Source organism: Trichosurus vulpecula, chromosome 7, assembly GCF_011100635.1.
Source record: "Trichosurus vulpecula isolate mTriVul1 chromosome 7, mTriVul1.pri, whole genome shotgun sequence".
NCBI classification, from domain to species: Eukaryota; Metazoa; Chordata; class Mammalia; order Diprotodontia; family Phalangeridae; genus Trichosurus; species Trichosurus vulpecula.
The window spans coordinates 36,327,734-36,450,107 of NC_050579.1; the positions used below are offsets into that span (position 1 = coordinate 36,327,734).

At 47.4% G+C, this 122,374-nt stretch overlaps 9 protein-coding genes across 10 annotated transcripts; 5 read left to right on the forward strand and 4 right to left on the reverse strand.

The window, feature by feature from the left end:
- The first annotated feature begins 23,238 nt into the window (after window positions 1-23,238).
- SLC46A1 (solute carrier family 46 member 1) lies at window positions 23,239-30,910 on the forward strand. The gene is made up of 5 exons (XM_036769435.1): window positions 23,239-23,624; window positions 25,365-26,217; window positions 26,737-26,820; window positions 28,414-28,570; window positions 29,651-30,910. The coding sequence occupies exons 1-5, from the start codon at window positions 23,382-23,384 to the stop codon at window positions 29,700-29,702; spliced, it is 1,389 nt and encodes a 462-aa protein (XP_036625330.1). The 5' UTR covers window positions 23,239-23,381; the 3' UTR covers window positions 29,703-30,910.
- A 6,862-nt stretch (window positions 30,911-37,772) lies between these two features.
- On the reverse strand, window positions 37,773-53,457 carry SARM1 (sterile alpha and TIR motif containing 1). The gene is made up of 9 exons (XM_036768056.1): window positions 53,006-53,457; window positions 48,409-49,027; window positions 46,886-47,098; window positions 46,094-46,185; window positions 45,617-45,852; window positions 44,048-44,150; window positions 43,725-43,914; window positions 38,259-38,380; window positions 37,773-37,992 (listed from the first exon to the last, which is right to left on the reverse strand). Exons 1-9 carry the CDS (start codon window positions 53,455-53,457, stop codon window positions 37,863-37,865), a joined length of 2,157 nt encoding a protein of 718 aa, XP_036623951.1. The 3' UTR covers window positions 37,773-37,862.
- Window positions 53,458-58,172: 4,715 nt separating this feature from the next.
- On the forward strand, window positions 58,173-64,099 carry VTN (vitronectin). The gene is made up of 8 exons (XM_036766952.1): window positions 58,173-58,300; window positions 58,517-58,636; window positions 59,247-59,567; window positions 59,720-59,859; window positions 60,319-60,475; window positions 61,822-61,974; window positions 62,984-63,316; window positions 63,800-64,099. The coding sequence occupies exons 1-8, from the start codon at window positions 58,243-58,245 to the stop codon at window positions 63,916-63,918; spliced, it is 1,401 nt and encodes a 466-aa protein (XP_036622847.1). The 5' UTR covers window positions 58,173-58,242; the 3' UTR covers window positions 63,919-64,099.
- A 5,837-nt stretch (window positions 64,100-69,936) lies between these two features.
- Window positions 69,937-72,560, forward strand: SEBOX (SEBOX homeobox). Its single transcript, XM_036768150.1, has 3 exons — window positions 69,937-70,057; window positions 70,707-70,867; window positions 71,058-72,560. Exons 1-3 carry the CDS (start codon window positions 69,937-69,939, stop codon window positions 71,445-71,447), a joined length of 672 nt encoding a protein of 223 aa, XP_036624045.1. The 3' UTR covers window positions 71,448-72,560.
- Window positions 72,561-73,378: 818 nt separating this feature from the next.
- TMEM199 (transmembrane protein 199) lies at window positions 73,379-78,599 on the reverse strand. Its single transcript, XM_036769127.1, has 6 exons — window positions 78,275-78,599; window positions 77,410-77,483; window positions 77,056-77,142; window positions 75,762-75,804; window positions 75,410-75,522; window positions 73,379-75,113 (listed from the first exon to the last, which is right to left on the reverse strand). The coding sequence occupies exons 1-6, from the start codon at window positions 78,489-78,491 to the stop codon at window positions 75,018-75,020; spliced, it is 630 nt and encodes a 209-aa protein (XP_036625022.1). The 5' UTR covers window positions 78,492-78,599; the 3' UTR covers window positions 73,379-75,017.
- Window positions 78,600-78,626: 27 nt separating this feature from the next.
- Window positions 78,627-87,859, forward strand: POLDIP2 (DNA polymerase delta interacting protein 2). The gene is made up of 11 exons (XM_036766578.1): window positions 78,627-78,905; window positions 81,815-81,896; window positions 82,718-82,815; window positions 83,250-83,346; window positions 83,562-83,637; window positions 84,000-84,107; window positions 84,351-84,487; window positions 85,057-85,083; window positions 85,403-85,528; window positions 86,034-86,113; window positions 86,822-87,859. The coding sequence occupies exons 1-11, from the start codon at window positions 78,748-78,750 to the stop codon at window positions 86,934-86,936; spliced, it is 1,104 nt and encodes a 367-aa protein (XP_036622473.1). The 5' UTR covers window positions 78,627-78,747; the 3' UTR covers window positions 86,937-87,859.
- A 234-nt stretch (window positions 87,860-88,093) lies between these two features.
- On the reverse strand, window positions 88,094-98,555 carry TNFAIP1 (TNF alpha induced protein 1). Of its 2 annotated transcripts, none has more exons than XM_036766580.1 (7): window positions 98,374-98,555; window positions 93,838-94,165; window positions 93,372-93,541; window positions 92,448-92,537; window positions 92,304-92,356; window positions 91,862-92,057; window positions 88,094-90,823 (listed from the first exon to the last, which is right to left on the reverse strand). In XM_036766580.1, the coding sequence occupies exons 2-7, from the start codon at window positions 94,049-94,051 to the stop codon at window positions 90,587-90,589; spliced, it is 960 nt and encodes a 319-aa protein (XP_036622475.1). In that variant the 5' UTR covers window positions 94,052-94,165; window positions 98,374-98,555; the 3' UTR covers window positions 88,094-90,586. The 2 variants fall into 2 exon arrangements, with proteins under 2 accessions (XP_036622475.1, XP_036622476.1); XM_036766581.1 differs by lacking the exon at window positions 98,374-98,555 and adding an exon at window positions 97,390-97,543.
- A 263-nt stretch (window positions 98,556-98,818) lies between these two features.
- On the forward strand, window positions 98,819-108,948 carry IFT20 (intraflagellar transport 20). Its single transcript, XM_036767061.1, has 5 exons — window positions 98,819-98,956; window positions 106,021-106,149; window positions 107,268-107,353; window positions 107,672-107,775; window positions 108,529-108,948. The coding sequence occupies exons 2-5, from the start codon at window positions 106,023-106,025 to the stop codon at window positions 108,608-108,610; spliced, it is 399 nt and encodes a 132-aa protein (XP_036622956.1). The 5' UTR covers window positions 98,819-98,956; window positions 106,021-106,022; the 3' UTR covers window positions 108,611-108,948.
- A 185-nt stretch (window positions 108,949-109,133) lies between these two features.
- Window positions 109,134-120,419, reverse strand: TMEM97 (transmembrane protein 97). The gene is made up of 3 exons (XM_036767060.1): window positions 120,197-120,419; window positions 111,829-111,973; window positions 109,134-110,826 (listed from the first exon to the last, which is right to left on the reverse strand). Exons 1-3 carry the CDS (start codon window positions 120,320-120,322, stop codon window positions 110,582-110,584), a joined length of 516 nt encoding a protein of 171 aa, XP_036622955.1. The 5' UTR covers window positions 120,323-120,419; the 3' UTR covers window positions 109,134-110,581.
- Between the last annotated feature and the right edge of the window lie 1,955 nt (window positions 120,420-122,374).

A 122,374-nucleotide genomic window follows, 5' to 3' on the forward strand; every position in this document is an offset into this window, starting at 1 on the left:
ATTGAGTCTTACTAGGTGCTAAGCCCTATTAGGTGCTAAGCCTATGTAGGTGTGAAGCTCCCAGGATACTAAGGGGAGTTGCTAACTCAAAAGCCAATCATAGGAGCCTAAGTTCTGGTCATTCAGATGACATTTGATGACATCTGAAATGGTATAAGAAGAGAAGACAGAGCTATTTGCACAGGGCTCTCACTCGTGGTAGTGGTGGTGGTGCTGGTGGTGGAGGTGGTGGTGGTGGAGGAGGTGGTGTTGCGCTGATGCGGAGACTGTAGCTAAGAACCCTCCAGCTCGTAAACCCGGATGCTGGGACTTTGTTAAACTCTGGTAACTATGTATTGGGATTTGAATGAGACATGGTCTGTCTGTCGATGTTTGTACTTTGTATTTTGCTCTGAAGTTCAGGGTGCTGGCTAAATGAGTGATATTTGTATGCTGAATTAAAGTAAGCTTGTCAACCTCTTAATGTTGCTTTCCTTACTAAAGCAGATCAAGAGAACCTGGGCTTTGGCAGCACTTTGGCAGCATTCTTGTTGTTGGGCTTGTGTTGGTCTTTCACCCCCATAGCAGCTGGTAGCCGGATTGTTGAAACAGTGCTAAGCATTTTACAAATATCATCTCATCTCATCTCACAATGACCCTGGGAGGTAAGTGCTATTGTAATCACCATTTTACAGACAAGGAAACTGAGGCAAACAAAGGTCAAGTGACTTGCCCAGGGTCACACAGCTAGTAAGTATCTGAGGCTGGATTCAAATTCAGGTCTTCCTAACTCCAGGCCAAGTGCTCTATCCACTGCATTGATTAGTCATCTTAGATACCACATGATGCTTAGATCCTATATGACCCTCATACTTAACAAAGGCTCTACACAATTGCCATTTGTCAACCAACAGCCTCAGACTAACCTTCTCTAGTAAATCAAATACTCCAATTAGCCTCTCTTCTGGTGTTTTTCCAAAAACGATGAGGCCATCTAGGTCCACCAATGCTTCAAAATAAAAGCTGTGTTCACCTTATTTTCCTTTGCCATTGGAATCTAATATTGACCCTTACATAAATTTAACCCTAAAAACCATAGCTGCCTAACAGGCAATCTAGAGTATCTTGAATCCTTAGCACTGTTTTCTGGTCCCCTTTAGTTTTTTTTTTGCTTAGAGTTCAATAATTCACACACTATTTGTATCTCCCCATTTTTCTTTTGTACCATCACCATGGGTGATGCATATGAACTATTGGAGTTTGTGAGACAGTATTGAGAATCTTCCTGGGTTGTACTCTAAATTATAATAATTATTAAAGTGAAAGTTGCTTCTCAGGCATATCTCATGTCCCATTCATGCATACCTAGTCTCTTTCTGAGATTCCATCTTAACCGATACTTCCATTCTTCCAGCAATGCAGAGTCCCCAGAGTTAAAAATCTTGAGAACAACTTAAAATTTTTTGTTTTGAGTTCCAAATTCTTTCTCGCCCTTCCCTACCCATTGAGAAGGCAAGAAAAACTGTACCCATTATATATTTGAAGGCATGCCACATCAGCCATGTTGCAAAAGAAAAAAATATGCCTCAATCTCCACTTAGAATCTTTCAGTTCTCTCTCTGGAGATAGAAAGCATCTTTAATCACGAGTCCTCTGGAATTGTCATGGATTGTTATATTGATCAGAGTGGCTAAGTAATTCACATTTGATTATTTTTACAATGTTTACAATGTTCTCTTGATTCTGCTCACTTCATATATGTCTTCTCAGGTTTTTCTGAAACTATCCCCCTCCTCATTTCTTCTAGCACAATAGCATTCTATCACCATCATATACCGCAATTTGTTCAGCCAGTTCCCACTTGATGAGCATCCCCTCAATTTCCAGTTCTTTGTCATCACTAAAAGAGTGGCTATAGATATTCATGTACAAATACATCCTTTCCCTTTTTCTTTGTTCTCTCTAGGATACAGACCTAGTAGTAGTATTGCTGGGTTAAAGAGCGTGAACAATTTTACAGCTCTTTGTGCACAGTTCCAAATTATCCTCCAGGATAGTTGTACCGATTCATAGCTCAACCAACAGTCCTCATGTTTCCACATTCCCTCTATCATTTTGTCATTTCCCTTTTCTGTAGTCTTAGCCAATCTGATAGGTATGAGGTGGTATCTCAGAGTTGTTTAGTTCTCTAACTATTGTGATTTAGAGCATTTTTTCATAAGACTATTAATATTTCATATGACTATTGACAATTTGATTTCTTCATCTGAAAACTGCTTGTTCATATCCATTTATTCAAGATCAACTTCTTTTTTGTTTGTTTGTTTGGTTTTTGGCAGGGCAATTGGGGTTAAGTGACTTGCCCCAGGTCGCATAGCTAGTACATGTGTCAAGTGTCTGAGGCCGGATTTGAACTCAGGTGCTCTACTCACTGTGCCACCTAGCTGCCCTCCCCACCCCTGCCCCTGATCAATTTCTAGGTACAAAATACTACTGCTCTCATGACGTTAACTGCTACCAGTCATTTCTATTTTTCTGTAATCTTCTGTTCAAGCTTTATGGATGGTCAAAGTATACAGATATCAGGTCCAAGCTTTTGGCTTACAGTATATTACCATTACTTTAAATGAACTGGAATTAGTTCCAGCAATTCCAGCAATAGTTAGTTGGTGGCTCTGTACATACCCATGTTATGTTCCCCCTTCTTGGTGACACCAAAAACTTTTGTAGGAAACTTCAAGGTTACTTTGTTGTATCCTGTATATGTGTACTCTGTCACTGAATTATCCAAGTCCTAGTACTTTTATAATGATGTCAATTAGCATTTATTAAGTGCTTAGTATGTGCCAGGCACTGTACTAAGCTCCATAAAAGTATTTGTCTCTGGATGGTTCTTTGGGAGAAAGAGGAGGAAATTTCATTTGTAAATAGAAGATATCAATAAAAATTTATTTTTAAAGTATTTGTCTCAAATGTATCTTAAGATAATAAAAATATTATAATCACTTGGAATCTGTTATCCAGTCCAACAGTTAATGCCACATTCTCATTTTCACCATTACTACTGAATGGAGTCCAGATAAGTTAAACTAATAAGTAACTGAAGATGAGGTCATGTTCACTGTTTTCTGGGTATGAGATGGCCTCTATCCCCATCCCCATCCCGATTTCCCCATTTAGCTCATGGCACAGTGAATAGAATATTGGGCCTAGAGTCATGAAGTCCTGAGTTCAAATCTGGCTTCAGAGACACACTGTCTAGATAAGTTGCTTAACATCTATTTGCCTCAGTTTCCTCAACTGTAAAGCAGAGATCATAGTAGCATTTACCTTTCAGGGTTGTTGCAAGGATCAAATGAGATAATATTTGTAAAAAGTGCTTAGCACAGCCCTGACATGTAGTACGTACTCTCTAAGTGTGTATTCCCTCCTTTCTTAAGCTATTTCTTTAGAAGTCAATTTCTTCACAAGCCAACTCTGCATTTCTCTTTGTGGACATTCATTGTTCATGTGTTCCTCCAGTAATAGTTGCAACAGAAAATAATTCTGTTTTTTACATGTGCTGCGCTGGTGGTAATTTTGCACCAAACTGATGGGACCTCTGCTTTCCTGATCTTTCATCCCAAACGAGATGATTTTTGTTTGTGGCTCCATCTTTCAACAGGCGCTCAATAAACTTTTGTCTTCAAATCTGCATTTCTGGGTCTCTATTGCTATGATTCTTTAGCCCATACACAAGAAAATGTTTTGGAATAACTTGAAATTTAATTTTTACTGAATTTAGCTAGTTGGTCTATTGCCCAAATATTTGTTTTTACTTTTTCTAGTAATATTTCTGTGGTATAAGAAATCTTAATCTATGTGTGAAACATCTTTCTCTGATTTAAGAATGACAGGCTCCTGACAATGCAACTACCATTTGCAGGAAAGCACCATGCCACCATCATCAGCGTATATGCTTCAATCATGATGAACACTGATGAAGTCAAAGAAAAATTTTATGAAGACCTGGAGACCCTCATCATGAATGTACCGAAAGAGGACAAGCTTATAATTCTGGGTGACTTTAATGCAAGAGCATGCACAGACTACCAGACATGGCGGGAAGTCTTTGAAAGAATGGAGCTGGAAACAGCAACAGGAAGGGCCACTTGCTACTGAAGACTTGTGCATCTGTATTAGCAAGGCAATAATCACAATATACACGATAATAGTCAATATGCCTACATGTTCCCATATAGCAAAATATAAGAGACTTTTCATACAGAAGGTAGAAGAAGTAAACCATTTACTCAGACACCAGAGAACCAGATCCCATAACCAATAAGCCCAATCCATCACAGCAGTAAATAATTCAATATACAATATCACAGCAGGGAACCACTCTACCTCAAAGCCATCCACCCCCGTGCCGGGGCCTTGCCACCAACAATCACTCACAGCACAGCTACCACATCTGCTCTCTCCCTCAGTTCTAACTGCTCTCTCTCTCTCTCTCAGCATTTCCTGCGACACACTTTCCTTTTCCTCTCAGCAAGCTCCTCCCACCACATGAGACTTAGGCTTCCTGTGCCATAAGCAGGTCACATGGCCTATTAATGGGCGGGAAAGATTTTCAAATCTAAATTGTCATTACAGCATCTCAGGCTCTTCTCATCACCAACACTGTCTTCTGTTTACCTAAATGCAATAAAATTTCATGGATGCACCTTTGCAACAAGCATTGACATTTATTTAACAGATTATGTCATTGTAAGGAGAAGAGATAGACAAGATATGAGAGTGATGAAGGCAATGTGTGATGCAGAGTGCTGCACTGATCATAGACATCCTCTCCAAGCTAAATATTTGCATTCAACACAAGCAGCCCCAAGGCAAGCTGACTATCAGAAGACTTAATGGTAAGAGATTGAAGAGCTTCTCCAAACCAGAATAGTTCCTTGCTAACCTGGAGGGAAAACTGAATCAACACATGGTTGGCAACAGTAAAGCAGAAAAAGAGTGGTCAGCTTTCAGAGGTTTGGTATACAGTACTACATTTACTCATTTGGGCTGGAACACTTGAAAATGTCAAGACTGGTTTGATGAAAATGATGGGGAAATTCAGAAGCTGCTAAACAAAAAATAAAAACTCCTCAGGGTTTACTAGCAGGATAGTTTATCCTTCTCTAAGAAGGCAGCATTTAACTCCATCAAAAGTAAAGTGCAGCAATCTTGATTTTAGACAAAGTAAAAGCAAAAACAGACCTAATTAAAGGAGATAAGGAAAGAAACTACATCTTGCTAAAAGGTACCATGGACAATGAAGCAATCAAATTAGAAGAACAAGGAATAATCTACCTGTCAGATCTATGGGGAGAGGAAGAATTCATGACCAAACAAAAGATAGAGAGCATTATGAAATATAGAACAGATAATTTTGATCATATTAAATTGAAAAGTTTTTGAAACCAAAATTAAAAGGAAAGCAGAAAGCTGGGAAATAGTTTTTATAACAAATGTCCTGGTAAAGGCTTCATTTCTCAAATATTTAGAGAACCGAGTCAAAATTATGAGAATACAAGCCATTCCCCAATTGATAAATGGTCAGAGGATATGAACAGGCAGTTTTCAGATGAAGAAATCAAAGCTATCTATGGGCATATGAAGAAATCCTCTAAATCACTTTTGATTAGAGAAATGCAAATTAAAACAATTTGGAAATACCACCTTATACCAGATTGACTAATATGACAAAAAAAGAAAATGATAAGTGTTGGAAAATTGGGACAGTAGTGCCCTGTTGGTGGAGTTGAGAACTGATCAAACCATTCTGGAAAGCAATTTGAAACTTTGCCCAAAGGACAACCAAACTGTGTGTTTGATCCAGCAATACCACTATTAGATCTGTATCCCAAAGAGATCATAAAAGGGAAAATGACCTATGTGTGCAAAAATATTTATAGCAGCCCTATCCATGTTGACAAAATGTTAGAAACTGAGAGGATTCCCATCAATTGAGGAATGGCTGAACAAGCTATGGTATATGAATGTAGTGGAATACTATTGTGCAATAAGAAATGATGAACAGGTAGATTTCAGAAAAAAAAAACCTGGAAAGACTTATACAAATTGATGCAAAGTGAAATGAGCAGAACTAGGAAAACATTGTACATGGTATCAGCAACATTGTGTGATGATCAGCTACGAATGACTCAGCTTTTCTCAGCAACACAATGACTTAAGACAAGTACAAACAATTTATGGAAGGCAAATGCTAGCCATATCCAGACAAAGAACTTATGGACTCTGAATGCAGATTGAAGCATATTTTTCACTTACTTTATTCTTTCTCGTGGTTTTTTCCCCTTTTGATCTGTTTCTTCTTCAGTAACTCTGATGAATATAGAAATATGTTTCACATGATGGCATATGTATACGCTATATCAAACCGCCTACCAGAAGGCAGAAAGGAAAGGAGGGAGGGAGAAAATTTTGGAACTCAAAATCTTGTCAAAATGAATGCTAAAATTTTTCTTGATATGTAACTGTGGGAAAAAAATACTATTTAAAGCGAATATAAAAAGAAATAAAAATTGTTTATCTTGCAAAAAAAAGTAAAGTGCAAGCAAAGCTTAGAGTAATGCAAGACTCTTGGTTCAGTAACAAGGCAGATGAAATTCAGTTTTGTGCTGATAACAATCCAAAGTGCTTTTTTGATGCTCTAAAGGCAACAACTTATGGGGCATCTCAACTACTCAGTGCTGATGGAACCACATTGATTAGCGATAAGAACATGACCCTGGAGAGATGGGCTGAACACTTCCACAGAGTTCTCAACAGATTGTCATCAATCAATGCTGAAGTCATTGGCCTCAAGTGAAAGTCGATCTGTCTCTAGCTGACCTTCCAATTGAAGAAAAGGTTTTGAATGCCATTAGGCTCCTGTTGTGTGGCAAAGGGCTTGGTGCTAATTCTATTCCAGCTGAGATTTACAAGGGGTGTACTGCTTATACAAAAGCTGACTGAAATTTTTCTTGGTTATATGGCAAGAGGAGATTATCACCAGGAGTTCAAGGATTCCTCCATCGTCCACCTCTATAAAGGTAAACAAAATAGATTGTCCTGTGACAATCACAGATGGGTCTCTCTTTTAGTCATTCCTGGCAAGATTCTTGCTAAAGTCCTCCTAAATAGGCCTGTCTTTTCTGGGAGATGGTCGCCTACCTGAGAGACAGTGTGGCTTCAGAAAGGGCTGAGGAATGGTTGATATGATGTTTGCTACCCAACAACTCCAAAAGAAATGCCAGGAACAGAACAGAGGTCTGTATACAATGTTTATTGATCTGACCAAAGCCTTTGATACTGTCAGGCATGAGGACTTATGGAAAATTATATCAAAATTTGGTCAATTTCACAATGGCATGCTTGCCTGGGTTCTGGATAATGGACAATGTTCTCTGTGTTTTCCCAGTCATCGATGGAGTGAAGCAAGCCTGGATGCTTACTCCCACACTTTTTAGCATGATGTTTTTCTGTGACGTTGTCAGATACCTTCAATGAGGATAAACAGGGCATCAAGGTCAGCTTCCACACTGATGGTAAATTATTTAACTTGAAATGGCTAAAGTGGAGAGAGAGTTGATGCATGATTTTTTGTTCACAGATGATTGCACACTCAATGCAGCTTCTGAGTCTCAGATGCAACAACAAAGTATGGATCAATTCTCTGCTGCTTTTCTAATTTTGGCCTAACAATTAACATCAAGAAAACACAGGCACTCCACCAGCCAGCACTGCACCATCTATATGTGGAACCATCGGTTACAGAAAATGGAGAAATATTGAATGTGATGGGTAAGTTCACTTATCTTGGCAGTATACTTTCCAACAATGTACACATAGATAAGGAGATTGACGCATGCATTGACAGAGCTAGCTCAGCATTTGGGAGGCTCTGAAGGAAGGTGTTAGAGAGAAGAGGAATAGATTGCTTACTAAATTAAAGATCTATAGAGCCATTGTGCTGACCTCATTGTTTATATGCCTATGAAATCTGGACAGTCTACAAGCACCATGCCAGGAAACTGAATCGCTTCTATTTGAATTGTCTGAGGAAGATTCTGAAGATCACTTGGCAAGATAAGGTACTGGACACTGAGGTTCTTTCTCAAGTTAAACTCCTAGACATTCAAATTGCAGTATTGCAGGGAGCACAATTCAGATGGGCTCATCACACTGTTTAAATGCCAAACGTATGTTTGTCTGAAAGACTATTTTGTGGACAACTTGTGCAAGGCAAATGCTCACATGGAGGTCAGAAGGAGCGATAAAAGGATACTTTTCAGGTCTCTCTGAAGAGCTTTGGAATTGATTGTGTGACATGGGAGGCATTGGCAAATGACTGCCCAGGATGGAATACGTGCATCAAAGACGGTACTGTGCTCTATGAGCAAAGCAGAATTGCAGTAGCTCAAAAAGAAAGTGAGATGTGCAAATTTAGAGACATCTCCGTTTCAAATGTTCACATGTACTATTTGTGCCTGACATGTGGTAGAGCTTTCTGAGCTTGTATTGGTCTGATCAACCAGTCAGACATATTGTACCTTGACTCCAACATAGTGATGTCATTTTGGTCATCTTCAAGAATGAAGGACAACAACTGACCAACCAACCAACCATCTGATCATGAAATCTTCTAATTTTTAAATTAATTGCTCCTCCTCCTCATATGGTCATTTAGAGATTGATAGCAGGTACTATTACCAACTATTACTTTATCAAGAATTTTTGAATGATTAGCTGGGTTTTGTAATTGACTGTGTAATTTTTCCCAGTTTTATCCTGCTAAATATTAACTTACATTTTTTCAACTCTTAGTTCCTTTTATGGAAGGTCTAGATGTGTCCTTGATTACATTAGTTAAGCCAAGAATTTTAAAACAATATTTTTATAGTGTTATTACAATTTTCTCCAACTGTATAAATGTAATTTGAGTATAAGCAAATATTTTAATTTTTACTTGGAAATAAATATTTTCATTCTACCATCTCTAGTATATGCAAACACATTATGTCAATTGATACATGTTGGTCCTTTGAGTTATTCTTAAATTCCAATCTTCCTTAACACAGTCTTGCAATGCTTTATACCCAGAATTTACTCCTAAGATCAAAAGACCTGTTTTTATATTCATTAACTCACAATACTTATTAAACATGTCAGATTCCATTTTTTCAAGTAGTCATAGCATAAAATTATTTTTATCAAACCATTAATATCAAAGAAATAAAATGCACAACATATTCAGTAATAAGCAATGAAACACTAGTTATATGCAATTAACATGTATCAACTAAAACATGCAAATATCATTAATCACTTGGATCACTATCAGGCATTTTGTATCTATGAATTACATTATGTTTAAAGTGAGAGAGAAAATAGCTTTGGGAAAGTAAAAAAAATTAAAAGACCCCAGATATAAAATCCCACATGTAACAGGTGTTGGAACAATAATCCCAAGGACCTAATAATCCCAAAGCTTGGCTCATCACTACTCTCCAACTGTTGTTACTGGCTCATTTCCATATTAAATCTCTGTTCAGTTCCTAAGGCAATCAGGAGTATGTTCTGCAGAATATTTCCTCATACATTAATAGAAATACACAGTATTTCTCATTAATCAAACACCTCTGATCTCTCACCCCAGTTTATTAAATAAAATAGTGAAACCTCTTTTCCCCCCATAAATTTTCATTCATATCCCTCTCAATATCAAATTCCCTAGTCTCATGGTCTTACCTAAATGTCAATGTCACTGGCTATGCAACTCAATAACAACAAAGCAAGGGCCCACTTCAATATTTTGACAATGTATAACTGTGAGAAAGATTATAAAAATTGCAACTTGGACTTCTCAGGAAGGCAGATGAAGTGCTGCGATCATTCTTTGAAAGGCATCTCTCCATAACACACATTCTTCAAAGTATAAGAGTTGAATTCAGTTCTCTCAGGAAATATTTTTTCATTCCCTTTCTTCTATAATATTATAAACTTAGTGTCTCAGACAGGGGTGGTGAACCTGTGGCCTCAGGGCCACATGTGGCCCTCTAGGTCCTCAAGTGCAGCTCTTTGCATTCAAAATTGGCCAAGTTTGGATTCAGTCAAAAGGCCACACTTGAGGACCTAGAGGGCCACATGTGGCCTTGAGACTACAGGTTCCCTACACCTGACCAGGAAGAAGTTTGCTTAGTTCTTCCTCTCAACACCTCACACAGTCTCTCTCCAAGACTCCATTTCTTCTTAATAATAGACTTGACATTATCCATAGTGTCTGTAGGAGGATCTACATTTTCATGGGAATCTGATTCTCTCCAGAATGTCCAGAAGTGCCACTGGTCACTTTTTCCAGTACTGATCATTCCTTCTCTCATGTATCCTGACCCCACTGACCATATCTAGATTCTTTCTCTTTCACGGTCACTCAGCATCATTTTCTTTAGCATCAACTGGTCCAGATCCTTGTTATAGTCATCTATTGGCCTCCAGAACACTGGAGAACACCTCCTTTCTCCAAGAGTTCTGTACCTGGCTCACAAGCTTCCTTTTCAATCTTATCCCAGCCCCTTAAACTAGGAAATTTCAGTCTATGATTGTGACTGGGAGAATACAGGTAGGGATGAAGGTTGTGGTGAGGATGAAGAAGGGTTAGGAGGAATGAAGGAAAATGGAAGGACAGGAAATTGTGATCTGAGAAGAAAATGTCAAAATCATGGAAGTGATAGAGGTGATAGTGAGAGTGAGTTCTAGTGATCTGCACTGTACTCACGTGTCACTGACTGTCTGCTAGATGGATATCTCTGCCCAGATGTCTTGCAGGCATCTGAAATTAAACATGTCAAAAACAGAGCTCCTCATCTTCCGCCCTAAATCTGCCCGTCCTTCAGTCAATCAGTTAGTCAGTCAACTAGCACCTACTATGTATCAGGCACTTTGCTAAGCACCGAGGATGCAACCTGTTCCCCACCCCTCCCCCCACCCCAAACCTCCCTATTTCTGTAGATGGCAATACCCTTTATCTAGGTGTCCAGTCATCCTTGGAGTCATCCTCGACTCCTCATTCTCTCTCACCCCACACAGACCCCATATGCAATTGGTTGCCAGGTCTTATTCATTCTACCCACACAGCATCTCTTCCATTTCTCTCCTCTCCAAGTATACAGGCATGACTCTAGAAGCCCATCACCTCTTTGCTGTACTACTGTACTAGACTCCTAATTAAGCTCCTTGCTTTCAGTTTCTCCCTTCTCAGAGCGATCCTCTACAAAGCTGCCTAAATAATCTTGCTAAGACACAGGCCATTTCCCCGCTCTGAAACCCTAGGTGGCTCATTACTATCTCTAGAAGATAGGCCCATCTTGGTGATGTGGATGCAAACAGTGCCCTAAGGACTAAGTTGCCTTTTCCGTGGTTTGTCCTCTAACTTGGAGATGCCTTAAAGTCTCTTGATACAAAGGTGTCCTAAGGGATGAGTTTCTCTCTCCCTGGTGCCCTAGAGTCTCTTCCCCTTATCTTGAGTTACCACATAACTTCTCCCTTATGCTAGACCGTGGAATTCCTGGTGTCTCCCCGCACCCCGCCCCCCAATTTCCAGTCTCCTTTATCTTGTGTCATTTGTTGTCCTTATCTTGTAAGACTATCTCTAAATCTCCAACCCCCATGAAAAACCCTAAAATCATCCTACAGGCTGTATAGCTTTTTGTCTATATAAGTCCGATTCCTTCCCTACATCAGTGCCTTTGTTTAGCTCCTTGCTAAATCTCAGGCTTGCTGCTTTTCTGTCAAGAAGCTCCCAATGGCTACAGAGAAGGTCTAAGTGAATTCTTTCACATTTGATGAACCAGCTCTCCCAATTCTAACCTCATCATTTTTGGTGCTGAAACCCGGGAGTCCAGATATTAATTGGACTCCAATGATCTTCTCCTAGCCACTGGGATAACAGGTAAGTGCCCTTTTCTTTGTTCTCTTCCCCAGGCCTTTTTCTGCTACTACTGTCTTCCCAGCTGAGAGACCCCTGGAGTGCCCAGATACTGCCAGCAGCGTCTGAAGCTCCACTGACTTCTGGGCAGTCGGACTGTTGACCCTCCCTATAAGGGGATACCCTTGCACAGGTGTGGTCACTTTTCTTTCCTCTTTTCTGTTTTGGGATGCTGAGACAAGCAAGAGGTTGCTGGGAGACTGCTAGGAGGCAAATTCAAGAAGGAGATCTTTAAAGAAAAGTGCATAGTGTTCCATTGTAACATAGCCTGACCTCAGTATAATCTAGAAAAGTGATTTGTGAAGGGGATTTCTAAACAAAACAAGCTTAGTAAGAAATTTGGTCTCCAAAACTTAAAGAAATGGCACCTTGCTCTGCCTGAGCAGACTTTTTCACCCTGTTTTGTTCCCCCTGCACCCAGGTTTACTCTTTGGGGGTCTCTGCACCCTGGTTTCAGGGTCTCTGTGCCCTGTGGGCCTCTGTACTTGGTTTTCTTTGGGGATCCCTGCACCCCAGTTTCAGGGTGTCTGTTATAGGGAAATCCAGCCTAAGGCAACACATGTCTTAAAAAAAAAACGTGAATTTATAGACAATAATCTTTGCTTTTAAAGTGCTAAGAGTTTGGGGCCTCAGAAATTCAAATGTTACCACTAGTGATTATGCATTCAGATTTTATTTGCTCATTCAACTAAGTTACAGTCACCTGATTGATAATTAATTGGTTCTGTTTCAAGTTTTAAATACATGATGATTGCTTGAGGTGTGGTTATATTTCTAAATTTTCCTATATTGTGCAACTTGGTTAACATTGTATTTTACCTATGTTGTTAGAAAATTCCTCTAGTAATCTAGATGTTGTTAGATAAGAATTGTACTTAATTAAGAATTGAGGCTGTTAAGGAAAAGATTTTTGGAACCATCTAGTCATAAATTCTTATCAACCCTGTGTAAAGTCTGTGTAGTGGAATTCCTTCTGAGTAAGTTTTTAAAGGCCTGGTAAACTTTGTTATTGTGATAAGGCTAGTTTAATTGGGTATGTTCTTGATTTAGGAAAAAAACTGAACTTCCTTCCCAAAGTAAACTCCTTTTGGTACTTAGGGATTTGTGTTTTTTTGGTTTGTGAATTTGGTTTTATGGTACTTTGGGGATTTTTGATACTTAAAAGACACTTTATACCAACTTGGTTTTGATAAATCCCATTCTTTAAGTTTTCCAGCTAATTTATTTCATGAAAGCTTTAGTGATTATTCCTTTTAACATCAGGATAAATTGTAAGTTTTTTTTTTGAAAAGGAAATACTTTTTACAAAGAAATGTTTTGCAAAATCTTTTTGTGTGATTTTAAAGGTCTACTATACTGATAACAATTATATTCAAGCCTACTGTGAATTCTCTAAGTTTCACTCCTAGGTTTGTTGTGTCCTTGGATCAGCCTTAAATTGGTGCTTTCAGAGAAAAAGAGTCATTGGTTCATGCTTCAGGTATCCTAAGAAAGGGCACTAGTCTTGTGAACACTGGTCTGAAAGGTTCAATGTTCCACTCTAAATTTTAAGGGGTGGGCATAGAAGTGAAAAGTTAGAATGGCTAAAAAAAAAAATCTTAGCAGATTGTGAATGATCTTTAAACTTTGAAACCCCTCCTGATAACCCTGGTCACTCCCTTCCCTTGAGTCAAGAGGGTATCTCAGTACAACTGCAAACAGCACTGGAGTTTTTCTATTAACTCCTCTCATTCCAGATCAGATTAGGAAAATAGTTTCACCCTTCCCCCACCCCCACCTGCAATTCACCTTCTCCCATCTGGTGAGAGGAGAGAGGGAAAAGGGGTACCAGCTACTATGAGGGCCCCACTGGTAATGGCCCTGGGCTCCTGGGGCCCAAAGCCTGGAAGTACCTCCCAGGAGGTAAGAAGCCAGCCAGCTGTCATCTGCACTTGTTAAGATAGCCTACCCTCCTATCAATAACTTTTATATAATCTGGGAATGCAATTGATGTCATCCGAAGTTTATTGTTTGTGATGTAGCTAAAACAATTTGAAGATTATAAGATTGCTGGTTATGTTTTAATGCTAAAACCTAAAGCTGGTAATTGATTACTGTGTGTGTTGTATAGAAAGGAGGGTTCTGCCCGTTCAGAGTAGTGCTCAGGGCTAATCAAAAGTACAGCCCCTAGCAACTCTAAAGATAGATGGGGTAGATAAGGCAACCCCTTTTCAGGGGTCCCTCTCCATCCTCCTCAATTTTATAACCTTGCCAAACAGCTTGTTTCAGTTACGGAGTTCTTAAACGAGGACCTTGGCATGTTGAGAATTGGCAAGTATAGAGACATGATCTCTAGTGATAGGCTTTTGCACAAAGACAAATTTAAATTGGAGATGTAAGTCCTACTAAAATTTTTGGAGTAGTGAAACTTGCCATCTGAGGTAAAAGCTCTTGGCACCATAATGAACTGTGTTTTGAGTTGTCTGGTGGATCATAAAAATCCATCAATAATCAATAGTCCGTAACCTACCATCTGAGAGAAATGCCACAAGCTACTCAGAGAGAATATGACTTACAGGTGGAGGTCTGTGTCTGAAAAAGCTGAAAGGACAATCTTAGCCTCAGTTCCCCATTGTGTTCCTTTGAAAAGGAGTGTTTTCCACCTGACTATTCCTGAGTCTGGCAATGAGATGGAATTGATACTACATGGTTGTAAAACTGTGATATTTTATCTGGTCATGTCCTTGTCGTTCCCTTTCATGGCAAATTTCTGTAATCAAAGCAAGCAGTCAGTATAAGATGGAAGATAATCAAAGTCAGGATAAGATACGAGCACAATCTAAGTATGTGAAATCTTGCTCTCTTCAATCTGAATGTGTAGTCATTCCACAATTGGATAAATTACTGCTCCTGCATAGTCATGTGAAAGGTTAAATCCCTGGAATAAAACATTCTTTCTGAATATGGGAATAAAACATTCTTTCTGAATATGGGAATAATTAGACAAAGGGAAAAGAAGTTTGTGAAACAAAGGTACACACACAATGTTGAATCATTATCACATTGACTAAGGCCGGGATACATCTGAGCCACTATAAGAAAGTGTGTGTTTAAGATCTGAGCTATTCAACCCAAAATGATATTCCTTTTTATATCTTAAACAACTTAGTAAATGGGTATTTGACCTAGTTATCTGCTTGTTACTAGACATATGTCTGTATGAAATTGTAATACAAGGAAAATTAGGAACCCCTGAGAAACCCCTAGCTACTGACAAGCACCCCCAGAAAGAATGGACTCAGATATCTTTGGCATTTAGCAAACCCCCTGGGACTCCATGACTCCACCAAGGAATGTCAATAGGTAGGACCATCCCACTAAAGGATAACCTGGCAGACCCTTTCTAGCAGATATGTAAATGAGATTATCCCACTAGTATGATAACCTGACTGAATCTTTTGATCAGCCAGGACCTTTGTTCCTGTCCACCCCACCCTGTACCTATATAAGCCAAGCTGTTACCCCAACACATTGCCATTGATTTGTGGTGCAGTACCCCAATGGCCGCCGGCTAATAAATTCTCCACTTAAAACTTATACTCTGTGGTGTGTCTCGCTCGCTTCTGGTACAACAAAATAAGGTCCTTAAATGTTTCAAAATAATGTTAGAATAATTGAGTATTGGTACAACTGATTGAGGGACCTAACTGTTATTTTATTAATTACTGAAACTAGATCAGAAATATTTTCAGTTTGGAGAAAAGAATTTCAGTGCAAATTTCTTAGAGGAAACTTATGGAATACTTTTGCATTAATAGAAAAGTCAATTTCATTCAAAGTTTGTTACTATTGTGGAAATAATTTCTATTTATACTGTATGTTCTGTGGTACAAACATGTTTTATTATAAGCAACTTATTGATATGCATTGTTTTGGAATTAGTTACTTATGGATCCTCCCAAGTCTTTTATGATAACTTGACTAAGTCAGTCTCTTATAAGTAAATTCATCTCTATAACTATTGAACTCAAGGGTAGAAAGCTTCTACCTGCAAAGTGTTGTTACTTATATTTACATGTAGAGAGTTGGATCTTCAATGACCTCTGATCCTCCTAAAGGAATTGGAATCAGAGTGGAAACGTTTGAGAAAATAACAAGATCATGTAAAAAGTAAATAATAGCATCACAGGGCTCTTGGTTTTTTTCCTTGTCACTTGTAATGTTCCTTCTATTTGGGCCCTTCATATTGAACTTGTCTGTCAGATTTGTGTCTTCTAGACTATTTGTGTCTTCTAGACCTACAGATGATCATGCAACTAGAATGCCTGTTCCACACTTTCCTCATCCCCTGCACTCTGCTTCAGCCTCATTTAACTCCCCTCCACACCCACACTCAGGCAGAGACAGCTCCCTTCTCCCTCTCTCAAAAGCATTTGGGTGGATAGAGGATGACAGAAATGCTGAGGCAGATGAAGCAAGCAGGAGGCAGGATGGGAGATGTGAGATAAGATGCTAGGCATGACTAGCCAGAAAAGTAATCAAAGAAGACTATGCATTGAAATCCATCACCTTGGGGACTTGCCTGTGTGCTTTCTGGCTATGCTGGGTTCTGGGCCCCACCTTGAACCACTTCTGTTTCTAGCCCACTGATTCCTGATTCCCACCCTATGCCTAGGGTTAGGCCGGCTTCCTCAGGACTGGAAACCTAAAGCCTTAATTCAAATAGGGAACTCTGTGGGGCAGGGCAGAGTGCAGGATTGCTGGGTGTGTCACCATCATTCCCAGGATACTAGCTTACTCCACATAGCTCTCCCCCCTATTCCCTGGAAACTCTGCATGGAATTTATCCTTTGAGCACTTGAAGGATGTTACAGGCAGCCTCTAGGATACCAGACATCCACTCCAGCCTGGTATCTCCCCCTACCTCTTCCTGGGGGTCATGGTTTCTCCCCCTTGTTTCACTCATTCTGACCTTGTTATTAATCATTTTATTTGCCCTTATATTTGGTCTGTACTTGTTTAACCTCCTGGTTCGTTCGCTTTGTGTCTTCTGGCCTGCAGAAATTCCACTTTGAGCTTTTAGGCTACCAGCCCCTACCCTTGATGTCCCCAAGTGGTTTGTCTCTTTTCATCCTGGACTCAGCTGGCACTGCATTCCATACCCCTATGCTTGATCACTTCTCCTCAACCTATTCTTGGTCCCTGAAATGGACTCTTCACCCCTGTTCAACAGGAAGAAGCTACTGAAGACGATGACCTTCGCCCCTTTTTTGAAAGATTTCTCCTTATCTAATGGTTGAGTGGAGAAATGATGTGGATGCAAACAGTGCCCTAAGGACTAAGTTGCCTTTTCCTTGGTTTGTCCTCTAACTTGGAGACGCCTTAAAGTTTCTAGACACAAAGGTGCCCTAAGGGATGAGTTTCTCTCTCCCTGGCGCCCTAGAGTCTCTTCCCTTATCATAAAATTTCTCCCTTATCTTGTGTCCTTTGTCGTCCTTATCTTGTAAGACTATCCTACCCCTAAATCTCCAACCCCCATGAGAAACCCTGAAATCATCCTACAGTCTGTACAGCTTTTTGTCTATATAAGTCTGGTTCCTTTCCTACATCAGTACCTTTGTTTAGCTCTCAGGTCCACTGCTTTTGCATCAATAAAGCTCCCAATGGCTACAGAGAAGGTCTAAGTGAATTCTTTCACATTTGATGAACCAGCTCTCCCAACTCTGATCTCATCATTGGCTTGGCTTTTAAAGTCCTCCATTATCTAGCTTTACCACAACCTACCTTTCCTGTCTTTCATATAAACTCTTTATGAACTTTGCATTGTGGCTGAATGAGAATAGCTGTTCCCCATTGTGACTGGACTGGACTCCAACTACCTACTAGAAATTTCCTTCTCATTATTCCATAAGCATCTTAAACTGGAACCATCCCAAAATGAACTCATCATCTGCCCTCCTAAACCCACCCTTTCTTCTAACTTCTTTATTCTGTCAGAGTTATCACCCTTAACCCAGTCATCTACATTTGCAGCCTAGGAGTCAATCAGCTGTGAAGTTTTGGGGACTCCATTTCCACAATGTTTCTCTTTTCTTTCCCCTCTCACCACTCAAACAATGACCTTAACTCAGGCCTTTGTCACTTTATCTGGACTGATTTGCTTTCCTGCAATCTAGTGTCTCCCCCTTCCAAGCCATTCTCCACTCAGTTACCAAACCCATATTCCCAAAGCACATCGCTGTCCTGCTTAAGATTTGGTGGCTTCCAATCTCCTCTAGGATGAGTGAAATCAACATACTAAAAAGCATTTATTAAGCACCTACTATGAGCTGAAGATACCAAGAAAGGCAAAAACAGTGGCTGCCCTCAGGGAGCTAACTTTCTAAGGAGGGAGGCTACCCGAAAACAGCTGTGTACTTATCAGATATATACAGAACGAATGAGAAAGGACCACAGAGGGAAGGCACTAGCACAGAGGGGATTTAGGGAAGGCCACTTGCAGAAGACAGGATTTCAGCTGAAACTTTGATGAAGGTCAGGAGATGGAAATGAGGAGAGAGAAAATTCCAGGCATGGAGGAAGGGCTGCCAGTGGAAAGGCAAACAGAGTCAGGAGATAGAAAGTCATGAGGGAAGAAGAGCCAGATCAGTACTGCTGGATTGTAGAATCTGTGGTAGGAAGGAAAATGTAAGAAGCCTGGGAAGGTAGTGTGTGAGGTAAATAAAATGTGAAGACTTCACAGGGAAGATACGTATAAATATGTATCTATATCTATACTAAGAAATGTTTAAAAATCAAGAAGTAGGGAAGTGGAAAAATTCTGAGGCCATGAGAGTCTGATGGCTCAGCCTCCAGGAAAGTTTACCCTGAAACTTTTTGTTCTTTCTTATGGTTCTGGTTTAAAGATTTGCTCAGTAAGGACAGGGTCACTGTGACCTGCTTTCCTTTACTGTAAAAGTACTGTAAGAGAATGGAGAAGGTCTCCCCTTCCCCTTATCCTATTCTCCTTCTTTAGATTTATAGATGTCACTTCAGTTGTAATTATTAAGTAAGGGAATGGGAATTGGAGTTTCTCTGCCTCGGTTTCCCGGTTCTTTGTCTAGCTTTCCTGCTCAGATTGTAAGCCCGCCTCCCAGCCAATGGTGAGAAGGGTCAGAGGTGGGTAGGAATTCTCTTGTGTTAGGTATAATTATGGGTACTTTGCCCCTTGTAAAGCCCCTCATTTGTTGGTTCTGCTCTGTGCTAGCAGAGGATGCCTAGTTCTTGAGAACTGAATAAAATGTATTTCTGTTCCCACTCTGAGATGGCTCCTTATTAACTTTTAATTGGTGAGGGTCTTTCATCCCATTCAATAGGAAAGGAGCATATTGTGAAGAGCTTTAAAAGGTGAACAGAGGATCTTCTGTATAACATAGTGAAGGTGATTGGGAGACCCTGGAATTGATGGGCCATCTAGGTGGTGGAGTGGATAGAGCCCTGGGCCTGGAGTTAGGAAGACTCATCTTCCTGAGTTCAAATCTGGCCTTGGACACTTCGCTGTGTGACCCTGAGCAACTCACTTTGCCCTGTTTGCCTCAGTTTCCTCATCTGTCAGATGAGCGGGAGAAAGAAATGGCGAACCGCTCCAGGGTCTTTGCCAAGAAAACCCCAAATGGGATCACAAAGAGTTGAACATGATCAAAATGACTCAGCATCAACAACCACTACAACAACAGGAATGGATTGAGCTGGGGATGGGTGACGTGGTCAGAGGATCAGTCAGGAGGATCACTTTGGCAACCAAATGGAGGATGGACTGGAGTAGGGAGAGCCCAACCAGCAGGCTATTGTAACAGTCCAGCTATGAGGAGGTGAAGGCCTGCACCAGGATGGAGGCTGTGTCAAAGGAGAGAAAGGGACATAGTGCTTAAAATGGTACAGAGTGGGTACTTAATAGATGTTTATTGTTGATATACTGGAGAGATGTGAAAAAGACAGGAATTGACAAAAGACAGTGAAGAATTAAGCATGACCCCTAGGTTTGGAGCCTACTTGACTGGGAGAAGGGGAATATCTTGACAATAACAGAAAGAAAAGAGGGTTTAGGGAGAAAGACAACGGATTCAGTTTTGGACGTGTTTCATTGAGTATGTCTACAAGACGGCCAGCTCGAGATGCCTCTGCAAAGAGGCTGCCTTCTCATCTCTCTTCTCTGGTGCCAAGCTGGGTTATTACAATTTCACTCGATTCAGTTAAATTTTTTTTTCTCATTGTTATTTTTTCCATTTCCATTTTGTTGTTGTTGTTGTTGTTGCAGGGGGGAAGGCAGGGCAATTGGGGTCAAGTGACTTGCCCAAGGTCACACAGCTAGTATGTCAAGCGTTTGAGGCCGGATTTAACTGAGGTCCTCCTGACTCCAGGGCCGGTGCTCTACTTGCTGCGCCACCTAGCTGCCCCTCCATTTACAGTATTGCTGTCATGGAGTCTATTGTTTTCTTGGTTCTGCTGATATCACTTTGCATCAGTTGATGCAAATTTTTCCATGTTTCTCTGTATCCTTCATCATTTCTTATGGTACAATAATGCTCTTTTACTGCATTGAAGGGATGAATCCAGGGTTGTCTAGGTATTCACTAGCAAAGCCAGGTCTAGAACCCCATCTTTTCCCTACTAATCCAGGGTTCCTCGCATGATCGATGTCAGGTTGCCTTGGTGAACTACCTACCTCATAGTGCTGTTGGGTGGAGAGTGATTAAGCCTTGAGTAGGTTATATAAATATAATTATCATGATAAGACCAGATGATGATGGAAGCTCAAATTCTCCTATGGTCGTGTTATCATTCTATCTTGTTTATTGACATCCTGTAAGATCATGAGACTGATGGGTTGCTTGGGTGCTTGTGCTTGGACCCTAATTCTAACATCACATTTCTCCTCAACCTCTGCTTGGGTGCTTGTGCCTGAACCCCAATTCTAAAATCACATCTCTCCCTAGCTTCAAAATACTCTCTAGCTCAAGGGGAGCATGCCTTAGCAGAACACTTATCTCTCCTCCTGATACAGCGGTCAGCTACAATATAGAATTTATTGGTCCAACTCCTTGTGCATGTGCTATTTGGCTGTGCACTGGGACATAACAATATTTACTACTTACTGACCTTCCTGATATGTATCCTAGACATAGTCAAATGTATACTCCCTTACATTCATCTTGTCTAACAAGACATTTAATGGAAGCCACCTGGATATTCCCAGACCAATGGTTGACTTAGTGACATTTCATGGTCAAAACCACACTCCCAGGTAGCCCCACCTTGGGCTATTTCCCAGTGAACTCTGGGTAAGATACCTGCTCAATAAATACAAAAAGTGCATGTTCCTTTAAGAACTGACCACTCCCGAATCCCACCCCAAACACCTAATTGACAGGTTTCACCCCCAAATCTCATATTTAAACTTTCCCTGTAGTCCTGTAAGGTTGTAGGTTCCCTAAAAACTCTTGCCTGCTGTAAAGCGTAATAAATCTTGACTTGAAGAATGTTTGAGATGGTGAATTCACCCCAGATGGCCCGACCCTCTCCAAGTACTCTGGTCTTTGAGGGGCACTCCCTCTCAATGACCCCACCTGGGAACTCCAGTCTTGGGGTTCCTGGACCTTGTCTCCCTCAACCCTCAATAGGACCATAGAAGGCTAATCAATTTAAGGCACTTAGGTCATCCAATCTGGCCTCCTCATTTCAGGGTAGAGGGAATGATAGCAAGTTGTTCAGGGTCACACAGTCCATGGTGGAGCCAGGAAGACCTGGGTCTCCTGACTGTCACTTACGCACCCCTTCTAGTACCTCAATGCTGTTTCTTTGGAAAGCTCTTCATATACATATGTATGTGTATGTGTGTGCATGTGTGTATGTGTGTGTGTGTGTACGTATATATATGTGTGTGTGTATATGTATATATATATTTTATGTATGTGCCTAACACACACATATATACACACACATATGTAATATATATATATATATATATATTACATATATATGTAATCTCCCTTTGGTCCTTACACAACCCTGCTATAATTATCCCCATTTTAGAGAGGAGGAAACTAAGGTAGAGGGAGGCTGACATTCAGAGTAACAGTTGTCTGAAGGGAGTCTTGAACCATGGGTAGCTAGGGGGTGCAATGTATGGAAGCTCATCTTCCTGAGTTCAAATGTGGCCTCAGAAACTTACTAGCTGTGTGGCCCTGGGCAAGTCACTTCACCCTGTTTGCCTCAGTTTCCTCAACTGTCAAATGAGCTGGAGAAGGAAATGGCAAACTGCTCCAGTATCTTTGCCAAGAAAACCCTAAACAGGGTCATGGAGAGTCAGATATGACTGAACGATAACAATAACCTCCTTACTTAGGGTCTACTAGTGAGCTGATATAGCTTACCCAGAATCCCCTGGTTCCTGTAGCTTTAACATTTCTATGTCCCCAGCTGCCTCAGTGGTTACAAGATCATAGTTTTAGAGCTGGAAGGGATCTCAGAAGTTATCTAACTCCTTCCTTTTAAGGATGAGGAAACTGAGGCCCAGAGAGGTTAAGGGACTTGCCCCAGGTCTCACACAGGTAATAAGTATCAGGAGCAATATTTGAACCCCAAACCTTAGATTCCAATCAGTTTGTTTTTTTTCACTGCAGAGGCCTTCTTCCTCATCCCTAACTAACATATCTTTAAGTTCAAAATCCTATGGGGGAAGCTGGAAGTGGTGGGTTAGGGAAAGCCCCCCCAGCCCCGCAATGAGAAGAGAATATAAAATGGGCTAGAAGGAATCACTGGCAGCTTTGAAAGTTTCTCTTTGAATTTATGATATACTTTTAAAATAGCAATCTTCAATTTCATGGATATCTGTCACTTTCGGTTGTAGAAATGCTGATTTTATTTGGGATTTTTAAGTTCAGAATTTTTTGAAAAATGAAAAAATGACCTGGGGGAATCATAGATTCAGAGCTGGGTGGTGTTACTTCCTTTTGCAGATAAGGAAACTGAGACCCCGAGGCGGGCAGTGACCATAAGGTTACAACAGGCACTAAGGGGCAGAATCAGAATTCCCAGCTGGTCCTTTCCATTATTTTGCACTATGTGCATGCAGACCACTTAAATTGCCTGGGCCTCGGCTTTTCATCTGCGAGATGCAGATAGTAATGCAGCTTTTTCTTTTTTTTAAGCGCCTTCCTCGAAATAGCCCGCGGCGCAATGGAGGCAGGGGTCTGGAGGGCCCCGCCCCTGGAGACATGCGCACAGCCGCGCGGGCCCGGGGCTTTAAGCGTAGGCGACGGGACTGAGCGCAGCCGGACTCGCGGCTCATTCTGGTCCCCGCCAGCCGAGAACGCGCAACGAAGTCTCCGCGATCGGGGAGCAGGAACGCGGGCGCGCGAGCACCATGGACGCGCCGAGACCCAAGGAGCTCGCGGCCGGGCCCCCCAAGCATCCCGCGTGGGGCTGGGCCCGAGCCTGGCGGGGCTGGGGCCCCGTCGAGTTGGTCCTCTTCTTAGCCAACTTCGCGGTGGCCCTGCAGCGGCCGCTCACCACCCAGTACCTGTGGCACCGCCTGGGCGAGGAGGTGGGCTACAACGGCACCAGCCGGGAGGGCGGCTGCAACGACACCGTGGACCCCAAGCAGCAGGTACCGACCTGATGCCGCTGGCTGGGAAGTGGGGAGCTGGGAGGCTAGGGGGCGGGGCCTAGGCAGAGAGGGGGTGGGGCCCAGGCTGGGAAAGTTACCGAGGGGGCGGAGACCTGAACAGGGAAAGTGACAGAGGGGCGGGGCCTGAACAGAGCAAGTAAGTGATCGGTGCAGAGCGGAGAGCTGTCCAGGGGACGAGGACTGAGCCCCAAGATCGACCAAGGGAAGGGGCCTGATCTAGGAGTCAGTCAATTAATATCTATCAAGGGCCTGCAACGTGTCAGGCTCTATGCTAAGCGCTGGGATGAAAATAAGGCAAAAGACAGTCCCTACACTCAAGGAGCGCACAGTCTAATGGGGAAGACAAATTACTGTGAACAAACAAGCCATGGGAGGGAGAAATAGAAATAACAGGAGGACAGGCAGTAGAGTTAAGAAGGGCTGAGAAGGCTTACTTTAGAAGACAGGACTTTGGTTGGGAGTTGAGGGAAGCCAGGAGGACGAGATGAGTAGGGAGAGTTCTCCAGGCATGGGAGACAGCCAGAGAAGATGCCCAAAGCCAAGAGATGGAGTCTCTTGTGCTAGCAACAGCATGGAGGTCACTGAATGGAACCAACACCACCTCCACCTTCCTAGTCTTCTTACGCCAAGGTAGGAGGGTGTTTGATCTGAGGAGGGGGCATAGAGGTGAACTGTGGAAGAGTGGTCTAAAGGGGGCGGGGCCTGGAGAAAGCACTGAAGAGGTGGAGCTCAGGAGGGTGGCGGGCCTGGTCTTAGGAGGGGCAGAGCTTGGGCTGGGAGACTGAGCCTGCCTGAGGAGTCTTGACTCAGACTGAGTCTGAGGGGAGAGAATGATTTAGTGGGTATGGTTAGGGGAAAGGGTCAGGGATCTGGAGAACCACTGAATGTCCTGTTGCTGGATGGGCCTGGAAAAGGAAAGACTCCTAGGATCAGATTCAGAACTGGAAGGTCAACTAGTCTAACCGGCTCGTTTTACAGTTAGAGAAACTGAGGCCAGAGAGAGAGGTAAGGTGACTTACCTTCAGTCAGGTAGTAAATAAATGGCTCAGCCAGTCTTTGGGCATTTTCTCTGACTTTGGGCGTCTCTACTTCTGTGGGGTGTGGTCAGGAGTGGAGCCTGGCCTGAGGAGACTGATAGAAGGAAATGGCCATTAGAATAACTCTTGAGGGTCCTGGCCTTGGGGGATGGGTGGGTGGAAGGTGTCCACTGAAGGTCAAGTTTGGGACTTGTACTAATACAGAATTATTGAGGCATATGGCCAGGGTGGGGGCCTAGGAAGAAAGAGGGCTAAGAGGCAGAACTATGGTAGGAGAAACCTTGGGCCTGAAATTTGAAGGAGTGGGGGGGGGGGGTTTGTCATATAAATTAGGGAGATGGGGAATAACTAACAGGAACGTAGGGAAGGATTTGGAAGGGGAACAAAAAGCCTCTGCCCATCCTCCATTTTTGGGATCTTCTTCTCTTTCCTACCTGTGTGATCTCAGGTTTTTTTCATTTTCCAAGTGGGCCTCACTCTTTCTCTGTGAAATAGGGGGAGTGGGCTTAGTGACGTCTGAAGCCTTTTGCCACCCTTCTCTCTCTACCTGTGCCCTGGTGAGGGACTCCTTGTCTGGGAGGCTTCCACCTGCTGAGCTCGGCCGCCTTGGACTCTGGTGTCTGTGTGTTTTGGGGGTAGGAGGGATGTGGTCACTGGACTGAGGAGGCCTGTGTCTGTGCAGGAAGTGGAGACCCTGACCTCCCACTGGAGTCTCTACATTGATCTGAGTGGCTTCTTCGTGGGGCTTTTCTCGGCCACCCTCCTGGGCCCATGGAGCGACCGGGTCGGGCGGCGGCCGCTGTTGGTGCTGGCCTCCTTCGGCCTCGTCCTTCAGGTCATCGTGTCCATCCTTGTCGTGTCCCTGGACCTCCATGTCGGCTTCCTCGTGCTGGGCCGCCTGCTCTGTGCCTTCCTAGGAGACTACAGCTCCCTGCTGGGCACCGGCTTTGCCTCCGTGGCTGATGTCAGCACCCCTCGCTCCCGCACCTTGCGCATGGCTCTGTTGGAGGCCTGCCTGGGGATATCCGGCATGCTGGCCAGCATTGCAGGGGGCCAATGGATCAAGGCTCAGGGCTACATCAACCCCTTCTGGCTATCACTGGCCATGCTGATCACCACCACACTCTATTGTGCGTTTGTGTTCCGCGAGTCAGTGCCTGATCCGCAGAAGGCTTCCCTCTTCACTCTCCGGCATTACCGGCTGGTGTTCCAGCTCTTTGCAACCCCTTCCCCAGGGAAATCCAGGAAACATTTGGCTCTCTACCTGCTGGCCCTCTTCCTGGTGCTCACCATTCATTATGGAACCTGGGACATTGCCGTCCTGTATGAGCTAAGCTGGCCCCTGTGTTGGGGCTCTGATCTGATTGGCTATGGCTCAGCTGCCCAGCATCTCTCTTACATTGTCGGCCTAGTACAGCTGTGGGTCCTCCAGCTGTGCCTGAAGGACAGCTGGGTGGCAGAGGTCAGCCTCACCTTCAACATTGCAGGATTGGTGGTGTTTTCTCTGGCCAAAACCACGGCACTAATGTTTACAGGTGAGCCCGTGTGGACACTACAGTGGTCCAGGGCAGGCTGGGAGGCTCATTACTGAGTCCCTGGAGGAACCTGGCAGGGCCTCTGTTTCCTTAGAATCCTGCCCCCCACCAAGAGGACTTGCACAGTTTTACTGAACAGCATGTGGGTCCTGTAGTGGAGACCTTGGACTGATAAGAAAGCTCCCAGGAACGAGGAGGAGGAGGATATTTAGGTTAGGGACTAGCCCCAAAATTTCATTGCTCTAGGTAATTTCTGAGTGAGAAAACTCGTTCTGCCAACATAGGGAGAAACACCTTATTGGCAGCTTAGAGTCTCCAGGAGCTGTCCAGACTACAGAGAGGTGCCCAGAGCGATCAGGGTCACACAGTCAGAACAGGTCAGAGGCAGGACCTGAACCCAGGTCTTCCTGGCTTCCAGGCTGGTTCACTTCCCTCAATCCTCATGTTGGATGTCTGGGAGACAGGCTGCCATTCCCTGCTCACCCATGGCTGATGTGTTTGACGTTCATCTCACCACAGGATATGGGATCCTCTCGTTCTCCTTGGTGGTCACACCGGTGATCCGAGCCAAGCTCTCCAGGCTGGTGAACAAGACGGAACAGGGTAAGGAATCTGGGGTCATCCTAGCCCTTGTAGGTCCCATGTTGTCCTGTGAGCTGGGCAGGGGGCCTAGGTAACCCTTCTCACAGCAACAGAAGATAATAACCTAGAGTTGTTGTTATTCAGTCATTTTGGTCCACCCCACTTGGGGTTTTCTTGGCAGAGATGCTGGAGCGCTTTGCCATTTCCTTCTCTAGCTCATTTGACACATGAGGAAACTGAGGCAAAGAGGGTTAAGTGACTTGCTCAGGGTCACACAGCTAGTCGGTGTCTGAGGCCAGATTTGAACTCAGATCTTCCAGACTCCAGGCCCAGTGCATGATCCACTGCCCCACCTAGCTGCCTAAGTCTTCCTTCTTCCTTTTTTTATTAAAAAAAAGCCTTATTATAAGCTTAATCACCATTCACAAAAGCAAATAACCAAATAAACATAAAAATAAGGAATAAGTTCTTCTATAAAGCTTTAGAATATAAGGAGAAAGCAAACAAATCGATAGACATCAAACAAACAAAAATACACGTGCGTTTCGTGTCTCCTTCCAAGTCTTTCTTTGTATAGTTGTGGTGTACGTGTAGGTGTGCATGTGTGCATGTGTGTGTGTATCTGTGCCTGTCTATGCATGCACGTGGTTTAAGTTTGCTCATCTCTCTTTCTGTCACTTAGTCCTAGGTGTCCCTGAAGTCTTCGCTTAAACTTTAATAGCTTCACACTGAACTAAGACTTTTGGGACACCTTGGATAGGACTTTCCATATTTCCTTGTCTTCATAGTTATCATTTAAATGTGTGTGTGTGTGTGTGTGTGTGTGTGTGTGTGTACGTATCTCCAAATTGCTTACTGTCTCAAGGAGAGGAGGGAGATAATTTGGAACTCAAAATTTTTAAAAACAAATGTTAAAAATTATTTTTACGTGTCATTGGGTAAAAAAAATATTATTCAAATATATATATCATTTACATTAATGCTTCAGGATTGCATCCTGCCAAGGGCATCCATTCCCTTGTCATTCAACAGACAGATTATTTCTGGCTTGTTGTTATTATAACTAAATGGAGCTGCTGGTGTGTTTTCTCATGGGAGGGTGGTGCAGAGATGTTTTGTCCTGGCATGTGGCCCACGTGTGACTGACCCAAAGCCATCTCTAAGAGACGATCCTGGTCTGAAGAAGTGGCTTTGAGCGACACTTCCTAGACTGCCTGTTCAATGCTGTGGAGGAGAGAGGATCAGTCTCCTTCCAGGAACCAACCTTTCCATTGGTTCCAGCAGTGGGGAGTGACATTCACCATTGGCAGTCATTGTCCTCAGAGACTGGAAGGGCTGTCACTTGAAGAGAGAGAGTAGATTCATTTGGGGCTGCTTTAAAGAGCAGACTTGGGCCTGTGGATGGACATTTGAAAGGGGCAGGCTTTAGCTGAGCTAAGAAAGGAGTTGGGAGCAGAGCCAACCAGTGACAGAATGGGCTGCCCCCGATGGGAATGACTCCTTGTTGCTGGAAGTGTTCAGGATGGAAGCAAGAGGACCATCCCCACCTTCAGCATCCGCCTCCAGTGTTCTTGGACGTTGTAGTTCTCTGTTTCTTCTTCTTCCTCATCCCAGGTGCTCTCTTCTCGGCCATCGCCTGTGTGAGTGGGGTCTCCATGCTGGCAGCAACAGGAATCTTCAATTCCCTCTATCCAGCCACCCTGAACTTCATGAAGGGCTTCCCCTTTCTCTTGGGAGCTTTTGTTCTTCTCATCCCGGCCATTCTGATTGGGTAAAGCAGTTTTCCCAGTAGTATATCCATTCTATGGATTTGACTGGTGTGAAGAGAGGTATCCTTCGGGTCTTTTCTTACTGTCCTAACTCCATCACCCTCAGCTGGAACAGGAAATCTGCTCAGCCCTGACTCACCAAACCAGTGTCTCTCTGACCCCCCTGAGGCCCCAGAGTACTGGACTTTGAGTCAGGAAGAACTGAGTTCAAATCCCACATTATACTTGCTATGTGGGCAAGTCACTCTTCCTCTCTGGGTCTTAGCTTCCTTATCTGTAAAAGGGGCTGCCTTGATGGCCTCTCAGGCCCCTTCCCACTCTGAATGTTTGAACCTGTGATGTAGGCTTCCCTACTGCCTCTAGAAAAGGTCACCCTGTGCCTCCTCCCTGGCCAGCTAAGGTTGGGCATCTCTGGTGGTAACTTGTTTACCTTGGAGGGCAGTGCCCACTGACAGGCCCAGAGTGGAGGCTGATGATTCTTTCTCCTTGTGTGAGTTTCTAAACCTGTTCTGATATCTCCTGGTGGTGTGGAGATGGCCGTGGGTTCTTGAAAGCCTTGCCAGGAGAGCCCAAGGTCACACATCTTCCTGAGCTGGAAAGGCTTTGCAGTATAGACTCAGCCATGAACTATGTATCTGTTGCCTGAGTTGCCAGATGAGCGAAGCTTGTCCATCTCACAAAGGGTTGTGATCAGCTTCAGTGAAGGGACTGCCCACACCAGAGAAATAATAGGTCTTTAAAGTAGGGAAGAAATTGATTCTTTATGTTTTGGTTGCTTCCCCTTGTCCCTCCCTCCTCCTGCTTCACCAGCTGTTTCCCCTTTGACAAGGAAAGAGATGGAGATAACGGATAGGTGGGATGCCAGAGGTTCAGAACTGTGAAACTCTTTATTTTTGCTAACCTTGATTTTGAGCAGAGTGGCTTCATTAACTTCATTCACTCCCTTCTCTGCCTGGGCACTGTTCCCCTTTGTCCACATGGATGGGCCTTAGACAGGGCGGCCCCAGAGTTGTGTAACTTCTCCCAGAGGGTGGTTTGGGTTGCCCAGATCAGGTCTGAACCACTTCCTTCTCTTCTCACAGGGCACTGGAAATCTTTGACCCTCGACCTGAATACCAGCAAACATTTCACTGAAGCCCCCTAACCCACCCTCTGAGACCCAGAAGAAGAGGTGGAACTCCTGATCGCTGCTTCAGCAAATGAGAGCAGAGGGCAAGACAGCACTTGGCATCAGGACAAGTGTGGACTTCTACCCCGGAGGGCTTTACCCAAGGCCTTTCTGTCCTTAGAAAAAATGTAGTCAGACTAGTTGGTTAGGTATAGCCAGACTGGCCTTGGGCAAAATTGTGGGGGGGAAAAACTTCCTTTTTTTTTTTAAAGCAAAATTGGAAGTATTAAGAAATAACATTTCTCTGACCTAAAAATCCTGCAAACATCTCTTTAGGGAAGTGGGTAGAACAAAAGCCTTTCTGAGAGAAATGGATCAAGATTCAGACTGTTGTGTTGTGTCTGACTCTTTATGACCCCATTTGGGATTTTCTTGACAAAGATACTGGAATGGTTTGCCATTTCTTTCTCTAGCTTATTTTACAGATGAGGAAACTGAGGCAAACAGGGCTTAAGTGACCAGGGTCTTACAGATAGTAAGTATCTGAGGCTGGATTTGAACTCATCTCCTCGGGTACTGTATCCACTACTGATGCCTACTTGCTCCAAGACCATAACTGAACAACTCTTATCTACGGATCATTGCCTTCTCTATCCTTGAAGAGATAAGACCCAACCTAGGGAAGTGCCTTCAATTCCTCTGAAAGAAGTGGGACTTTTCTTCTCACATTCTGATAAGACTCTCCCTGAGGATCTCTGAGAAGAGACCTTTGGATTCCTTGAAGGGGCTGGGATTTTGACTCACTTATCTAACTATTCTGGAATTTTTACTCAAACTGTATTTTTACATATTGTGATTTTTCTATTTCAAGATTCCTTTCAACATTACCTGAAATTATTTTGGGATAGAGTTATGTCCGAGTGCATAGGACAGTTTGGACAGCTCTCTCTCCAAGCTAGAAATGCTTGGAAATGAGATTTGTGTTGGATTAAATAACATTTTTCTAGCAGAGTTGATCCTGAAACACAAGAGCATGAACGTAACATTATGTTTTTTTACTTTGACAATGAACACTTCCTCCCCAACGTCTCCTATCAGGCAATCAGAGATTGAGATTGAAAGGAGGTCCATTAGGAGCCAACTGGTGTGGCCCCCTCCATTTTGTAGTGTTCTCTGACCTCTTTTAATAATAAATAATAGTAACTAACATTTACATATACTTTAAGGTTGGAAAAGTACTTTATACATCTCATTTTTTTCCTCACACCCCTGTGTGTTGTCTCTCATGCTGCCACATGTCTCCAATTCACTTCTTTTTCAGTTATGTCCAACTCTCTGGGACCCCATTTGGGGTTTTCTTGGCAAAAATACTGTAGTGGTTTGCCATTTTCTTCTCCAGCTCATTTTCCAGATGAGGAAACTGAGGCAAACAGGGTTAGGTGACTTGCCCAGGGTAACATAGCTAGCAAGTGTCTGAGCTCTAGATTTGAACTCTGGAAGATGAGTCTTCCTGACTCCAGTCCTGGCATTCTACCCACTGCGCCACCTAGCGCCCATGTCTCCAATAGCAGTTTCCTATCAGCCTTCCCAGCTCTCAGAGAAACTATATCTTAATCCTTATTATTTGTTCATGCTTCCTCTCCTCTCTTCATATTTGCATTTTAAGAGTAGATGAGAGAGAACACTGTGCAGTGATTTTCTGAATATTAATTGAGGCCCAAAACAGGGAGACAGGCTGCACAAAGTTAGTTTTTTGCCTGTCACAAAAACCTGAATTTTGTTTTGTAAACATTTGTGCAATGTCAGTAAACTGGCCATGAATCATGGAATTCTCCAGTGTCAGAATAACCAGGCTTGCAGGTGAACCAAAAGGCAATGGAGACACAAGTGTGTGTATGTGGGGGGTGGGGATAGAATGAGTAGGCCATAGTAGTTCACCAATTAATCAATCAACACATATTTATTAGTAATGGCTTATAGGCAGGGATTTGCATAACAGATACCATCCATGAAGTGTGTGGTTGGGAAAGAAGGTGTGGCAAGAGTGAGAGATGACAGGAGAGGTCCAGGGTTGTATGAGTGCCCATAGACTGTGGATAACCTGGTGGAAGGCCTCTAACTCATTGGTAGGTCCTCTGGAGGATTGATGAGAGGACATGGACAAGAGTCATGGAAGATGAATGTGAATGGGCTGCCCTATGTACCACCAGAGGGTGCACTCACATAGTTGAGATCAGAGGTCTATGGAAGGCTAAGAGGTTGGGGGTTCAGTGTGGTGTAGTGAACCCCCACTGGATTGGGGGTCAGGAGCCTCAGGTTCCAATCCCCAGCCCTCCCCCTTGGTCCTGTACTCCCAAGCACATTCATGCTCATTAGATGTTTTAGGTTCATTTGCCATGGTAGGCCATTAGGGGAGATATTTAGGGTTAACCAGGGAGGGGGTGCTTCCAATGCCCTCTGAATTACACCCTTTAGAATAGCCGGAAGTGTCCTTTGATACTTTGATGGCTCTTTGTTGTTTTACTGATCCTTTCTGGGATCTCTTGACCCTAGAGCCAGTGAAAGAAAGGAACCTTAACAGGGAGAATCTTCAAGAACTCCAGGGCTGGCTGCCTCCTTGGAATTCAGAAATCTCTCTTTATGCTTCTAGTTCTGTTGACCTCTCAACAGGCAGAGACCATGTCTAACCAGAATCCTGTCTAGCCCACAGTGTGCCCAGTCCAGGACTGTGTGCTGTGGGTATTCAGTCAATGTTTAATACTGAGGATGGTGACCATTTGAACAGGGACCTCAAGTTGGGAGGGCAGTGACTTTGGGTGGAGAACAAAGCTGTCTGAATGGATGCCTGATTCTTGGATGTGCCCTGTGGGTACCCAGGGCTTTGCATGGTCCCAGCCAATTTATTAATCACTGATTTATTATCATTTGCTTAGATAGAGATTTCTCCAGTGCCCAGGCCTGAGTGCACCATTGCCCACCTAGAGTGGGACCCTCAAGGATGGGTGCCCAGTCACTAATGTAAAGGGTGTTTCAGAGATCAGAGGGTAGTAGCTGATAGGGAAAATGTGAGCCCATGTCCTCAAGTGAGCGACAGTGGCTCAGTAGGGGAAGTGTGAGCCCGCAGTCCTCACGTGAGGTTCCATGGAGCTGATCCTGTCTTTCCTACCAGCCACCTTCCCTATTTGTCTCTTGGGCATCTTGGAGCTACAGTGGAGGCTCTGCTTCATCTGATCCCTACGTAAACAGCAGTTTCCTCTACAACATCCGAGACCACGGGTCATCCAGGCCCCACTCCAAGGCCTCTTCAACAAGGGGAGTCACTTCACTCTTGGATACAAGAGTGTGCTGTCACTCTTTGGGGTCATTGTATGGATCCAGGCCCTCAAAGGACTATGGGCTGTGGATGGCATCTATCAACCAGGCCAGAGTTAACTTCAGAAGAGACACCCAGTCTTCCATCTCTCCTTTCTCCATGGCTGCTGGGGATCCCAGCTTAGTGATGGGCTAAGTATGCCTGGGAGGCATATAGAATTTAAATTTATTTAAATCTGAATCTAAATTTAAATTTATTCAACAATTCATATTATTTAAATCTATTTAAATCTAAATTTATTAATTTAGAGCTAAAAGGGACCTCAGAGGGTGTCAAACTCCATTTTACAGATGAGGAAATTGAGGCCTGGAGAGTTAAAGTGACTTGTTCAGGACCACACAGCTGCTAAGTGTCAAAGTCAGGATCTGAACCCAAGTTTTCCCTGCCTTCTACATCATGTCTCCCCTCCACTGCTCAAGGGAGAGGCAAGAGTCTGAGTTTCCTTGCTTTCTCTGAAATCTGACTTGCCCTTCTTAGAAAGGGCCCTCTGCTTCATAGCCTGGGGAAGACCTATCAAAGAATGAACTTCAAAGACCCTGCTGATTTACAGTGAAAGATACCGGCTCTACAATCTCGCCCTCCAGATGCAAGTTGCTCCCATCTTCAGCCAGCATATCTACGGGAACATGGAGGGAGATAAGAGGACTTCACAGCCTCCTGCTGGATGGGAAGCATCCTCATACCAGAAGAGGTTTCTGCTGCTGTGTTTTTATACTGTCTCTGTCTATGCACTGCCCCTCCTCACCCCCTGGCATTCTTTAGTCTCTGCTTAATCTAAGAATCATATTGAAGCCTAGTATTGATAAGATTCAAGATGGATGATCTCTTTTCCCTCTGCTATATGCTTCTTCTGCTCTGGCCTTTTATTCCTGGAATTCTGGAGGCCATGGCACCGAGCTCTAAGAGTTCCAGAGATAATTCAGGGGTGGGGAACCCTTGGCCTTGAGGCCTTTTATAAGGAGATTTGTTCTGTGAAGTTTGGATTCAGCCAAAGGGCTGTACTTGAGGACCTAGAGGGCCACATGTGGCCTTGAAGCCGCAGGTTCCCCACCCCTGGATTAGGTCATCCTAGGCTAGGTGACAGCAAGCACCAAGGACTTTCCTTGGCTCTAATCCTGCTTTGGGGATGACTAGAGAAAGGGCAGATAGCTTGAAATGGATCCTTTTGGGTGGATTTGGGCTCTCCCCTATCTTTCTTCAGTTCATTCTTAATCTCCAAGGGATGCTGACTCATAGTTCTGAGCTGGGGTTGCCACGATGACCCAGGATTGCCACCAATGTCATTTCAGCAGGGACCCAATGCCCAACTCCAAGCACTTGAGGCTTGTGAAGAGAGTAAAGGCCAGTTCCTGAGCCCTGCCTCTCAGGTACAGATGCCTCCCATGCTGGTCCCTGGTCCAAAGGTGAGCAGATCAAAGTTCTCTCCCTGCCAGCAGCAGCAGCAGCACTGGTGGCTCAGATCAACAGTTTACCCCCAGCAGGGGGTAGGGTCAGATGAGAAGGACCAGTTCACTGGCTGTACCCATTGCCAATGGATCCAGATAGGTCTGGCTTATGGACTTGAGCCCCGTCTCTCATTCTCTCCAGCCTCACTGACCCTGGATATGACAATTGTCTCTCCAGCCACAGAAGTTCACCTGGCCCTCAGTGGACTAGTTAACTTTACCTTGACCTTGATTTTCCAGGGAAAGAGCTCAGGGGGTGGGAAGTGAGGGCCAGGGAATCTGGACAGTGACCAAAGTGACTTGACTAGGAGAAGAAAACACTGCAGGGGCTGTGGATGAGGATGACGGTGTTGTCTGGAGGAGATGAGAAAATGGTTTTTGAATAGTTTTTCATTAGTGGTAAGGACTGGAGGTCTGTAAAAGCTACAAGGTGTGGTCATGCTTGTAATTCTGTAGCCTTGGGAGGAGAGGCTGCTTTCATTGGTATCTCTGAGGCCAGAGGGAATCTTTCCCCAAGATCCTTTTTGAGTCCCCAAATTATTGGTGTGGCCTGGGCAAGCATGCCTGATATCCCAGAAAACAAGGATTCCAGGGTCCTTGGGGTTAGCTAGGTGTGTAGTGGATAGAGTGTTGTATCTGCAGTCAGGAAGACTCCTCTTTCTGAGTTCAAATCCAGCCTCAGACACTTACTAGCTGGGTGACCCTGGGCAAGTCACTTCACCCTATTTGCCTCAGTTTGTCATCTGTAAAATGAGCTGGAGAAGGACATGGCAAAGCACTTCAGTATCTTTGCTAAGAAAGTCCCAAATGGGGTCATGAAGAGTTGGGACATAATTGAAATGACAACTGGGTCACTCTAGTCTACAGTTGACCTTGACATAGCCAAAACCCAGAGTTATGATTCTAATGCTCCTGGGCCAGGCCAGAGACTGAGAATGCTTTTGACCAGATGAAGAATTCAAGACAATCTCAGAACTTTTATGGGGACCCATAAAGCAGTCACTCTTGAACTCAAATGCCATCCAGATCTTATTTCCTGCTTGATCAAACCAGTTTTCCCCACTTTCTTTGCTTGTTAAAAAGAAAAGAAGGTTGAGGATGGAAGAGAGGAGATTGAGGGTCTTAATGCCTAGTTGGCAAGTAGCAATTTGTAATTGGCAAGGCCAGGGTCATGCCCAACTGAGCAATATCTCTCAGGAGTCAGAACTGTTAAAATGGAGTATTAACATATGATAATCACTTGTCTCTTGTTGGCCCTGAGAAATTACAGCCCACTCCACCAGAGGCCCATCTCATACACACTCAGTCCCAGCTTCAGGGCCCTGCTCTTGACCAAGAATGAGTCATTGGCTCTTCCCAGCATCAGCAGGATGTTCAAGGCTAGCTGCTGCTGGGAAGACTTCCCTCCCCTTCCTGGTACCAATGGCCAGACCTGGGTATGGAGAGATGAGGCCTGAAGGGATGTAGTAGGAAGGAGGCAGGGCAAGGAAAGGAGCTCAAAGTAGCCTGTATTACTGGATTAAATAAATACGGAGAACCAAAGCTAACTGGGGTGATGGCTATCAAGAGTCCAGATGTCCAAAGCTAGCAGAGGCAGATCGGTTCAGTGGAAAGAGCCCAGGATTTGGGGTCAGCCAGTCAACAGGCATTTATTAAGTGCTTATTATGTTCTAGGCACTGTGCCAAGCACCGAGGATACATAAAGGGCAAAAACAAGGCCAACCTTCCAGCTTTAGCCACTTGCTAAGTGTGCAATCTTACACTCTTCTTAGGGTCCAGTTTCATTATCTACAAAATGAAGGAATTTTGGGGACTTATTTCACTTGACTATGTGTATTTGTTACGAGGATTTAGTGTTGTTTTCTTTTTTGTTTTTTTCCAGTGGGGGGGGGTGGTGAGAGTAGGAGGAAAAAAACAAATGCTTCTTAATGAAAACAGAATTAATTAAAAAATAAATTTAAGGAGCTGGACTAGGTCTTTCAGGATTCTTCTATCCCAACCATGTTATGACCCATGATAGGGAGGAGGCAGCCAGAGGCCTCTAAACTTCTTGAAGTCAGGAAATGTTTCATTTTTTTTTTTTGTCTTTGCTTCCATGATGTCTAGCATAGTACTGGGCACTTGATAAATGCTTGCTGATTGGTTGGCTTAGAGATGGCCCTTCCAGGCAAATATAGCAGGCCCTGTCTTTGGGCTCCTCTGAATTCCTGGAGGGTACTATCCTTTGCTGTCCCTTGCCCCAGCTGGGCTAATGGCAGCCCCGGAGCCTACTCTGCCCCTAGTAGTGCTGGGGTTTCCTTCTCAAACTCCCCTTCCTGAGAACTGGGAATTAAGGCTGAGTCAGGGAGTGGCCTCACACACCCCCTGCCTAATGCTCTGTAATTAGAAAGTGGGCTACATCTCACCAAGAAATCCAGCCAGGAGTGTACTAGGGGCTCAGAAGAAGGTGGGGAGAGCATTAAGAGCACAGAGCGGTTATAAGAGAAGGCCACAGGGTAGGGAGTGAAGTGCCCATTACAGTACTGGAAGAGGGGCTGGGGAGAGGAAGCACCAGAGGCAGGTTGGGTCCAAGTGGGGGAAGGGTAGTTACTGAGCCACATTCAAGGGCCTCCTTTCAGGCTTTGCTTAAGTGTGGTTGATTCCTAGCTTTGCCATGTGGGAGTTAAGTAAGGGCTAAGTCACCAAAGTTCTCAGAATTACTCTTTCCTTCTTTGAAAAACCGTGCCCTACTATCTCTCTGGCAACCTTAAAGAATGATAGAAAAAAATACAAGCTAGGAGGTGTAGCTGCCTTTCCTTGCTCTTCCACTAGAGGGCACCAGAAGCCACCTGGTGAGAGCTCGTGGGTATCCAGAGCTTGGTACCCCTCGGAGACGCCCTGAGTCAGGGTGGGGTGATGGCTTCAGACAATGCCCCATGCTCCTAAATGAGCTGAGCTCAGCCTATTGTGACCCAAGAACAGAGAGCTCACCTGGGAACCACTAAGGTCCTCCCAGACCTTTCCCTCAGGGCGTGATGGTCCACGATCAGCAACTAATGGAGACTGAGGGAGAGTTCATGTATCTCTCCCACCTCTTCACCAAGATCTATGCTTTCAGTTGTGGAAGGGAGGGGAATCCAACCTCATCTTCCCTATGGCTGTTACCGTTGGCTTGTCTCCATCCTGACGTCATAGTGGGGTAGAGGAAGATCAGACCATCTGTCCCCCTCCCCAAGATGCGGCTCCATCATTGAGGATGCCCTACACCTGCTCCGAGAGTCAAGGTGGGTCTGTCTTTGCCATCTCTTCCAATGGGGGAGGGGTTGGGAGAACCAGGGACTAGTGGAGGGCAGGGGGTAACGGGAACAAGGCTAGAGGGAAGGGGGTGTCTAGGTCTGGCCCAATGGGGCAGCACACTCTAGGCTGTTGTCAGAGCCAGCGGAGGAATCCCGGGATGAGCGGCCCTGCAGGAAGCGAATGATCTTCTCAATGGTGGCCTCTTGGTATTCGTGGGACCACCTGTGGACAGAGTAAGGCTCAGAGTCAGAGCCTCCTCCTGGGTACCCAGCAAACCAGGCTGCAGAGCTCCTTGGGGATGGAGGTGGTGAATCAGATGAGCTCAGAGGGACCTGGTTCATGTCCCCTGGTGGGGGGGTGCAGCGTGGAGCTCAGGCTCCCTGGGGTTCTCTTGGGGCATCTTAGACCTCCTGAATGGAGGGGCAAGGACAAGGGCAGCTCTCCCCAGGAGTTCCCATGATGCCCCCTTCCCCCATTCCTTTACTCACATGATGCCATTAAACTTCAGAACAGCCTGCATATCCTCAGGCAGCGACTGTGGCTCAGGCCACGTGAAGCCGTCCAACACAGGCACTATGTTCTTCCCGCAGTTCAGCGCAGTCACAATCTCCTGGAGGCCAGATGGGGATGTGGAGAGAGGAGGGAGTGTGAGCCCCACCGGAGGTGCCCATCCTCTGGTCCCCTCCCAGGAGAAAGAAGGAGATGTCGTGGAATCACAGGACGTCAGGCTGAGAGGGCCCCTGCAGCCCTTTGACAGCCCAGGAAACAGGCTCAGAGGGGCTCACAGAGCTGCCAGAGCCCCACCCGGAGAGACCCAGAACAGCTAGATCATTTCCCCCAAGGTCACACAGTAGCAAAGCCAGTAGTCAGGAGGCCACGGTGCCTGATGGAAAGGAGGGTTTCAAAGAACGTAAGATCATCGATAGGGAATCATGCTCCTCACAGCCAGCATTGACATAGCATCTCATTTGACCCCCACAACAACTCTGCCAGGTAGGTGCCATTATTATCCCGATTTTATGGGTGAGGAAACAGACTGGAATGCTAAATGACTGACTTGCCCAGGGCACCCAGCTTAGTGTCTGAGGTGGAGTCCAGCACTCAGCCTTAGGTCATCCAGCCCAACCTCCTCATTTTACGGAGTGGGAAACCGCGAGGTCCAGAGAAGGGAAGTGAACTGCTCAAAGTCACACAGGAATAAATAGACGAGCTAGGAGTCAAACCCAGGCTCTCTGACAACAGTCCCTGGATTCCTTCCGCAGTGTTATGTGGCCTGTTCATCTTGGGTTCGAGGCGCAGCCAAGTCACTCAGTCAGTCACCTAACACGTGGCGGGCAAAGAGAAGGCAACAGGCAAATTTCATCCAGAGCTTTGTCTCAGCTCTTAGGAAAGCAGCTGCATTGCAGTAGACCCAAATTTCCTCATCTGTAAAATGGGCCAGACTCCTTGGTCTTTCTGGTCTCCTCAGCACTCCCTACCTTGTCTTATACTTGTCCAGGTGGTACAGGGGCTAGAGTGCTGGCACCTACGTGATCCTGGGGCAAGTGACTTAATCTTTCTATGCCTTAGTTTCCTCGTCTGTGAAGTGGGACTGACAATAATACTCCCCACATTTGTTGTGCGGATCAAATGAAATCACATAAATAAAATGGTAGTGATTGTCGTGTATGGACATGTTGTGGGTCCCTATCTGTCTCCCCACTTCTCTCACCCACCCCCCAAGAATGTAAACTGCTTTGTGGACAGGGGTTACTTTTGATCTTTGAGTCCCAAGGGCTTAGCACAAGTTCCTTGCACACAGCAGGTACTTAATAAATGTTTGCTGAACAGAACTGAATTGGAAGACAGATACAGTTGAGGTTGCTTTTTCCGGGCAGGGGCCAGGCCAACCCAACCCAGGGCAGGGGCTGTAAGTTGGGGGGATTTTTAGGTGTGATTCATCTGTCCTCCCCCTGGATGGAGAGCATGCTCATTTGTGGTTTTAGCTGAAGCACTTTTAAACATCAAAGCCCAATTAAAGCAAGACCAGAACAGCCCCAAATGGCTCTGGTGACCTGGGGAACGCCTGCTCGGGAGGGAGCTGGATCTGCCCTGACCACGATTGTCAACTGCCTTGCCAGCAACCCAATAAGATTTTCTGTGTCTCTGCCTGATGTCAGGGCACTGGTCTAGGTGCTGAAGACTGAAAGACAAAAGGAAAAATGGGGTGGGGTGGGATAGGGTGGGAAAGAAAGACAGACAGACAGATAGACAGACAGACATAGAGGGGCAGAGAGACATAGAAGAGAGTGAGAGAAAAAGAGAGACAAAGAGTAAGAGAGAAACAGAGAGAGAGAGATAGAGACAGAAAGAGATACAGAGGAACAGACAGAGACACAGAGAGGGGCAGAAACACAGACAAGAGAGTAAAAGAAACAGAGAGAAAGAGAGAGACAAAGAGAGTGAAACAGAGACAGGGATACAGAAAGAGACAGAGAAAGAGAGACAGAGAGAGGAACAGAGAGACAGAGACAGACTGAGACAGAAACAGAGAGAGAGACAGAGGGACAGACAGAGACACACAGAGGGGCAGAGAAACAGACAAGAGAATGAGAGAGAGAGAGAGAGAGAGAGAGAGAGAGAGAGAGAGAGAGAGAGAAAGACAGAATAAGAGAGAAGCAGACAACAGGACAGAGAGAGATAGAAAGAGGGCCCGAGAGACTGAGGGAGGGACTGAGAGGTAGAGACAGATATAGAGGGGGCGACAGACAGACAGACAAAGAGACCTAGAAATAAGGAGCCAGAAATGAAATCCACTGCTAATATTTTCCTGGCATGTAAGTCAGTCAATAAACATTTATTAAGCACCTACTATATGCCAGGCACTAGTTCTAAGAGCTGGAGATACAAATACAAAAAAGACAGTCCTAGTGCTCAAGAAACTTACAGTTTAACGGGGGAAGACAACACACAACAAAAAGCTAAAAAGCAGAAGTAGGGGGAGATTTGTAAGCATAAGGGTAGGGATGGGGACTGGACTGGTGATTTTGTTGGCAAAGGGAATTTCCAGGTGACGAACTGCCCTCTACCACTACAGGCAGGCCCCTCCTCTGCAATATAATAGTCTATGAGAGTTGAGAGGTTAAGTGACTTGCTCAGGGTCACACCACTGGTATAAGTCAGAGGCCAGGCTTGAATGCAGCAGGTCTTTTTGACCTTGAGGCCAGCCTCTTAGCCACTGTGGCACACTGCCTCTATAAACATACAGATATTCACTTGAGGAGGGAGAAAGTGATAATAAAGAGATCAGGAAAGGTTCCCATCAGAGGTGTCCCATGAACAGAACCTAGATTCTTAGGACTCTATGAGTCAAGATCGAGGAGGGAGCACATTCCAGGTGCGTGGGTGGGGGTTCAATACCTAGGCAAAGTCACAGAGGCAGGAGATAAAATGCAGAGTTTGGGAAATCGTGATTAGGCCAGTTTAGCTGGAACAGGGAGGAAATGAAGGGCAATAGCGTGTGGTAAGTTTGGAAAGGTAGGTTGGAGCTAGACTGTCGAGAGCCTTAAATGCCAAACTTGAGGAGAGAGTATTTTATCCTATCCTAGCCTACGTATTTAATCTGAGTAATCTGACCCCAGACACTTACAAGCTGTGTGACCCTGATTAAGTCACTGCACCCTGTTTGCCTCAGTTTCCTCATTTGTAAAATGAGCTGGAGAAGGAAATGGCAAACCCCTCCAGTGTCTCTGCCAAGAAAACCCCAAAGGAGGTCATGAAGAGTCAGACATGAATAGCGACGCTGGGGAGCCAATGATAATTCTTAAGCAGGGAACGTGACACAACACTGCCCTGCCTTTCAGGAAGCTTTTCTGAGATGAGTTTGTCTTTCTGGGGCCACCCTGTTGGAGTAGAGACCTTGACTCCCTCCCATGGCCAGGATCATGTCGAATCCCTTGCTCGTTCTACTGAATTCTAACTGTTTGAAACCTTATCATGTGATTAGAAAGAGCTTAAAGGGACTTGTGAAACGGTCGAATCCAACCCCCTCATTTTACAGATGAGGAGACAAAGCCCAGAGAGGCTGGGACTTGCCCAGGGTCACACAGCTAGTAAGGATCTAAGAGGCAGGATTTCCGACCCAGGTCTTTAAGACTCTAAGCCCAGTGCCACCTGGCAGCCTCGAGGAAAACATACTTGACTTAGTTTATGAGATCTTTCCAGAAACTTCAGCTAGAACCTTGGAGTTGTCTCCAAAATAGAATACCAGCTCCTTGAAGGAAGGGACTGTTTTTTTTTTTTTTGGTGGGGGGAAAACAGGACAATTGGGGTTAAGTGACTTGCCCACGGTCACACAGCTAGTAAGTGTGTCAAGCGTCTGAGGCTGGATTTGAACTCAGGTCCTCCCAACTCCAGGGCCAGTGCTCTTCTCACTGCACCACATGTTTTGTTTTTGTCTTTGAATGCCCACTGCCTAAAACAGATGTCTAAAAAATGCCAAACATCTTGTGCCCAGCTCTTTTTTTCCGGTCAGCATGGGGAGCTCTCAGTGAGGAAATCTCTTCTACCAAACCAGACCAGCGCCTCATTTGTAATGTATAGTGAGCTGCGCATGATGACCCTGAGAGCTTGGATGAATTTCCCAGCATCGCTCAAACAGCGTGTGTCAGAGGCAGAGCTGGTACTCCCGTCTTCCTGACTCCGAGGCCTTGTTCTCTATGCACCAAGTCAATATGGCATCTTGCCGTGCATCGCCTTGAAATAACTGTTGAATTGGGTTAAGTAACTGAGTTTGTAAGTATCGCTTGGAACGCAGTGGAGCGCAGCGGACAGAGAGCCAGCCTCTGTCAGGAAAACCCGGGTTCGAGTCTCATGTTGTACTGCTGCGGGACCCTGGGGAATGCCTTTAGCCTCTCGGGCACCTCTTTAAGAGTCCAAGTTCCAGACCGGCGCTGAATTCCATTGGTTGGGGGGGAGGGGTTTCCTCACTGGGAGATGTCTGTGTCAATGAAATCCCAGGTCTAACAATAAGAGGATTCCCCGTAGGGTAATGTTCAGAACACAACAGGCACTCCAGCACCGTGGGATAATCCACCAATAAATTGCCTCTTAGATCTGTATAAATGTTTGGATGCTCATTACTGCCGTGTTTTCCAACACGGTGAAAGTTCCATGAAAGGGAGAGAGGCAAGACAGGGAAGGTTCTAAGGTTGCCATGTTGCTGTTGAGAGAACTCATGGAACTAAAGTGATTTGCCTACACTCAAAGAACCTCATAGGCGGAGAGGACCTCGGGGGCTGCCTGATTTGATGGGTACCTGTACAGGATTCAATTCCATGAGCATCCAAACATTTATACAGATCTAAGAGGCAATTTATTGGTTCAAATCGGGAATGCCCTCGATGTTATCACCTAGAAGTGGTTATCCAGCCTCGGCTTGGAGACATTGGAATGATGGGAAACTCATTACCTACTGAGGAAGCCCATTGGATTTCTGAGTTGCTTTGACTGCTCACACTACAAGCAGCCCAGCCTAGAACCCAGGCTGCTAAACTCCCAGTCCAGGGCTCTGTCCATTCTGCTCCATCAAGGTAAGGGAACAAGCATTTATTAAGTGCCTACTATGCGCCAGACATTGTACAACATCTCATTTTGATCCTCACAATAACCCAGGTATTATTAGTATTCTTATTTTGCAGATGAGGAAACTGAGGCAAACAGGGCCAAGGGACTTGCCCAGGGTCACACGGCTAGTACGTATTTGAGGCTGGATTTGAACTCAGGACTGCCCGACTGTACCACCTAACTTAGCCACCAGAGCTTAGCATACATTGTGCCTGGCACCTAGTAGGCTTGTTGATTTGACTTGAGATAAGAAGGCTCATTCTGAGTCCTCTGAAACAAACATGACCCTGCTGATGATGAACAATTGTGTCCCCAGGCTTGTTGGGGGCTGGGAAGCGGAGGGTGCTTACCTTATGCACCCAATCCTTGCAGTCATGATCCTGCATACATTTGTCCAGGGCACCAGAGGACAGTACCAGCACAAAGTTCCGGGCTCCCATGACGCTCTGGATCAGCTTGTCCTCAAACTTGCCAGCCTCCAGCTTTTCCACGTCAATGAAGACACTGAAGCCATGTAGCTGCAGGTGTACCTTCAGGAGACTGGGAAGAGGGAGCCTTCATCTACACATGCTCAACCCTCCCCACTGACTGGCTTGGGCTTAGCCCGGTTGAATTCTTCTGGGGCTTTCAGGACAGGGCTCCCACCACCCTGCCCCTCCCTCCAGGCTCTCACCTGGCAAGCTGGGAGCCTGAGCTTCGGCGGTAGCTGATAAAGACATCGGGGTTCTCGAAGCTGGACTTGCAGCCACTGCAAGGCAGGGGTGAGTGCAGCATCTCTGATGGGGCATGAGAAGAAGGAAGGAGGGGCCAGGGAAGACAGATACTGAAGGCAGGGTCATTCCTCTCCCCCTCTTCCCCTCCAACCCACAAAGACAAACTGCTTCTGCAACCTCCTGTCCCTTCTGTCATTTCCCTTCCATGGCATTTCCAAGACACAGCGAAACCTGGCTACTGAAGGGATAACATTGCAAGGAGGTTGGCATGGATGCTGAGCTTCTTCCTTGCCAGACTGTTGGAAAAAGGGCGAACTTTGTGCCAACATCTTTGTGTATGAGCTCACACACACACACACACAACTGGGGAAAACCAAGAGTGACACAGAGAGCCAGGGTCATACTGCTGCAGAGCTGCCAGGGACCATGGTGATCACCTCATCTAATCCTGTCAGGTTAAGCTGGGGAAGCTCAGTCCTGGGGTGCTGGGGTGGGTAGTGATGACTTGTCTAGGTCACTTAGCAAGTTAGGGACAGAACCAAGCCTAGAATTCAGATTTCCTGGCTCACTGTCTCAGGCTCTTTATGAAAAATCTCACTGGACTCAAAAGGGTCTGAAGAAACCTGGGCTGAAATCCCAACTCGATGACTTGGGAGCTGTGCGACCACACCACTGGGAGACCTCTCTGAGCTTGTACCTGAAGTACTGAATTCACAGGATTATTGTGAGGAGCAAGCGAGGCTAAGTATGTACAATGTTTTGCAAATTGGCAGATGTCAGCTATTATTATTATTTGCTATGATTCATTTATTAATAGCTAGCATTTATGTAGCCCATGTGTAATTCATGGAGCTGTACAAAGGCTCTGTGAGGTAAGTGCTCCTATCATCCCCATTTCACAGATCAGGAAACTGAGGCTTGGAAAGGGCAAGTGACTTGCCCAGGGTCACACAGATAAAAAGTGTCTGAGGCAAGATTCGTTGTCAGATCTGCCTGACTCATCCAATACTCTGTACATTGCAACACCTAGCCATCATTCCTCTTGCCTTTGGGAAGGAGGGAGCTGTTACAAATAAATGTTTGCTGAACAAATCAATGTGTCAGGAGGATCAACTGTAAAAATAAACCCTGGCTGGGGGCGGTGCAGAGGGTCCCCCCAGACCTAGGAGGCGGAGGACAAAGAAGAACCTTAGAACATAGAATGTTAAGATCAAGATACTTTAGAGATTACTTTGGTAAACTTTGGTAGATAGTAAAACTAAGACCCAGAGAGGGAGAGTGACTTGCCCAAAGTCACATGGAAAGCCAGTGGCTGAACTGGGACTAGTACCTGTACCTCCTCAGTCCTAGCTAGCCCAGTGCTCTGTTTGCCATGGGCTGCCTCCATAGGTAGTGAGTTCCCCATCACTGGAGGTATTCAAGATGCGTCCAGATGACCATTTGCAGAGGGGTTACACGTTAAGTCTAAGATCCCTAGCCACTCTGAGATTTTATGGCCTGAGGCACAGAGTAGGATAGGGACATCTCACCACGGGCAGCAGTGAGGATTCGAACCCGGTGGAAACCGATGTGGATGCCGCAGTCCTCCTGGAGCTGCTGCTCAGAGACCCGATGCAGCAGTGTGCGATCCACACCGCAGCTCACCAGCCCGTAGGTATACTGGCGGAATCGGGGGTCCAGACTTCCCAGCCAGTCTGCAAGGTTGCTGCGATCACATGTCGAGTAGTTCGCAAAGGTCTTCAGTTCTGTGAGCTCCCGAGAGAACCTGCAGCCCCCAAGGGGAGGCATAGGATCAAAGTTGGGCAGGGGCAAATGGACCCTGGGGGCAGGAGTAGTATAAGATTAAACCCGAGTGGAGGTGGGTTTAGGGGTGGGTTGGACATTTAGCATGTACAGGAAGGGGTTCGGTATGTATGGAAAAGTCCTGCCTGCCACGGAGCAGAGTGGGCATAAAAAGGGGGCTGTTAGTTTGGGGATGGGGAGAGCTCACCCTGTAGCCTCCATACCTCTTGCGGGTGATAGCAGATTTCATTCCCAGGTCATCTCGAAGCTCTTCTTCTGTCAGACGCAGCAACAGATCTCCATCTATCTGATGGTCCTGGAGGTGGGTAACGGGAGAGTTGAAAGCTGTGTATATGTCCGGGTGGGGGAAGGGGGGAGACTCACAATCTCCTCCCCTCCCTTGGGGCTGCCTTCTCTACTTCCTAAAGCCCTCTCCTCTCTGAGCCCACCCTAATCAATCTCGGGCATCAAAGTTCTGAGGGAGAATGTTTGGGGAAATCCCTTAGAAAGCAAGTAGACTGGGGTGGAACAGACCCTTCCAGTGGGTAAAATGTCATTTAACTTTGACCCCAAAGCCACCCTCTGCCCACCCTCCAGACGCCTGAGTTCCCACCATTAGAATCGCTACATTGGGTTAAGGCATTGTGTTTCCAGAAGGTCCCTCTTTACATGCACAGGAGTTGCCTGAGAAGCGAAGCACATTAAAAATGTCAGGTACTCCTACAATGTTTTGCAAATTGGCAGATGTCAGCTATTATTATTATTTGTTATGACTCATACCATGCACCAGTGAAGAACAAGGCCAGAAAGAATGAGAAATAGGATGTATAAATTTTGAAGGGGTTAGAAAAAAGATCTGGAATTTGGAAAGACCCACAGCCCAGACCGCTATTCCCCAGAAGGCACTTCCTCAATGTGGGGCAGGTAGGGGAGCCACATGAGGGCAGGAAGTACCTAGAGAATGTGAGGGGCCCAGTGCATCTGGGTGGGTTGGGTGGCGGTAGGGAGATCCTTACCCAGAAGCGCTCACAGTACTTGGAGAAGCCAATCTGCTGTAGCCAAGTCTGTACCTCGACCTCCTTCCAGCTAGGTACACAAGGCAGGATACGCCGTGGGACTTCCTCACCCACCAGGCGCAGTGTCCGCTTGGCCAGTGCTGATGTGGTGCCATTGGTAGAATAGGAAACCAGACGCTTCAGGCTCTGTGTGGCTCCAATCTCGCTAAACACCTGGAGGATGGACACCAAGATGGTACTGCCCAGGAAGGTGGTAGAGGAAGGCAGCCCCACAAGGAACCCACTTTAGGTCCCTGGCACCACAGCCCAGTATGCCCCAGTATCCCCAAAGCTCCTTCTCTAAGACCCCTTCCAGCTCTAGACCTGTGGTCCTAAGATTTCTTCATACTTGACTTTCAAGAAGTCCAAAAAGTCTTCTCTTAGCCTAACCAAGAGCAGAGAAGGCAGAAGTAGAGAATCAACAAGGCAAAAGCCAGGAAACCCAAGGTCCTATGTCTAGGGCTATTCAGGCTGCCAAATGCCCTGGATTGTGCATCAACGTCCTGTCTGGCTGCTTTCTCTACATTCCCTCTTGCTATCCCCTGCCTCCTGTCCCGATTCCATTGTTCAGTGATTGACTCTTCCATGATCCCATTTGGGGTTATCTCCGCAAAGATACTGGAGTAGTTTGCTATTGCCTTCTCCAGTTCATTTTACAGATAGGAAATCAAGGCAAACAAGGTGGTGACTTGCCCAGGGTCACATAGCTAATAAGTGTCTGAGGCCAGATTTGAACTCAAGTCTGTGCTACCTAACTGCTCCCTACACTTTTAACTCTCTCACTATTCTTTCTCTCTTCACTTCTCCCACTATCTCACTTCCCCTCTAGGCCTTGTCACCCCCTATTTATCTCCCAAGGCTGTGTTATCCCTTTCCAAAATCCCATCATCCCTCTCTTCCCTCACTGCCCCCATCATCTCCTTTGTCTCTCCTCCCTCCCCCCCCCCCCCCCACCACTTTTCTCTTCATCTTCTATTCCACTACCATCTTGGTCTCTATGTCCTATCTTTCTCATCTCCTATCCATCCCCCTAATTTCCTTCCTTCTTCCTCTATCCCCATCATTCCTCTCCTCCTTCTCCATCCTTCACCATCCCCCTTCTCCATCCCCATGCCTTTTCATCCCATGTCCTTTCTCTCTTTCCATCACTCTCTTCCTCATCCTCCACTGAACTATCATTCCTGTCCTCCACCCCCCATCATTCCCCTCCTCTCTTCCCATCCTCTGTCATTTCCCTCCTCACCCATCAGCTATATATGGCACAAAGTGAGCGCTTAATAAATGCTCACTCCATCCATCCATTCATCCATCCACCATCCATCCATCCATCCATCCATCCATCTTCCGTCTCTCTATGCTCCCAACGTCCTTTCCTCATCCATTCCATCCTCCTCCTGCCTCTCCTCCCTTTTTCTTTCCCCTCCTGGGCCCCTCTTTTCGCCTGTACCCCAATCTCTTCAATCCTCCCTCCCACCCCTACATACCTTACTCTTGCCCTGGAGACTCTTTATGGCCGCCTCAGCACAGAGGTAGAAGGCCCCTATGCACTGAGCCTCCAGGCGTGAGGAGTCCAGCAGGGGCACGAGGCGCTGCAGGTCATCGGCCGCCCGACCCTGGCTCGTGTCACTGGCGTCCACCAGGCAGCGGGCGAAGCGTCCGGGGTCCAGGGAAGCCACGAGGGGTTCCACGAGGGCCAGGGTGCCGGAACGCTCCACCTCGCGCTCGATTTCCTTGTTGGTGGCCAGCACGGCCACGGCCAGGCAGGCGTGAAGCTGGAGCAGCTCGTCCTCCTTGGAGAAGGCCAATGGGAAGAGCCACTCGGCCGCACGCTTTTCCACCATGCGCCTCTGGGCTGCCTGGCCTCCGTGCAGGGCGCAGTTGGCCAGCGCAAGGGCGCAGTGGCGCAGGAGGGCCGAGTCTGTGCGGCGGCACCAGAAGAGTACCGCGTCCAGGCCGCCGGCTGCTATCAACCGCTGGCAGGTCTCCTCCGAGTGCTTGAACATGTGCTCCAAAATGCCCGCGGTGCTGCGCGCCAGCTCCAGGGGCTCGCGCTCCTTGGCCAGGTTCAGGATGACACCCAGCCCGATGCGGGCCACCCGGTCCCTGAAGGGAGATGGGAGGGGGGGGGTTGATGTTAGAGGAGGGTGGCAGAGCCTAGAGGCAGAGGACCCCCGGGGCTCAGCCGATGACTCGATGGGGGTGACCTCGACAAGTCTAGAGGGAACATAACTCCAGCTGAGATAAGATTTGAGGAGGTTCAAATTTCAGTTCAGACTCACTAGCTGTGCTACTTTAAACACGTTCTTCATCTGTAAAATCAGAAGCTTGGTAACTGGTTCAGAGATGTAAAATTGGTAAGGACCTTCAAGGCCATAGAGCACAGCGCTCTCATTTTACACATGAAGAAACTGAGGCCTAGAGAGGTGACACTTGCTTCTAAAGACGATCACAGATGGAAGGGTTAGCGCTTACTCTGCGCTAAGGTCGCACCCCACTCCATCCATTCAGGTTGTCAAAGTTGAAAAAAAAAAAAGATGGCAACTGACTATGCTGGCGGAACTGGAGGAAGTTAGGCACAGTTGATGCGCTGTTAATGGGAGCTGTAAAGTGGCCCAACTATTCAGCATAGTTATGCAAGAAAAGTGAGTAAGCGGTCTGCCAAAGCTCTTTGACCACTGGTACTACACTGGCATGTAGTCCAAGGAAATCAAAGACAAAAAACCATGGTCTAATATATTTTTAAAAATATTCTTATCAGCATTTTTTGTGGCACCAATGAACTGGAAATAAAATAGGTACCCATAAATTGGGGAATGGCTAAAAAAAAAAGACAAACTGTGGTACATGAATAATATTGTGCAAGAAGAAATAATGAATAAAAGGAATTCACAGAAACAGAAAGCTGTGTGTGGACTGACAATCCCTACAACAATATAAGCAAAAAGATACACCAAGTTAGATTGTGAGTAGTGGGAAAATCAATGAAGATCCCAGAGAAAGGTATGAAAATATATTCTCCATAGTAGAAGTCAGAGGATTAATAGGACAGAATGCTAAATTAAATTAAATTAAATTGTCCACCAGTTGCTTCCAGGGGTATTTTTGCTTCATTGCTCAAAGCTATCTTTCCCTCTGTGGAGTAGCTAGGTGGTAAAGTGAATAGAGCTCTGGGCCCAGAGTCAGGAAGATCTCAATTCAAATCTGGGCTCAGACACTTACCAGCTTTACAACTCAGACACTTTACCAGGTTACAGCCCTGGGCAAGTCACTTAATCCCATTTGCCTTAGTTTCTCACATGTAAAACGAGCTGGAGAAGCAAACACCAAAACAGAGCAGCATCTTTGCCAAGAAAACCCCAGTGGGGTCACGAAGAGTCAGCCATGACTAAACAACCTTTCTCTCTAAATTTGCTACTCTGTCCGATTCTGTTCAAGTATTTCTTAAGTACCTACTATGTGCCAGGAATTAGGTTAGGTGCTAAGAATACAAAGACAAAAAAAAAATGGAATAGTCCCTCCTCTCAAAGGGCTTTCGTTCTTCCAGGGGGTACAGCATGTATACATATAAGTAGGCAGCCTAATACAGTGAAAAAAAGCTCTGGATTATGAGTCAGGGGACCGGGTTCAAATTCTAGTTTTTCTACTTGCTACTCATGTGATCCAGGGCAAGTGAACCCCTCTGGGGTTCAGTTTTCTCAATTGTAAAATGAGGGGATTGGACTAGATAATCTCAAAGGTCTTTTCTATCACCAAAGCCATGATCTTATGGCCCTAAGTAGAAGTATGTACAAAACACAGACGAGGTACCAATATAGATCAGCAATGCATGTGTCAAAGACAGGATTTGAACTCCAGTCTTCTTAACTCCAAGGACAGCCCTTTATCACTATCTCATATTCACTGATCTCAGTAACAGATGTGTAGTATTTTGTAACTGTCATCTGAGTGTGTGTCATGTTCTGCCACTGGACTAGAAGCTCCATGAAAATAGAGGTCACTTCTTAGCCAAACTTTCTATCTCACCTTGCACGTAGAAGGTGCTTAATACACATTTTTAGAATTGGTTTAATTTGCATGAAGTAGCCTACTTCAAAGGTAGAGAATTATAGATAAAGAGCTGGAAGGTCCCTCAAAGATTATCTAACCCAATCCCCTCATGTTACATATGACAAAACTGAGGCCAGAGAGGCTAAATGATTTGCCCAGGGTCATCCAAGCAGTAGGTGGCAGAGTCAGGATTTGAACCCAGTTGTTCAGATACTCTTCATGATATAGCCTATGGAGTTTGGGATTTTCAAAATCAGCCCTGAAGGACAAGATATCCTGGTCTGAAATGCCTGGACCTGAGCAGCCTACAATGTGGGGAGGGAGCAGGGAATACCATTGTCTGTGAGAGATTCCTGTAGTATAAAGAGGGAGGTAGGGCCAGGAGTGGAAGATGAGGTAATATTGCATGGCCTTGGACCCCAGACCTCCAAGCCAACTAATCTGTGACCTCTTGAGCCCAGGTTCTGAGGGAAAGCCTGGGAGACAGAAACAGACAAGTCTCAAACCTGGGAGGACACCCCTCTCACTGCCCCCTTTATATGACTCTATGCCTCAGGCTTTCCCTGCCTCCCCCATCCTATCCAGAATCCTCCATCCCCAGTACCAAGAGACAGGATGAGATCATATCTATATATGGATTAGAACTCTGAGGAGGAGCCAGGAGACTGAGGGGAGTTAGAAGAGGGTAGGGAAGGAAAGCTTCCCCAGGGCACAGCTGGTACTAGGGCTGGGGCTCAAATTCTCCTCTGGTGCCTGCTCCTGCCCACCTTGTCATGGGATCCAGAGAGAACCATGGTGATGTTGAGACCCCCTTCCCACCCTGCCTCATTCCCTTAGCCCCAGGGTCTCAATACTGGGGCACTGGTGGATGAGTGGGAAAGATGACAGAGCCATCTGGAGGAGGAAGTTGAGAAGGGAAGACTGGTTTAAGGGGGGAAGACGTTAGGTCAGTATCATCTCTGTGTTAAATATGGGTACCCATTGATAAAAGGATCAGTGCCTTTTCTCAGACTCCTATAACCTTCCCTCTGCTCCTCTGCCTCTCTTTCCAATCACCAGGGAGCCCCAGGCTCTTCTCCTTCCATTCAAAGGCCTAGATCTGGCTCTGGAACCCCCACTCCAGGTGGTGGAAATGATCATAAGGGCTGGAGGTAGACCCAATTGTCTATGAGGCTGTTATGATACATGAAAGTAGTAGGATATGTGTGTGTGTGTGTGTGTGTGTGTGTGTGTAGGTGTAGGCATTTCTTCCCCCACCTCACCCCCCAGCATAGACACAACTCCTCTAGGTATACAAGAATGACAGAGTAAGGGATGATTCCAGCACATTTTTACAACTAAGGGAGGATAGGAGGGAATTTGTCCCTGCTTCTCCTAGAACTGGACCATAGAATTCTGAGCTGGACCTTGGAGATTGAATTAAATCCTATGCTACAAAAATTTCTAAATTTAATGCAACTCCCCCATTTTACAGATAGGGAATGTGAGGCCCCGGAACTTCCCAGGAACTGTGCCACCCTCAGTTCCTGTACTGCTGTGGAAGGGCCAACCAAACTTTTAACTTTGCAATGTTTTCCATATTTTTCTAGTTCTGTAGCTGGGTCAATAAAGTATGAGGATGCGTTTGCCATTTAGGATTTTTGCAACTGTAAATGCCACCCTTCTTTCTTGGAGGTAAACGAGTTGATAATACTTACTGGAGAACATTTACATGCACAAGTAGTTATATAGATAAACTGAGGCTGGATCCACCTTAATAATAGAATCCTTGATTCATATGTAGAATCCAAGGGGTGAGGGATGGAGGAAGACTGTAACACCTTACAGCAAAGGAGCTATAGCTCTCCCTTGAGATGAAAGCCCAAGTGCCTCAATTTACAGATGGGGAAACTGCGGCTGAGACTTTCCGATAACTCTCTGGACTCTGTCCAATAGCTGTCAATCAGTTCCTATGTACTATTCCCCTTAGAAAATCCAAGTGCCTTCTCCCGATCTCAAGGACCCAGAGGCCCGGGGATCTCTGGGCCCCCTTACCTATTTTCAGCCACCAGAATCTGCTCCAGGAGCTGAGCCGCCAGGACTCGGGTGTCCAGCTCGGATGCCTGCAGCAGCTGTAGCAGAAGGTCGAGGCCACCCTCCAGGCGGATGGCCTCACACAGCCCCTTGGCCACCTCACGTCCCACAGTGGGGATGACCCACGCCTCCTCCACCAGCTGGAACACTTCGGACAGGCCGGTGTCCACCGCCTCCGGGCTGCCTGCCTGCTTGAGCCCCGACAGCGCCAGTTGCAGTTCGGGCAGGACCCGCTCCAGAGCCCCCTGCACCTCTACGTTGGTCCCCGGCGACACCTCCCGGGTAATCCCACCACCCACTGCCCACCAGCTGCTTCCTGTGCTCCGGGGGCCGGGCACTGACAGCCGCTCCGGGCCTGACATGGTGAAGAAGCGGCAGAGTTTGTAGGCGGAGAAGAGCAGCGTCAAGACCATAGAGGCCAAATGGTCAAGGGAACATCCCTAGGGGACAGGGCATGGGCTCGGATGGACAGGACCTGGAGAGGGGCTCTTCGGTGGTCTGGAGGGGGGAGTTGGGAGGAGGGATGAAGGATGGAGTCGGGGGCGGCTGGAGACTGATGGAAGAAGTTGGAGGGAGAGAGGAAACGGAAGAGGGATGAGGAGTGAAAAGGAGGAGGTGAGGGGCTGGTCTGGGACTAGGAGGGGAGATGGAGGAAGCGAGATGGGCCAGCTGTTGTGGGAGTAAGCTAGATTGGGAATGGAGTGGGGAGAGGGTGGGGAGAGGTTTGCAGAAGCAACTGGGAATAAGACGGGGAGGTGATGAAAGTTCCACTGATGGGATAAAGGGGTTTGGGGGCGGGGATGAAGGATGCGGAGATGGAGAGCGGACGGGGGAGGGGAGCCGGGGAGGGAGGTGCCCAATAGTGAGGCGCTGTGGTTTCAGGCTGCGGATAGAGCTGGCAGTTGGCTCTGACTGGGATGCTCCGTTGGGCTTGGCACTGCCCGCAATGCTCCCCAGGCCAAGGTAGGGCTCAGAGGAAGCCGAACAAAGCGACTTCACTGCTTGGCAAAGACTCCGCCTCTTCCACTGAGAGACAGGGCGGAGAACCGAGAGTCCGCCCAACCCTGGCCTAGCTTAGCTCTGGTTCAGGCCCCGCCCCTACTCTCCTCTGCAGACTCCCCAACCGCAAGGACTAAGGGAGGAGCGGCTTCCTGCTGGCCCGCCCCCTGGGAGCGCTCCCTTTAAGGGGAGGTTGGGGTGCATCCCTCCTCAGGGCACCCCAGGGATGCCTGGTGGCTCTCTAGGAACTGCAAGTGTCTCCTAGCTATTCATAAAAGATTTATCTAGATGAATTTACAAATAAATTCTACAAAAGGTTTAAAGATTAAACACCATACTACAAAAAATTTGCTAAATATTAGGGAAAAAAGGCACCTTATCATACTCCTTTTTAAAAAGAATGTTTTCATTTTATTTTTTTCAATTACTTGTAAAAACAATTTTTAACATTTGACATTTTATATAATTTTTGAGTTTCAAAATTCTCTCCTCTTCCTTTCCCCCTCCTTGAGAAGGTAAGCACTTTGATATAGATTGTGAAGTCATGCAAAACATATTTTCATATTAGCGATGTTACAAAAGAGAATGCAGACCAAAAAAGAAAGAGAAAAAACAAAGAAAAATAAAATAAAATAAATGGCATGCTTTGATCTGCATTCAGATTCCATCAGTTCTTTCTCTGGAAGAGGATAGCATTTTTCATCATAAGTCCTTTGGAATTGTCTTGGATCATTGTATTGCTGGGAATAGCTAAGTCATTTACAGTTGATCATCATACAATGTTGCTGTTAGTGTGCACAGTGTTCTCCTGGTTCTGCTCACTTTACTTTGCATCAGTTCATGTAAGTCTTCCCAAATTTTTCTGAAATCATCCTGCTTGTCATTTCTTAAAGCACAATAGTATTCTATCACAGTTATATACCACTATGGGCATCTCTTCCATTTCCAATTCTTTGCCACCACAAAAAGAGTTGCTATAAATATTTTTATTGTATTTTTTAATGAGATAATTATAATCCTACTATCCAAACCAATGAAGGATATGGCAGAGAAGGAGCACTACAGACTAATCTCGTTAGCAACTACTAATAAAAGGTTTTAAACAAAATATTAATAAAAAGACTACAGCAATATGTAAAATATTATTATCTATGACCAAGTCGGATTTATATCAAGGATATGGTTCAGAATTGGGGGGGGAGGGGGGGCGGTAATTGACATAATTAGAAACTTTCTACCTCTGTGACCAAACAAGGGGCAGAGGAGATCAGGAAAGCCAAATGCAATAATTCATATGCTACAATTTGTTAAGCCATTATCCAACTGGATCCATGAACATTCACTCTGTTTCCATTTTCCCCCCTACCATTAAAGAGGTATGAATATTTTAATATATTTAAGAATTTCTTTCCGTCTTTGACCTCCTTTCGGAGGTGGGGTGGGGTGTAGGGGGATGGGGTGGGAGTGGGAAAGAATACATCCAGTAGTAGGATCACTGAGTCAAAGATCATGAACAAATGCACAGAAGGAAACACAGACAAGCAGGACAGTTTTGAAAGTTGCACGTTGAATTTATTACATACTTTCAAAGAAAGGCAAGCTGTGCAAAGTATGTAGTTTTATGTACAATTCATTGTCTGGTCACTAGGTGGCGCAGTGGATACAAGGTGGTTAGTAAACAAATGAAATGTTCATGAATTGGCTTGGTAATGGTACCCATTGCGGCATGTAAATGTAACAGAATTATTGCCTTATAAAAACTGAGGAAGAGGAAGAATTCAGGGAAATACGAAGAAGATTCACGTGACCTTATGCAAATCAAAGAAAGTCAAACTAGGACAATAATATAATGACTACAAGGACCAAAAAAAAAAAAATGATACCAACAGGCAGTTAGACTATGACTATTCGTTGTTTCCAAACTTAGTACCAGCATTTAAAAAATGGCGAAACTTCTTTCCACCTGGTAGAGGGTTGAGGGATTGTGGGTACAAAGTGTTGAATACGCTGAAAGAGATGTTAGTTTTGCTTAATTGTTTTGTTTGTCCCAATGGAGGGTTCTCTAGCTAGAGGGGGAATGTCAGGAAGTGACTGTAGTATGAGAATAAAAGACATCAAGAAAACACTTTGTGTTTTTAAGACTCGTGGATGTGTAGAAAAGAATTCTCGGGTTTGGAATCAGAGGACCTGGGTTCAAATCTCAGCTCTGCTCTATGTGTAAGCTTTGGGCAAGTTACTTACCTTCCTTGTCTGGGTCTCAGTGTTCCCAATTGTAAAATGAGGAATTTGGACTAGGTGACCTGAAAGGTTCCATCTTCAGAATTAAAAAACAAAAACAAAACTCTACCAAAAAAAAAAACAAACCCTGAGTACATTTGGTCCCCAGGCCTTGAGCTGCATTTTCTTCTCTCTAAACTTTTGTCTTCACCCATAGGGTTGGGACCCCTGTTGTCCCTTTGCCTCAGTTTACTCCTTGGTGAAATTAAAATCTGCTTTCTCTCTGGGGGCCTAAGGGAGAGGAAAGTTTTAGTTTGCTTCAAGCTTTATTGTCCCTTCAGAATGGTTTAGTGGAAAGACTGGATTTGGAATCAGAGGTTCGGGTTACTAACTGGTTCTGCTACCTACTAAATGTGTTTGTACCTTTGGCAAATTACTTCCCTTTTTTGTGAGTCAGCATTTGGTTTTGTTTTATTTTCCTGCAAAATGCTCATTGAGCTAAAAAGTCCCTTTCTCCTCTAAGTCCTATGATCCCATGGTCCCCAGGGTCAGGATAGCCCTCAGGGCATGAAGTTTCTCTCCCAACTCTCTCTCTCCCATTCAGGATCCCATAAAGAGGGGCAGAGAAAGTGCCCCTGAATTCAGGGAAGAGGAGGACAGATCTTTACAGATCAAAAGTCCTGTTTCACTCCCTTATCTCCACCTCTCTCCAGGTCATTCAATAGAGAGGATGAAAATGTTCTTCCCTACCCCCTTACCCTCTCAGGTCCCAGAAGGCTGTTAACCAGTAACCAACAGGAGAGGGGTGAAAGGTCAGGGATGAAATTCTAATGTGCTCCTGATTTTTTCAGGTTCCCTATGCCCCTATGGGCTTTTCCTTCTTTACCACCTATTCTAACCAGAACAGATGGAGGAGATTCAAAACTGTGTCCTTTGGGAAAAAGAGCAGTGGTTGAAGAAAAGGGGATGCTAACGGAGAAGAGAAGACGGGAAGGGCATGAGCGTTGTCTTCAAATATCTGAAGAGCTGGAGGAGAGATTAGACTAATTTTGTGTCTTTCCAGAGAGTAAAACTGTGTAGCGCCCATTGTAAGAGTTAGATTGCTTTTTAATATAAGAAAGAAGTTAACAGTCAGAGCTGTCTGGCAATGGAAGGTGGTGAGCTCCCCTTACTGGAAGTATTCAAGAAGAGTCTGGATACTTTATAGGGATCTATATTCTATGTTACAGTATATATTATATAGAATCTATTATATGTAGAATATCCCTATGTTATAGGGATCTACATTCTCCATGGGATAGGACAAGATAATAATGATTATTGCTCACATTTCCACAGTTCTTTTAAGTTTATAAGAGCATTTTATATACACAAAGACATTCGAGCTTCCCAGTAATCCTCTGGGGATACTTATTTTTAACCCCATTTTACAGCTGAGTAAACTGGCCTAAAAAAGTTAAGTGGCTTGACCAGTTTCACCAATGTTTGAAGCAGAATTTGAACTTGGGTCTTCCTGACTCCTAGACCAGTCCTCTATCTACTATGCAGCATTGCTGATCAAAGTTCCCGTCTGTCCAGTTCTGAGTCTACAATTCCTAAATATTCAAACATGATGATTTTGTGATAAAATTTAATGAATGTGATCTATTTTCCATTACCAGACTAACAGAGACTTCAGCTTTAAAATGCCCTTAAAACAAATATTACATGAAATTTCATTTTCCTCCAAATTCTCCCATTCCTACTTGGCACTTGGAGAATTTCTAAAGAGGGAGAGTGGTAGTATTCCTTTTTAGTTAGGACATCTCTGGCAGATGGCTTTGACCTTCTGGTCATTGGGCAAGCAGAGAGGGGAGAGGTTGGGCAAACAAAGTGAGGGTACCTCCTCCTATCTCCCCCCCCCACCCTGTCTTTTCTCCGTTCATCTCTCACTCAGGTATCATAGTAGCTCAGCACCAGTCTGAGTCCCAACACGGAGGGACATGTCCCCCACCTTTCTCCTAGTGGTTCTTCTTGTCTGTGCTGCTTCAGCTGATCAAGGTAACAAGTCCTAGTGAGGGCTGGGGATGGGTACCAACCTAAGCATGGCAAGAGGAAGGAAGGCACCCTGGGCACCAACTCGTATGCCCTGTCACTTCTCTGCCCATGGACAGACATAGGCAGGAAGGGTCTTGGGTGCTTGGGGATGCCTGCCTAGTAGTAGGACCAGCTGAGACAAGTTTGATCCCTTCTTCTCCCCCTCCCCACCCAATCCAGAGTCATGCCAAGGCCGCTGCACAGAAGGGTTCAATTCCAAAAAGAAATGCCAGTGTGACGAACTCTGCACCTACTATCAAAGCTGTTGTGCCGATTATATTGAAGTCTGCAAACCCCAAGGTATGGTGCCTGCCTCCCTGCCCATTCTACTTGGGCACCATATATTTGCAAGGCTGCTGGGAGATCATTTAGGAAGGGGTCTGGGCTCCCTGTTTAGGGTAGGAAGGGGATCATCTCGAGCTATCTTGGCAAGTTACCAGCCGTGTGATCATGGGTAAGTCATTTGGCCCCTCTAAGTCTCAAAGTCTTCATCCATAAAATCAGGATAATCACGCCTGTAATACCCCACAGGGCTGCTGGAAGATTTCTGATAATATGCTAAGTGCTTCGTAAATCCTACAATGATATAAACATGTCCATTGTTATTACTATCATTATTGGTAGTAGTGGTAGTCAATAAACCAATCAATAAGCATTTATTAAGCACCTACTATATGCTGGGCACTATACAAATCATTAGAGAGAGGCAAAACCAGTCCCTACCCTCAAGGAGCTTAAATTCTAACAGGAGAGAATACTAGTAATTCTTCCCAGGTAGGACCAATGCTGGGGTGGGGCAGGTGGGTGGTTGATCTCACTTCTCCCCTCAGATTCCCAGGTATGTGTCTCTTATACAACTTACTTTTCTCCAATGACGGTGTTGGAGGTTCAGGATTCTTTCTCTCCCCAGTGAATCGTGGAGATGTATTTACCATGCCTGAAGATGAGTACTTATATGTTGAGTATGACAACAAAGCCACCACGGAGGCTGTCATCATCCAGGCACCTGATGTCATCAACACTGAAAGCAGTACCCAGTTCACCAGCACAGATTCCGTCCCCAACACCCAGGAGTCTGACCTCAGTGTATACCAAGATCCAGAAACCACCACTGAAATCCCCTTCATAGAACCTGGAGAAGGAGAAGGGGAGCAGACAGAAGAAGTGTGCAGTGGAAAACCTTTTGATGCCTTCACTGATCTCAAAAATGGCTCCCTTTTTGCTTTTCGAGGTGTGGGGTTAGGGGGGCATTCAGAGAGCCAAAGGGGTACTGGGCCAGAGGAGCTGGAGGGGGTGGAGTAAAAAGAGGAGAGGGAGGTACTACACTTAGGAAAACTGTCTACTCAGGGTCTGCTCTCCCTTTCTCCACCCTGGAAATTTCAGGCAAGTATTTCTACGAGCTGGATGAAAAAAGTGTACTTGCTGGGTACCCCAAGCTGATACAAGATGTCTGGGGCATTGAGGGGCCCATCGATGCTGCATTTACCCGGGTCAACTGCCAGGGGAAAACTTACCTCTTCAAGGTGGGAATGAAAATGGGGTGGTCTGGTGAGAAAAGGCCAGGGGATAGAATTGACGGGGGATATCTCAGGAGGGGAGAAGGGCTAAATATTCCTTTTGAGAAATGCCAAGAACAAAAATTGCAGCATGATTTGTAAAGGAAGATGGGTTAGCTTGAAACACGGGTCCTTTGACATCAACTCTGAGACTGAGGGCACTCTTGGAGCTCCAAACGCAGGAGATTGGCAGCCTTTGGGGGTGGGGAGAGGCATCTTTCTTAGGGGGACAGTGTGATACAGAGGAAAAAGCATCAGATTTGAAGTGGGTGAAATCGGGTTTGAATTGTGACTGCTATTCTACCTGTGTGACTTTGGGTAAGTCATTTCACATCTCTGGGCCTTTGTAAAATAAAGGGATTGGACCAGATGACTTCAGCGATCCCTTCCAACTACAATCTATAATCCCAGCCTCCTTTCCCACAGGGCAGCTTATATTGGCGCTTTGAGGATGGCATCTTGGACCCGGATTTCCCAAAGAACATCTCAGATGGCTTCGGGGACATTCCAGACAATCTTGATGCTGCTGTGGCCCTCCCTGCCCACAGCTACAGTGGCCAAGAGCGTGCCTACTTCTTCAAAGGTTTGGGGGCGTAGGAGGGAAAAGGAAAGGGAGAGTCCAGGCCATGAAATCAGCTCCTGTGTCCCCCTAGCATAGTTATCCAGAGCGGCCTTATTCCATCTTTGAGGCCTGATCCCCTACATCGGGATATCTGGCCACTTATTCCAGGGATCCTTTGTAACTGTCTGGACCAAAGCCTATACCTACCTCACCATGCTAGGACAGTGTTGAAAATTAGCACCGATTTTTCGTGTTTCGTCCCATACCCCAGTGGCTTTCATCAAAAGCAACAGGAACAGCAAAGAGGCAGTTTGGCAAGGGAGTCATAACCAAATGAAGAAAGACCTAGGTTGGAATATCATTAATGAGACTTATTAGCTGTGGGACCCAGAGCCAGTCTGGCCTTTATAAGCCTCAGTTGGATCAGATGGCAGACTATATGCAAACTGTTTTGTAAACCCTAGAGAAATCTCAACAATTATTATCAGGGACCCTAAGGATCACCTAGTCCAATCCCTTCATTTTACGTAGAGGAGAAATCAGGCTAGGTTAGCTGAAGTGACTTAGAAAAATGGGTCTAGACTCTGCCTGGAGTCCCAGACCAGTATCCTTTCCACTCAGTCTGTAGGGTGGATCTGGAGTCAGGGAGACCTGAGTTCACCTAAGCCTGTGTGCCCCACCATCAATCCCTTTTCAGTTTGAGGGAAGGGAACATGAATTAATTAAGCCCCTTCTATGTGCCAGGCAGCTACGTGGCTTGGTAGATAGAGGACTGGGCCCAGAGTCAGGAAGACCCGAGGCCAAATCCAACCTCAGACACTAGCTGTGTGACCCTGGGCAAGTCACTTAACCTCTGTTTGCCTTAATCCACTGGAGAAGGAAATGGCAAACCAGTCTAGTATCCTTGCCAAGAAAACCCCGTGGACAGCATTGGTCTGCTATGGTCCATGAGGAGCTGTCCACGACTGAATTACTGAACATTTACAAACAGCATCCCATTCAATCCTCACAATAACATAACCTCCCTAGCTGGGAGGCAGGTGTGATTATGATCCCCATTTTACAGGTGAGGAAATGGAGGCAAAAAGAGGTTAAGGGACTCGCCTAGGTCACTAGAAAGTGTCTGAGGTTGGATTTGAACCCAGCACTCTGTAGTTGAATGAATAAGATTATTGCTAGTTGTCTATTTCTAACCCTTGATCCTGCTCTGTATAGGATTATAGATGTAGAATTGGGGGAGACCTTAGAGATTATCTAGGCCAATGCTCTCACTCTATAGATGAGGGACCCCCCGCCTGGGGAAGGGGAGTGACTTGGTTAAAGGTAAAGGCCAGCTGGCCACTTCTATTATCCCTTCCATCCCTTAGGAAATCAGTACTGGGAGTATGAGTTCCACCAACAGCCCAGCCAGGAAGAGTGTGAGGGGAGCACAACGTCCACAGTGTTCGAACACTTCGCTGTCCTGCAGCGAGACAGCTGGCGGAGCATCTTTGAGCTCCTCTTCTCGGATGGTGAATCAGGTATCATGCGCCCTCTCTGCTTCCAGGACAGACAAGCCGCATGGACCAGGCAGTGTCCTAAGCACTGGGGAATTACTAAAGAACAACAAAAGGCAATGCCTGGCCTTAAGGAGCTTACATTCCAATGGGAGAATAGCAGGACCTCACCTGAGCCCTCAGCCTTAGGCTTTGGGTTAACCTCTCCCTTCCTCTCACCTTCCCCACCCCCATTTGGTGTGGGTTGTGGCTGGGATCCTGATGGGGTATGGGAGGATTTGGGAGGAAGAGGAGGTCCCAGAGGAAGCCCTTACAATCTCTATTTGCTCAGCCCTAGACTTTGCTTCTATTGACCCAAACCCCAGCTTGGCTCAGCTCAGACCCCACACTTTGGACTTTGGTGTGGCTCAGGAGGCAAGATCTAGAGAAGGAGGGGTCCGGTGCTGGGCAGAGAAATAGTGGAGGAGGAGGCTCAGAGGATTGGAATAGGGAGATTCCCTTCCTCCAAACCCCAAGGTTGGGGGACAAGGGAAGGACTTCCCTGGAGGTGGTCTTCTGGAGGATAGGGCAAAAATCAGTAGAGGGCTTGGTGTGGTGGAAGGGACAAGGAATTGAGGGTCAGGAGGGCTGGGTTCTATACCAACTCACGGTATGGTGGAGAAGAATATTGGATTTTGAGCCAGAAGAACTAGGTTCAAATCTCAGCTCTGCCACTTACTACCTGTGTGACTTTAGCCAAGACATCTGACCCTCTGGGCCTCATTTTCCTCATCTGTAAATTGAAGGGGTTGGATTGAAAGGCCCTTTCCAGCTCTAGATCTGTGATCCAGCTGTATGACCTTGGGGAAGTCACTTCCCTTTCCTGGACCTCAGTCACTCTCTTTGTAAAATGAGACTAGATAGTTCTGAGTTCATTTCCACCTTGGGCATCAGGGAGATGGGTACAAGAGTGTCAGGGTTGGAACTGGGGATCTGTGTGGAGAGGTCTGTGGGCTGCCTTTCACAATGACCCATTCTTTGTTTGGCCCTCCAGAAGGGGCACGTGGCCCTTGGCTCATCAGTGAGCACTGGCGCGGGGTGCCAAATAGGGTGGACGCTGCCATGGCCGGCCGCCTCTACTTCTCCTCCCCGTCTTCTACCCAATCGGATTCGGTCCGGAAGCGAAAGGCCAAGGCCAAGGCCAAGCGCCTCCGTAAGGGCAAACGCTACGGGTCCCGGCGGAGTCGCCACTCCCGTCGCTCCCGGGACCTCTGGGGCTTGGTGTCTTCAGAAGAACATGGGGCAGACTATGACCTGGACCTCAACCTTGAGTGGTTCCAGCCGTCCCAGTGCGAGCCAATCCAGAGCATCTATTTCTTCGTGGGAGGTGCGCCCCCCCCTTTCTATGATTACTTTCTCTTCCCATCTTCCCCTTTCCCTTCCTCTTCCCCTCCTCTTTCTTCCCCCTCCCTCCCTTCCTCTCTTTTCTTCATTCCCCCTCTCCCTTCTCCCTTCCCCTTCCCTTCCTCTTCCTTTCCTCTCCCTCTCTTTTCCCCCTCCCCCTTCCCTTCTTCTTCCTTTCCCCTCCTCTTTCTCTCTCTCCCCCAATCCCAAAGCCCAGTCTGCATCCTACTCCCAGTAACCATCTCATTCCAAAGGAGGCCTGACCATGGGGTGGAGGGTGCAGGAGCTCTGGTCTGCCCCTCTCCCTCCAAATCCCTCCTCCCCCACCCCAGGGAAGAACAGAGAACTGCCATCCTTTGTAGAGGGTGTGGGAGAGGACTCTGGAGGCCAGCTGGGCCCTGGAGGGGTCTCGGCTGAAGAGAGGAGTCAAAGCCTCACTGCACAAACCCTCCGTTCTCTCTTTCAGACAAGTATTACCGGGTTAACCTTCAAACTAAGAGGGTGGACACCGTGACTCCTCGGTACCCGCGCCCCATTGCCCGGTACTGGCTGGGCTGCCCAGCTCTGAGTGCTTTTGAGAAATGAACTGAACTGCTGCAGCTCAAGCACCTCTGGGGGGTCCTCCAGACCCAATCCAATCCAAAAAGGATTTATTAAGGGTCGACTATGCCCAGGGAACTGTGTGAGGCTTACAGAGACTGAAGGAAGAATTGTCCCTATCATTGTCTGTGCCTTTAATAAAATCCTCTTAGCCTGTTTTTAGAAATGGTTATTGATCATAGATTCAGATCTGAAAGGGAACCTTGGGGGAACTGGGTCCAACCCCCCTGCCTATTTTGCAGATGAGAAACATAAAACACCGAGAAGTTAAGTGATTTGTCTAGAGTTACACAGCTAATAAGTGTCTTTCTGAAGTAAGATTTGAACTCAGAATTTCTTGGCTCCAAGGCCAGTGCTTTAGTCCCTGAACCATATATTTGCTAGTGGATAGGAGGATGCAAGTTCAAATCCTGCCTCAGACATCAATTTATGTTTGTGACCTTGGGCAAGTCACTTAACAAACCTTTTAGTCTCAGTTTTCTTATCTGTAAAATGGTGATAATAATAATAGGTCTTTGAAATCATCAAATGTGATAATGGATGTAAAACATTTGTATAAATGCTATTATACCACACTGTATGTGTGTGTGTGTGTATATATATATATATATATATATATATATATATACATATATATGTACACATTGATACATCTACAGCTATGTAGGGAGAAAGAAGGGGTGAACTGCATGTATAGATAAGGATCCACACATGGCAAGGCTTGTCATGGGGCCCCAACAGAGGCAGTATAGACATCTCCAGTCTCTTGTCTCCCCACCCTTCTCCAAGGGAGACTTTCATTCCTGCCAAGAGAGGAAAATGGAAGTTGGGGCCAGAGGCTGCTCAGAAAGAGGGGGTGCTGAGCTAGAAGGATATTTCCCTGTGCCCTTAGATATTTTTAGTCTGAGAGATATGATAGGATTTGAGCTAATGTCTGATCACTTGGTCATTTCTAGGGGGAAGAGGGATCTCAATTTCTATAACCAAAGCTTGACCCCTTTCCCACCAAATAACAGTTTCTCAATGAATAAACATAGCAAATAAACCCATTTATCCAAATCATAACAAAACAGAAATAAGAGAAGGTACACATAGGAGAATCTATACCAGACAATACAGAGTGAAGGAGCTTGCCCACTGGGAGTGAGATAACTTAGCTAAGCCGAGAAAGGGTCCTGGTTCTCACCCCCGGGGAAACTCCCTGGAGTCTCTAGAGTAGCAAGCTGGAGATAGGGAAGTGATGAAGACCACTATCTCCCCTCATGTTTCTCAGTCTTTTCCTTCAGCAACCAGCTCGAAGCTGGAAGTCAGAAGCCCCCAAAGTAATTAGACCCTTGAAGAGTCCCAAGAAAGATTTAAATTTGATGAGTCCCCAAAAGGGAACTTACCCTGGAGAGCCCCAAAAGAGACTCAGAGGGGACTGGCTGAGAAATGAAGCTCTCTCAGCAACTTGGCCTTATCCCTTACACAGGACGAGGTATCAATCTCTATAAATAAGAAGAGAGTCCCATGCCAATGGGCTTTGGGACAGGGATTACACACACACACACACACACACACACACACACCATGTATATGTGTGTGTTCTTGTTGAGTTGTTTAGTCATGTCTGACTCTTCATGACCTCATAGACCACAGCATGCCAGGCTTTTCTACCCTTCACTATTATCCGAAGACTGTCCAAACTCATGTTTATTGCTTCCGTGACACCATCTATCCGTCTCTTCCTCTGCTGTCCATTTCTTCTTTTGCTTTCAATCTTTTGCAACATCAGGGCCTTTTTCTCATTATGTGGCCAAAGTATTTCTTTAAGCTTCAGCTTCAATATTTATCCTTCCAGTGAATAGTCTGAATTAATTTCTTCAAGTATTGACTGATTTGATCTCCTCGCTGTCTAAGGGCTTCTGTGAAAAGTCTTCTCTAGCACCACAATTCAAAAGACACAATTCTGCACTCTCAGCTTTTCTTACAGCCCAACTCGCCGCCATACATTACTCCTGGAAAAACCATAGCTTTGAATATACAGACCTTTGCCAGCAAGGTGATGTCTCTGCTTTTTAGTAAGCTGTCCAGAATTGCCATAGTTTTCCTTCCAAGGAGCAAGCATCTTTTAATTTCATGGCTGTTGTTGTCTGCAGTGATCTTTGAGCCCAAGAATAAAAAAATCTGATGCTACTTCCATTTCTTCTCCCTCTATTTGCCAGGAAGTGATGGGACCAGTTGCCATGATCTTAGTTTGTTTGCTTTTTTTTAATATGAAGCTAATATATATGCCCAGGCAGGATGTGCAGGGGCTACTACTCATGGCCCAGTCCCAGTCTGATCAGCATGGGAGCTTTGATCTGCTCTGTTTCTGTCCTGGGTCAATTTACTCGACCTCCTCCTGGTGTCTTCACTATACTAATACTGAATGGACTAGGGGCCCCAGGATCGGCATAGCCTGCCCTAGCTCAGAACTCCAAAATTCAAGCAATCTGTCAGCTTCAACCTTCACTGTAACAAACTTCAACTTCACAGATGCATACCATCATGCCCTTCCTATCTTATTTTTACAATCGCCTTCACATATTTCCATCCCCACCCCTCTCCCCAAAGAGTTTCCCCTTGTAGCAAAGAATACAAAAGAAAGAGAAGTGGGGGTGGGAGGGAAGGGGGAACAACAGTTGAAAATGACCAAAACCTCAACTGAGTCTGACTGTGTGTAACGTTTTACACCCATAATCCCTCTCCTCAACAAAGCAGGAAGGGAGGGCCGTTTTCTCTTTTCTTCTTGGGGTTAGCATCTGTATTCTGAGGCATCCTCTGTTCCGGTGGTAGAGGAGAAGGGGTGAGAAGCATGGGAGGGAGGATATTAGGAGTATGGTTTTCAGGTCTGGGTGTGACACTTTAGGGAGAATTGGCCAAGTTAGAGAATATTCAAGGCAGTGTCTGTGCCAGGGATGCTGAAGGGCCTTGAGACCATGCCTGGGAGGCCCTGGGGATGTTTATCTACTCTAGCGGAGACTTAGGGAATCAGGGTACCTGTTTTAGAGCATTCAAAGTGTTGTGATGGGTTAGCTAGGTAATGCAGTAGAGAGAGCAGTGGGGTAGGAGTCAGGAAGACTTGAGTTCAAATCCAGCCTCGGACATTTCCTGGGCAAGCTACTTCACTTCTGTCTGCCCTGGTTTCCTCACTTGTAAAATAGGGATAACCATAATGCTGGGAGGATCAATTGACTAATAATTGTAAAGCTCTTGGCACAGTGCCTGGTACGCAGTAGGTGCCTTATAAATGTTGTGATGCTATGATGATGATGACTATGTCGGTGAATGACTGTGTGATGTGAGAGGAATCCTGATCTGTTCACTTTTGGGGTCCAGAGAGAATGAAGGGGTCTAAGTGGCAGAGGTGTATCAACTTCTAACAAAGAGAGCTCTCCCAAAGTGGGATGGGCGGTGTCAGCAGGAAGTGGGATCCACTCACCCCATCTGAGGTCTTCACATAGAGGCTGGATGGCCATTTATTGAGAATACCATAGAGGGAATTATTTTTCATCTATAGGTTTCCAGAACTGAGATTCTATGAATTCTGTGAGGGTGGGAGAATCTGTCTCAGTAAAGGCATCTGGTGACATCCATGAAGGCTACTAGGTGGACGATCAGGGTATGTGGTGGCTGTGGGTGCAAGAAGACACACTGGCCCTGGCAATGTTTCTCATCCATCTGGAACCTTGTCAGTGTGGCTGTATGAATAGAGGGACAGAGGAGTATACGGGTCTGTGCCTGGTAGAGCTTAGGGAATGTGGGCATCCTTTACCAGAGATCATCTTCTGATCCCTGGTCTCCTTGTCCCCAGTCCCCTGATAACTTTAATCTCTTGTTAGCACCGTTCCCTAAGGAGATAACCTTCTGTGAGCTGATCTAGTCTATTCCGCTGGTCTTGGTCAGATTCTGTCTTTTCCATTCCTAGGCTGAGGCAACTATCTCAGGTTTGGGAAATGGGCAGAGGCCATGAGGTTGAGAGGTAGGGATGGGCAAATTCACCTGCTCCCCATCACTAAAAATGATGCTGAGCATCTCCAGCTGCCCCCACTTTAACAAGAATAATGCTATAAGAAAAAGACATAGAGTTTGGCATAGGGCATAGGGCACCTTGAAGCTAGGAGGAGCTGGGTTCTAGATGACCCGACCTGGCTGTGTTACCCTGTGTTCCCCCAACCTCTCAGTGCCCCCAGGCAACTTTGTGATTTAGGGCTTCCCCTCTCTAGGTGTCAGTTTCCTCTTCTGTAAAAAGAGATAGTTGGATTAGATGACCTCTAAGGTCCTTTCCAGCCATAAATCTATATCCTTAAAGAGACCAATGAGTAACTACTGCTATAGTCAAGTCAACAAACACTTATTAAGTACTGTGTACTATAGACCAAGGAAAAAGTGGAAAGTAGCAAAACAGAAGGGAAAGAGTGCTGCACATTAAATCAGAGTTTAATGGGTTCCAGCCTCCACTCTGGCTTGTATTATTTGCGTGTCACTTGACTGCTCTTCAAATAGATATGGGAAGTGAAGGACAGGAAGGAGTCAGAGAGGAGTGTAAGGTTTTGAGCTGGGTGATGTTGTCGTGGATGGAAAAAGGGGAAATTTAGAATCAAGTGAGTTCTATTTTGGACATGCTGAATTTGGGATGAAGAAGGCACAGCCAGGTGGAGCTCATTGGTAGTGCAGGGGGCTGTCTAGGAGGGACTGGAGCTCTCTAGAGAGGCTAGGGCTCAGTAAAGATTGGTCAGGTCCATGTAGATTTGGGAGCACTGAGAAGAGCAAGAAGAATCACTAACCGTCATGCAGGGATGATAGGCAAAGTTATGGGGCTTCATGAGACCAAAGAAGATGAGTGGGTGGTGAGAGGAAGAGAGGAAGGAACAGAGATAACCCAAGGGAATTCCTAGGTTAAGGGGTCGGTAGGAAGAGGAGACATGGAAGTAGAGAAAGGAGGAACAATCAGAGAAGTAGGAAGAGAGCAGTGTCACGGAAATCCAGGGAGGAGAGCGCATCCAGTCAGAGTGGGCAGCAGTGTAGAATGTGGCAAGATTAAGGAGGATGAGCCAGGGATCCCTGGGGAGCTGAGAAAAGGCAGCTTCAATAGAGTGGCAGAGATTGAAGCCAGGTTGTTGCTGATGGGGACGTTGGGTTCCTTTACCAGTGAGTCAGTCAATGAGCATTTATTTGTGAAATAGGGATCTCAATAAATAGCACTTACCTGGCATGAGACATCACACACACACACACACACACACACACACACACACACACACACGAGCGCGCGCTGCTTTGCAAACTTCAAAGGGCTATTATAAGTGTCAGCTATTAGGCAGCTAGGTTGTGCAGTGGGGAGACATTGACTTGGGCTGGAAGTCAGAAAGATGTGTTTAGAATCTGCCTCAGTTACTTCCTTAGCCTGGGGACCCTGGGGACCTCATCTTCAGAATGAGGATAAAAACGCCTCCCTACAGAGTTGTTGAGAGGATTCAATCGGATAATACCTGTAAAGTGCTTGCAAACAGCGTGCTACATCAATCCTTGCTATTATTATTGAAGAGAGAGGGGGTGGTGAGGCAACTAGGCAGAGATCATGAAGAAGGTTGGGGTGCAAGGTAGAAGAGGGAGGAGTACCCCTTCCCTCTCTGCTCCATCATCTCTATCCCTCCCCCTTCCCCACCCCTCCCCAGTCCTCTTCTTCTCCTCTGCTCTCCAGCCTTTGGATTCAGAACTCTGGGGTCTCTCACCCACTAGAGATCTATGCCTCCCTCCCAGGAAGGGTCCAGATCTGCGGAGGATCCCAGGCATTGCCACCCTTCTCATTCCGGAGGCGGGGCAGGGTTAGGCTGAGCAGGATAAAAGCCAAGGTTGGGGGAGGAGGTAGCTCAGTTGTCCAGTTGTCTCTAAGGGAGAGTAGAGGAGGAGGAACCCTGGGAGATCTGCTGCGCCAGGGGAAGATAGGACTCTGAAAGGAGCTCAAGGCAGACCCCAGTCATGGCCCGCCTCCTCCACTCAGTGCTCGACTCCACGGAAGGGAAATCGATCTCTCATCCTCCGGTGGATGCCTCAGAGGCAGGTGGGGCTGAAGGGGATCAGGAAGAAGAGGGAAGTTGGGGTATGGGGGATAATATGGGGGTAGCCCCATGAAGAAGGTGGGGAGACAGAGGTACAAGAGAGCTTTTCAGATAAATTAAGGAGAGTCAGGGAAGATTGAACATAGAGTTGGGAGGGATGATGAGGAATTTGATGGTGAGGGATTTGGGAAAGGATGAAGTAGTAGTTGAGTTCAATGAGAAAGAAAGGTGGAATTGGTGGTTGGAGAAAAGATGGGGAGAGAGTGACAAGTTGAATAGAGAAGGAGGGGAGACTTGGGGCTTGAAGGGGAAAGATGGGGAGAGATTTGAAGATGCAGGGGGAGGATGGCAGAGAGATCGTGAGGTTGGAAGAGAGGGTTGAAGTACTGGGAATGGGAGGCTAGGGTGGGGGACATTGGGAGGGGATGGAAGGGGAAAGGTTAAGGGAGATTGTGTGCTAAAAGATGGGGTGAGAGTTCGGGTGGTTGGAGAATAAAGATGGGGAGAAAGCTGGGGGGGAAATTGAGAGAACTTTAGGGGAGGGTCTTGAGATTAAGAAGAAAGTTGGGGGAAGGGGGAAGGGAGAAAAGAAGGGACATGGAGGAGAGGGAGGGACACTGGGAGGGGGCCAATTTAGAGCTGAATGTCTACAGCAGTCGTGCCCTTACCTTTAGGCTGTTTCCTTTGCAGGTCGTGCCCCGGTGTCAAGCACCAGACGTCGGAAACGCACCACTTTCAGCAGGGGACAGCTTCTTGAGCTAGAGAGGGTGTTTGCAGCCCGGCCTTACCCAGACATTGGTACCCGAGAGCGGTTGGCACGGCTCACCCGTCTTCCCGAGGCCAAAATCCAGGTGAAATTTCCTGCCCTGCCCTTTCTATCTACCCTCTTTCAGGTTCCTTCAAAGAGCTGGGAAGCAGGACTCCTGGGTCAGGCCACGAGTGTCTGTGTCTCAGACTCTGCTTTGGGACGTTTTTTTCCTCCTTTATTTCTGGAAATAGAGTTAGAAGCTGGAATTGATTCTCTTTCTTCCTCATTCCCAGGTTTGGTTTCAGAATCGCCGGGCCAGAAGAATCAAGAGCAGGAAGCCAGAAGGACTGAGCTCCTGGACCAAGGATCCCCGGGGAGCTCTCCCTCCGGCCAATAACCCTCTGCACCCCCAGGACCCTGAGAGATGGAGACACTCCTCACCACATGATAGTGACCCCAATTCAAGCCGGCTACCCTTTTGCCCTGCTCCTGGCCTGGCCCCGGGGCACAGTGGTATGAGGGTCAAGGTATTGGGCCCTGGTGGGGTTGGTCCACCTGGGGCGGTGTCCAAGCCTCCAGGGCCACTCCACCGATGGGAACGTGGTGCCACTCAGACCTCTCTGGGCAGCCTCTCTGACCTTATTTATAATGCAGCCATTGTCACCAACTTGGATGATGCCTAATCTGGGACACTGAGATCTTTCCTCTTCTCTCATCCTAGAATGAACTCTTTTTACCTTGACTCTGGAAACCCTCCATATCAGTAGCCAATTCCTGCTCAGGCCCCTTCCTTAGATAAGAGTTACTTGAGGGGGAAAAAGTTGACTTGGCTTTCTTTCCTCCTTTTCTGATCACTTCCAAGACCCAATAAGGAGAGCTGGGCTGAGAATATGTATGATGGAGGTCCAGGGTCGGGCAATCAGCTAAAGGTGCCTGCATGGATAGGCTAAGGGCTAATCCCTTCAGGATGGAACAAAGGCCAGGCCTATCCCCGGGAGGCCAGCCTTCTCAATGCACTGTTCTGGTCCTGGAAGCACAGACCTCAGTGATACTGCCCATCATCAGAATCACCCAGGGATCTCAGCAGCCATCTAGTACAACCCATATACCAATGGAATCCCAAGTATCACATACAACGTCACATGCCTATTTCCCCTGCAGCTGGACGTCTGTGGGTGAGAGATCCCTTTGCGAGGGATTGGGAGAGTAGGTGGTCCGTTGGAATGACACTTCCATTCCCAATCTCCTCAACTCCCCAGCCAGGCTCTGGTAACCTCAGTGGTAACCCCCCCCCGCCCCCATCCAGTTACATTTTCCCTCTCTGAAGGCAGATGTCTACTTCCCTCTCACCCCCTCCCTGACATTACTTAATTAAAATCCAAATGTAAGCTGAGAGAGCTGGGTAATTAGAATGCTGTCCCCATCTCTGCTTTCCAGCTGGTGGAGACAGCAGCTGGTCCATGGATGCCATGGCCCAGTTCACAGAGGGTTAACCTCCCCTTTCTATATCCCTCCCCCCCAATCCCCCACTGGACAAATTAATCTGGACCATGGCACCTCTGTGACCACAGGAAGAAATATCATTTTTCCTGCAGAGGGAATATTATTAAAGTAATAAAGAGAAACCCAGGGCCCTGAGCTTATCTGGATTTGAATTAGAAGAGCTTTGACCCTGGGTCCCAAGGCCCACCTGACTCCAGCCAGAGGATCTTGTACATAATGGGGTATGGGAAAGGGAGGGCAGTGTGTTTCAGCCCATCCATCAGCTGTAATACCAACTAATCTCCCAAATAAAACCAAACCCCTCTACCTTAATCTGGAGCTGTTTTGCAAATGAGTGGCTGGGGGGTGGTGTGGTGGTGGTGATGGGGCTGCCTGGGACTTTATCTCCATTGCCTAATCCCTTAATAGGGCCAGGTTACAACACAGATCCCCTAATATCAGAAGAGACTTTGGAGGATGCTTAAGCAGAGAAGCTAGGGCTCCAGTTGACGGACACTGAGAAAATGTAGGTGCTTCTTTTTCCATAATCACCTCCCCTATTCCCTGTGAGCCCCAGAGACACCTCACAGCTTGGGCATACACAAGCTGCCTTGGCTTCCTTCAGCTAAGCCAAAGAAGTCCATTCCTCTGATCTCCTGCCCACAAGGACCTTGGATGGGGACAGTGAAACACGTCCCAACTGGTGACCAATCAAGTCTGGGGGAAGGAGGAGGTCTGGCTCTTGTCTGGCTCACAGACCTCCCTTCTCTTCTTGATTTCTCTCTCTTGGGATGAAGCACCCTTTTCCAGTGAAAACAGGAACCTCCCCCCACCCTCCCCAAAAGGTGGCAGATAGTGAGGACAAAACCAGGGAAGTTGTTTAGAGGTGGGGATGGGAAGGGAGGAGGATTTATTCAGAAAATGGAGGTTAGGCAACAAAAGACACTGTTAGATATCCATGGCACAAGGTCACGCAGAGCAGACCAGGAACAAAGACTAGAGGACCACTCCCCTCAGAACACCCGGTAGGACCCCAGGCCCCGTGTGGGTGCTCAGTGATAAACATTCCCCAGGGAAAGAGAGCTCAGATTAGCTAAATACCCAAACATTTGTGCACACATATAGCCCAGTCTTTTGGCATTTGTTATTTAAACTTTAATAGTTGTATAAATCCTATCGGGCATGACAAAACAACTGAAAACAGCATTTAAGGCCAGAACTGTGGGCAGCAAAACAGTGTAACTGCCTTCTTATTGGCAGGAGCCTTTTTGGGTAACGGTGTGAAAAAGAACTGAGAACTTTATGCATATTCCACATATACAGAAACACCCTTTGTACAGGAACACACGCCTAAGTGTGCCTGTGTATATACACACATACCTTTTCTGATACAGTAAGCCACCACATAGGCTACAGTAGACACAGAATACATAAAACCCAAAGATGTTCTCTTTGACATGTGTCCCTAAAAACCACAGTGCAATGCAAAAATCTTGCAATAAAAACTAGAGTTTATGGAAAAACGGGGTTAGGAGGACAACAGTCAAAAACTTTATCAGTGACACGTTAAAAAAAGATAGGGACCTACCAAAAGTGGTAGCAGTTTTATACATACTAAATGGTTGAGAAATATACATAAATACCATAATAAATAGCCGTGTAGCCTGTAGCCTCGGCTGATGCTCCACTGGTGTCCCAGTTCCCACGGGGCCCAGGATGGCAGAGTCCAGTTGCTCCTGGGGGGAGGGTAGTTTCAGTGGATGGCAACTCCTGGGCCGGGTGTGGGTCTTGGCCATAGAGGAAGGTGGGGGAAGAGGTAGAGAAAGACCAGCCCGCGTCAGCCCACAGGTCCCACTGCACCGTAGGATCTAGGGCACTTCACCTTGAAAGAGACCAGAAGTTTCCTTGTGGAAGTGGGTGTTGGAAGGGTGGATGCTTGTGAGTTATCCTGAACAAGAACAATTTTCTGTCAGATGCAACGGCGCATAAGCAAACACAAAATTTGTGTTATGCTCAAATTGTTCCTGAATATACCAATCACATTTGGAACAAATTCACATTTTTCAAAACAAGCATCACAGCAGAATTGACTGTGTTCTTTTTGGACTGGAGAAGATTCATAGAAGCCATTTTCCCTGAACACAAGAGGAGCCAGAGGAATGATTTATGTGGTTAAAAATAAACATACAGGCTTTGCCACCCCTTCTTCCCCATTCTTGGAATCAGAGGACCTGATGCTTTGAAAGCAGGAAGCCTCAAAGACACTGAAGGGAGGGAAACGTAGATACAAACACACAAAGACGGATGGGAGGAAGAGCAAGAAGAAATCTTAAGGTCAACACAAAGGCAGAAACTGAAACAGACAAATGGCAATTCTTTTGCAAGGGCCTGGCTACAGGCTGGATGTGAAGGTTTCTTTCTGCCTCGGAATTCTCTGCTCCTCCTCTTTGAGTCCAAGTGGGCAATGACCTCAGGCCTGTGACATTTGATGCAGGTAGCTGGGTTTGTATCAAGGGCGAAGACAGTGTTTGATTTGGGGGCGTGGGCAGGGGTGAGGAGCGGGTGTGGTAGCAGCCCCAGCCCTCTTCCTTGAACCTTAACACAAGGCCGCGTGTAAAGGAGGGTCTGCTGTGCACTGCTGAGTGACGCGGAGGGCCGAGGTCCTGAAGTGGGCTGGCAGCTGCAGTGGAAGAAAAGAAGACAGAGCAAAGCCCCCCCACTCTGGGACTCCTGGAAACACACTTGGTATTTGAGTGGGGGCAGAACCCTCGTCAAAGCTCTCCAAGTTCTCCTTCCATGGCCCGGACCATGATGTAGAGCTCAGCCAGGCCCACTACGGAAGCCACAATCACCGCAGCCAGCACCCTCTGGGAGAGAGAAACGGCACAACGAAGGAGACAGTCATCAGCTCTGGGGCCTAACAAGTCTCCTGTGCTCTTTCCTTCCCCCAGCCCTCCAGAGAAAGGATCAGGTTCTGGTGCCTTCCCGTGTCTGGGCAGGACACACAGGAATAGCACGAGGAGGCCAAGATTCTCTTGGGAATATTGCTCACCCTTGTTGCATACATGCATGTTTACGGACTGTCCCCCTTCTGCCACCTTCCAGGTCTGTACCCCATGTCCTCAGTCTGGCACATTGCTCCCCCAGTCCAATGCCCCCTTACCGCTGCCATTTCTGAGAAGATGTACTGGCTTCCTAGGAAGGTGCAGGTAAAAGCTGCTGCCACAGTGATGATAAAGTTGAAGATGGAGATGACCACTGCCTTCACTGACCTCACTGTGGGACAGAAAGCTCATTGTCAAATTCTCGAGGAATCCTCTTTGGGCTTACACGCATATGCATACACGTGAGCATGCAAAGCCCCTCTCCCCTCCAGTTAGTTCTCCCTTGGAAGGGATTTCAGACAACTCAGGGTGTGAGGGTAGGGAAGGTTCGATTGAGCTTCTCCTATGGGAGAAGGGAGGGATTGTGGTGGTGACAAGCTCCCTGCCCCACACCTTCGCAGAGCGTCTCACCTTGGCGTCCAAAGTCAGCTAGAGTCCCACTGCGCCTTGGTGCCTGGGAAGAAGAGCACATGGTATGCCGAAACATGGAGGTATCTCAGGGACTTCTCATCTGTCAGTTAAGATGAGGACGGGGCACCCTTCACACTCTTCCTCAGCGCCAATTTTAACTTTTTCTGCCTAACCTGACGCTTAGGGGTAGGTCCTCCTATCATCAACACTGTGAGAATCAGAGTTTGTAGACAAGAGCACAGCCTCCATCAGGGCACAGGGAAGCCCTGTGTTACACAGCGGGGAATTCTGCCCCAGGTTTTGCTTCCAAAGGTTTAAGTGAATAGGATTTTTTTTTCTGTTCAGAAAAGCTGGGTGCTTTCTCTAATGGGCTATGACCAAAGTTATCAGTTGACTTGGTCACCTGCTAGCTAAGAGACCTGTGAGGCAACTGGGCGAAGGAAAAAGAGTGAGCACTGGACTCTAATCCCAGCTCTGACGGCATTCAGTCTTCAACTTCCTCACCTGCAAAATGAGAGGAATAATACTTGTAATGGTCATGTTAAAGGACGGTGAAGAAAGTACTTGGTAAGCTTTCTACTAGAATGTAAGACCCTTGAAGGCAAGCATTTTCTGTTTAAAAAAATCTGTTTTCCCAGTGCCCAACATACAGTTAAGTGTCTGTTATTCAAACTTAGCTTTTCCTGAGCTTGTCTTCTCATCTGTAAAATGAGATACCATATTCTCTGCATATCTTACAGAGTTGTTACAAGGAACCAAAAAAGATGTGTAAAAAGCTGATAAAAATTAATTTTAAAAAAGTATGACATCATTTAGTCTCTAAATTCAGAGCCCTCTGGTGGCTAGTACAGATCTCCAGGGGCCAAAAAAAAATACAACTCCCCTGTGCCACATCCTTTTACAACGAATCCATTGGGAGCATCAATATATCCTCTACTTCCATGATTCCACCCAGTTTAACCTCCTTTGAGCTGGCCTTTGTAGATGAATTTTTTAATTCATCCATGAATCCTGAGTGAAGCTAATGAACAACTCCTGTTTGATGAATGTAAGATTTAATGCTGAAACGGTTTTGTTTTAATTTCAGAATTCATCTTTAAACAAAGTTTAACTATGTATTTTTTTGTGCTTTTCTTTCCCATCAGATTAGGAAATCATTGAGTGAAGAGACATTCCCTCCCCACAGAAGAGGCTCTGGGGCAGAAACCACAGTTGTTTCCTTCCTCTATAGTCCTCTTCCTGGTAAAAAAAAAAAAGGACTGCACACAGTCTGAGGCTGAATGTCGGTCCTCACCTGGCAAATGTTCCTGGTGATACGGTTGTACTCCTCATTGGCCAGCTGAACTTTGATCCGCTCCAGGCGGGCGACCAGCTCTGGATTCTGAGGCAGAAGGACAATGTGGGAAATGTGAACTATGGCCTGAACCCCCTGTGCCCACCCAAAGTCTCCCTCAGTCTCACTAGCTCTCACCATGGTTCTAGATCTAACTCCTTTGCTGTCTATGTTCTGGCGATTCAGGCTCTCTAGGTCTAGATTTTTCTGTTCCCAAAAGGGTCAATGCTCTCTGCCTCTTTTCACCCCCTTAAGGCATCCTCCGAGAACCCACCAGAGCTGAGGTTCACCTCCCCCATCACCTCTATTACATACCCTCGGCGGTCTCACCACCTCGGGGAGATAGATCTCACTGCCTTCCAGGAGCTCGTGAAGGAAGAGAGGCGAGCCTGGGAAAATAAGGTTTGTATGGTGATTCACAAACGAGGGGGAGGGGAGCCAGGCCTGGGTCCTGCGTTTTCTCCGCCAGGTGGGGACCACGCTCTCACACCCTCTCTGAACAGGATCTTTCAATGAGAAATGGCTGACCCACGAGCGACCCCAGCACAGCTCGGCTAAGTTACGTGACCGCTGGGTGAACAGGACAGGGAAGGATGGGAGGGGAAAGCACCATCCCTCCAGTTATTTTCATGCATGGGCACGGATAATCCCCAAAGAGCTAATAATCCGTGAGTCACTTAAATTTACCTTCTCCCCGCCCCACCCCCATCCCATGTTCGGATAAGCCAAGTACTTTTTATTTTTTTAACCTTGAGTGCTAGAGGAGGCTGGAGCCTAAGAAAGGAGCAGCAGCCTGCTGGGGTCTGGACTTCAGGTGGGAGAGCTGAGAAATGTCAGGGCTCCTTCGAGATGGTCCCCGAAAAAAAAAGAGCCGGAGATTTGGGGCAGAAAAGGGACTGCAAAGACTAGAGTCTTGGTCCAGACGAGGGCACGGACCTTCCTCTGAATCTGAACCTTGTTTTCAATGGCATGAAATACTATACACATGACTCGCCCAGGGTCACCCGGCCGCGATGCAAACGGGGGCTGGAATTGGAACTCAGGTCTTCGACATACGGCTCGGGCTCGTGTTTCCCACACTCCAGACCTGAGAGGGCAGGGCGGGGGGCATGCGGGAGCCCCTCTCCCCTCCCCTCATCAAGCCCGTGCGGGGTGGCGGGGGCCGGCGCGGAGCTCTCACCCTGCTCCCGGAGGTGCTCGTGCAGCTCTCGGAGCAGGCGGAAGGGCACCAAGGGCCTGGGGTCTTCGCCGTCGCCCTCCCCCTCGGCGGCCTTTCTCTTCCTGAGAGCCGTTTCCAGCCGCGCCCGCAGCTCTCGGGGCAGGCCGGCCGCCTCCAGCTCCGCCCCAGGGCCCAAGGCCCGTCGCAGCCGCTCCCCGGCGCGCACGGAGGACGCCATGTTGGGTCGGGCGGTGTCAGGTGACCGGAGGCGGAGCCGCCGAGAACTTCCGGGGGAGCCCTAGAGCGGCCTGAGCGGGGCGCGGCGCGGCGCGGCGCGCGGAGTTCTGTGGGCCGGGGGCGGGGCCGGGCGCGCGGGGCCCTGTGGGCCGGGGGCGGGGCCGGGCGCTGCGGAGGCGGCACGCAGGACCGCGCGTCGGCGTCCGCGTCTGTGACCGTGACCGAGTCCGCGAGTCCGCGGCGGCCCAGGCGCCGACATGGCGGGCTGTGTAGCCCGGCGGGCCCTGGCCGTGGGCGGCCGCTGCTGCTGCTGGTGGCCCCGGCCTCTGGCGGGGGCCCGGACGCCGCGGCCCCTCGCGACCTTTCCCCCAGAGCTCCCGGCCGCGGCCACGGCGCGGAGACACCTCTCGTCCCGGTGAGGCGGGGGACGGGAGGGGGCGGGGACTGAGGCTCGCGGGGCCTCCCCTGGAGAGGCGGTCTTAGGGATTTCGTGTTTCGCAGCCGGTCGAATGTAAGCTCCTTGAGGACAGGGCCTGGGAGTACGGGAGCTCGCTCTTTCTCGGAGGCCTTGTGGGCCTTTGCCGAAGGCGGGCAGAGTGTAAGCTTATTCTGGGCCGGGACTCTTGAGTGTAAGCGCCTCGAGGGCAGGGGCTCGATTTTGGATTTGGCCGTACAGCGCCTAGACCGGTGCCTGGACCATATAGTAACAGGCGGGTAGAGTGTAAGCGCCTCGAGGGCAGGGGCTCTTGTATTTGTCTTTACCTCTCCAGTGCCTGCCACATAGTAGCAGGCAGTAAAGTGAAAGCTCCTAGAGGCAAGGACTCCCCTTTCTGTCTTTACACAGTAATAGACAACTGGAGTGTAAGCTTCTAGAGGGCCGGGACCCTTGGTTTTGTCTTTAGATCCTCAGTGCCGGGACCGTGCAGTAATAGCTAAGTAGGGCAGAAGCTCTTTGAGGGTAGAGACTTTGGTATTTAGGTCCAGAATCTCAGAAAGTTAGAGCTAACCTCCCAGCCCAGTCCTTACTTAGCACAGTGCCTAGGTAGTAAACCCTCTGAGGATGAAGACTTGTTTTTACAACTCAGAGTCATAGAAGGAGCTAACTTTTGGGTTTCTGAGAAGTTCATTGATTTGCCCAAAGTCACCCAATTAGTTTGTGTGTGTGTGTGTGTTTGCATCCCCAGCACCAACACAATCAGACAACAAACATTTATTAAACACCTACTGGGTACCAGACCCCGTGCTAAGTGCTAGGGTTACAAAGAAAACCGATGGCTCTTGCCCTCATGAATCTCACAGTCTGATGGGGAGATGGGATGAAAACAACTGTACAAAGAAGATGTAAGTCGGATGAATTGGAGGTTATCCACAGAGGGATGTGAGCACCGTGCCTGGGCTCATAATCATTAAACAAACATCAAGCATCTATTGTGTGCCAGGCCCTGTCCCAGGTGCTGGAGTTACAAAGACACAGAGTCCCTGCCCTCAAGGAGCTCCCGGTTTGATAAAGAGAACATGTAACTAACTGGGTGTATAGAAGAGTATACGCTAAAGAAGGGGGCCTTCAAGGGGATGGCACCAGCAAGGGGGAGGGGGCATGTGAAAGGCTCCCTGGGGAAGGTGGGATTTGCATTGAGCCCTGAAGGAAGAAGAGCTGAGGGGGCCAAGCATTCTGAGGATGGGACAAGGGGGACAGCCAGTGCAGAGAGGAAGGATGGCATGACATGTTTGAGAATCACAAGCAGACCGTCAGGGGAGTAAGGTGTAAAAAGTCTGGAAAACTGGAAGGGATGATGTTATGAGGAGCTTGATGGGGGATGGGGGGGGAAGGGATAGGGAGCCACAGCCGGGCATTGAGACCGAGCAGGTCCATGGTCAGTCCAGAGCTGTGTGTAGAGAGAGCCCCGAGGCCAGGGTGGAAAAAAGGGGACTTACAGTTCCTAGTGTGGCAGCTGAGGGAGAGCAGAGGGTGCTGTGGCTCCTGGGTGGTGGGCCTGAGGAACAGAAGGGATTCTATTAAGTTTGAGATGCCTCCTGGACACTGGGCACAGGGTGCCCAAGTGGCAGGAGAATCTAAGCTGCTTGAGCCTGGAGATTTTGGTTTGTGTTTTATATCTGTTGTTCTTAGCTCGTAGTAGGCAAGTAGAACGTCCTGGGCACAGGACCAGGTTCATTTTTTGTCTCAGAATCCTCAGTGTTAAACATGTAGTGAGTGTTTGGTGAATTCTTGTTGAATTGCGGGGTGGGGGGCCCCTAAAAGCCAAAAATTGAGTTCTAATCCAGTGTTTATTAAGGTTTGTGGTTAGCAGGGCCCTCATGGTGCTAGTTTGCAGGGGCATTTGTACTCAGGGTTCTTAGAGGAAACCTGCAGGTGGATTGTAGAGCTAGGAGGCACCTGAGTCCCCTGAATCCAGCTCTCTCATTTTACAGGTGAGGAAACAGGCCCAGGTTGGTCATGTGACTTGCTCAAGGTCACACAGAGACCTGAAGCAGGCCCCCAACTCCAGAGCTGCGCCATGTGCCTGTGCCACACTGCCTCCTGCTTTGGCCATAGTTTCTAGGTTTAATTCTTAGACCCCAGCATCCTAGGTCTCCCATACATGGGTATCGACTTCTCTGAGGTTTAAAGCATGACCAGAAGCAACAGAAGGATTCCCAGGCTTCCTTGTGGCTCCTGTTGGAGACTCAAGGGGAAAAGGGGTCTGGTCTCATCTGTGGAGATAGAGCTGATACCTTTGCAGGGGAGGGTGCAGTGACTGGTGGGGGACAGGAGAGCTCCAGGATCTTCACTTCTGATGAAGTCTGGGAGGTTCTGAGAGGCATCCCCAAAGTGCATGGGACTGCAGGGAGTCTCCCCAGCTCAGACCAGAAACTGAGAGGGTTTATTGTAGTGCCTAAATTAGGGACGAGCCCTGGGGATGTCTGGACTGTTCTGATTGGAGCCTTTATAGGAGACCCACTTACAGAGAACCTACTGTGCGCCAGTCACTGGGCTAAGTACTTTACAGATCGTCATCATAACCTGGAGAAGTAGGTGCTGTTATCTCCATTTCACAGTTGAGGAAACTGAGGCAGACTTGCACAGGATCTCATAACCAGTAAGGGTGCAATGTTGAATTTGAACTCAGAACTTCGTGACTCCAGCCCCGCACTTCACTGCCCCCTAGTGGCCTCAAAACAAAGCATCTGCCATGTGGTCATTGGTACGAGTATCTTCAGATCTTCCTCACTTAGCTCGGTCTGTCCCTTAAGCTCAGTATCTCAGTCATTTCTCCTGATGGATGGAGCACCCCAAGCCGCTCACCCCAATGCTCTTCTCTTCAGAAACCGACCAGAGGGCAAAGTGTTGGAAACAGTTGGAGTATTTGAGGTGCCAAAGCAGAATGGGAAATATGAGACGGGCCAGGTGAGTGTGGGGGAGCGAGGGGAGCCGGCTCGCCCTTTGTAATCACCGTGCATGGGCTGCTTCTCTTAGGGGTGACGAGCTCAGTGCTTGGGCCTCTCAGCTCTGGGGGCGGGGCTGGTTCTGGGTTCCACCAGTGCTGAAGTGCGTGGTAACCATCATTTTTGTTGGAATATTGGAGTTACCTCTGACCTCATGAGCCCATTGGGGGTTTTCTTGGCAAACACACTAGAGTGGTTTGCTTTTTCCTTCTCCAGCTCATTTATAGAAGAGGAAACTGAGGCAAACAGGGAAGTGACTTGCCCAGGGTCACACATCTAGTGAGTGTCTGAGGCTGGATTTGAACTCAGGTCTTCGAGGCTCCAGGCCCGGGGCTCTATCTTCTGGGCCACTTAGCTACCTGAACGATGATAGTATTAGTCAGCATTTGTCTGGTCCTTTGAGTGCTTTATAGACACATGACCTTATTTTATTCTCAGAACGGCCCTTGGAGGCAGCTGCTGCTATTATTCACATTTTACAGACGAGGGGTTCAGTGCCTTGCCCAGGGGTCTCCACTTAAGTTTACGTAGGGATGGTTTGGTTTAGGGAGACTGAGATGCACATGGAGGAAGGTCCCTTAAGTCTGCTCAGGAGGGGAGTGATCTCAGGGCTTCGCCATGTAGCTTGGAAGGGCAGTCACCCCAGGCTGGGCAGTTGTCTCTCCTTTTCTGGCCTCTGATTGTGGCCTTGGTATCACTTTGGGTCATGCTCTGGCCCATGGAATGTCCTGAGATTGAGGAGGGGGCCAGACCGCCTGGGCTCACTGCACTCTTCTCTTGTAGCTCTTTCTTCACAGCGTATTTGGGTACCGAGGGGTCGTCCTGTTTCCCTGGCAGGCCAGGTTGTACGACCGAGATGTGGCTTCTACCACCCCAGAAAAGTAAGCCTTCCTGCTGTGTTTGTGTCTCAGGGTCCCAGGGGAGCGGTCTGCAGGGAGAAGAAAGCAGCTAGTAATGAGTCCGGGGGGTGAAGACGGTGTTTCCCCAAGGGCTCTGGTGGCACCATTGAGTGATGGGCACAAGAGTGCTAAGTGCCAGAGAGACGAAAAGGAAGGCCTGAGCCGTGCCAGCAGATGCCCTCAGTTTCTAGTATCTACCCTCCAGGGTCACTTTGAACATTTGCTTCTAGCTGCACGATTACAAGCCAAAGCTAAAGTGCCTTCAGAGTGACGCTTGCTAACCTTTTGGGAGAGGAACTCACTTGGGGGCTGTGTCCTCAGCTGGTCCCCCAGCTCTGCGTTCCATCCCGACCCTATAAAAGTAGGTTATGGAATAATAAAGGGCTGCTGCACTCAGATCTCTCTCCCATACCCAGGACAGAGAACCCAGCTGGCCATGGCTCTAAGGAGGTGAAAGGCAAAACCCACACGTACTACCAGGTGCTGATTGATGCCCGGGACTGCCCACACATAGTAAGTGTGCAAGGACATTGGGCCCTGGATTCCTTTGACCAAGGGAAGACCAGTGCCCCTGACTAAAAGCCTTAGTGGAAGCAGCAGGTGTGTGTGGTGGGAGTGGGACGGGAAACAGCAGAGCCTTAGTTCTTCCTAGAACCAAGACCAGGGATGAAGTCCCCTTACCTTGTGGTCACGTGGAGACCAGTCCCCCAACATCTGTCTTGCCTCAGTCTCAGAGATCTCAGACAGAAGCTGTGACGTTCTTGGCCAACCATGATGACAGTCGAGCCCTCTATGCCATACCAGGTAGGTGATGGAAAGTCTGAGCTACCTTCCCCTTGGCCACTTGGCTGGGAACAGATTGTTGGGGAGGGCCAGGTACTGGCTATGCCTAGGATTCTTCAGGAAATGCCTTCATTTAGCCAAATGGTGGTACTCATGTCCGTGGGAGTCACTGCCTAGGGACAGGGAAGCCAAATGGGCCAGCCCAGTCCTTGTTGCCTCCCTAGACCTTCTCCCTTCCAGCCAGAGCAGTGAAGGTCTCCCACTGGGAGCCCTAAGGAGTGATGGGCAGTGACCTGATCCCCATGGGCACGGGTTGGGCCATTCTGCCCTTCTATGAGCCCCTTTCGTGGGGCTCACTGGGCTCCTCTGGCCTTCTTCCCTAGGATTGGACTACGTCAGCCATGAAGACATCCTCCCCTACACATCCACTGACCAGGTCCCCATCCAGCATGAGCTGTTTGAAAGGTTTCTCCTCTATGAGCAGTCCAAAGGTACTGGCCCCTAAATGCATGCTGGGCTGGGTTGGATGGCCTTTTCCAGAGACTGTGGTTGGGCCCAGAACTTGTCCTCAGGCTCCTCCTTTGTTTTAGTGTCCAATTAAGCAGGGGCCTGTGTCTCCTGGGGCGGGGAGGGCTGGGGACGGTCTGAGCAGGAAAGGACTCCAGGAGACCCTTCTGGGCTGGGCTGTGAGAGCAGAGTCCTGGTGTCAGCTGGTGGCATCACTCCTCTGCCAGTTCCACCCTTTGTGGCCCGGGAGACCCTTCGTGCTTGGCAGGAGAAGAATCACCCCTGGCTGGAGCTGTCAGATGTCCATCGGGAAACCACCGAGAACATCCGTGTCACTGTCATCCCCTTCTACATGGGCATGAGGGTATGTCCCTACTCTTGGCATCCCTGCTGGGGTGTGGGCTACTCACAATATACTTTGCTGCCCGAGAATGTGATTCTCCTGGTGCTGTCTCCCTCCATATTTGGTTCATTTGATGTTTTCTCTGGCACCTCCTGTGGGCAACAGAATGGCCCCTTCTGACTCAGGGTGGGCAAGATGGTGTCAGGCTGGTCCAGAGCAGGCCCCTGTGCACCAGGGTCCCGACCTGGCCCAGGCTTCTGCCACATCCTCTGCTTCAGGAGGGTGGTGGGAGGGAGGGCTGGGGCTGGGCCTCATTCTGGCTGGTTACACTTTCTCTTCCCCTCCTTCTCTTGCACCTCGTGTGACCGCTACCCAAAGTCAGCAGACGTTTAGTGGGTAGCTTCTGGACAATGACATCTATGAGGGTCTAGGGCAGAAGCTCCCCGTCTTATCCTAGGGAGGAGACGGGAGGGGCTGTCAGGCTTGCTGCATCAGCTCATGTCCAGTGCCTACGGAGGACGTACCCCCTGCTCTGGGCAGATGCGGTCCCTTTTCTCTGGGTCTCATGGGCTTTGTGCTTCTTTCCTTAGGAGGCCCAGAATTCCCACGTCTACTGGGTAAGTAGTTTTTCTTTCCATGGAGTCTTCAGGACGGGGGATGGGGATAGGGATGGTGGTGGTGGTGTGGTGTGGTGTGGTGTGGGTATGGTGTGGGTGTGGGTGGGGTGGGGTGTGGTTGAGAAGAGGGATGGACTCTTCCATTCTGACCAGGGAAGGAGAGAGTCACATCAGATCCTCAGGCATTATTCTTATTTCTTCCTGACTCTGGGCGGGGAGGAGAGAGAGAAGATGTGGGTGGGGGTTGAGGAGGGGTCACACCTACCAGGCCAGTGGCTGCCTCTCTGCCCGAGTCCTGACCCTCTCCTTCCTTGGGCAGTGGCGCTACTGCATCCGTTTGGAAAACCTGGACAGTGATGTTGTACAGCTTCGGGAACGGCACTGGAGGATATTCAGCTTGTCAGGCACCTTGGAGACAGTGCGAGGCAGAGGGGTGGTGGGCCGGGTAAGGCTGAAAACTTCCCTTCCTGGCTGCACTTGGATTCTCTGGAGGCTTGGCCCCAGGACCATTTCTTAATCCCTCCCACTCTCATTTTTCTCTTGTAAGTTGGATTGGGGGCTGGGGTGGGACAAGCATTGGAGACAGAACTTCTGGCAAACACTTTATTGATGTCTCTGGGATGAAGTCTGGGGCTTTTGGTACCAGGGATCTTGTTCATCATTCAACAAGCGTTTACTGACGCCGTCGGCCAGGTCACCTTAGCTGGCACCAGGGGGAGGCACCTACAGGCTGGATGGTGTTGGGCACCATGTTCATTCCTCTCTGGGTCTGGAGGCAAGGGCATCTGATGCCCTTCTGTGTGGACTCCGACAGAGGCTTCAGGGCCATGGTGGATGGCCATGGGCAGCAGGGGCAGAGAAGAGAGTCAGTCCCTGTGCCAGGGTCCACTGCTCCTCATTTTAAGTGTTACCTCTCCTCTGATTCTCCTCGTTTCTCTTGGAACCCCCAGGAACCTGTCTTATCCAAAGAACAGCCAGCTTTCCAGTACAGCAGCCATGTCTCTCTGCAAGCCTCTAGTGGGCACATGTGGTGAGTGAGCTTCTCATTCTGGCATAGCCACCAGGGCAGGGACTGCTCTCCCTCCTGGGCTCAGCTCTGGGCCCTTCTGCCGATTCGTTGTGAGTCCTGTCGGGGAGGGGGAGGATTGATCTAGACTTGTTCCTTCTTGGCAGGTTTCCAGTTCCTCCTGGTCTGATTGAGTCTTAGGCACCAAGGGCTAGGGGAGGAGCATTGATTATATACTCGGGGCTACTTCCTGGTGCCCTCTCATTGGGTCCCGTCAAAGGTCAGTGAGACAGCTGATGAACCTTGCATTCTTACTGCAATCCAGCAGACACTGGAGGCATTCAGAGCAAGCTCAGGGCAGGGCCCCTTTGGCGGACTAGTGAAGCCCAGAATGTTTTTAAATACATAAAATACACAGGACTACAAAGGAAGATAATTATATTGAAATATAGTTGTCACAATATTTTTTTTAAAAAAAGTTCACGGACCCCAGGTTAAGAACCTTTGACCTAAAACAAGACAGTGCTGTTTGAACATTGCCATGTGTGTTGGATGTGTAGATGTAGGATTGGTTAAGCATTTCCTGTGTTTCTGGACCATCATCTTTCCCTGTGCTGGGAAGGTGAGAGCTTCAGGCTACTTTTTTCCATAGCCAAGAAAGTGGGGTTCCTAATGAACATGAGGGGCTCAGGCCACAGCCCCTCTTGAGCTGGATTCTTTCTTGTCTTGTAGGGGCACGTTCCGCTTTGAGAGGCCTGATGGATCTCACTTTGATGTCCGAATTCCCCCCTTCTCCCTGGAGAGCAATAAGGATGAGAAAACACCCCCTTCTGGCCTTCACTGGTAGTGCAGCTCAGGATCCACATCCAGCCTTGGCCTGCCTGAAGAGTGACTTCCATCTCACCATGGCTGCAGAACATTGGACTCTTCCTTCGCTTCTCATGGGCTACCTTGGGTTTGGCGTCTCTTATAGTTTGTTCCATTTGGTTGGTTTTGGTTTTTTTTTTGGGTTGTGTAACTATTTTCTCTAAAGACCCACTTTGGGCTCCTCTAAAACCAGCCTTCCCTGACGTGCTCGCACTATGTTCCAGTAAACCTTCCCGAGCAGGAGCCCAACCTGCTTGGCTGCCACAGGAGACAGGAGGGATATCCCTCTGCCCATTCTATGAGTTGCTTCGGAGTGTGAGATTTGGTCAATAAATCGGTGCACGCCTGGCCACCCTCTCCATTTCTACATCATGGCACCTCTGCCCTTTCTGGCAGCAAAGAAACCACCAGAACGCCAGGCACGATCTTTTTTTCCCAGCACCTTTCCCCCCGAGGAAGCTCCACTCTCCAGCTTGGGTCATCAGTTAGAATGCCATCTGACCTGACCTTTGTTGCTATGGAGTAAGTACGGAGCCAGGCAGATTCTTTCCCATTCTCTTCGGTCCCTGACAACAGCAGGATGAGAGCGTGGAAGTCACGGAGAAGTCAACTTGCGCGGTGTTTAGACTCCATGTCTACTTTGCTGAGAAAGGCTTTTGAGGACACAGGTCACCCCAAGCTGTCTGGGGAAGGTGACCCATAGCTTCCGGTGGTAGGGCTGGTTAGCAATTTGGATTCCTGGGCCAGAATTATAAAAGGGGGTGATGGATGTAATTCAATTAAATGATTAGGATCGACAGAACAGGCCCCAGGGGCCTCTGCTGAGAACTTGTTTTCTGTCTTGCCTGGAAGGTGAAGTGTTATTTTTCTAAGTAAAGTAAAAGTAGGGTTGCCTCACCGACAGCAGGGCTGTGGGCTACCCTGATCCTCGCCCTGTTGGGATTGCTTGGGCTGTCATGACCAAAGGGGTAACGTGGCCTGTTCAGGAGTTAAAATGATCCAGGGAGCCCCTGCCTATGGCATAACTGGACCACCTTGGGTCTTGGGATCTAGGAGGGAAATGTCATTTGGTGAATGGAAAAATTACCCCAGACTGAGAACTGGCCAAGCTACATCACACACAAATTCCCCCTTGTACAGTGTAACAGGATTTTATTAAAAATTAGTGTTTGCTTCCATTGCCTGTGCTATTCAGGGAGTGGAAATATTGCCATTTAAAAGGTTAGTGAGAAAAGTGAGGCCCTCATTGAGCCAAGGGCCTGCCTACCTACCTTTGAGGCAGAGAAGGGATAATCAACCAAAGACCTCCCTTCGAGCTGAAAGCAGCCTGATTGTACGAGCTGTAAGTAGAATCTACTGCAGGCTATCTGTTAGCTGGCTGCTGGTTTGCAATTAAACTGCCCAATGGAGTCTGGAGTTTCAGGCCCAGTGTCTTGGGTTGGGGGTGGGGGGATAAATATCAGTGCCCCTGCCCAAGCTTGCACCACCACCACACCCAAATCTTTTATGACCCCTTGGTGTATGGCAGGGAAGGTCATTCAGGTCAGATTTAAAAAACCAATGAGAACAGCAGCTTAAAGATAGGACAGTCATTTCCAAAGTGCTATACAAAAACACCAAAGCCACTTGGAATGGGGGGGGGGGGGGGGGGGCCATGGCGCAGGTCCTGCAGCCAAGCAGTGACTGATTGTCTCCGACCTGTTTTTCATTTGCTCTGGCTGCTGAAGTCAAAGTTCCCACAGCTAAGAGATGAGTGACTTAAGGATTTCCTGGTGATCACTTGAAAAATAGATCTCTACTTTTTTGAATATGTAGTTAATGTCTTCTAAAGGAAATTCTCCACCTACTTTGCCTATAGCTAGTGTTTCTGGTAAAAGCAGCAGTGGTCACGTCAACAGACCAAGTTTTCTGATAGTCTTAGCCAGGGCAACGTAAGATAATGCCCAGTAACTTGCCTTCAGTTCTATGTGAGAAAGGCTAGAGAACAGGGTGAGGCCATTCTGTAACTGCAGATCGCTTCCTATTCAGGCACATGGTCTAGGAACCCAGCACCAGGTGCTCTGCCTCACATGAAAAAGGTTTTCACCTTGAAGTCTAAAGGAGTGGGTGAGAACACCGACAGCCTGAAAGACTGAAATGTGTTAACCTCTAGCAAAATCTGACAGACTTGAAAAGATCCTGCTCGGCAGAACTGGCTGACACCAACACCATCCTGGCTACTGAAAAGGCGAACTTGGGGGTGTCCTGCCCTGATGAAGGTGAGAGAATTAGCAGGAGGCCAGGAAGGTGCCATTCGACATTCTGGTAGTGAGATGAACCAAGAAACAAATGCCACCTTCCTTTTATCATCCTCCCTTTGGGCTCCTAGAGCCACCACTGACTTGAGAAGTAGGATACAGGCAGGAGAGACTGATTGGAAACCCCTGTCATCTGGGAGGAAGAAGGCATTGGCTTCTTTCACAATAGGCACATTCTTCTGGAAAAAAAATTCTGAAAAGCTTTTCTGAGAGTTAAGCCAAAGCAGGTGGGGAAAAAGAGGCCTGCAGCCCCGAAGAGAAGCGATCTTAATTCCCCATGCCTGGCAGCAAAGATTCCATAAGCTAAATGACCCAGCTGAAGCCATGAAAGGAACTTGGGCTCTTTCTTCATGTAGCACTGCTCTGCTGAAGCCAAAGTGGGGCCCCTGCTGCCTGAAGCCACCAATGCCACCCAAGTCAGAAGCCTGCCCGCTGAGCTTTTGAGTTTGCTGAGGGATGTTTGTGGGGCTGAGTCACCAGACTTTCCTGCTGGACTCATTACTACTGCAGCCTGAGAATTTGGCCTTTCCTCAGATTTCCCAGGCCCTGGGCAGTCGAACCCTGCTGTCCCTTTTTACGGTTACAGGCTAACCACCTTGCTTATTTCATCCAAACTGGGACCTGACTGACCTTTCCCTCTCATGGACTGGATCCTGGGAGAGGAGGCAGGATTAGGTTTGAAAAGAAGGAAAACATAGGAAGATTAACCTTGTTTCTCTGGTGAGAGTTCAATGGATCAGGGCTGAGGTCTTTTTGCAGAAGAATACAAAGTACTCTGAAGAAACTACATTGACCCAAGAGAACCAAGGGGAGCTAGGGTCTCCTCCCTGCTTCCCCTCTCTGAAGGGGCTGCTCAGTCATGTAATTTAAATTATCTGCTGCTTATCACCTGTGACTGGCAATTTTCTAGGGGATTGCCCAGGGTTTCTCCATCCCTAGAACTGAATTCTCAGCCCCTACTTGAACAGGCCATGAAGCAGTGCCCCACCCCCAAACTTTTGTGAAGGACAAGAAGATCCATCAAAGGGTACAAGGAAGAACCAAGGCCTAGAGCTTCAGGGTCTGCTTAATGAGAGCTTGACCCCCAGGCTACAAGACTGTGACCTGTAGAACAATTCCCTAGGGCTGTCTAGACAGGGAACCACGCAGGTGTGGAACAGGGCAAACCATGCCATTGGTGGGCAAGGCTCAAAGGTCCTTTCCCCTCCTGCACCCCTTAACCTCTCTGGGGGCCCTGTCCCACCCCTGAGGGTCGAGGTGTGTGCTCGCCCAACAAGTGCACCAGGGAGAAGGGGAATGTGGGCTGTCTGGGTCCCACTGCCCTGAGGCACCGTCAGTCCCTATGGGTGGACTGGTGGCTGAGCTGTCGATCATCGTAGGTGCTGTAGCGTTTGACGTGGATGCGGCGGACTCGCTCTCGTAATTCTGAGGCCTCCTCATCTTCACCAGGACAAGCCTGGCTCCGGCTACGGCTTGTGGCCTCCAACAAAGAGTTGTCAGGGACTCGGGGTGTCTCATAGAGCAGGACATTTAGTGTTTCCTCATAGATCCGGGCCTCTGGGAACTCCACCTGGGTTGGAAAACCAAGAGGGATTATAGAGAGGTTCCAAGGCTGGTGATCTGAACACAGGTCCATAACTTCATCAGCTACTGTAAGCCTGCCTGCCATAGAAGGAAGCCCCCCAAACACCAAAGCCTCCTTCTAAGCTGGACTAAGAACCCACCTTAGTGCAGGGCCTCAGTTTTCCTCATCTAAGAAATGGGAAAAAATGCTCCCTTGTGCTTTCAGAAATCTCTCTGGCCTTTTTGTGGGAAGACAGCCACATAAGGGACATGGCGGGGGAGGGGAGGAGGCTGGTTGACCTTGCCTCCCCATGGGGTGGAAAGAGTTTGGTTTTGGGATGTCCAGAGACCTTAGGTCTTTTGCAGGCTTACTTTGGGAAAGGGAATTTTACTTTCCTGAGCCTCTGTCTCCTCCTCTGACAAATGAGGGTGTTGCACAAAGCAATTTCCAAGGTCCTTTGTAGCTTTAGCCCACAAGTAATCAGCTTACCTTCTCCCAGTTTTCTCACTGTGAAGAATTGGGTAGTCCCTTCCTTACCCACCTACTGTATGAGGTTTTTGTGGGGATAAACCGAGATCATGGATGGGAAAGTGCCTGAGAATGGTCAGGGTCTCATACTAGCAGAATTAGCCCATTTGAAGACCAACACCCATGACCTTGGTTGTACTGGCACCACACTCGAACCTCATGGGCTAACCTTCAGGGAGACTTGGGGCTCTTTGTCTGGGGACAGGCGCTCATCCCTTCCCCTTCCCGGACATCTCCAGGCCCTGGTACAGTGGGACTAGGGAAGCTGCCTTGGCAACTTCTGCAAACTCCTTACCCATAACTATTCTGTGATGACTGTGCTCTCTGTTCTCTGCATGCATACCTAAGCCTCCCTGACCCTTCAAATTTTTCATGTCTCCCTAAGACTGGTCATGAGCAAAGACTATCATACAGATACTTCATCATACTGATCCAGTTGAGAGGTGGTTGGTGGCCACCCAGCCTGGAGCTCCAGGATAGGCACGAAGCACCCCCAGCCCCAAGGTCTCTGTGTACCTTTGTCTGCTTCTTCTCAGTGGCATAGACAATGGAGGTGCAGCACACCTCGGCCAACTTCCGGCCTTGGCCATAGAAGGACCAACAGCAGATTTCATCTCCGATGACATCCTTAATGAAGAGCACTCGGCCGTTGAAACGCAGAGAGAGCTTGTCAAACAGCTCAATGTTCTTAAGCAAGTGGTCATCAGAATTGCTACAAAAACAAAGATACTGGAAGATGTGGAGTGAGCAGGGAAGGGAATGGGGGCCGAGGCTACAGCCTGGGCTGGGTCCCGTCCCTCTGGCCTCTGAGGCTCCATGGAGCCCTCCCTCCCACCCTGTCCCTCCCTGCCGGCCTGGTGCTGGGCCCACAGGGATCAGGGCGGAGCCTGCAGCCAACCAAAGGGATGGAGGACGAAGCCCAATGTTGGTAGTGCCGCGCCCCCTGCGTCTCACCCACCTGGTGTAGGAGTACTTGTTGTTGCTCCGGTTGTACAGTAACTTCACCACAGGCTGCAGGGGGAAGGCAGAGACAAATGATGCAGGGGGGCTGCCTCCTGCCTCCCCTACCCTCCCCCTCCACCCTCTAGGGCTGGGGCACTACCTTGGTGGAGGCTTCGATGAGTCGCTCCTCCTCCTTTGGGGACGTGATGATGGGGATGTTGCACACAGGCTGGTACGAGTCCTTCTTATCCTGTACATGTGAGAGGGAGGAGGAGTGGGTGTTCTGGGACTGCTGTTAAGTGCCCTCTGTGTGCCGGCGCCACAGAGAAGGCACACAGGGCACTGCCAGCAGGGTGGCTCTTAAGCTCCCCATAACCTGAGAAGGCAAGCAGGACAGAGAGCAGCCCCCTCCTTTACAGAAGATGAAAAGGAAGCTCAGGGAGGGAAGATAACTATAGCCAGCATTTCTCTAGGACTTTAAGCTTTGCAACGTGCTTTATAAATGCCTCAACCATCTACCACTCTGGGAGGTAGGTGCCCTTATTATCCTCATTTTACACATGAGGAAGCAGAGGTAGGCAGCACTTAAGTGACTTGTCCAGGGTCACACAGCTAGTCAGCCTCTAAGGCTTGATTTGTGACTCCAGGCCCAGCACTCCATCCACTGTGAAACCTGACTGCCTGGTGACTGGATCAGGGCCACACTTTAATTAGTAGCAGGATAAAGCCTAGAGTCCAGGTGTCCTGCCTCCCCTTGTAGGGGTCATGCCACTGCCCCGCAGGCCCTGGCACAGCCAATGCTATGCCCAGACTTGGTAAGTGCCCCTCTGGGCAGCAATGACTGAGCAATGAGCCGATGGACTGCAGGATTCAGCAACGGAGGTGGTCAAAGGCTGGCAGGCCTTGCCGCCAAGACCACCTGAGAGACAACCATGTGGCTAGATAAATGGTTTGCTGGCAGAGGCTCCCTTAGCATGCTGACGGGACTGGATTGACTCCAAATTCTGTCTGCCTGATTCTTCAAGAACCAGTCTGTGGAGGAGAGGGGGGAAGGACGCTTCTTAGGACCTGCCTCTCTGCCCACCTGCAGTGCCGTCTGACACATGTCCACCAGGCCCTGGATGAGGTAATATTTGGCTTCTGCCATCAGCTCCTTGATCTCCTGCCGGTTCTGGGGGAGGGTGATAGTGTCATCTCGGAGGTAATTCAAAATGGTGCCAAAGTGCTTGCCGCATCGGTCGATGAGGATCCAGCCTGGGAATTCAGAGTGATTACCACTGGCCCCAGAGGACTTTATTTCTTCTGGCCCTGAGCAAGGAGTAGGAATGGGGGGATGATCTCTACAAAAGGCTGTAGGAATGGGTGTGGGAAGTGCCTCATTTCTGAGCCCTCACCTCTCTCTAAGACTAGGGATGACCCAAACCACCTTTGACGTCCCACCCAGTTCCACTAGTCCCCACCTCTCTCATGCAAAGTGTGCCCAGGGAGCCACCAGTCCGAGTGCTGCCTGCAGCTACCCACCCTCTTTCTTTGTGGCCTTGGGTCCTTACCCTCCTTGTCAGTCAGCACCTCCATGCGCCCGCTGAACATGGCCTTGAGCATGGTGTCGTGCCGGGTGAGCACCCGCACCGTGGTGTAGTACAGGGAACCCCCAACGTTGAGCTGGATGTATTTGTTGCCCATCCCACCCCCTTTGAAACCCCCTGGCTTGGGCTTAGACCCCGAGGCTGGGCACAGGCCAGCCAGGCAGGTGTCTCCGGACATCTCCCGCTGCAGGTAGATGACCACACGGCAGGAGGTAGGCCTGGAGCGTTCCACTGTGGTGGAGGAAGTCACAGGCAAGCAGCTGGTGGAGGCCAGAGCCTCATAATCTCAGGACTGAAGGCAGAAGGCAAGAGAGAACATGAGTTAGGAGAAGTGTGAACTTCGAGCTAAAAGGACTTCCAATAAACCAATTAAATCTTAGCTAGCCCATCAAAGTCTTGGTGAGACTGAGAATTTGGCCAGTCTCCTTGAGGTGACCCTTCAGACTTCCTGTCAGGGGCAAGGTATCAAGCTGTTTTATTTTTCAACAGGAGTAAATTTATTGTACCAGGTGACCCAGGCCAACCTGGAAAAAGATGGCACTCGTAGTCTGGCAGCACCCTGTTCCTACTGTCCCTCCAGGCCCCCACGGAAATGGCTTGGCAGCCCCCAGAGATACAGGCCAGCGGCCCATACAAGAGATAGCAGCAAGCTGAGGACCCCTGAAGACCAGACAGAGAGATTTACAGGCACAACAAAAATAGTATAATCTTATTATAATAAAGACATAAAACATATTACAAATAACAAATACAACTCCTTTCAATCCCTGCTGTATTCTATTCTCATAGGTTCCACGAAGTCCCAACACTGTGGCCAAGCCAATGGGGAATTTACTCAATACAAGACTTCCCCAGGACTCAGATGAAACCGCCCATTTAAATAGAAAGGGAGGAAGTTGGTTCCCCTTCCCTTCTCATGTTTCCTTCCTTTCTTTTTTTTTTTTAGCAAAGTAATTTCATTTTATTTTCTAGCTTGTATTCCCTCCCTTCCTTCTCTCCCAACATTGAGAAAGCAAGAAAAACCAACCCCCTGTTACAACCATGTGGGAAGGAACTGAGTTCCAGTTGGGGCTTCAGTGAAAAATGTGACTTGAGAGAAAAGACTGAACAAGCTCTGAAGAAGCCAGACTGCAAGGTCAAAGGAGAGTAGGGCTGAATAAGCTAATTTGAGAATCATCAACATAGAAATAATGAAATCCATGAAAGCGGACAAGATCACCAAATGAAATATAGTCTAGAGGGAGAAGAGGGCCCAGGATAGAGCCGTGGAAGAGGATCCAGCAAAAAGGAGCCTGAGGAGTGGTCAGAGAGGTAGGGGGAGAACCAGGAGAGAGAACTTAGTGCCTTCTAGGGAACTGCCTCATGCTGCTGGGTTCTTGATTCTCTTGGTGTAGAATTTATGCCAATCCTTGACCTCCTCAGTTTTCCTGTGTCTAGAGAAATGACCAGAAGGCCACTTGCTGGCTTGTCTTCCTGAGACCGGGCACGGTTTCCCAGCCCTTTCCCATTTCCTAAGGTGAGGAAGAAGACCCTGGAAATGCTTCATGTTCCAGGAAAGCCACGAGATGACCCCCAAACACTGGGGATTGATTTTGACATGGAATTCTAGATGCTAGTGGGCCTGGGGTTGGGGGGAAGTATAGAGGGAGAGAGACTACACCTCATGCATTACAGACTCTGTTTGATTTTCTTCCCACCTACTTTTAAAGGCAGGAGGGTAGAGTGACCTGGAAGTTAGGAAGGCTGGGGTTCAAGTCCTGAATGACCCAGAGCCAGTCACTTAACTTCTCAAGGACCTCAGGCAGCTCTTTAAAACAATAAATTTCACTGATGTGCTTTTATAGAGGAATTTTCCTCATTTGGCATTCCCTACAACCATGAAATCACAAGTCTGGTCCAAAAAACAATGAGCAAGGTGTGCCCCAGTTGTTCACCTACCCTTGGAACGGAACGACACATGAGGCTTGTCTCCCCAACTAGACTGTACGCAAGAATTATGCCCTATTTTTGGATCCCTCACAGGGTCTGCACATTGCAAGTGTTCATTAGATACTGATTCTGGAGCAGAAACTACAGCTAAAAAGGTTAGGCTGAATGGCAGGAAGGCATCCCAGACTTCCAGGAGACCCAGAAGCAGTTAAGTGAGCACTGTCATGGAGCCGCTCTCGGAGAACCGAGAGTTTAGCAAAGATCTGACAATGTCTCGTGCTGCTCTTCTGGACAAGATAGAGGGATGAGTGCTGGGTGCTGAAGGACTAGCTCTAAAGGAGAGGCATTAGAGGGATGTTGCCCTGGTTTAGTGAAGTGCCCCAGGGACCTGTGCCTGGCCCTATTCTGGTGACCATTTTTAGGGGTGATGAGGGTACTCACCACATTTCCGGATGGTGAGAGAATCTAAAAAGATCTTTGCAGGCTAGAATGTTGGGCCATACCCAATACGAAGAAATTTAATGATGATAAAGGTAGTCTTACATTCGGACCCAAATAGATCAACTCCCCAAGCTAAGGATAAGGGAGCGCATTATGGTTTCAGAGGGATGGAGCTGGAAGGGACCGTATGCATTCACCTAGGCCAGCTCCTCACTGTGCAGAGGACAAGACCAAGGAAGGAGTGACTTGTTCAAGGTCACTCGGCTAGCAGCAGCTAAGCACATGTGGCTGGAGAGTAGTTTGGTGGGTAAAGATTCTTAACAGTGTGCTACATACAGCACTGGCAGAATATCAGAAAGACCTTGGATAAACTGGAGGACACCCAGGATTGAAGAACTGGGGAGAGTCAGCTTGGATAAAAGTTAGTGGGGTAGGGGGAAGGGGGAGAATGATAACTATCTACAGGTATCTGAAAGGGGACCCCAGAAGGCAGAAGCTGGGCCAATGGGTGGAGATTGTAGAGAAACAGGTTCTTAACAAGATCAAGTCAAAAGTGGAATGGCTTGCCCCAGGAAGTAGGGGGCTCTCTGCCTTAAGGAGCAATCTTTAAGAAAGGGAAGGAGATGACTAGTTGGGAATGTGGGGATGGTATTACTAAAATACAGGTTGGACTAGAAGTGGCCTCGGAGGTCCCTGCTCACTCGGTCATTCTGGATTCTGAGAAGGCATAGTCCTCCAGTACTGAGAGGGGCTATTATCCTAGCTAGAGAAGCAAGAAGAGGGTTGAAACATGGGCACTGCCTTCTGAATTGTGACCTCTAAGCAAAAGGGTATTTTCCTGTCTGCTTTTTCAACCTGTTGAGCCTTCAGGAGCTTTTTGAAGCTTCTCCTCTTCCTTCCCAGGGAAGCGGAGAAAACACACAACTGAATGACAAAGCAAAGGGATTTTCCAACTCTGGAGGCCATCAGCACATCAAGAGCCAAGCGTGGCCCCCCTCTTACAAGGTAATTGCTTTTGAGCCAGGAGCCTTTCCTGGACAAAGTGAGGTCAGATTCCATTTTACTCTGAACCAATGGGCTCTCGAATTCTGCCTAGAGGTAACGCCCCGAAACTGACTCCAGGGAAAATGAAGTTTCCATTGATACCTTCTTCCTTCCTGACTTTGCTGGGCCATTTCTTTGGGAGGTAAATTTAATGTGGCTTGGTTGGATGTCTGTGCCTCAGCCAATCAGGTGAGCAGAAACCTTGTGAACTAGGGAACCGACAGAGCAGAAGGAAATAGATGTGACCTGGGAAGAGCTGCAAAAAGAGGCCCCAGGAAGAAGGGGCGGTCATGGGGGAGGAAAAGCAATCCTTTTCAAATGGTGAATTTTTACTGCTCTGTATCACCCCTCCCCACCAGCTCCTGCTTAGGATGCAGGAAACAGAAAGAAGCCAGCAAAAATCAGTGTGGGAGATGCGGCTGGAGCCTCAGCCAGGAGGCTCCCTCCCTCCATCCCAAGATTTTAAAGGCGCCCACAGGTCAACCTGAGCTTCACGGACCCCGGGGGACTGACCAGCAGTCACTGTGGCCATGCCTTCCTTCGGTCAATTCAATAAGCATTACCCTGAACACAAAATCAAAAACGAAACTGTTCCTGTCCTCAAAGAATTTCTATTTTACCTTCTTTCCATCCCTTCCTCTCCTATCTTCTCTTCCTTTTCTCTCTGTCCTTTCTCCCTTCCTTTTCTCCTCTCTTCCTTCTCTCTTTTTCCCTTCTCCCACTTCTCTTCGCCTTTCTCTTTCCATCTATCCCTCCTCTTTCTCCCAATCCCTCCTCCTCCCATTCCTTCTCTTCCTCCTCTTCCCATTCCTCCGGTTCCTCCCATCCCTTCTCCTTTTCCTCCTCTTCCTATCCCTCCTCCTTCCATCCCTTCTCCTCTTGCTTCCATCCCTCCTCCCATCCCTTCTTCTCTTCCTCCCATCCCACCTCTTCCTCCTCTGGCTGGCCGGTTCTCCGAGGGCGGGGATGGGGCACACTCATGGCCTCGTGCCCGGGGCGCTTCGAGCGGCCGAGCCTCGCTGCTTCCCCACCCACCCCGCGCCGGGGCCTCCCGCCCTCCCGGGGCGGACGCAGCTCTTTCCTTACCTTCGTCCCGGGAGCGTCTCCCTAGGGCTCTCTCCGCCCCGACCCCAGCTCCGGCTCCCGCAGCCCCAGCCAAGCAAAGCGCCCCGGCCCTGACCCCGACCCCCGCCCCAGGCTCTGCTCGTGAGCTCATATCCTCCGCTGGCTCCACCCCGAGCCCGGCTCCCACGCCTGCATACGACTACAACTCCCAGAATGCAAAGCGAAGGAAGGCACACGTGTGGGGGTGGGGGTGTTGTTTTTCTCCTGTCCACGCCTCCTCCGCAGCCCTCGAATCCCAGAGAAAGAAGGAAAGCGACTTCCGGCCCCTCCCTCGGCGCAAAGGACTAGGGGAGGTGTGGACTGTCCCTGCTGTCTAACCGTCGCGCCTCAGACTCGGTTTCCCAGCAGGCACTTCGAAGAGGGAGGTCGAATCGTTTCCGGCGACGAGTTCGCGGCGCGGGAAGTGACGTGTACGGTAAACAGGCGCTGTAGCCGTGGCAGCGGCGGGAGCGGGCGGCTCCGGGCGGCGGAGTCAGCTGCGGACCGGAGAGCGGAGCCGCCGTCTCCCGCGCCCGCCCCGCATCTCGGCGGGCCCCGGCGTCAGGTGGGTGGCGGCACGGTCCGCGAGGGAAGGGGCCGCAGGGCTCAGGCGACCATTGGCCTCGCCCCGGAGGCGCGGGGAGGTGCCTCAGTCTCCCCGGGAGGCTCTCGGGGAACTGCCGGTGAGAGGGCCTGGAAGAAGTCAGGCCGCGGGTCCCGGAGAAGGACGCTCCGAGGGCGGCCCCGGTTCCACGAGTGTCTCCCAGGGGCTGCAGGCCCTGTGGCCCACGCCGGCCGTCAGGGAGTCAGTCAGCAACCGCCACGTGCCGCGGCCGCTGCCGGGGACCCCACGTGGGCTCCAGTTAAATCGCTGTCCGTGCGCGAACGTACCGAGCTCCGAGGGTGGAGGTTCGAGTTGGAGAAGTTAGCTTCGGGGTGGGAGACCTTTGTGGCTGTGGGGGAGGGGCTCTGGATTTATTCAGCAGACCTAGAGGGTAGCCTGGCCCCTTCAGGGCTTTGCACTTCCAGAGTCACTTCTCGGGAAGCTGGCGGTGCTGAGGATGGAGCACCAGCCCTGGAGTAGGATGGACGAGAGTTCAAATCCGTCCCCAGACACCTACTAGCTGAGTGACCCTGGACAAGTCACTTAACCCCGATTGCCCCCCCCCCCAAAAAAAAGAAAAGTTGTTCTGAACCCTTTTCCCCGTAGGGGTTTCCAATAAATAGTCAGCATTTGTACCCTATAAATTGAGTAGAGGGAACTGTTCCAATTTTTTCCATTCATTTTTGTTTCTTTTGTTGACTTTAAGAAATCTTCAGGGATCTGGCACACATGGCCACATGGCCTGGGCTACTTGGGGTGATACAGCCTCACTAGAATTGTCCAAGTTCCAGGATCTGGTCTAAAGTTTTGCAGTTTCAGAAATTTCATTTTAGCCAATAAATAGTCAATAAACATTCATTAAGTGTTTGCTGTGTGCCTAAGGGCAGCTAGGTGGTGCGGTGGATAGAGCTCTAAGTCTGAAGTCAGGATATCTGTCTCCCCAAGTTCAAATCTGCCTCAGATACTTACTGGCTGTGTGACTTTGGGCCAGTCACTTCATCCTCTTTGCCTCAGTTTCCTCACCTGTAAAATGAACTGGAGAAGGAAATGGCAAACCACTCCAGTATCTTTGCCAAGAAAACCTCAAATGGGGTCATGGAGAAATGGACACAAGTGAAAAACAACATCATAACCACAACTGTGCATGGGGCTGTATGGGATGTTCTGGGAGGACTAGCACCTCTGGTGTGAGGTCTTGCTGAGCCTTTTCAGGGCCACTCATCCACCTTCAGTGTTTACCTGTCACCCAGCTCTCACCTGTGGCCCAGTGGCCACACCCCAGTAAACCATTTTGGCAGGTGGGCTAAACCAGGTTGAGGCCTCAAAGCCGTCGGTGAGTATAAGAGGACTTCCCCAGCAGAATGGGCGGATGAAAACAATTGGTTCCCACAGCCATGAAGGTGGCTGAAGCAAGTTCTGTGGAGCCCTTAGACTTGGTCAGACAGTGAAGACGCCAAGGTCATGCACCTGGACGACCCTGGAAGTGGGAGGCTGGTGACTTTTCATGACTGTTTCACTGAAACCCAATTCAGGTGCAAGTCAAGACATCACCCCGTGTTGTCATTGGTCTTCTTTGAAAATGGATGAACAACAACCACATTAAGTGCCTGGCACTGTGCTAAGTGCTAGGGATCCAAATAAGAAAGTCCTTGCCCTTGAGGAGCTTGCAGTCTCATGGGGGAAGATGCTATACAAAAGGTAACAGAAAGGAGCCCCCTCCAGGCCACCTGGCATGGGGCATAATGTTTGAGGAGTTGAAACCAAGCAAAGCAGCTGATGCACTGCCATCGGTTCAGCATATTGACTACTTCCACCTATCCCAGCACTTTCCAGAGTTCACCTAGTGTAGGGGTTATAGGCTACTGCTTTCCAATGTCTCTTCTGTCCCAAATATTTTGCTGTCCCATCAGTAAACCAAGCATGTTTCTTCTTCTGTTCTTCATTTAGTCCATCATATCCATTATTCCATTTCACTAAGGATGGTACCGTCTGTTGCTTAGATTCAAGGGGTTTTTCATTCCTCTCAGTGTTAATGTTCGCCACAGATTCACATAGAGCAGAAACTCCACTTTTGCCTGCTCTGGACCTATTCTGAATATACCAATTCCATTTGATTATGCTCGCCTCTTGCGCGTGTCCAATTCTGTGAGAAGCTGGGGTACTCATTCCTCAAATCATAATTGGAATTGCAGGCCTTAATACCACTTCATGACCCAGAGTTAGTTGCTCAGTTTCTACTAAAGCCCAATATGCAGCTAACAGCTGCTTCTCAAAAGGTGTATATTGCATTCCAGATGAGGGCAGTTTCCTGGACCAAAAGCCTAAAGGTACACTTGGGTTCTATTGTTTTTGCCACAGACTCCAATTTGCATAGTCATCTTGTACAGTCACTTGTAACTCCACTGGCCCATTTTGCATAGGCCATAAATCCAGAGCTAATCGTATAGCAGCCTTTGCTTCCTCAAAAGCTCTACTTTGTTCAAGTCCTCAATCAAATGTATTTCTTTCTGGTGACTTTATACAACGGTTTTAAAATCTGTCCCAAATGTGGGATGTGGTGTCTCCAATAACCAAATAGCCCTATGAATTTTTGGGCCTCTTTCTTATTAGTAGGGGTGGGAAAATCCTGGATTTTTTGTTGAGCTTGTGGGAGAATTTCTCACAGTCCTCTATTCCACTGTATCCCCAAGAATTTTACAATTTGAGCTGGCCCTTGAACCTTTGTGGGGTTGATTTCCCATCCTTTGCTTTTCATATGGTCAATTAATAATGCCAAACTCTCCTCCACTTCTTTTATATTCTTTCCCTGTATCATGATGTCATCTATGTAATGTGTAAGCTGTACACCAGGTAACTTTAATTCATCCAAATGCTCAGCTACAATCCTGTGGCAAATAGTTGGGTTATGAATATATCCTTGCGGCAGGCGTGTAAATGTATACTGTTGGCCTTGCCAAGTAAAAGCAAACTGGTTCCATTGCTTGGGGTCTATTGGGATCGTAAAGAAGGCATTGGCCAAATCAATAACTGCATACCAAGTCCTTTCATGTTTTTGTATTCTCTCTATTAAAGTAACTGTGTCTGGAACAGCAGCATACAAGGGAGGAGTCACTTTGTTCAGCTGTCTATAATCTACTGTCATCCTCCATGTTTTATCTGACTTTTGGACTGGCCAGACAGGGTTGTTCCATTGAGTAGTTGTAGGGACTAACACTCCTGCTTCAGCACATTCTGTTATAGTGTTGGCAATTTCATCTTGCCCACCTGGCACACGATATTGCCTCAAGGTAATTACTTCAGAAGGTTCGGGCAAAGTGATTGGATCCATCTTTATTTTCCCCACCAAGACTGCATTAATGCCTATTTTCCTCACAGCAAATTGGTATTTCCCTTCAGGTAAATTTAAGGTCATACCCTTCAATATGTCTATTCCAATGATATATTCAGGAATAGGCACAGTAACCACACTATATTCTTTCTTGGGCAACTGTCCAATTTTCATCATCAATTTAACTTGTCTGGCTGATATTTCAGCCCCTCCTAATCCTGTGATGGTAATAGGAGTTCCATGGCTGAACTTGTCTGGATTTCCATAGATATGGGTGGCCTCCGCCCCAGTGTCTATTAACGCCTTAGTTACCGTACTTGACCCATTTTTCCAATATATGGTCAAGTTAATGTGAGGTCTGCAATCCAGCCTGTGTATTTCCTTAATTTAAGCTGGGCCTTGGCCTGTTTCCTAGTATTCCCTAACATATGACTCACTTGGGTATGAAGGTTCAACGTCTGTAGCGTCTGCAGGAGCAGTTCTTATTTCCCTATTTCTTCTGTTATCGAGTCCTTTATCTCAGTACGTTCTGTACAGTTCATTGGTTGGAATGCCATCTATCATTTCAAAGCCTACCCCTGCTCTCAATAGAGCAGTGAACATTTCTTTTCTTGTCACTTTATTTTGGCGCCGAATTTGCTGGATATTCACCCTTCTCTCTTGAGGAGATCTATCCCTTCCCCAGTCTCCTAAGTCACGTAACTGTAAAATCTTACCTGTCACCACTGAAAGATGGCTCCCTACTTCCCCAAGTAACAGATTCAAAATTAGGTGTTTATAAACAGGGGGAGCTGTCCTAATTATTAAATTCCTATGAGGGATTCCCATGGGATCATCGTAATATTTGTTCAGTTCCTATCATGGTAGCAGTCTTCATTACCTCCTCCTTTAGTCTCGTGATACAATCTCTAAGTGAATACCAGGGTCTATACTCAGTGGGCCACATAGAATCAGTAGTATATCTCTTATTACATCCCTCAGCGGCTAACGCCAACAGAGTAGTCTTGCTAGCACCATCTCCTTGCTGATGATGTTCCCTAAACGCTTGCTTAACTAGAGGATCGTGGCTGATACCTATGAATCTCATACAATCCATCCTATCTACTAATATTCCACTGGCCCCTTGATCACTGAGTCTTACCATCCAAGATATTAATGGTTCTCCTATTCTTTGGCTGAATCTACTCAAAATGTCCGTGACCTCTTGTGAAAAATCTTCCTGAATTTCCCTCGTAACTGAATTGTCAGCTTGGGTTTCTGTCTTCCTCCTTTGTATGGGGCGAACGACTGTCTGAGTATTTAACCATCTCTCATTCTCTATGCGAGGGACGTCCTGAACCCTAGTAGCGTTTTGTGCCTCATCCCCTGACATTATCTCATTTTCTCTCCACTCCCTTCCTCTGCCACCATGGCAAGGACAAAGCAGGCAGTCAGGCTCGGCCTGGGCTGAGTTGGAATGCACTCTTGGCTTATTTGGCCTCCCGTTGTTCCTAGCCACATTAATAGAAAAATTCTCATTTGAGTCAGTAGATTCTTGAGCAGCAGTTTGTTCTCCTGCTATCTGAGATTTCCCTTCTTGCTGTGGGGTAGGAGTGCCCCCATCTCTTTCACTTAATCTCAATCTTTCATATACTAGCCGGTAGGCTGATAACACTATTCAGCTTTGCCTAGATAGTGATGCCCCTGACTGAATTCCAACCTCTTGTAAACACCTTTCCAGGTCCCTAGGATCTCCTCTCTGTAGCCTTGGTTCCCAGTTTTCACAGGGTCCAGCTCTTTTAGCCAATTCCTTTGCTAGGGAGGAATAAAATGGATCCTCCCACCCTGGGATATTCATCTCTTCCTCCGAAGTTCTGCTTCTAAATAGAGATCTTGTATCTAGCGATCCCATCCTCGTCGCCAGATGTATTATGAAGGCAGAATTTATGATTTCAAAGATAATCATATATATGTCTGAATGGTTCAGAACCGCAGGATATAAGGAATTCTCTAAATAGAAGGCATAAGAATTGAAGCATTTTTTCAAGCTCCAAAGTAGCAGACCCACAAACCAGTGTTCCCATTTTGATATCTTGGTCAAAAGCTTCCAGGCCCAATAAGTCCGCCTCACAAGAGTAACCAGGAGGCTACAGAAAAACATGATGGCATTAAACCAAATCATATTCATGCTTCCCCCCCTCCAGTAAGAAGATTACCCACTGGCCTCAAGCCCTTGCTCAGCACTCCTTGGTCCACACGCGGGTCAGCCACCAGCAGCTCCTGCCTCTTCAGCTCCTTTGGCTTCAGCTTTATCTTCAGCTTCAGCTGTAGCTGTCTCTGGCTCCAACAAGTCTCAATCTCCAAGCTGTGTTCTCTCCACTTACAGAGTTTTTGACATCATCAAGCGGTCACCTGAATGACCAGAACTTAGGCTCTGGTGATTCGTTCTTGAGTTAGCCCCTCCCCTTAGGACCCTGGGAGGTTCACATCCACATAGGTTAGGTTAACATCTAATAGGGTTTAGAGCCTGGGGCTTAGTACTTAGTAAGACCCAAGATGGCTCTGGAGTTAGCACTTTCCCTTAGCCTGCCCCACCCCAGTCACCAATACACACCCACATAGGTTCCACATCTAATAGGGGTTTTGGCCTGGGGCTTAGCACCTAGTAAGGCTCAATGAAATACACTGAATTACTTAAAGAAAACAAAGGCCATTTTGCTTACCAACACACTGGTGAGGAAGTTAACTGAAGAGTCTGAGCCCCCTTTAAAGGGAGGGGGGGGGGGGAGTTCATTGCTCTGTCCTCCAGTTGGAGGGGAGAGGTGCCTGAGAATGCTGAGGAGGTGTTACCAAGATGATAAGATTTCAGGGGACGACCTTATCCTGGGGAGGCAGGATGTTCCTGGATAGGAAACCTCCTGGGGAAACTCAATTGTAGTAATCAAACTCATGGGGTTGATTTATAATCCAGGATGCCAATTCATTAAATTCTAATGGGGGAATCCATACTGTTTGTGTGCACAGGGCACTGCTTGGTTGGAGGTGTGCTCTGGAGACCAAGTACCCAAATCTGAAGGTGGCTTGGCGAGCCCAGCTTGAGAGCAGTTGGGGTTGTGTGTTTAAGGGACACTCACCTCAAGCTAGGGTGATTTGATGGAGTGTCTAGTATGAGTCATCTGTTATCAGAGCACTGACACTTGTGGACAGCCCTGGAAATACAGCAGCAAGTCCTTCCCCTTTGGCTCTCATCTGCTGTAAGGCCAACAACGCTCTATTATGTGGCAGTACAGCTGGTTACAACTTGCCATGACTGACATTCTAGCAATGATTTTCTTTAGGGATTCTGAAACCACCGGTCTCACTGAACCCACATTCACCAGTCATCCACTCAGCATGGGGTGGTGCCTTGGACAGGCGAGTGGACTTTATTCGTCTCTGCACTTTGTTCTTCTTGTGGCACCTTTCATTCCTGCCAACTGGGATCATTCCCTCAGACTGGCGCTTCTGTTCTCTGAGGGAAGGGGAGGGTAAGGAGAACACCTGGACCCAGTAGGCCAATGTGGACAAGCTGCTTTGGAACTTTCCTTGGCAGAATGGGCAGATGAGAACAATTGTTCCAAAAGCCTTGGCATTTTGGTGTTGACATGTTGGGTTGGGTTGGAGGACCTTGCTCTGGTTGTTGAAGAGTAGGTGAGGCATGGGATTCTTGTATTTCCAGCCATGGCTAAAGACATCCTGGGCGATGCAGGCCTGCACTTTGATGAGCTGAACAAGCTTCGAGTCTTGGACCCTGAGGTGACTCAGCAGACCATAGAACTCAAGGAAGAATGCAAGGACTTTGTGGACAGTGAGTAGTTCATGGTCTTTTCTCCTTTGGCTGCCTCCCCCAGTCCCCGAAACCAAGGCTTGTGCTCTCCTCCATATGAGGAGGTCAGGGGGCTATTGCCCATGCTCATGCTACCTCCCCCTACCCATCCTCTCTTTTAAAACCCCTGCTTTGATTCCAGGGCTACTCATGGGTCTGATCCCATGACTCAGAGGCACAGAAGTCTGGACCTGTTCTATTTCTGCCCTGGGCTTGTTTACTCTCATTCCCCTCCTCTTCCGTATTAATGCCATACTTAGTGCAGGCACCTTATTGGCATAGCTCACTTCACCTCAGGCCCCGTAGGTAGTTGGCATCACCATGATGACTGCCCCTCCTTTCTTAACCACATTCTTCTCAACGAATGAGAGGGGGCTGGATTTTCATTTGCTCTTACACTGGCCTCTTGCAGGCTGATCAGGAGATCAGAAATTAACTTTATTTGACCAAAGATAGATCCTTCTTTCCCACAGGCTTAGTTTGAATAGTGTTTTCTCCAAACACAAACCATGGCCTTATGCTCTTTTTCAGTAACAGCCAGGCCTGGCCAGAAAACGGCATTTCCCTCAGATTTATCTTAACATTTGATTTGTCACTCAAGAGACCTGTGTAACTAGTCTTATCTCTGCCTTCATGTGCCCTCTCAGTATGACCTTGGCTAAGTCACGTAGACTCACTTGGACCTCAGATCCCCTTCCCCCTCCCCGCCGCCCCATAGGGTAGTCTTTGCCTTTCCTTGTTCCTTCTGCCAAAATCTAAAAGCTAAATGGAGGAATACGGAAAGAATTGCTTTGGGTTCTTTGGTGGAAAGGTTAACGGAATAATGTGGGGTTATGTGGGAAGAGCAAATTTGACACTAACATTCAGTTGATCCTTGAGCCACAGTTTTCAGTCTCCCACAAGAAACCTTTGATGGACCAAAATAGACAGCTGCTACTCTAGAAGGTGGGGCTCAGCAGAGAGAATAGACCACTGAAAGGTTCTGTCCCAGGACGTTAACAATTGAGGCATCTGCTTCCCCAGTTTAAGGTGCACAAAATATGCCCTGAAGAGGAACTTCAGTGAGAGGAAATAAAACTTCATTTTTCTTTCCCTGAAAGAAATTGGCCAATTTCAGAAAATAGTAGGCGGCTTAATTGAGCTTGTTGACCAACTCGCAAAGGAAGCTGAAAATGAGAAGATGAAGGTAAGATGAAAATACCTTAATGAAGCCTTGATTCCCTGGCCTTTTCTGTCCTCTTCCTGTACCATGCCATCTGTTTTAAAGCGCCACCACAAGGCAGGCGCGGTGCTTGACCTCAAAGCCAAGTCGGTTTTTCCCTGATGATAGGTTAAACTAATGGGCAGATCACCCCATCCTCCCCCTCCCTCTTAATTCTCTGAATGGCTTTTCCATCACGTCACCCTTTTGGTAGATTAGCTATGTCATGGCCCCTGTCTGCTTGGGGAGGTCAAATGTAGCTGGAAATTATGGCTGAGTTTTCTTAATCATCTCTCTCCAAAGGCAATTGGAGCCCGAAATTTGCTCAAATCCATAGCAAAGCAAAGGGAAGCCCAGCAGCAGCAGCTCCAGGCTCTAATAGCAGAGAAGAAAATGCAGCTAGAAAGGTAAGAACTGTGAGAGGAACAGACCTCAGCTCATTCTATAGTAATCTCCAGTTTTGCTGTTCGGCTTTGCACTGCCCACTCTGATGCCCTCACATCTTCCCTCCATTACTGTTAGAACTGTTGGCTAGTTAAAGATTTGTGTTTTGATGGAAAACATTACCTTTGTTACTTTTCTTGCTTATATTGAGAAATTTTTATCGTTTCTGAATCTTTTCCCTCCCCTTTGCAGTGAGCTGTCCCTTATAACAAATGAGAAAAACATGCATCAGTAAGCCCAATGTATCACCTGACTCCAATGGCATATTCAGTGTCTCACATCCATAATGCCCCCTTCTCAGCAAAGAAGGGAGTATACTCTCAGAGTCTCCTTTCAGTCATTATGATTAGTGTTAGGGTTGGGAAAACTTATTTCTAACTTTGTCAGAGGGTGAGGAGGGGGGAAAAGCTTAGAAGGCTAGTTTGGTGTGTCTGTACTGTAGATTGAAAGTTGTCCCAGCACATCCTGGAAAGACATGTGCTTAAGGTAGCTACATCTGGGATTACGATGTATTTCTTTTCCATCCTTTACTTAATTTCTTCTGTTTTCTTGCTCTCACTCCCTTTTAGTGGTTGCCTTTTTTAAAATTGCTGAACCTTCTTGCTTCCTCAGAATCATGTGACCACCTTGCTTCCATAACATGTACACACAGTAGACAAGTGGTTTACCATCATTTCATCCCTCTTTAGGATTTCTAACAATTTTCTGTCTTTCAGGTATCGGGTTGAATATGAAGCTTTGTGTAAAGTAGAAGCAGAACAAAATGAATTTATTGACCAATTTATTTTTCAGAAATAAACTGATTTTTACAGTAAAAATCCTATTAAAAAACACCAAAAAAAAAAATCCCTCCCACCCACCCCTATCATTCCAATAAACTTGATGACCACATGTGCAGTTTGGGATTGTAACAAGTACATGTCTTCTTGAAAGGCAATAACAAATCTTTTTTTAGAATTGTGCCCAATTGTAGCCAGGTGTCAGTAACCAGGACCTGCCTGGCCACAAACCAGGACAGCAGGGCCGACCATCTCTTGCTGTGGACTCTCCCCTCTAGCTACATCTGTAAACAGCAGTCCTTTTTGGAAGCACCTACCACTTTGAAAGGAATAAGGCAATAAATTATTGTTTCTAGATTTTTGTTACCTGCTTGTTGTACTTTGAATATGTATTTGTAGTTCTCACTGGAACTACAGTAATCCACAGTCATGATCTGCAGCATCTTTATTTGAATTCATTACACAAAAGTCAGTTTTCAACATTAAAAGCAAATACCAATTTGTGAGGAGCATTTTATAAGGAACTCACAGTACATCATGAATAAATGAAAAAGCCTTTATTAAATGCTTACCCAGGCTCTGGAATAATCACTGGGGACACAAATACAAAAAACAAAGGCTGCCTTAAGGAGGTTACATTCCAATATGGGAAGATGACACATACAAGGTAGTAGTGACCAGGGAAGAGTATTTTGGTCTGGGAAGTAACGGGGATAGTGATTGACATCACCTTCCCAGGAGTGGTAGTTGATTTGCTTACCACTCCCAAAGAAAGAGGGCCAAAGGAGAGGTAGGGAGTTGGGGGGAACCCATGCTGTGGCGGCATGACAAGAAGACTGCCAGGGTGCCTCCAAGAAGGGAGCTGGAGGAATTTCCAAGAGTCCTGAAGAGAGTGGAGCCCCACAGGGAGGTCTTGGGGGTGCCACCCTGCATGCTGCATGCATCAGCACCCAGGTCACCAGGAGCTGCCACACAGCACAGGCAGGGTTGCTTGGGGCTTGCTCCGCTCTATCATGGAGAATGGCAAGCTTAGCTTTGAGGAACAAAGTAACCACTAGGTCACTACCTCCAAGTACATGCAGGGATAACAGATTGTGGTGAACAGCTACTATGCATCTCCATTAGCAGATGGAGACTTAAATTCTTACAGGAAAGGGGACTGTTTCACGATGAAAGACAAGACAGTGGACTACAGTGGGTTATGATGAACAGAAGGTTTTGGAGAATGAGCAAGATCACACTGCTTGGAGACCAGGGTTTAGGTCAGATGACCTCTAAAGAGATGTGAGGCCTAGGATTCTAGGAAATCAGTAAGACTCAGCAGAAGCACCAGTCAGACTAATTCTAAATGAAGACTTTGATGAGAATGGACCTTAAGGAAAAACTTTAGAGCCTTTTCCATTGAATGTTAATTCCCTTTTAAAGTAAACCTAGAAAATCCCATTCCCATTGGAGAAGTGCCCCTAGAATGGGGGGTAGTTCATGATCCTTTAAAACCAGCTCTAAAAGCATAAGTCTGAAATCGACAAGGATGTTGCAACACTCCAGTTTATTCGGCCCATGGGCCTATGAGGCCAGTGACAGAGATCAGGTGTTTGTGCACCAGTTTGGTCTGATTTAGGTTGGGAAAAACAACTTCACGAAGAATTGTGGCCTGAGAAACATGTTTCTTTGACCAGTCCCATTATATGGCTTGGAGAGAAGAGCACCAAATAGTTGGTCGTTCAGATTATAGGTAGTTTCAAAGAATACTTTTGTTCTGGGGATTCTGGTGGTGTGAACCGTGAAATGACACCTGAGGCACACACCGGGTGTTCAATAGTGTTTCCCCGGCTCTCTTCGGGGCATACGTCATTCTCAATTCTGTGGGCAGGTAAAAACTGGCCCGAGTTCTTGCGCCTGCTGGCTTGTTCTGGGGGTTGCTGCTGATGTGTTTCAAGTGGGGCCTGGAGAGACTGAGCCCATACAAGGACTAGGGGGTTCTCCCTCTCTACCTTGTTTTCCTTTTCCTTTTCTCTTCAGTGCTGTAGTGAGGACTCCAAAGCATAAAAAACAGGAGAATGAGTGGAATGAAGAAGTATGGGGCATAGATGGATAAAAGGTTGAGGCGTTCTTGGAATGTCCTAGGTCCTTGGGCAAAATTTTCAAACAGGATGTGAGCACTAATTGGAATTAACGTCGTCATTGTATGAACTGAGTAGATAATCGCAGGGATTCGAATCCACTTGCAACTTCCTAAAAGAATGAGAAGGGAAAAACATCAATGTTTATTTTTAATGCTTCTCAAAAAAAATCTTAAGAACAGCAGTGTGTGGCCTCCCTGGGAAATCCTGGCACAATCCCCATTAACCACTCTGCATCTTGGCAATTCTACTCCTCCCCCAAGAGCAGGAGCTTGGGTTCAAAAGAAAACCAAACTTAGTGGTGCTGCCTGATGTCCAGGCCTCCTGATCCTAAAAAGATAAGGAGAGAATGGTGGGCAGAATGTGAGCCTGAAAACCTCAGCTCTGTTAGCACATATGTGGGCTTAATTATCACACAGTGATGAGCTTGGTACACTAGTACCAAGAAACATCCCAATGCCAGAGAGGCCTTTTAATGCTGGTTCAGCTTAGTATCACATACTCTTCTTAATGTCTAGGTAGGTCTTCCTTTCAGAGCCATTATAAGGAAATGGGAATGTTAATAATTTTGAAAATACTAACATCAGGCTCTTTAAGGGACAGCATGATGCTACTGTTCATAAGAAAGCCCAGCTACAAAACCATGTAAACCAGGTGCACATGGAGGGGAGGGGAGGCAAAACCTACAGTTAGTGATCAGTGGCCGTGAGCTATGCCTAACTGTGCCTGTGTCTGCAGTGCCCACTAAGTGGTAGCCACACACACTACTGTCTGACCTTCAGGACCTTAGTTAGATCTCTGACATAACTTTCCAGACCCCCTTCTCAGTTTTATGCTTGTTCTCTTCCCTCAGGCCTTTCAACTTCATGGGGTCACCAGATCGCTGCTGTTTCTCCTTTCTCCTTCCAAAAATGACCCCCAGATTTTGTTCCTTGTCCTTCAAACCCTTTTATTGCCTTGCCTCCTAGGCCTGTTTTCAGGAGAGTTTTCTGGTCCTTCCCCAGCCCCCCCAACAAGCACACTTTGGAAAGAGCAGTTTCTGAGGTGTGGTTTTTGAGTAAACATGAGGTTTCAGGACATAATCACTGAAAATCCTTCCCCACTGCTTACTAACCTTTGAAGAAGGCATATGCTGCAAAGGGAAAGAGAGGCAGCTGGAACACAAGCTCACAAAAAAGAAACGACTTGAACCAGCTGGGAGGGTTCAGCATCAGGGGATCTTTAAAGGCCTGGACGTACCACTTCAGCATGTCTGTCAACTGAAAAAGATGACAGGTTAGCAGTCTGCCCCCAACACGGAGATGCTTCATCACACAGCTCACTGATCAGCTTCTTCAGAGGCAGGTGTTGGACTGTTCTGACATGCCTTTTCTGCCAGTCTAGGCGATCTATTTTGGGTAAATAACTCATTCCTGATAGTACTTTTTGGGGTAAAATTACAGGAGGGCAAATGTGACCCTATGGGCCACATGACTGAGGTCAATGTCCTCAAGTGAACTCTGACCATTCATTCATACCTGCATGAAACAACAGAAATTCTGGGCTGGATCAAGTCCCACCTGGGCTACATATTGGGGATAAAAATCAGAAAAATGTGTTCTCAGGTGGAATCCATTAAGAATCCCCTGAGAATGGATTTGTAAGCAGAAGTGCCCACCCTGAAAAGTGGCTTTTCAACAGACTGCTTCAGAGGAGGGTAACTCAAGTCCAACCAGAGGTCAGTGTTACCCATGTCATCTAGAGAGGAGGGGTATGTCCTGAAATTGCAAGCAGGTTCATGTCAAATAAAAGTTGTGGTTTAGATTTTCATAACATGTCTGAGGTGATGCAATCTTAACAGAAGAGTGGAGATCTTCACAAAGTCTAAAAAAGGAGAGCCAAAAATTTGTGTCAGGGAAGAGTGCTCTGGCCTAAAGCAAATATCTAGTCTGAATGGCAAATACAACCCTATTGTTGTTCGGTTGTGTCCAACTCTTTATGACCCAATTGGGGCTTTTTTGGCAAAGATACTGGAGTGGTTTGCCGTTTCCCTCTTCAGCTCATTTGACAAATGAGGAAACTGAGGTAAACAGGGTTAAGTGACTAGCCCAGGGTCACACAGCCAGTAAATGCCTGAGTCCAGATCTGAACTCAAGAAGATGAGTCTTCTGAAAGAAGGCTGAGGTTACTTTAATTATGCTCACCAGGCAACCTTCTCTATTGTTTATACTTGACTTTCCAAGTATTTTCACTGGTGCTATGCACATAGCAGGTGCTGATAAATACCCCAGAACTGGAACCTTTGTTCAGCAGAACAACAGTGACCTTTCTCACTGTATAGAAAAAATCTTAAAGGAAGTTAGACTGGCTCCTCAGATTCTGATCAGCTGCTGCATCTACAGTCCCTGAGCATGTAAGTAACCAATGCCAAGAAAAAAGAATTTCAATAACACATTAAAGGGCCACAAAAAACAATTTTGTTACATCCTTGTTAACTTTAATGTTCTTAAAATACAAAATGTACACTGTTTCATATACAATGCTCCGTTTTCTGGTTATTGGGATATTTGTGTTTGTGGATGATTGCAAAGTTTATAAAAAAAATTAGAAAATAAAAGCAACAGTAAGATTTCAGACCTGAAGGACCCTCCACAAGGTACTGACCACTCCAGCATGAAGCTGGCCCCAAGCTACGTATCTGCCATCCCCCCCCCTTCCATTTCCCTAAATCATATTTTCCTTAGAAGGTCAGGGAGATATTTTGGAAGAAAAAAACAAGCTCTCCTTTTGACCACATGAATCAAAGTTTAGTCTGTGGAAGGAATGGAAATCAGTTCTATTCTAGACTTCACCAACTTCCTTGCCTGAGCAAATCAGAATTCATGTTGTCATGCTGGCACTAAGGGTGGGAGGTAGGGAGAAACAAATATTGAGGTGGAAGGTGAAAGCAACAAACTTGTCCTTTTGAAAAGGATCCCAAAGGTCTGAACTAGAGGAAAGTTCAAGGGCAGGCACTGGCTACCTCTTTTTTAGGTGTTAGGGACACTTTGCCCAGTTAACTTCCTCTGGTTTGCTACGACAATCAGAGGAAAAAACGCAACATCATTTATAGGAAATAAAGACTGTCAAATAAAGACAGCGTCACCCTATAAAATCCAAAGATACTCTCCCTGTTAATTTTTGGAAAGGCATCTTTGTTGGAGAGCTGGCCTCGGAGTTTAGAAGAAACTGACCTCTAAACATGCAGTGGCTGTGGGGTCTTGATCTTTCTGTGCCCTAGACAATGGCCAAGATTATACATATCAATGCTAGTAGATGGAATGTCCAGTATGGTGCAAAACCTGCTTGGCAAGTAAGGAAATCAGCTTAAGAGGGATTACCCAGAAACAAACATGTTGCAATCCCCAAATTATTAACTATGGAGGTTGAGGTTACAATTTGACTACAAATGATCTGAAATCCAAACTAACTTCAACCCAATTTTATTTAAATTCAGAGCACAATTTTGACTTCCCCTCTACTCAAATATCTGTTATGTCTAAAAAGTAAGGTAAACTGAGAGATAATGGTCTAAGCACGATCAATTTATTAATTAGAAAAGCAGTTACCAACAAACTGGGTCAATAGCATCTCTCTATAACCAAAGACCTTGAGTGAGGGCTGACAGAATCTTTTAAACCCAAGTGTATCTTCCTTCAGATTGGCCTGACAGTACATCATTTGGACCTCCCCTGGCAAAGGTAAGACAATCCCAATTGGTAGATATTTTAATGAGGAGGAGGGCTAAGCGACCTCAGCTCCTCCCATAACTTCCTAGTTGGGAGATGAGAGTAATCCTCAGGTGGCAGTTATTAGTCCAGACTTGGGTGTAGTCTGCAACAATTCAAGCAACTTTAAGTTGAAGTGGTAGTGGGTGAGGTTAGAAAGGTAGGAGGTATACAAAGGTAGAGAAAGTTTCAATTCACAGGAGACCGGAGGGCTGAAAAGCTTGACCTTTGGGCAGGTTTCTCCAGGATGTAGGTGAAGGGTGAAATACTTACGGAGTATTTTTAAAAAGAAAAATTTTATCAATCAATTGACAAACATTTATTAAGAACCCAACTGTGCTCTGCACACAGATTTTATCCATATGTCACAACCCTCATAATAGTTACAAACCTTCCCACAACGGACAGACTACAGAAATGGGAAGGCATCTGAAAATGTCTCCAGCTTGTGGATCTGCTACCTCTTTCACAAAGAGGGAAGTTTCCTTCATTGTGTGGCCAAATAACATTTTAATTACTCAGAACTTAACTTCCATTTAGTGACTGTGGCAGTCAGTGTATACTGTTCTGGTTCTGCTTGTTTCACTCTGCATCAGCTCACAATAACCTTCCTCTACTCCTCTGAATTCCTCATTTTTCATTTCTTATTACCCAATAATATACCACTCTGTTCACAATGCCTTCTCCAGGCATTCCCCTACTAATGGACTGCCACTTAGTTTATAACTTTTTTCCTGCTACCACAGATTGCTGCTATAGGTATTTTTAGGTTTAGTAATTTTCTAGTGGGATTCCAAACTGAAGTCCAGGCTAGTTGGACCACTTCTCAACCTTTTTTTTTTTTATCCAAGAGATCTCAGGACATTTAATCAAACACAATCTGGTAGCTATGTTCCTATTCCTTGCTACAACTCTGGAAAACCTTTGACACCTCTTCCACCTTCTGCTGCAACAAGACTGAATTTTGATCAATCCACTGAAGCGAATCCATATGTGCATTCAAAATTTTACAGATCTGTTGGAGTGGGTCATTGGTGTCAGGAGGCCTTCCAGACATATTCAGGTGCTCAGTAATGTCCTTGAAGTCTTGGGCCATGCTCTTCAGCTGAGCATCTATATTCTCTGCTGGTTTATAAGTTTTCTCTTGCTCCTCATCTGCATGATGCAGATAGATAGTTCCACTTTGCTTCTTCGTGGCCTCCTCCAGAGGGGCCAGCAGGTCCTCCAGTTCTTTCTGCTATGACAGGATAAAATCTAATTCTTGGTCCAGCCTTTTCTGATCCAGTTTCATTTTCTCTGCTTCTCTGTGTAAAGAAGTTATCTTCTCACCACTCTCAATTAATGTGTGGTCTCAAGCATTCACCTGGGTGGCCTGCTGAAGGAAGCGTTTCTCTCGGTCCTCCAGTTTGAGACTCCATTTATTGACTAAACTTCCTAGCTGAGCATAAGTCATCACAGGGGTAAGGGATGGTGGAGTCTCTTGATTCATTGTGGGCCTTGGAATTGTGGTAGCTGAGGGCTATGTAGCACGAGTGTGGAAGGGATGATGCCAATGCCAGGTATTGTCAGTGGTTTAGATTCAAGGCAAAGCCTTGAGGTGGAAGTGGAAGTTGTAGTAGTGGTAGTGGAACTGGCTGCACTAGTTGAGTCAGGAAGCTTTAGTCTGGTGAATACTTTCAGGATTTCCTAGCACTAGACTGGAAAATACCACAATGTTCAGCTCTCACTGAGATTCCAGTCTTTTCTCAAATTTAGTCCATGGACATCCCCAAGTAGAGAAACTTTTCTTCTTCATTCAAAATTGCTGTTCTTAGTCCCATTTGCCTCTTACAACTGCAACTTGCCCAAGGTTCACCCTTTCTGCAAAGGAGCTGCCACTCAGTACAGAAGCACAAATGGCCAGGGCCACATTCAAATTCATGTGGTAACATTCCAAACATCTGTTTCGTGGCTGGCACTTACCACCTATTTTGCATAGAGAACAGAGTCCATATGTAGGTCTTTTTTTCCTTTAAGTACCCAGGCCTTGAGAAGACAAAGTCTATCTGTCCCTACTGGATTTCAAAACTCTCCTTAATTCACTTACAGTGAGTCATACTCTGGCTCCAAAGAACTCTATAAGACAGCATCCCTGACTTACGCAGAGTGTGGGGGGGGGGGAATCTAGCTAATTAATATAGACTTAATGGCACTCTAGGCATGGATCTGCTACATTCAATTTAACAAACATTTATTGAGTGCCTACCAGACTCAAGGTGATGCCTTGGAGGAAAAAATACAGAGAATTGACACTCATCTTTCCTAAACCTTTCTCCAACGGTTAGTCCAAGTTTAAAGTCAAGATTCTAATAGCCTGAAATATTTCCCATTCTGCCCCTGTCCATTCTCAGTTTCCCCTCAGAACTAAAAGTGTAGGCATGCTGACAGGCGGCTCTTCTTACAAGGCTTCCTCTCATTCTCTTTTATCTGGATTCCCTTCTGGTTTCTGGTTGTTATTCAGTTGTATCTGAATCTTCATGACCCTATTTGGGGTTTTTTTTTGGCAAAGATATTAGAGTGGTTTGCCATTTCCTTCTCCAGCTCATTATACAGATGGGGAAACTGAGGCAAACAGCATTGAGTGACTTGTCTAGGGCCAAACAGGAAGATGAGTCTTCTAAGGCTCCAAGCCAGCCACTCTTTCCATGGTCACCAAGCTGTCCAACAGCAACAATAAAGCATCTGTGATGCTCATTTTCACTAGTGGGCCAGATTGAATCTGAGCCCACCTCCCAAATCTTACTAGCGTGCTCTTCCAGAACTGATTTTTGTTTTTGATTGGATTCTGGTGAAGTCTGGTGAATACTTTCTCAATTGTTTTAATTTGCATTAATGATTTGATTCAATCTTTTAATGATATTATGCTGAACATATTTATGCAGGTGTTACTTTGCTTCAAAGCAACCCTAACAGAAAATCCTATTTACACTCACACACACAAAAAAGAGAGGTGATTTGCTTTACAAAAGGATTGACTCTAGGGGCCTGCAAACTCAAACTCACCAAGTGCATCTGAAATGCTTCTCCGGCTATTCAGAAACACCTATGGCATAAAGCAAAGCTTACCAGTTTAGCATCTTAAAAATTTTAAGGTCCTGAGAAGAATTCATAGTTGTGGTCCTCCAACCCCAACCCCACCCCCCAACCCCACCCCCCAACCCCTGCCAAATCGTGTTATATTTGTAACAGCAAGCTGGCGGCAGCCTGACTCCTAACCTATCTTCTACTAGATCTGTGCCCTCCACTAGTCATTTGCAATTGTTAGGCATCCAGCTGTTAACGGAACTTACAAAGAGCTGTGGAATTCTCTTGGTGTGAATCAGTTCCTCACTAAGCTATTGTAAAGGGCTCCTTGAAAGATGGTTTGATTTCCTGCTCCTGTACTTTTTTTCAGTAATGAGAGCACATCTTTTCTACCTCTCTCACCCAGAGCTGAATTCTAACTCTTTTCATCCCATCCTGGCCCAAAGTAGGACCAGCTCATAGCAGCTCCCTGCTTTACAAATTCTGGGGGCTCCGTAGTCTCAAGGTTATCGTAGCAGCACCTGTTTGGCATTTGAAGATCTTCAAAGCCTGGCCCATTCCTACCTTGCCAGTGTTCTTCTGCACTACTCCCTTCCCCATACTAGGTTCTGCCCCTGGGGTTCAGCACCCACAGCTCCCTAACTCCCCGGACAAGCTGGCCCCAACGCTTTTCCAGCCTTATTCCCCACTGCCGCCCTTTGTCCAGTCCAGCCGGACATCCCATCTGCCAGGAGGATGGCAGCGTCCCATGCCTACCCAGCATGCACTCTCCTCACCGTGGCCTTTCAGAAACCCCATTTCATTTAAAACTCAGTTACAAAAAGCTTTTCCTGACCCAGCTCCGCCTGCCTGCTAGTGCCCTCCCTCCCATAACCACCTTGTATTCATTTTGTATGTATCATATACATGTTTTTACATATGCATGCTGTCTCCTGTCAGAATGTAAGATCCTTGAGAGCAGGGATGGTTTCATTTTCGTCTTTGTCTCTCCAGCATTTAGCACACAGCATGGCATTACGGAAAGCACTTGGGGGTCGGCCCTTGAACCCCAGACTTTGGGGCAGCTAGGTGGCACAGTGGATACCGCACTGACTCATCTCCCTGAAAATCTGGTCTCCAATGCTTAAACGCTTACTAGCTGTGTGACTTTGGGTTAGTCACTTCATCTTGTTTGTCTCTGTAAAATGAGCTGGAGAAGGAGAAGGGCAAACCACCCCAGAACCACTCTGCCAAGAAAATCCCAAATGGGATCACAAGAAGTCGGACAAGACTGAAAAATAACTCAAGAACAGACATGAAGGAAGAGAGACTGATGGGCTGAGGAAAACATGCTGTCAACCGAATTCTGGAGTTGGAAAGAGTTCTTTAGAGATTGTAATACAGGTTCTTAATAACGGATCCTGAAGGGTTTGAGGAAAAGAAACGACACCTCTGGCGTCATTAACCTCCGACTGAAAATATTCTGAGTAGGGTCTTCAGGCTTTCTCTCTGAGTGACAAGGCCAGAACGTGAGCTTTGAAGTGGGAGCATCCGGGTTCAATCTTGTCTCTAATGCTTAGTACCTCGGTGACCTCCCACAAATCACTTTCCTTCTCAGCCTCGGCTATAAAAAGACCACCGCAGGCAAGTCCCTTCCAATTCTATGGATGGTCCCAAGCGTTACCCATTCGGAGAGGCTTAGACGTGGATGTCTTTTGCCCAGCTGATCCTCCAGTGATTCTCCTTTCTGGCCAGAGAGACTCTCCACTCTATTAACTGTGGTGACAAGAGCTCAGTGGGCAGACCGGGGGTGGGGCCAGGACCCCCAGGACCTTCCGGAGAGGAATTATTCTAACAGGAATCCCTGAGCGCAAGGAAGTCAAGCTGAGGTTTGGTGACAGGGACCAAAGGAGCCCAAAGGGGGCGCAGGGGCAGCGTGGTGGCTGTGAGAGGGCAAGATCCGGGCTGCGATCAAGGTTTTCAGGTCTTGCCCTAAAACAGGAGCCAAATCAAGTAAGAGGCTGGCAAAATAAAGGGGGGGGGGGCTCCTTCCAGAGCCCTTGGGGCCTCACTTCTATACCATGAGATAAGCTTTCCTGGCGCCCAATAATGGGCGGTCAGGAGAGGAATTCAGGGTCCCGATACCTTGGGGAAGATAGAGGGGGCGCTCAATCTTCCACGTGACAGCCTGGATGGGTGGGCAGAGTCCAGCTACCTCGGGAGACTGCGCGAGTGCCACCGAGGGACGGCTCAAAGAACAGGAGCGTCCTTGGCGCTGCAGAGCCTTTGGGGGAAGGGCTGGGGGGAGTGAAGGCTCGGGGAGGTGGGGGCGGGGTAAGGACTGATCCTTTAACGGAGGGGGTAGGGTGAAGGCTCGGGGAGGTGAGGGGAAGTTGGGGTGGGTCCTGGGCTTTGAGGGTGCGGCCGGGGGGGGGTGCTAAGGAAAATGACTCATAATGCTAGGGGGCGCTTTCCTCACAATCCCCTCGCGTGAGGTAGGAGGAACAAAGGCCTCCCTCGTCCTGGTCTTACGGAGGAGGCGCCAGGGGCTCGCCCAGGACACACAGCCCGCTTGCGGCGGCCTCAGAATTCAAACCCAGCGCGCTAAGGAGGCCTCGTGGGCCATACGGCGCAGAGCACAGGGCGCAGGCGCAGACACAAACAGCGCGAGCGGCGCCCATGCGACCGCCTCACCTCGGTCGGGTACAAGTCCGCAGACAGCAACGCCTGCATGTCGAAGAGCAGCGTGATAGGGACGTGCATGACGAAGTAGAGGCCCAGCAGGTACTCCAGCGCTCGCGCCCCGCCCCGCGCGCCCATCGTGCCTCTGACTCCAGCCGGGCCGCCAGAGGAGCAGCGAAAGAACCTGGCTTGCCGGGGACGGAACGGCGCACGAGTGCGCGAGCGCTGGGCGGACGCCGCCGGGACTCTTCGGCCCCGCCCCCGCCTCGCGTCCGTCTCCGCCCCGAGCGCCTCGCGCCAGTTCACGCCGGCCACGCTGATTGGCTCGCGGGGCCATCGCCCGGGGGTGTGGCGAGGAGGCCGAAGTGGATTGGCCGAGAGGCGGGAACTCTCGGGGCGGGGCGGAGGACGGTTGGACGGCGAGTGCGCGAGCACAGAGCACCGCGGTCGATGGCTTGAGCCAGCCTGGATGGGCTGGAGGCCGAGGGCAGCCAGGGTTCGAAGGTCAGCTTTTGTTTTCTAGCAGGAGGCCCGTCGCTTCGCTTCCTCCCCCCAGCATTGCCACCTGCTACCGAAGGGACCCCTCATTTACAGATGAGGAAACTGAGTCCCGGGGCGGGGGGCCTTTTCCGTGGGACTCTGGCCTAGCCCATTAGCACCTTCTGGCCCTGGGCCGTCCTCTCGGAGCTAGGATTCATTCTATCCGGAGGCCGGAGATCCGGCATCGAGGATTTGGGTGGGGGCGGGGTGAGGCTGCTGGCCTTCCGCAAGGTCACGATCACCCCAGCACGTGACTCTCGGCTCACCACTCCCCCTCCCCGCCCTCTTTCCCGGTTAGTTTGGGTTGGAATCCCCCCTCCCCATCCTTGGAGCTCAGCTTTGGAGCTGGCAGGGACCTCGATTTACAAGCGAAGAAACTGAGGTCGGGGAGATTGGGGACACGCAGGTCGTGTCACCCCCCTCGCTGTGGAGGGAAGCACCAAAGGGCTCTTTCCGTCCGACACTGTGACTGTTCGCTAATTTCGGGGAGGCGGCCTTGGAACAAGGAGGCGTGCTGGTCCGGCTGGTCTGGAAGTGGAGCTGTGGGCTGGGGAGAGCCGGCTCTGGTCACAAAGCCTGTCTTCTGTTCTCCCTCCACTCACACTCACGTATATATATGTGTCGTCCTCTTGTGACATCTCAGGGCTGCCTGGTTTTCGTTTGACTCATCTTTGACTCTAAAAAATAGCAGGTTCACCTGTAATTTGCCACAGGCTCTGCCATCCAGTGCCCCCTTGTCAGTGCGGCTGTTGGCCAAAGCAGTATTTAAAACGATCCAGTTTAGTGAATTTCAGCCATCTTTTCCCTCAAGGTTTGACAACGGTTGCTCCTTGGAAGTCACGCTCTTCTTGTAGCCTCCTACGCCCCTCTACAGACTGGCTTCCCCCATCTCTTTTCCTGAAGGGTTGATTGATACTGTTTTCACTGTGTCCAAAAACTTTCTCTTTGCAGTTAGAGATAAAGCTTAAAATGCAAATACTCCATGGGAGATGGAGCACATTGACTTAAATTCACACTAAGATGTACACAAACTGAGTTGGCATGAACCTCAGTGGTCATAGTCCAACTCATAACTCAATCATGAATGCTTTCAACACTCCTGATTAATGGCCCTTCTGTGATGGGAGACTCACTACCTCTTCATGGAATTCCATTTTGGGGGAAGTTCTTCCTTAGAATGACTTTATTTATTAGACACTCAGGTAGGCTGCTAGGTGGCATAGTGAATAGAGTGCTGGACATGGAGTCGGAAAGACTGGAGTTCAAATATAGCTTCACACACTTACTAGCTCTGACTTCGAGCAAGTCACTTAACCACTACTTCCCGAAGTTTCCTCATCTGTAGAAAGGGCATGATAATAGCTCCTCTCTCCAAGGGTGGTTGTGAGGATCAAATGAGGCAATATTTATAGTACAGCTAGGCTGTATAGTGGTCACTGGACTGGTCCTGGAGTCCAGAAGACCCGAGTTCAAATCCAGTCTCAGAAACTAGCCATGTCACCCTGGGGAGGTCATTTAACCTCTATTGACCTCATTTTCCTCCACTGTGACATGGGGATAGCACCTACTTCTCAGGGCTGTGGTGAGGCTCAAATAAGGTAATATTTGTAAGACACAACACAGTGCCTACATGTAGTAGGCACTTAATAA

Excerpts from the sequence above, each read along its gene's own strand:
- VTN (XM_036766952.1), top strand. The coding sequence starts at position 58,243 with ATGTCCCCCACCTTTCTCCTAGTGGTTCTTCTTGTCTGTGCTGCTTCA. Across the intron at positions 58,301-58,516 it reads TGCTGCTTCAGCTGATCAAG|AGTCATGCCAAGGCCGCTGC; the intron begins GTAACAAGTCCT and ends CACCCAATCCAG. Across the intron at positions 60,476-61,821 it reads GCGTGCCTACTTCTTCAAAG|GAAATCAGTACTGGGAGTAT; the intron begins GTTTGGGGGCGT and ends TCCATCCCTTAG.
- SLC46A1 (XM_036769435.1), top strand. The coding sequence starts at position 23,382 with ATGGACGCGCCGAGACCCAAGGAGCTCGCGGCCGGGCCCCCCAAGCAT. Across the intron at positions 23,625-25,364 it reads CCGTGGACCCCAAGCAGCAG|GAAGTGGAGACCCTGACCTC; the intron begins GTACCGACCTGA and ends GTGTCTGTGCAG. Across the intron at positions 26,218-26,736 it reads CACGGCACTAATGTTTACAG|GATATGGGATCCTCTCGTTC; the intron begins GTGAGCCCGTGT and ends ATCTCACCACAG.
- POLDIP2 (XM_036766578.1), top strand. The coding sequence starts at position 78,748 with ATGGCGGGCTGTGTAGCCCGGCGGGCCCTGGCCGTGGGCGGCCGCTGC. Across the intron at positions 83,347-83,561 it reads CCCGGGACTGCCCACACATA|TCTCAGAGATCTCAGACAGA; the intron begins GTAAGTGTGCAA and ends GTCTTGCCTCAG. Across the intron at positions 86,114-86,821 it reads GCCTCTAGTGGGCACATGTG|GGGCACGTTCCGCTTTGAGA; the intron begins GTGAGTGAGCTT and ends CTTGTCTTGTAG.
- TMEM199 (XM_036769127.1), bottom strand. The coding sequence starts at position 78,491 with ATGGCGTCCTCCGTGCGCGCCGGGGAGCGGCTGCGACGGGCCTTGGGC. Across the intron at positions 77,143-77,409 it reads AGGTGGTGAGACCGCCGAGG|AATCCAGAGCTGGTCGCCCG; the intron begins GTATGTAATAGA and ends CTTCTGCCTCAG. Across the intron at positions 75,523-75,761 it reads AGCTGACTTTGGACGCCAAG|TGAGGTCAGTGAAGGCAGTG; the intron begins GTGAGACGCTCT and ends TCTGTCCCACAG.
- IFT20 (XM_036767061.1), top strand. The coding sequence starts at position 106,023 with ATGGCTAAAGACATCCTGGGCGATGCAGGCCTGCACTTTGATGAGCTG. Across the intron at positions 106,150-107,267 it reads ATGCAAGGACTTTGTGGACA|AAATTGGCCAATTTCAGAAA; the intron begins GTGAGTAGTTCA and ends TTTCCCTGAAAG. Across the intron at positions 107,354-107,671 it reads CTGAAAATGAGAAGATGAAG|GCAATTGGAGCCCGAAATTT; the intron begins GTAAGATGAAAA and ends CTCTCTCCAAAG.
- SEBOX (XM_036768150.1), top strand. The coding sequence starts at position 69,937 with ATGGCCCGCCTCCTCCACTCAGTGCTCGACTCCACGGAAGGGAAATCG. Across the intron at positions 70,058-70,706 it reads GGAAGAAGAGGGAAGTTGGG|GTCGTGCCCCGGTGTCAAGC; the intron begins GTATGGGGGATA and ends TTTCCTTTGCAG. Across the intron at positions 70,868-71,057 it reads TTCCCGAGGCCAAAATCCAG|GTTTGGTTTCAGAATCGCCG; the intron begins GTGAAATTTCCT and ends CCTCATTCCCAG.
- TNFAIP1 (XM_036766580.1), bottom strand. The coding sequence starts at position 94,051 with ATGTCCGGAGACACCTGCCTGGCTGGCCTGTGCCCAGCCTCGGGGTCT. Across the intron at positions 92,538-93,371 it reads TGTGTCAGACGGCACTGCAG|GATAAGAAGGACTCGTACCA; the intron begins GTGGGCAGAGAG and ends TCACATGTACAG. Across the intron at positions 92,357-92,447 it reads TCATCGAAGCCTCCACCAAG|CCTGTGGTGAAGTTACTGTA; the intron begins GTAGTGCCCCAG and ends TTCCCCCTGCAG.
- SARM1 (XM_036768056.1), bottom strand. The coding sequence starts at position 53,457 with ATGGTCTTGACGCTGCTCTTCTCCGCCTACAAACTCTGCCGCTTCTTC. Across the intron at positions 45,853-46,093 it reads TCTGCTATCACCCGCAAGAG|GTTCTCTCGGGAGCTCACAG; the intron begins GTATGGAGGCTA and ends TGGGGGCTGCAG. Across the intron at positions 37,993-38,258 it reads CTGAAGTTTAATGGCATCAT|GTGGTCCCACGAATACCAAG; the intron begins GTGAGTAAAGGA and ends CTCTGTCCACAG.
- TMEM97 (XM_036767060.1), bottom strand. The coding sequence starts at position 120,322 with ATGGGCGCGCGGGGCGGGGCGCGAGCGCTGGAGTACCTGCTGGGCCTC. Across the intron at positions 111,974-120,196 it reads CGGACTTGTACCCGACCGAG|TTGACAGACATGCTGAAGTG; the intron begins GTGAGGCGGTCG and ends CATCTTTTTCAG. Across the intron at positions 110,827-111,828 it reads AGCATATGCCTTCTTCAAAG|GAAGTTGCAAGTGGATTCGA; the intron begins GTTAGTAAGCAG and ends TCATTCTTTTAG.